Source organism: Opisthocomus hoazin, chromosome 7, assembly GCF_030867145.1.
Source record: "Opisthocomus hoazin isolate bOpiHoa1 chromosome 7, bOpiHoa1.hap1, whole genome shotgun sequence".
Classification (NCBI taxonomy): Eukaryota; Metazoa; Chordata; class Aves; order Opisthocomiformes; family Opisthocomidae; genus Opisthocomus; species Opisthocomus hoazin.
The window spans coordinates 54,197,501-54,319,396 of NC_134420.1; the positions used below are offsets into that span (position 1 = coordinate 54,197,501).

The 121,896-nt window shown below is 40.3% G+C and overlaps 2 protein-coding genes and 2 long non-coding RNA genes across 8 annotated transcripts; 2 read left to right on the plus strand and 2 right to left on the minus strand.

Moving 5' to 3' along the window:
• Positions 1-30,595: 30,595 nt before the first annotated feature.
• Positions 30,596-70,541, minus strand: GALC (galactosylceramidase). Of its 5 annotated transcripts, none has more exons than XR_012764509.1 (18): positions 70,286-70,541; positions 69,304-69,372; positions 67,391-67,454; positions 65,247-65,360; positions 63,739-63,878; positions 61,996-62,034; positions 52,058-52,188; positions 46,615-46,770; positions 44,399-44,523; positions 43,039-43,166; positions 42,500-42,589; positions 41,117-41,206; positions 40,629-40,773; positions 39,933-40,113; positions 37,024-37,187; positions 34,556-34,632; positions 32,971-33,263; positions 30,596-31,891 (listed from the first exon to the last, which is right to left on the minus strand). XR_012764509.1 is itself a non-coding variant. In XM_075426004.1 (18 exons), exons 1-18 carry the CDS (start codon positions 70,451-70,453, stop codon positions 31,872-31,874), a joined length of 1,968 nt encoding a protein of 655 aa, XP_075282119.1. In that variant the 5' UTR covers positions 70,454-70,541; the 3' UTR covers positions 30,596-31,871. The 5 variants fall into 5 exon arrangements, 4 of the variants coding, with proteins under 4 accessions (XP_075282119.1, XP_075282116.1, XP_075282115.1 ...); XM_075426004.1 differs by having other exon boundaries at positions 33,197-33,263; XM_075426001.1 differs by having other exon boundaries at positions 33,119-33,263.
• Positions 70,542-76,137: 5,596 nt separating this feature from the next.
• Positions 76,138-82,632, plus strand: GPR65 (G protein-coupled receptor 65). The gene is made up of 3 exons (XM_009936855.2): positions 76,138-76,202; positions 78,223-78,318; positions 81,205-82,632. Exon 3 carries the CDS (start codon positions 81,326-81,328, stop codon positions 82,364-82,366), a length of 1,041 nt encoding a protein of 346 aa, XP_009935157.2. The 5' UTR covers positions 76,138-76,202; positions 78,223-78,318; positions 81,205-81,325; the 3' UTR covers positions 82,367-82,632.
• A 2,406-nt stretch (positions 82,633-85,038) lies between these two features.
• LOC142361914 (uncharacterized) lies at positions 85,039-117,295 on the minus strand. Its single transcript, XR_012764510.1, has 3 exons — positions 117,097-117,295; positions 98,492-98,624; positions 85,039-89,042 (listed from the first exon to the last, which is right to left on the minus strand). It is a non-coding gene; the product is annotated as an uncharacterized LOC142361914 (long non-coding RNA).
• Positions 117,296-117,684: 389 nt separating this feature from the next.
• LOC142361915 (uncharacterized) lies at positions 117,685-121,454 on the plus strand. The gene is made up of 3 exons (XR_012764511.1): positions 117,685-117,816; positions 118,587-118,640; positions 121,259-121,454. It is a non-coding gene; the product is annotated as an uncharacterized LOC142361915 (long non-coding RNA).
• Positions 121,455-121,896: the final 442 nt, after the last annotated feature.

The window sequence follows — 121,896 nt, forward strand, 5'->3', positions numbered from 1 at the left end:
ATCCATTAATGTGTGCATGGTCCTTGTGGAAACAATGCTTCATCTAATCAGCTTTTTAGCAACTCCAGTAGCAACCTCAATGACAGCCATGATGATAGCCACTGTGTAGTGAAAGAGCACTAACAGCATTTTACATTTATATTTTCTGCTGCACCAGAGAATTTTTTAATTTAATTTCAGTTCTCATTACATAAATTCTGATCGAAAGTAACAAACCTAAAAGGAAAGTGATCTCATTTAATTGTAATGCTTGGATGCACTTCATTTTTAAAGGTTGCTTTCATTTTATTTTATATAACTGGTTGGGGGTTTTTATGACAAAAAGTAAGGAGGTTTCATTTAAAATCCTACTCAGCAACTTGATATGCCTCACTACCAGAAAGTGCAAACAGTGAAGGAATTATGGGCTTCATTTATCTTTCCCTTTTTATCAGCCATGTGTTATGTTAAGAAACTCACTTACTCTGAGTGCTGTTGGCTTCAGTGCTTTTGGAGCTGGCATATGTTACCTTGCAATGATTGATCATTGTGTACTGCTGAAGTGCTATGTCAAGGGGATGAACAGCAAATCGAGAAGTGTCTCTGGGAAAGGAAGGGCCAAATATGCCCAGTTTAAGACTAATTACAGTAGTGCTTATCACTCATGAAATATAGACCAAGATCATAATGATAAGCAGCCTGGTTGTTACAGATCACACAGTACTGTCATTAACAAAAAAGACATAAACCTCAACATCCATATAAAGTGGGTAAAATCATCTTCATTTTGTAGACAATTTAAGACATAGAGCTTAAATAACTGAAGTAAGGTGGCATAGCAAATCAATAACAAAGTCAGGAATACAGTGCCAGGGCCCTCACTCCATGCCGAGTGCTCCTGTCACTGGGACACTGGCCTAAGACGATAAGAAGTCTCCAGTCTGCTAGAAACTAAGATATCCCATAGTTTGTGCTTGAAAGCAGAGTTTGGAGCAGCTTGGCATGTGCATTCCAGTGCAAAAGGTGGTTCATATCAATCCCTGCTCCTGCTCCACAGCTAATGCAGAGGTCATGACCATTTCTTTCCTCTCTTTTCATTCTTCAGCTTGATACTATCTCTTTAGGGATTATTAAGCGTCGTTATGCTATACATTTCAAAAGGCAGAAAGCTCATGGCTTTTTACAGTGGGAAGACAGTGCACAGTCAAACAACAAAGGTAGGATTTCTGCATGTTACTTCTTGAACATAACTCTGCTGTTCTACAGCCTATCAATCTCACTCAGCATTCCCATCCTGTAAGGCAGAATCATGTAAAAAGAAGAATTAGTACTAGTTACCTACTAGTGGAAAGGGAGAAGAGCAGGCAGCAAATAGATTAAAAAGCCTACATCCAACCTTTTTTGATAAGTGAGAGGTAAAAATATGAGCAATAATGCATAACTGAACAGATGGGTTATTATCTTCACTGAAACAATTATCTTGGAATAGGCTACCCATGGAAGTGGTGGAGTCACCGTCCCTAGAGGTGTTCAAAAAACATGTAGATGTGGCACTTCGAGACATGGTTAAATAGGCATGGTGGTTTTGGGGTAATGGTTGGACTTCATGATCTTAGAGGTCTTTTCCAACCTATGATTCTATGAAACACAGCATTTCCTCAGGTGAATGGCTTTACTGGTTGACCAGGACTGGCACTTTGCTCTCAACAGTGGCCATTATTGAGTGCTCAATTTATTAAAAAATAAAGAAGGCATAATACACATAGCCGTTGAGAATACTCACTGGCATGTGACGAGAGTTCATATTTTTGAGTCAAGGAAGGAACACACTCTTGAAATTTTTCCAGTGCATTTTTGTTTGAAAACACAACCCTCCAACCAAAGGTGACTTTAAGCCCAGGTTCAGATTAAAGTCATCAACAGACTCAGAAATCAATGTAAACAGGAGAATTTGGAGGAAACAAAGCATCAAAATCTAAGCAGAGTAGATGCAGAGAATATCAGTGAAGGTGTTAGTCCTAAACTAGTAATCTTGAAAGAAGAAATTGACCCATTGTCCCCACATATCCACAGCATGAGTCTTCCAGGAGGATCCTCAGAAAGAAAGATATTTCCAGTCAGCTTCAGTTTTCTCTCTTGCCAGCATAGATGAGAGATAAACAAAGTCAGGCTGTAGGAAATGGAGACTAGGAAATAAAAATTATCTGGATTAAAAAAAATAATACCAGGACAGGGGAGCTCTTTTCTAAAGGTGATCTCACTCCCAGAAACAGGCTGATCCAGCTGGATGTATTTACCCTAAGATTTTTCAAGGGTTTGGACATGGATTTAAATTTTGTGCCATGGCTTATTTTGATTTTTAACCTCACTACAGTTCAATCATTTCATATTTCTTCACATTGTAAAAAAACCTTCTGTCAGTATGTTTGAACCAATTTTATCCCCTTAATGATGTTTACACTGTAACAGCATCCCAGGGCCAAACCTATCACTTCCCACTGATTTATTAAGGGTGGAGGGGAGTGTGGGTAATGTTTCAGCAAGACATCATGTGTAACGCAACTATTTTTTTCTATTTGTGTACACAGAAAGAGTCAGGTTGTGGAGCTGTTAAATTAGATTTTAAATGGTTTGACAGATGCTGCATTTTAAATGGGATTAACCTCTCTCTTCAACCTCCAAAGTCTGAACAAATTATTAAATACATCCTATGATTATACTGACAACAAACAGTTAGAATCCACCAGGTGAAAACTTCAGTGCTGTAGCCTTAAGCAATGCACAGCTAGACAGGGAGCAGAGAAGAAAAATGGCATGGGTAATTATGAAATATATTAATATACTCATCCAGGAACAGAATTACCATGCTCCATTAAGAAGATGCAAAGTCGTGTGGCAGCAAGCTCTCATGCACCAAAAGTAGTATAGGAAAAGCAGACAACTAGTATTTCTTCAGCAGCAGAAGCCCCAGGGAAGAAATCATCCTTTTCTCCCATAAGCTTGTGTCAGACTCCAGGACAGTCTGCTGCTGTGAAATTTATCTTTCCTACCCATCTAATTTTTCTCTCTTGCAACAGCAGAAGGAAACTCTGTGGAGGAAGCTTGTATTTAAGATCGATCTGAAAACAATACTTCTTCTCTGTCTAACAACCAAGGTTTTCAGAGGAGCTTCCATTGCACATAGAGAGAAGCTCTCTCTTTATTATTCTCAATTATTTTAGATGGGAGTTGGGGGTGTTTTAGGTTTTCTTGTTATTGTTTTTAAGATGGACAATGGTGTACTTCCCCAGAACATTCAACTCCTCATGGGATAGATCAGCTGCATGGATTTGTGAGAACTTCAGATTTTCAGCCAGTGTCCTAAGCACCGAGCTACTACCTGCACTGACAAGGGTTGGTGGTTCACTTTCCCTCTGTGATCTGACCCAAATGCCACATCCAAAATTTTCTTAAGAAAAGAATTTAGTTAAAAACTCATGTATTTCTGTGAAGAAATTTAATTTCATACTTTCTCTCACAAAAGATATTTTGCTGGAAATGTCCTGCTCAGTCTCCTCATGAACCAAAAATATCTTCATTTTCAATAGCTACAAGATAAATCTCTGCCCTCACCAACATCTACGTCTCTTTCATAGTCATTTCCAGACAAATTAGGACAGAGCAGGGCAAATGCTATCACTGCCTTAAAAATCCCACTCCACACCTTCCTTTCTTTCTTCCTGTTGCTGCTGCTAGAGAAATGATTTCAAGAGCTGTATTTGTTCACAGCAGGTTGAAATTCTCTTCTTAAACACAACAAAACAGAATAATCTTTAATCCAAAACATAACCTCTGTGACACTGCTGTTAGCATCCTTTGTTTTCTTTCTTTGAGATTCTCAAGCTTTGTCCTCTCTTCCCTCCTTCTGCCTGAAAAAGGCACCACACTTTTCACACCCTTACTCATTTAACCTCACAGGAAAGGGTCCATGTTTATCTCTTTTAAAAATGGCAAGCAAGCAGGCACAAAAAACATAAAGCCAACATTTTTGAAACATCCGGGCAATGCAAGACAGGGCCTTTCATAGTCGGCTCCATTAGCAGCAGGTTGTCTTAGGAGAAGGAGTAGAGTAAGCTCAACAAACGAACATCCACACGCACAAAACCAAATGCACTGCCTGGCCTCGCCAATGGCTGTCTCTGAAGATCACAAAGTTTCTGAGACCTGCAGACTTGACTGCTGCCTCTGCCAGGAGTGCCAGTAGGCAGAAAGCAGAAAAGAATGGAGGACCTCACATGTCTGTGAGGGGAAGCGAGGAGCTGGAGAACATACAGGGCTACCCTGGGTCCAACAGACTGCAGGAACTGCAGGAGTCCTCTAAGCCTGGACATTTCTGTCACACCTACCTGACTGCCTGCTATTGCCAAGGTGCTAAGACCCCATCACTTCAAATCTGCCCACAACGTAATACTTACCCATAAAGAAGTTATTCTCCAGCAACAGTGGCTTGCAGCTTAAGGGACAGCCTTCATAGGTGGTGAAAATCAGGTGAGAGGCATCAATATACAGTAACTGAAGATCTAAGTCTCTGCATGCAAACTACACTTCTACTCAAGAATGTGTTTCGTTTCTTTTTCTAGCACTCAGAAAACAAAAGAACTTGTTACTGGTGAGATGATGCAGTTACTCCACTAGCTCAAAATGGTGGGAATTAAGCTATGCCTATTATCTACAGTGAGACAGTTACCCAGGTTTTCTAGAAACCAGGCAAGATGCAATATTAAATGCTCAAAGGTAGTGAAAAATGAAAACAATTATTTTATACTATTTCACAATCTTCTCATCAGAAATTCATATGATGTTCACATTCCTGTGGGTAGGCTACCGCATGGTAGGTGTTATATGAAGTATATTCATATGAATGTCTGAAAAAAAAACAAATTCTTGACTTCAAAATTCATTTAATTGCAAAACTGAAGTTGTTTGATGTTCAGGCTTCGCAGTAGTGTCTTCTGTGAAGAGTGTAGCGTTAGCTATTAAAATGCTAGGCTTTGAAGTTATCTACAGTTGATATAGACAGGAATAAAAGCAAATGTTCTGATACAAAAAAAAGGTCAGGTCATCTAATTAAAAAAAAAAAATAATGGTACCTTACTGTAGATGACCAACTCTTGAATTTTTAGATTCAGTTCCAGTATGGGAATAAAAATTCCCCACAAAGAGTCATAAGATATTCATGGGTAGACATTTGTTTTTACAAAAGATTTAACAAATCCTAATAGTAACATTCATTTAAAGGACCAGTCCCCTAGAAGAAATTTTGCAAGAAGAAAAAGGCCTTCATTTGTAAAAGAAATTGTTCATTGTGAATTGTTTCTCCAGATGTAATTTTGATTTGAATAACTGATTTCATTCATTCTCCGATGTTCTTTTCTTCTCCCTCTTCAAAGAAGAAAAGTTTTCTTCCTTTTCACACAGGAAAATACATAAAGTCAAGACTATTTATGACCTGACATGTACCAATTTGAAAATAAAACAAAGGAATGTATTTTTAAAACAATAAATTTTCACCATGTTTACCCCTTGCACAAATGAACGGAGCTGTAGTTTGCAAGAAATATTAAAGTTAATTTAAATTGCAAATCTGACCTTATTAAAACAGCTTTTCAGAGAGCTATAAACAAACAGTGTGTGAGCTGGTAATGTAGCCAAAATAACAGAACACATTCTCAACTAGCATTATAATTAAAGTAAAAAAATATTGGTTTTACAGTTCTGAAAAAACTCAGAAGGGGAGGAGGAGTGGGAAAACGTTTTAAGGAAATCTCAAGGTTAGGGGAAAAAAAGTGTTCCGGCTGGATGTCTCCTTTAAGAATACTTGGGATATTTACTCTTTCAAACTCAAAATAAATGCTGATGAACAGCTTGAAAACGTTATTAAGCACTTACTAATTTAATGTGTTTTGAATACTTTTCTCCTACAGCTACTACATTGCCTCTTAATGTTTGAAGCACAACCATTAAGATTTACTGCATTTTCTGAGAGAATAAAAATGGAGCAATTAAGACTGTGCTTGTATCTGCAGTGAATGTGGAGACCTAATAAATTTCAAAATTAAAAGCCAACAGATAAGCTGGGCTGGTTGCATGCTTTATGGAAAATCTATACCTGAAGGTCTATTTAAACCAGTGTATTGTTAGCAAGCAAATTGTTTCCTTTTACTTCGAAAAATAGTGCAGGTCGCAGAAGACAAGGGAAAGTAGATGAAGCAGAGGTGAAACTCAACAGGATACTTTTACCCCCCAAAAGTCTTACATGATTATTCGTGTAATGATGAAAAGTCTTACATGATTATTTGACTCTTTGGTACGGCACACATGGCTCTCGGTAACTCTAAAGGAGTACCAGCTCCCTGCATGTAGGCATCCTCTGATGACAAATGTATTTTTATTCATGCCTGTCTTTACCCATACCCATGTCGGAATGGTTTGTTTGTGCATTTATTTCATTGAAGCTGGTTTAAAATAAGTTTATTTTAATGTAATTAAGTTAATTATTTAGCGGTATTGTCAAGAGTACGTTCTCATTTGGACTCTGTGCATCCAAACAGAAAATGGCCAAGGACTATTTTACTGACAGAAAAGGAGTAAACAGGATACTGAAATGGATAGTGATCCTTTAAGGCTACTTTAGGCAGGGTTACAAAGCTTTGGTTTTCTCTGAGTATCTATGTGAGGATTGTTGGTATTTTGTAAGACTGGATTTGATTGTCAGTTGTTTTCCCATTTAAGTGGAGCGTGCAGGGAGTGGGTAGCAGTGTACAGAGCCAAGGTGCTGTTTCTCATGGCTTCACAAACACAAAACCTCCCAAAAAGCTCTCCAACAGGCAGAAACACACATTTTTTCAATATCCAGAGCTGTGCCAGAAAAACACCATTTAGCCTCAGATGAAAACTTCTTCAGTCCTTGCTGTAGTAAAGCAGCACATAAATTGTTTGCAGGGCCATCTTTCATGTCAGGGTGCTGCCTAGTGCGAGTACATACGGCTACTTGTGCTCTTCTCTGGGCTTTGAGGCAGTTTCTGGATCTCCAGGGAGGAGGACCTGCATGACACTTCTCGCTTTCACTGCCTGTGCTCAGGATGAAAATACCAGAATCCCCTCCACCAGCAGCAGTTCAGTGCTTTCCACATCAGCATGAACTAAGTGCAAATGCAAAGCAGGAGAAGATGAAACAGAAAAAGATAACCAAATTGCTGAAAATTTTGAAAAAATTTAGCAGACCTGGCAGAGAATCCAGATTAGGTTTGTGGCAGGTCTGTCTGTTTGTAAAGGAATACTCAGAATTACTTTATGTGCTACAGGAATCTGAACAACAGTAACCAAAGCTGTTTTTGTGGATCATTCTTTTTACAGGGTACTTATTTTGGCTAAAACATAGTTCTGTTTACCACTGAACTAAAAATTGAGCCATTTCCCTCCAAAACAAAGAGGCAGGATAGAGAAGGAAGCAGACATGCTGGAAACTATAGGGTTGCAAATATATTATTTTGGATAACTAAGGTGTTTCTTTCCCCAGGATTCTTCTGGGTTTAAGCTTCAAATCCCCCATTAACAACCAGCAAAACCTGGAAACCTGAGTTTATAAGATTACATGGGTATAAGAACGTCTATTTGCTTTCCCCAGTTCCTGTGTGCAGAACTTGGACCTGCTTCAACCAAGACTGGAGCCTGACATCTCGGCATGAGGCTCCAGTATAACCGCGAGCTGCAGAGCACAGGCCTGTAGTCAGTACTACCCTGCAGTTCCTCTGGTCTGCTTTTCAGGCCCTTTTATCTGCATTTTCTTTTACCTCACGCATAACTGCACTATGAAGTGTTGGCCTAAAGACTATGGGCTATCAGGCTGCAACAAGCTTTTGGTTACTTCTGGCATAAAAACAACAAGGATTACAGTCCAGTGAGATGCATCATCTGTATAACAGGATAACAACATCAAAGTTACTCAGTGCGAACAGTGAATTCAAAAATTCAAGTACCCACCACGTGACAAAGGAGCTAAGGCTCCTACCTAGCTCCTTATGCTATAAAGTCTGCCAGGGTATTCCTCCCCGTCTGGAAAAGAGTCTTCAGTTCCTGTTGGCATCTGAACAAATACAGCCTCCTTTTTAGATCAAGGATAAAGCAAAAGAAATGAGAATTTAGAACAGACACGCCCCTTCCCCCAACCCTTTGGCTGAAAAAGGAGAGAGCAGCAGACACACACCAGTGCCAGACATGCAGGAATGTGAGCCATATGCAAGTACCAGTAGATCCGAGGACTGGGGGGGAGAGGAAATGTAATAGGAGCTGAAGGCTCAGCCAAGGAAGCGCTACCTGCATCTGTATCATTATTATGAGGGAAATACAGCCTAAGAGAGTATTTTCCATACTACAGCAGATGGAATGACTGTTACAGAGGATACTATATTTTAGGGGATGACATTACTAAACAAAGCCATCATATGTCTTTAGTTCCCTTTCTTTCATACCTTTTTTTGCCACGTGTTACCAGATGACTGTGAAGTAGCCCAAGCAGGACCATTAAACACACACTCAACATGAATTCCACCCTAGTAAGTGGAAGAAAAGAAAAGATTCAAAATTAGGACTGCAGGTGTGACTACATGAATCAACACTTACTCTGTCACACCAAGGAGGTTCTCAGAGACTTAAACTGGTATCAGTGTTATCCAGACAGCTCTGATTACAAGTCTTGGAAGCTGTACAAAGTAGTGCCTTAGTGCCTTAGTGACAGCAGTATTCAGCTTCTGCATTTAAGACACACTGTAAATGCGGTGGTCTGAAGGGAAAGACCACCTTATTAGTGCAAAACTCTGAATTCTAGTTCATCTTCCCAATAAAGTCAATATCCTTCTAGGCCGGGTAATGTTTCACATGGGAAAAAGTGAAGATAGACATTCCTGGACCGGTAACTTCGATTGATTGTTTCCATTTATCAATGTGAAAATCAGTCAAACCACAACAAAAGATTTCCTTTTCATAGTTTTCCTGCAGCTGAAAAATTACTCCTCCTTCCAAGCAGGATGTCCAGCAGATTAAAAAACAGTATAAAGTTTCCCTCAGTCACAGATAACATTTGTATTAGTAACTATCAGAGCAGATAGTCCAACTGTTTCCTGTCCCCTTACAGATCATGGAATGGAGGTACACACGTCATGATTAGGGTCATGCAAGTTAGGCTGTATGATGGTTATCAATGAGGTCATGAAGAAGGAAAGAGGAAGATGCTGAAGACAGGCTCTCAGAGGTAAGAGACTCCTGAACGGTGATTTCATTTACAGGCTTGCATTTCGCCCTCTCTTGTATCAGTCTCTTGCCCAGTTCCTAGATCCAAGGTCTTTCCCCAGCTCTGCTGCCGGGCTCTCTGCCCAACCGACACCAGATTTTTGCCCCACCTGCCTGTAGATCAGAGAGCTGCCCCACAGCACCACTGTCTGGAGAGCCACAGGGAGTTCACAGGCGGATTCTCACTGCATAGCTCTGACGGGAGCACGTTTTATAAGAATAGCAAATAGGTGACTAATCAGTCACTTGAAAGAAATACAAGGCAATGGAGAATGCTCAAAGAGATGCAGAATTGCAGCTTAAAACCATAATTTGTGCCCTGGGCATTGAAAACGAATTATGACCTTCCTCTTTGCAACAGTCTTTTATATATATTAGAAGATCAAACAGACACACACTCATTTTTTTCCTCACAGCCCACGTTTCTCTCAGCTGTTGATAATTCCCATTGCTCTTCTCTTCAATTATATCCCCATATTTCCTTGCAAACGTACAATTTACACTAGCAATAGTCAGTAGATGGGATGACCAAACGCTCCAAAATGAAGAAAGAGAACAGCTCTCAAAAAAGACTGAATTTGCTACTCGGACTTCAAGCATTAAGGGAGGGAATTGTTTCTACTGTCAATAGGTATAAAAATACTTAAGAAAACTCTCTGGATTAGTTTCTAGAACTATTCTATAAAATGATTCATCTGAAGCAGAGAGACATGAGAACTCTGAAAAGAAGGAAAAAAGTGAAATACTTAACTTAGAGCCAAATTAGAATAGAATAGAATAGTTTCAGTTGGAAGGGACCTACAACAATCATCTAGTCCAACTGCCTGAGCACTTCAGGGCTGACCAAAAGTTAAAGCAAATTATGAAGTGCATTGTCCAAGTGCCTCTTAAACACTGACAGGCATGAGGCATCAAACAGATGAATTATGGGACCAGCAGTACCCATAGTTTAGGTGGAAGATATAAGATCTGTCTGCAAGAAGAAATGACCCCCTGAAACACATGATGCCTGAACAGCCCAAAGTGTGGGCTCACTGCTCTGGAAATGTCTGTTGTCAGAACCCAAAGTGGCACAAGCCTGGCATACAGATGTGTCTGAAGATAGATTTGAATCCTGTCTTCAACTTATGAGGCTGTTACCACCTCCTCTATTGAAAACCTTTCCCCAGAAGGCACTGACTGGCTCACAGGCGAGATGAGTGAAACCAGCTGTATGGTTTGCCCTGCATACTAATACTGCTTCTGAGAAAAAAACACTGCAATCACTGTAGCTATCAAAACTGACATCTCTGGGCACAGCTGATGGCATGCGCTGTCTGTCCTACAAGTATGCTTGTATTTGCAGAGATCCAGAGGAGTCAGAGAAATGCTGTGTTTCCACCCCAGTGCTTGCCTCCCCTCCTTAGATTTAATAATAGCAATTCACTGTGAGCGTGTACAAGCACACAGGTTAGAAAAGCTCTACATGTTAATCCCTGCAGAGTAGTTAATTTTTTGGTTGATATTATAAACTGAAGTATGTTCTTTATTCTTGTTGAGCTCTAAATCGTCTACCAACATACTTCTTTTCTACTGTCCCGCCTCCTTCATGCTGTCCTTACACCAGACTGACTGATACCAAAAGTGAAGGGGAAGACCAAAATCAAACTTTCAAAATAAACTCAGAAAGTACATTGCATTGCTGCAAAGTACATTTTGCAAAGCACTGAAAGTGTTTTCAAGTGCAGGAAAAAAAAAAGAAATCCTAAATCATGGGAGAGAAATGCAAATGTCCATTGCCAGGAGATTATATACATGACGTGTCAAAAATGAGCTGAAAAATTATGTTCACAAGCAGCCACATGCAACAGCTCTGACCCTTTCTCTGTTACTGCATTAGATAATGATCAGACCAGGAAAAGCATCAGGTGATACATGAAGGCAGCATTGCAACACTTACGTCTCTGTGTTTCTTACTTCATGTGCTTGTCGAAATTCTGTCAGTTATTATCCAGCAAATGGAAGACAACGGTTAAAGGCTAAAGGATAATATTCAGCTATTCTATAGTCCACAATAGGTGAAAATACCAGCAGGCAGAAAACACATCTTGACTATGAAACCAATTATCAGTTTATAATAGAACTGGACATATATTGAAGCTATATATGTATGTTGTATAGCAGGTAATGTGTCACACAGGTTGTTATGGAAACATGTTGTCATTGTCATTTGGGTGGAAACTCTTAGAAAAGGGAAGCGACTGCTTGCAAAAAGCAACAGCAGTCAAATCCTTACATCTCAAGAGCTGAATCAAGTATGAGCCCCCAAGACAACCCTTTGACACCAAAGAAAGGACGCTTACATGTAAAAGGGAGAGAGGCACAGACAGGTAAGGAGACTTGCTGTTGTTTGGGTTCCCCAAGTACCAGGACAAGAAGTCCTGGTACTCTGTGACTAGCAAAGCACAACGCAACAGTTCGAAGATGGTTTGGGGTCAGAAAAGTGCTGGAAGACTGAAGGAGATTGACTTAGACAAGTACTAAATATAAGGCAAATCAAGTTGCTGTTTGATTAATAACACAATAGCTGAGGCACTGAAACAAAATCAAGCTGCCATATCTTCATTTTGTGGAGAAGAACTGTCTCAGATAATAGCCTCAGGTGGCCGGAGAGTTCAGTGTGGAGTAAGACGCTAGGATAGACTAACCTGGAGGGCTGTCTAGAAATGAATCTACAGAGTCAACTCAGCTTTGATGGTCAGTAGGAGGGCGAGTAGGCGATGATGTTTCTCTTCACAAGGACTAGGCAAAAAAGTTAAGTACTAAGCACTGTTTTAATAGAGGGAGAGCTAACAGGTGAGGATTTGACATTTCTGAGTATAGAGCCAGGCAGAGAAGCTTCCTTTGGCAGAACCAGTGAGAATTTCAGGCAGCAAGAGCTAAACGTCTCACAAGCTCATCAGGCAAATATTTGAAAGAATAAAGACGCAATAAATGTGGCATTTTATAGCCTCAGCTAATGAGCAGGCGTCAGCACCTACAGCTCTAACATAACTGAAAAGCAGAGCATTACTTAACCCATTTCTCATCAGTGTAGGTGTTTCATCCTCAAGGCTCAGTTCAATCTCCTTCACTCACTTATTCCACCAGTGATCAGCCAAGAGTATTTCGCCCTTTGCTAGGCCAGAGAATTCTGCCTTCTGTAAAAAGCAGGACTATTGATTGGAATAACTCTTTCTGGGATTTGCGTCTGTTCGTTTTGATGGGTAAAATAACAGATCCCACTGTCTTATTCCTCTCTTTTCTGTGGTGATAGTAAACACATGGACTGCTTTTACAAGACCTATCAAAAGCAAAAAATTATTTTCATGCAGATTTTGCAATAGTTATCTTCAGAATAAAAATAAATAGGTAGAAAAGGCAGGTTAAAGAAGACAAAAGAGCAAGGCAGTCTGGTGCAATATAGTTGTTACAGCTTGACATGGACTGATTCTGAGGTGCTGTTCACCTCAAAACTCTTCCTCAAGTCCGCTTGCATTGTGGATGCTCAACCTATCCTTTTGATTAATCCTACAAATAGCTTATGAATCAAATTGGACCTAATTTTCTAAAGCACTCAGTATTTCCCTATCACTTGATATCACAGAGCAGAACAGCAGCTGCTGGCTCCTCCATTCATGTGAAAGAGGGGTCAACAACACTCTTGAGAAAGTGTCTTGGAAGTCAAAATCCCGAAAATGAAGAACTCTTCATTAGAGAACCAGACCTTAGCTCTTCAAATAGGACTGTTCTAGGACCGTTCAAGCCCTGCTCCTCCCTTCCTTAGCCCTCCAAGCAAATCTCCAGCTAATCCAGAGAACCCAATCTTAACTTGCCCAGCATTGACGGAGATGGAAAAGAAATATAGGGAAAAATTCGTATACTTTTTTCTTGATAAAAACCTTGTGGGTTGTTTCAGCCCCTAGATGAAGACATGAAAAATAAGAGATATCTGATTCTGTAGGTCACCCTTACAGTCCTGACTAAATAATAAACACAAGGGTGTCAGTGACCCTCTTATAGGATGGTTGTCTGCTGACCTGCTTAGCGAAAGATGCGCCTGCATAGAAAAGGTCCCACTGACGTGTTTACAGCTCCAAGTTCATTACAAAGGCTGAAGGGGTTTAAATGAAGGAAGAAAGAAATACATGTTTTCTGGGATTTATGTCTACAGGGGGGGGAGTGATTTAAAGAATCCTATGGTAAACAGAAGTCAAACACTAATCCTCTTTCATTTCTTGTCTCTGTAGTAAGAGTAGAAGGCTCCACAGGCAGCAGAAGTACTTATTTGGGAGAGGCAGGCAATGAGGCTGAGAGCTCTCGGCTGCATTTGTGCATTCCAGGCAGGGAGCCGGGGCACTCACACAGGAGGGTAAAGGTGGTGACGAACAGATCTACTGCTCTGAGCTGGAAAGAGCTAGTCCTTTTCTGCAGAAACCTTGATTGCAGCTGCTATGGCAACAGGAGAAGAAGGATGCAGAAGGCGACATTGTTTTTTTCCTCAGTGCTGAGTTACCTGCTTTGCCATGAAGAGCAAGTGAGATTGTTTCGTCCTGAAGTAGGTGGGTTGTTCCTGTAGTTTGGAATGAAGCATCACTAAGCACTTAGTGCATATCACAGCTGGAATCCCAGTACTCTGTATGAAATAGGTCCTGCTCACCACACTCATCGCTGAAACACAGCCACACCACAAAGGAACAGTGATGCAGAAGACAGTGTACCAGTAACCAAGAACCAGTGCAGGTAGGCAGTGCATAGGGCACATTATTACAGGTTACAGGGCTCAAAGCCTTAGTGTTGCAAGGGCTGACACTGCCTAATTAAGTCTTACAAATAATCAGGCCTTATGTCATACCACACCTGAAAGGCAGTTATTGAGGAGGCACCATCCATCCTAACATCGTTGTGTACCTTTGGCTTATGCACAAGCCAGTGAGAGAGATCTCCAGCTCAGCAGCCTACAGCACCCTGGGTTTCCCTTGGAGGTTTGCTTTCTGAGTTCTCGCCAGCTTATGAAGACTGGCAAGCTTCGTGTCCCTGGGTGTTGGTGCTCTGGGCATATGCTGAGATAATCAAAGACACTCGGTTCCACCATCAGCTGACTCTATTACCTGTCGCAGGAGGAGCTATGGTTGTGCTGTACTATACAGGGAAAGCCTTACCGTCACTGTCTATGGAAAAGTGGCACTCTTGTAAATACACGTTTTTATTTTGAGAAAGGTTTCTTTAGTAACCAGCATAGCAGTCCACAAACCCAGTCACCTTCATCGAGCAGAGCACACTCCAGAAAGCACACTGCCCCAAAGAACCAGTTCCTACAAAAGCCGAGACAAAGACTAGGAGCAGGAAATACAGTCACATCTGCAGAACTGAAGCAAAAGGGATTTACTGACTGTCGTGCAGGAATTCTGTGGCCCAGATCAGCTGCTTTGAGACCTGTCAGTCTGACAGCTAAAACACAAGATATTCCTCCCTTTGTAAGCCCAGCCCTGACAAACTTTCACCTTAATTTTGAGCCTTTCATTTCACTTCACTTTCACTGCTAACAGTAATACTGATTATCCCAAGAGGAGGAGAATATTTCTGTGCCTCTCTGAGGTGCCATGGTAATTAACATGAGTATAACTTTTTAGGAAGCAAAAGAGATGGAAGGCACTGTAGAAATTCAAAGCAATACTATTATATGGCTCAGAAAATGATACAATATGCTGACAGAAATTACGCAGTATAGTGCTTAATAAACTTACAGCCAGCATAATAAAAATTCTGTCAGTAATAAACTCCTTTCTCAGTTGACTGCAGACCCGTGTTGCCAAAAATTATCACCCCCCTTGCAGATCCTATAGCACTCCACCTTCATACTCAGTAAAATGGTACCCCATTGACATTGGCAGCCATTTTATTTACTATCTACAGTAATGAAAATTACAAATAATTGACCTTCGAATTCTTGGGCTTAGTCCTAAATTGACACATTAAAAAAGTAGTAAGACTTTATGCACACTTAAGTGAATGTGTTTGCATCCAAGGGAGTGAACCATCAAGCTGTGGACCTACCTGAATCTAGTATCTTAGAGGCAACCTTTGTTCCCCTTTACAGTTCTCTTCCTTGCTGTCCCAGATGTCATTCACACTATGTCTTATTGCAGAATCATCTGGGCAATCTGTTCTTACATCCCTGTCTGGCCCATGAAGCAACCAACACACGTCCAGAAGCCTTAAAAATAATACAGAACAACAATAAAGCATTAGTGGATTTTTGTTCACTTCTAGCATGATGGCAGCTTTTCCTATGACTTTAACGAGTAACCACAAGTGATGTGTTTGTGCACACAAGTGACGTGGAGAAAAAACATGCCACCACAAGTGCCAATGGCCAGTAAGGTTTATGGGACCATTTTGAAAGGCCTTTGATTTACTTCTCGTTAGGCATAAATGATCTGGTCATTGATTATCTGATCAAAACCAACATCTTGTCAGCACTTTCCAAAAGGAGAACAACACAGTCAGAGAATAATTTGTAAATAGCAGAGCAAAAGCTGTTCACGTAAACAGATCAATGGACAAATGCATTGAGAAAACAGGGCCTATTGACAGTCATAAAGAGAAGTGATTAGAATTCATTAAGTGAGTATTACCAGTTTACCAGCTTTAACAATCACATTGCAGCAGATGACAGATTTCAGAAGACATGCCTCAGTAGTCTGAGCACAATGTGTTTGAAGTATTTCAATGCCCGTGAACTACTGGTTTGAATCCAGGCATCAGCACAACCTTTTGTCCCTTTATGGATGATAGGCCATATATCAGGATGTTTACCGAATGCAGATAAGACTGAGAAAGCTCTCCTCTGCCAGGATAATAACAATCACATATTAGCTTTTCATTAAAGGAAGAGAATTAGTCAACAGTGTCCTCGGCCAATCTTCTCAAGTCTGGCATGGGCATGCTATGCATGACTCATAGCTTTCTGCTCATTGCAAAGCTGTGGACAGTGGCTTTTTATATTATACATACCATATATTTCTGCTTCTGTGTAGTCCCTTGCCCTGTCACGCTGATCCGAAAGCTTAGTGCAGACCATGAAAGCTACAGGTTCTGTCTTTCCATTTCATTTACCAGACCAAACCATAACTGTCATCACTAACAGTGAAAGTGTTTGTTTGTCTTTCCCATGCAAACTGAAAGACAACCCATACTCCAAATTCAGCTGAACTCTAAAATACAGCCCGTGGTCAAAACAAGGGGCACACAGAAGCTGTGGGGATGGGGGGGGAAGGGGGAGAGGGAAGCCGCTAGGACCCCTTGACACCATGGTTGAGTTCTCTCATCTCTACAAATAATTTCTATTGCAAAGCCTGTTGAAGCTGTGTGACTTCCAGAGAGATCACAGCAGGACATGACAATAGAGTGCTTGTCACATCCATGGGTGGGACATACAGATTTGAGAGAAAGCTGCTGTCTGCACCATTTGATTCAAGTGCAACGGGGTAGGTGGTGCTGACCCTACCATAACCAGCCAAAGCTGAGTGACAGAGTATGCCTGGTCAAACAGCGTCAGCGGGGAGTGCAGTTCATTACAGGATACGAACTGTGCAGCTGGAAAGATGGTATCACCAACACTACAGCCATAAATCTTTACCTGAATCCTACTGAAGGACTTAAGCATCATCCTGATGAAATTCTTCTTTTTCACATGCTATGAGAGCACTCACAACTTGGAGCTGATTCAAAGAAAAAAGATTGTGTGAAATATGCAAAGTCTAAGACCAGCCTAGTTCCTTCTTGCACTAAACATTTGCTTATGAATCCTTACAAAAGCACAAACAAAAATAGAGAGCTGAGCAAGTCACTTGGCAAAGGAAATGATGAAGAGGGAAGTGCTTTTTCAACACAAAAATATCTCCAGAATGATACAGATTTATCGTACTGTGGGAAATTTCTAAATTCTTTTGATATATTTACGGTGCTGTTAGCCAGTGTTATGTCTTCTAAGGATGTGATGACCATTTGCCACAAGGCCTTCTCAGAAGTGTAGCATAGACCTAATAAATACATAAATAATCCAACATTTCTTTGACATTTATTGACTTCCCAGCGGCTCATGGAATATGAAAGACAGGCCTCTAGAATTTTAAGCAGTGTTGCCTTGCGTAGTTGAAAGGCAAAAGATGGAAAGACTTTGTGTACCTGTAGTCAGAGATGTGAACACAAGAAGCTGAAGGCCAGAGGAGAGAAAGTAGCTACTGAGCATGTTCTGAAGCCAGAGATGGGTACCAGTTTCTCATCCAGAGAGCCCATCAATTAAAGCTCATCAGATTGAGCTGGGATTGGTGTTAAACATTTGTATTTCAGAAAATAAACTAGAACTTGGGACTGAGTACAGTTCAAGATGCCGTCTCATGTCACAGTGCCTTTGCTGAGATTTCTCCCTTGTCCACTCTGTCGGATGCTGCTAGAATCATTCTGTGCAGAACCGGGAAAAAGAGTATTTCCCCCACCCCCTCCAACAGACAGTGGCAAATAGAAAACAGATTTTGTCATTATTCAGGTATTTAGTCTTTCTACAAGATGCTTCAAAATGTGGCTTATGAAGATATTCAGTTTGGACAAGAAGGAATGTACTGAGGAGGATTTCATGAGGCAAATACAGTATTATTGGTGATAGCTGGTCCAATGTTCTGAAGATCTCAAAATACGTGCTGCGTTCCTAAAATGTATTGTGGCTGTAAGCAACACACTGAATTGCAAAATTATAAATGCAAATATTTTATATGTCTGTGCACGTAAATATCAGGAAAGAAGCAGAATGTAAAGACAATGGAATAACTCAAGCCCCAACTCAGTTATCTTTCCTGAAAAGCTTGATTTACTGTTTTTAATAGAGTGTCTTCTCTATGCTGGAGCTGTCTTAAGCATCATTAAATTACTGAAATTTGTTCCAAGCTAAGAACATACATATGTTTTTACAACAGCTCAGCTCAAATACCATAACTCATCTGACAGCCATTGTAAACCACCATACGATGAGGCTGAGACCAGATTGAACCCTCATGTACCCCACTAAAACAGCAAAAAACCTCAACATTAGGGAAAAACAGGCTGTCAGTTTAATTTCCAGATTAAATCAGGGAGGAAAAGGGTCTGAATCTTTTTAATCCAAATCCAGACCCACCAACCTGGCTGCCAGACTGTGCGTTGCTCTGAATAAGCTCCTCTTTCCTCTATCTGAAAAACCCTGATGTGCTCTGGAATGGTAATATATTTTTTTTTTACCAGCATTAGGAAGGGCTACCCATATCTACTATAAGCCATGAAATATGCGTAGGAAGCACTGAAGTCAAGCTTGACATCACTTGTTTTGGTGCTTTTGGTTGAATCCAAGACAAGGACACACGCCAGATGCATCAAGTGGATTCCAGAATGGACCACAGTGAATAAGACTCTTATTTTGAAGTTCTTATGCTCCTCAAGTAACAAAGCCAGGAAAGTTATGAGATTTCTTATCCCTCTTCTGCATATTTTTTGTGAACATAATGGATCTAGTGTGGCTTCTCAATCTGAATTCTCCTGGAGTTAAAATCCTGATCTGCATGCAGTCAATAGAGGCTCAAAGAAAGAGGTCACTGAAGTTATAATTGCACTGCAAATGATAAAATCCTTATAACCGTGACGAAAAATGTCACTGCCTTAATATCCTTTCCTCTCCCATTCCAACCACAGGCACAAGTGACAGGTACCCTGTATTATGCTCAAGAAGATGCTGCAGCAACGAGACAGCTTTGGAAGTTGCCCATGGGTGGGTCTTCCTCTGCTCTTGCAGAAGTAATTGTGAAAACGTCACAAGGAAGGCATTGATATCCCTTTGCTACCTCATCAGGTACTTGTTAAACATCATAATTTATTTGTGATAAGTTGATTCTGGTTTCCTCAGCCTCCTCATTTTTTTCCAGAGGTCTGGCTGCCTTGGCAGAAGCTAGGAAGGAATCAGAACCACGTTGCCATTGTTCTCTCTAAGTGGAATTTTTCCCCAGAATTTTCCAAGATTAATTTTTTCCCATACCAAAGACATCTTTTGCCACAGAATGGAAATTCCATTTTTCCATGACAGTTATAAAAGGGTCTTGGCCATAATTTTCTGCCTCAAGCAACTTCCAGCATCCAGAGCTCAGTTTAAACCTTTTTTGTGTGCATAGCAACTGATCTTTCATTTCTCAGTTGTTGCGTTGCCATCATCTAACTACAGTCCAAGTTGTAGTATTCCAGTTCTCCAGGGCAAGTGCCATTACATGACACTGACTTCCTATAAAGCAGCTGTTATTTCAAGAGAGGAGAAAAAAAAAAAAAAGAAAAGTAATTTTAAAAGGCAAGAGCTGTAGTTCTTGTATTTGTTGTTCAAGTTATAACCATACTTTTTCATTTGTGATAGTATTTTTATGAACAGATTCCAAGACTGGAAAAATATAATAATGTCACTGGCACACCATTTTACAGACAGGAAATCTCAGATACAAGAAATTCACATCAGTGGCAAAAGACTGCAAAATCTTGACTCCAAGATGGATGTCAAGGCTGGGTAACTCTTTAGTAATTCACAAACATCCCAATTTCAGGTACACCAGGGTTTCTTTTCTCCAGTATTAGAGCTCTACAAATGGGCTGCCAACACTTCTGTGTTTGGCCTATTACTCTACAGGACCATCAGCAGTACTAAAAGCCACTAGCAGATTAAGATGGTGGCATTCTGTCCCCTTGATCTGAAGGTGAAATCCTACCTCCAAAACTTCCTTAATCATCTGAGTAGCCTTCCTGTCTTTTCACCAAGTGAGTTGTAAGAACAGACTGCACAAATGAAGCCTGACCAGAAACTTTCACAGATCTGATCTGTGGAAGGGCTAACTACACACACCTCCAGCTGAAGGTCACCAATTTCCATATCTTCAATTCCTCTGGGAAGTAGGTCCATTCCCTCACTGAAAACACCTTATAACTAACAGAGGGTTGCTCCTCAGCCAGCTGTTCCCAGGTACTCTGCCTTACTCCCTTGGTCTAGAGACTGGTGTGAGCCCTCCATTTGATGTGGCATTATCCACGTTACAGCTCTCAGAAGACTGTGCTCTGCTGAGCGTTACATATGGCTCTCCGAGGCATCAGGTCATAGCTCAGCTCTGTTACTAGAACTCCTTCTTATTAACTTCACTGCTCTCTGCTATGTGTTGCAGCATGAAGCAGCCCAAGTGCCCACCAGCGCGGCAGCACTGGGGCCAAGCAGGTGGTTTCTCATTACGGATGGGGAAGCCAGCAACAGGAGCTCTTGCCAGCAACTGGTGAGCGCAGATTTACAACAGCGGCTCGCACAGGCTCTTCCTTCTCTCTCAGGAGCTAAAGGCTCTGTGTTAAGCAAATTCACTCACTAAATAATCCACAAGGAACTTTTCAAAATGACTCAAAACATTGCTAACAGGCTGCCAAGCTGCATCCCTGCACTGACCACACAAAACACAGTCGTCTTGGTGTTATCTTGCTGGCCGAGACAGGGCCATATAACTCACCTGCTCCAAAGATACTTGTAAATAACCACTGTCCTCTACAGACCATACGATATCTTGGCATCCCTCTCCCACTTTCCTGTATATCCTTCGCTTATCCAAGCACATTTTTTGGTAAGCAATTTGCCTTCGAAGTACTGTGGGTGAAAGGGAAATCCTATCAAGGTTTAATGATCACATTTCAGTCCCTTAGCACCTTGTGGAAAGGCTTCTTTCTCACTGTTGCTCAAGAAGGTAAAGTTACAGCAAGGAAAGGTGAAGTGAAAACCGGAGACATTCCTGAAGATCACTTTCTGTCAGAGCAAACTACAAGGAAAAGAGCCCTGAACCAGACAGCACAGAGCACCTAAGGACCTGTGAAGATAACCAACACCACTCGGAGGAATTTCATCAAGAAGATGGACAAAAAATACACAGTATTAAAGTTATAAACCAATAAGCAAAATTTCTGTAGTTTTTCAAAGAAAACATTGCCTCTCATTAGACAGAGGGGCATGACACTCCCACAGAAAACATTATGTTCCTCCTCCGCAGAAACTCATATGAAATGCTGGTCATAAGAGCCACTTCAGATAAATGAGCACCAAGTTCCCTGCCTTGTGCTTTCTCCCCACCAAACAAATGACACATCCACCTTTTAGAGAAGCAAACCTCAAGGATGCCTTACATAAAAGCAGGTTTAAAGAAGAACAGTCCCTGCTTCAGTTTCACACATCCTCTGGGTATTGCTATAATCTCTGTGAAAATCAGAAACATTTCTCACTTTGCTTTCCAGGAGGCAAGGCATAGCGATATGCTTTCATGTCAGAATCTGCTATCTTTGTTTTAAACTCCATGAAGTCCTGCTGCTTCCCAGTCCCTACATGCATCTGGGTAGGCACTTTCTGGGGCAATGCAAAGGCAGAGAAAAAAAAGCCTGTGAACCCATAAATAAGGATTTCCTTGAGCAAGGTGATACCAGAGAGGCCGAGGTGAAACGGGCCATGCTTATGCCCAGCATTGAGCTGCTTGACATCGGTGGCCTGTGAGGGACAGGGAAGGACATCTCCTCAGGAAGTCTGGGGCTTAATCCAGAGTGAAAGCAAACAGCTGGCTATTAACCTACGGCACATAAAGCTTTTAAAAACCTGGCATGAGGGAGTGAATTGCTTTCGCCGTAATCACTGCTCATTTACCTCTCCCATATTTCTGATTACGCTGTTCTGGCACTTGATAATGGGCAAACCCATCCTCCCTTTCTGCTTTCACACTGTTGACCCTTTTGTTTTGCTAAGTTTCTCAGTCACCCCAAAGTCAGCCAGTTCCAGTTTCCAACGTGCTCCTTGTGGCCTCCCTTCATTCGTGTTCACAGGGCTGCTGCCTTTCATTGTCTCCAGACCTCTCTGAGCAAAGGGCCACCTCGTTCAATGGCAAGCCGGATGACAATTCCTCTCTGAATGCGAACATGCAGCTTCTTTCTCACAACGTGTCTCTGTCCCCTGCAGCTGCCAACACTATCAATGTGATATTTTAAAATTAAAGCAGAAAACTTGAGCCCACAGCTCAGAAAACCTCAGAGTGACAGGAAATAACAATCTTGCAGCTATGCACTCTAGAAAGCCCTTCTCTTCTGTGCCATTCTTGTGCCCTGTCACATCGTCAGGGATTTTGCCCTGTTATCGCATCTGTGCCCATGCACAGCTCTCCCGTACGGAGTCCGAGTAGAGCACGGCCGGCTGCATGCAGCAGGACACAAGTGCGTGCTGGCAGGGAGACCTTCCGATATCAGGGGTGTGGCATGTAAGAGGCTGTTAGGGTATGGCTGCAGCAGTGCCATTATCGGTGACGAACAAACTCGCTGTGCACTATAAATAATCGTTGCAGATCCTTTCATAGCTTGAACTCATGAGTTAAAGATCACTGAGACTCACACTAAATCTAAGCCACTGGCAGCAATTGGACATTTGGGGCTTTTTCTTGTCTTAATGACTTTGATCCAGGCAAATCACTATAGGTAACAGATGCTTTACAAAGCATTTGGGCTTTTATAGATTAATCTGCTTAAAGCAGATGCAAAATTATTAAAAGACGAAAGAGTATTCCTTGTAAGGGAAGCCTTGGGTTTTGTGCACAGAAGGCCGTCCGTAGTCTCAACCCTACCTCTCTTCTCAAGTAAACTTGCTCCGTTCCCCGCTTTCCCGGCTCCGAGCGGCTGGCCCCAAACCCAGCAAGGCAGCTGGTTTTTTAGCCAGGCTTCCAGTGCCATCTAGTGCCGCCGGCGCAGGGCACACGGCTCCCCTTCCTCGCCAACTTGTCACAGAAGATAAAAAGTCCTACGGTTCATGTCAAACCTCAATTTTTCATTCGGAAACCAATCTTTGTGATACCACTATAGATTTTTTTCTGAGTACAGATAAGACTTTCCTTAATGAGGGGTTTTTGTTGGCTGTTTGTTTTGGATTTTTTTTGTAGCCTGAAGTATGAGCGGCCCCTCCTGACTGTCTGGGCTGAGCGGCGGTTTCAAATGCCGTGTCAGTCACACTCAGTGAACTGGAACAGCATTGCTGTTTATCTGGTTTTGGTTAGGACCGGGAGGCTTTTCACAGAGAATTAGGTCTCCAGAGGAAAAGCAGTAGCTATAGCTAAGTAATAATGCGAACAGTGTTCATTAGCTTCAGGAATACGACATTGAGAAAAGGTGACTGCAGATATAACAAGCAGACTTGGCCTTGTTTTCCTCTCGTACCATTCTGCTCTTTTGCTAGGCACGGCTTACATCATTTTTTTCAATGAAAAGAAGGGAGGGAGCCTGGAGATGAGCATTTCTGAGGGCATATTAGGAGCTCAGGCTTTTTATAGATGCATTAACACAAGTCCTCCTATCTTGTTAAGTCATAGTAAGTACGCAGGGACTGATACAACTCCAAGGAGACGCTATGTAAGCTTTACATCACTCCACTATGTGTTTCTATACTAAACAAGGCCATTTCCAACCTATTCTACTCACCTCCATTCCACTGGTTCCACTGGAAAGGCAGCTCTGTGAAGGACAGTACGTTGCCTTACCTTCTCTGGAAGATTTTCTTGCGGACAGTGGCAGCTGTTGGTGATGTGCCTATGTTTCAGCTCCCTGACTGCATCACTTTTGCCTGCTTTTTCCCTTCTGTCAGGCTGCTGGACAGAGAAAACACAGGACGCCAATGCACTGCAGCTACACGGAATCAAGGGAGTCCCTGCCACAACTCTGTGAAAAGACCCCCCCACCCCTAGTGTGACTGTCATTAGAGGCAGAGCATCATCACTGTCCTTTGCACTGTAGCTCTCTGACATGCAGAATAAAAAAAGGCAGCATGTTCAGTGGCAGATTCAAAAGGAAACAAAGCCGACACTCCCAGTCCCCCACCATCCCTAACGCAGAGCTGACAATGCCAACCACAGGCACGTCCCCAGCGGCTTGCTCTCAGAGCACTCTCGTTTCCCCACTTACACTTTCGGTAGTAGGTGACACTGAGCTTTTACAATCAGTGCTTCTCCCTGCTAATGCTTTTAGTCTTTGTAGGAAGGAAGTTAAAGCTGCAGCTCTGTCTCAGGTCTGTTAAGCAAGGGCACCCAGTGCCACTATATCCCTGTGTTGCATCCATTTTCTGGTAAGGAAACTGAGGCATGGAGTGAACCCAGGACACTATGCTAGGAATAAATACCATACTATGACATCCAAGACTTGTTTAAATCTGCAAACTGCTCATATCCATTCTGGGTTGCATCGGCACTTTGAACAACAGTTGCAGTTGTTTTATCCTTTGACTGATGCACTCCAAATCTCCATCCACCACTCACTTAAAGCTCTGATAATTGTAGTGAATTTAAATGTTATAAAAAAATCCAGGACTGCACACAGTGCTCCATAATCACTGAAAAACAGAAGAGTACATTTTGATAAGTCAGTACAACTTCATAGGTAAATTCATTACACTCTGCTTTCAGAGCACTGTCCCCAACAGAGACAAACCTAAACAGAGAATCTCCAGATCATCAGAAACATACAGCATGCAACACACACTTATCTGCCGTAGAGGGTACTGGTAATATTTAGATGGTACTGAGCTCCTGACAGAATTAAAAAATGTGGAATGTGGTCCACAATCTTTTGAAACAAGCGGGCACAGGAAGAAAAAGACATTTCAGTTAGATAATACAAGGGTAAAACCTCATTGGGCAGAAAGTAATTATCACCACACTTACAATCAGCACATTACTTTAGTGGAAGCAAGCAACCCTTTCAGAGTAACTGCTTTCTGAAATGACCTAGTATGGATAACCACCCCCAGAAGAAGTCTTCAAAGGCATCTGAGGGTGCTGTAGATGCTAATCAGGGAGGTTGCTAAACACAATAATCGGGTTTTGCTGTAATAAAAACAAGCCAGCAGCCTTTCTGCATCAGGCTTCTTGCAAGGCTGGGGGGGGGGGGGGGGGAGCATGGAGTGTGTAAAATGTGAACATTTTGGTGGTTAAAGGAGGAATTGTAAATAGAAACATGGCCCAAAAGGAAAGAAAGAAAATTGTTCAGACTACTAATACTCCAATGCCTGATTGTGTAAGCAAAGTGATTGAAAACCTGCCTTTACATCACTCCTCTACATGTTTCTATACTAAATAGGCCCATTTCCAACTGATCCTGCCCATCTCCATTCCACTGGTTCCACTGGAAAGGCAGCTCCGTGAGTTCTACTCAGCTTCTAGTAAGCTGAGTTCTACAAAGAAGGTCCAGAAGATTGGCACCTACCTTTCCCAACTCACCATGTAACACACAAGAAAAACACTCACCTTCAACCCTTACTGCTGCCATTGAGGACGCTGCCCTGGTAGTCACCCTATATGGCACTGGGGAGCGTGTGGGGTGGTAAAGGTAGGAAAGTGAAAATGATGACTTGTGGCTTGGCAGCTAAAACACCAGAGGGAAGTTTAGTTGCCTACAGGGGCCTGTTGATGCCTCCTTGCAGAACCTGGTTTATATGAATTCCGTTTACTACAAAAATCAGGTTCCAGTTAAAACCTGTTCAGTTTCATTGACTGTGACTATGTGGGAAAATTCAGTGAAGTGACAATATTCAGATTCAGTACAAGAAAAAAATTAATCAGCTGTAATACTGAGCTAAAAAGATTGAATTGTACAGAAGATGCAGATTATTGCATTTTCACCTGGCTAAGTATTTTAGTGGGAAGGGTGACAGATGTCTATAAGTATTCACCACTTAAAAAGTGCAAACAGGCAAGCGGAATGAAACCATGGGATGTGAAGAATACATTTACATTTGGGGAAGGTGGGACTTCTGTTGCAGAGGTCTACTAGAACTATCATTAAGAAAAAATTATTTACATCTTTCTCATTATGGCCTTTGAAGGGAGTCTCCCACATGGATTCAGTAACACGGTAACAGAAACTCCCGTTGGCTTGGGCAGTGGGTATTCGTAGTCGATGTACCTATATGCCAGCATTCGTCTAATCAAAGCATTTTGCCTCTCAGGGTAGAATCACAGGTTTTTCATGAAGGACTCAGGCCAGCCCATGTAAATACTAGAGCTCAGTAAATATTAAACACATTCTGCAGTATCAACTTTGCTTTTATCATGAATTGGGAAGAAAAGCTGAACTACCTCCCTCCACCCCTTACACAGATCATAAATGAAAACAACGACGATGTTTGATTTAAAATCAATAGCAGAATAGGCACCTACAGACAAGCGGAAGCTCTCCCACCCTTTTGTCTCAGCACTCAGCTAAGGCAGGCCCCAAAAAGATATAAAAGGAAAAAAATTCTCATTTGGCAGAGATGGATTGAATGATCAGCAGAGTATTCTCAGCCTCCTCCTTCTGGTATGCACTTGCCCTGCTGCGCTGAGCGAATTTCCTATAATGCTGGCAAGACATTTTTGTAGGATAAAGTATCAGCTGAGCAGCGAGAAAAAACCTGAAGCTGAACCATTCAGCAGCAACCTCAGACTGAACAGGAAATAGGCAGCTTATGCCAGAGACGTTGGGCACCCCGATGCAGCTTTATAGACCTCTGCACCAAGACATCAGTGCGCGCCTCCGCTCAGCACAAAGCCTGCCTGAGTTCCTGCCAGCAAACCCTACCATTTATTGCTCCCACTGCAAGAGCAATTGCATCAGAAGGGAACACGGACATCCTTCATAGGATTCACAGTTCGTCGCTGCAGCGTGCTCTTTCAAATGACTCTGCTAACTCCGTATAATCAGGCCAAGAGGCTACCGAGCCGCTCCTGTGCGAGCTGAGATCGGCTGACACACATGAAGCTTCCCAAAGCCCTGGAAGCAGGGTGGCAGTAACGGAGAAACACCTTCCCTTTCCTCACAGCTCTGCTGCTACGCTAGCGAGAAGAAACCTTCCGCAACCCGGAGCAGGCCTGATCCACACACCGCAGGCACACCTTCCAGCCGCATGACCTGTTGCCGTGTTTTCTGACTTTTTCTAATCCTAGTGTTCTTGGAAAATGGCAGCAGTGTCTGTAGTTAGCCAAGCAACGCCTGCTTTTCAGCAACAGTAGAGTCTTGTATTCTCTATAGGCATTTTAATTAAATTATTGCTCATGGAAAACAGCAGGGAAGACAGCTGCATTTCCTAGCAGTAACTGAACAAAGGCAGTCAAGCTAAACCTGGACTGTTCTTTGCTTTCCCCTGTGTTATTTGGGTACACGTGTGCAGAGTTTGGTTTGTTTTTTCTTTAAAATAGTCATTTGGGTGTTCTCTTCTGTGTTAGACCTTCAAGGGTTCCTAGACCACGGCTGCGCAACATTACCCTAGTGTACTAGGTTGTGTTTTCTCCTGCAAACCCTTAAGTTAGTACTGCATTCAGCCACCCTCTGCAGTTCTGCGTTTCGAAATGCATCCATGAGCACAATAAAACCAAAATTACTGTTCTTTGGCTCTAAGTGAAGTTTTAAGTCTCAGTCAGGGACACTTGATATCAACAGAAAAGGCATTTAAAAAAAAAAAAAAAACAGTTAACACTGACAAATACTTTTTAGGTTACTTTCATCTCCACTTTCCAGAGATACCTCTAGGTTTAGCCTGGGGCGTACAAAAATAAAGGACAGGTTTACCACACTAGTTTCAAAGTTACTCAGAGTCCCCTGACAAAATTGATGTTTGGGTTCTGTAGCCGTTTCTCACCCTATCCAAATACAATTCCTTGAGGAGAAAAATACCGTTTTACAGTTGTTTGCGTTAGCCACTATGCAAACCACACACAAGTATCTTAGCACAGAGTGAAAGCTTGGCAACACTGCTCCAAAATACATCTTCCTCTGCTCAGTTGCTAGTAGGAGGTTTTTAAAAACACAGCTTCTAGGAACACCACCTTTATTGTTTCAGTGACACTTGAGCATAAATGGAAGGAACGTATCCAATGGCAAGAGGAGCTTGCTCACGCGAACTCTTCACGCATTACCAGTGTGGGCAGCATGATTGCTAAGGCTCCAGCCACACACAAAAAGCATTTAACCTTTACCTAAGATAACTTTGTTAAGAAAACAGATAATCATTTGCATTTTATTCCTCTGTTTCAGCAAGCCCTAACATTAATTGGCACATGATATTTCTTCTCATGAAGTATCAAAGTGTAACATGCCCAAAACCTTAAAACAGCTCCCTGGTGATTCTGCTACAAGCCTGGAAGGTCTTTTAAAATTAGGGGTTATTTACAGCCTTCCCCCCCACACACTCCTAGCATGTGCTAGACTTGCATGAACGCAGCACTTATAAGGGGGTTTAAAAAACCCAAAAAACCCCAAAGTACCAAAGTGAGGATAATAAGGTCTCCAAGCATTGTCCCTTTTTGGCCATGCTGCTGAAATCATCAAACGCAGCAATAATTATGGTGGCTACTTCCACAATATGCTCACCTCTCCTGAAAAGGGACTCTAGACACAATCTTCAAGTAAGCCAATGAAAAATCATTACGTGAAAACCACCAACCTGCTGCTACCATACAATAAAACTGATCCAATAAGGAAAGAGCAAACCGCCACTACTCCAAATCAAATACTGAACTAGAAATTTGCTGTTGATCCACTGAAGCCAGGAGATGTCTGCAAACAGAACCATCATCAGTAGCCTGAAGTAAGAGTCTCCTTTAATTTTAAAGCAAACCAGTCCTGTTTTTTTTGCAGGAATTTGAAAATCCCAAGAACTGCTCATCGTGTTTAACCTCAAAGGTGGGATGGCAGAGAAGGGACAGAATTGATTTTGATGCAGTGTTTGTGTAGGTGGTAGCACATACCTGGCCCCTGGAAGACCGTATTTCTAGGGGATTTGTATCTACTGCCAGGATGTTCTGGAAAACATGACAGCGTTAGGGAATTTCTCTCCCCCCTTTTAAAGCTGAACCCTTAAGGTTGAGGTGGGGAGGAACACATTTCACAGAATCACAGAGTGTTAGGGGTTGGAAGGGACCTCTGTGGGTCATCTAGTCCAACTCCCCTGCCAAGGCAGGGTCACCTACAGCAGGCTGCACAGGACCTTGTCCAGGTGGGTTTTGAACACCTCCAGAGAAGGAGACTCCACAACCTCCCTGGGCAGCCTGTTCCAGTGCTCCGTCACCCTCAGAGGGAAGAAGTTCTTCCTCATGTTCAGACGGAACTTCCTGTGCTTCAGTTTGTGCCCATTGCCCCTTGTCCTGTTGCTGGGCACCACTGAAAAGAGTCTGGCCCCATCCTCCTGACACCCACCCTTCAGGTATTTAGAAGCATTTATAAGGTCCCCTCTCAGCCTTCTCTTCTTCAGGCTGAAGAAGCCCAGCTCCCTCAGCTTCACCTCGTAGGGGAGATGCTCCAGTCCCCTCACCATCCTCATAGCCCTCCGCTGGACTCTCTCCAGTAGCTCTTCATCCTTCTTGAACTGGGGAGCCCAGAACTGGACAGAGTACTCCAGATGAGGCCTCACTAGGGCAGCGTAGAGGGGAAGAAGAACCTCCCTCAACCTGCTGGCCACACTCCTCTTGATGCACCCCAGGATCCCATTAGTCTTCTTGGCAGCCAGGGCACACTGCTGGCTCATGGTTAACCTGTCATCCATCAGCACTCCCAGGTCCCTCTATAAAGAGCTGCTTCCCAGCAGGTCAGTCCTGAGCCTGTATTGGTGCATGGGGTTGTTCCTTCCCAGGTGCAGGACCCTGCACTTGCCCTCATCGATCTTCATGAGGCTCCTCTGCGCCCAACTCTCCAGCCTGTTCAGGTCTCACTGGAAGGCAGCACAGCCTTTTGCCTTTGAAGCTAGATTCAAAAGGATATTCAAAGTAGTTTAAGAAGTTTGATTTGAACTTCAGAAGTATACCTGTACAGCGCTGTCTGTTTCCATATCTAGAAACAGACTTTCAGCTACATCTCACAAGACCTTAGTACTGAGCAGTTCTGCATGACTGGCCCTCAAATACAATTTAATTCCCTTAACTAAATTAAAAAAAATAAAAAACAGAAAGCAGAAAAACATGTATTGAGTGCTATAAAAAAATAATTTTATCAACAGCACAAGTCCTAATGCATACAGATTTTGAGATATTTGTTAATGAGGACTGTTTGACTATTCAGAGTGTCAGAAAAACCCTTCCAACCCAATTAAGCTAATGCCAAGCATATTTATCAGGAATCATAATGTAAAAAAAATGTCAGCTTTCTTACTGGAGAAAACCAAGACCCATTTACAGAAGCATTCCGCAAAAATAAATAGGTTTTAAGTGTTTTATTTGTCCATTTAGAATGATTAGTGTTTACAATCAACAACATAAATCCACCCCTCAGTGAAAGACCTGACAGCTTGTTATTGCCAAACATATTACAGACTGCTGAAGGGTGAAGAATTACAGACATAAACACATGAATAACATTATATCACCATTGAATCACTTACTCTGTTCATAACAGTTTAATCCTCTAACAGTATAAATTAAGATTAGAAAAAAATCAACACTTCCAGTGATAAAATACATTGTGTTTAGTACACAATACAACAGTACAGTTTATTACACTAGTGCATTAAAAGGTAAAAAAACTGGACAGCTCCTTTAAAATAACTATATCGTTGCTGATCTCTCACACAAACACTGCTTACAGCCACACAAGTTGCCAGGAAGTCTCCAAGAATCATCCCAATAGGAAAATCCATCACAGCTAAAATATGTTTATTCTGAGAACTACTTCACCTATGCTCATATTACTTGAATATGAGGACCTAAAATTAGATTCCTTCACACCTGGACTTACCAGTGACATCCATTCTGAAATCAAGCAAGTAATGAACAGATTTGCATCCATACTTCAACCAGTAAATGAAACTGAAGTGGAAAAATGGCTTTCATTTTTCACCCAGTTACGTAAACAGTTACTCAATATTTGGAAGCCTTCCACAAGATTTTTAACGTTCAGTGGTTGAGATCATTTGTCAAGGTTACTAGCATGTATGAAACTTGCACATATGAATGATTCATAACCAATCAATAGCAGTATCAGTCTAACAGCTAAAAGATAAAACATTTTTACTTCTTAGAGATGGAATTTTGAGATCTCTTCTCCAAAAGATAATTTGCAAGATAAACTTCATAAAAATTTTCTAGTAATGATTCATATTACATTAACTGTACATTCGAAGACTGAAGTTAACACTTACTGGAATCAGCCTTCAAAATAAAGTGGATCAGAATAATAATCTGTATAAATCAAAGTATACTGCAAATCTGTTTCTCAAGATAAGATATTGCCTGCTACAGATAGCCTCATACAGTTACTAGTGCCCTATCAAGTTTGTGGAACTACTTCCTTGTCAATTAAATAAGATGTGAATGTGAAAAGTAGACGGACACAAGAAGCATGTTTCGCTGCGGCAGCAGACATAATCGTCATTCAAACTGACCAACATCAAACAAGAAAAATTCAGAAGCCAACTGAATTTGGAATGTGTGCGATGTTAATCCCATCCAGTACCTCACTATATTCTCAATGAATTTTTATTTTGTAGCACAGTAACCTGGGGAAAAAAAAAAAAAAACAACAATAAAGCAACAGCAAATCAAAAATCTCTCCCAAAGACCTGAAATTTCCTCTGAGCTTTACTCTGTGATGCCTAGGAAAAGTTTAAAAACAGACACTATTGGGTCAGCACCACTGCCTGGCACACTAAACAATTCTATCTGCATCCACCTGCTGTCACTGACCTTATGACTAGATTGCAAGCTTTTAAGGACAAAGACTACTTTTTTTTAATTTTATTTTATGCCAGGATGTGACAGTATGCATATCTCCTCTGTGCTACACTAATATAATAAGGTAAATAATATTGCAATGCTTTAATTATTTTCTGCTCTAAGCTTTAGATCTATCAAAAGTGAGAAATGGTTGCCCAAGTTTCTAGGAACAAAAGGTCAGTTTTTTCGCATGTGAACCAACACAGAAGTAAGCACTCTGCTTGCCAGCATCCATGATGCAGAGTACACCAGGCAAAAAAGCCCCAGAAGTTATGGTATCTCTTCATCCATTTCAACACTTTCATTGGAAAGAGGAGGTAGTTTAGAAGTAAGACACATCCTGCACTGCCTAATCAGTCACAAGGCACATTTCCATTCCACTGAAAATATGATCTATGTTAAGGCTGGCAATGAAAGTTGGAAGAAGTAATCAGGACAAAGCAATCAAATGCACTTCAAGTACTGTAATGTCTAGCCTCAGACTGCAGCAGAAAAACAGACAAAATATCTTTTTTTTCCTATAGAAAAACTAGGTACTTCATCCAAATGAAATCTGAGAATGAGAGACTATAAAAGTATGGGGCCACTGGCTCATAAGGCTTACTGGCATTTAATTCTTTCAGAGTGAAAGGAATAGACACAACCATGGAAGTGTTAAAACTGCAGCTCGAGATGCCTCTGTCTTCTGTTAACTTCTAAAGTTATCTTAAAAGTGTGCTGGGAAGTTAATATGTTAGATTTAAATCTCTTTTAATAACATTATTTTTGTTTCCATCATTACCTTGAAATAAGATTTACCCCCAAAAATCCAATAGCAAAATCCCATAGCAACCAGCAGATAAAGTTACAGTCATATTGATACCTAAGTAAACCTTTAACAAATAATAAGGACAGAATTCAGATTCCTTGCCAACAGATCAATCTCAGCATGGGATGAAGTTGTCCTCGAAGTCTGAACTGGCTTTTATTAAAGTAATATGAGAACTTGGTTCTCCAAATGCAAAAGCCACCTCAGCTAGCTTCAACATGAAAGTTGTCAAACTGTGCAAACTCAAACGAGAGAGTTCCAATAGCAGCCCAGCCGTTACTTGGTTTAGAAATGGTGACATTCTCCCAGAGTGGATAACCATTTAACAGTCCTGAGGCAGAATCGCCCTGTCAAAAAAAAGGAGAAAAGTTAGCTTTGTAAAATCCAGTGATTGTGTTGACACTGAGCCTACTCCCATGGGAGAACAGATGTAGCCAAAAGATGTCAACTTTCCACTACATTTCACAGCTACCATGCAGAGGCACTTCTAAATATTGCGTAGAATCCTCCAGTGCCTATCAGCTCTGTAAAACAGATCTAATGCCTTTACAGTCAATATATACAGGGCCCATCTTCCCCTAACCACACAGCTTTGCAAACTCAGCATAGAATCTGAAAGGTAAACTGCATTTCCTCTTCCACTTGTCTCAGGCTCCCTCAAACTCCCAACTGTTTTAAGGGCATATAGTACACCTGGCACTGATTCTGCAGAATTAGGCAAACGTCAAAAGGAAAGAGAGATGTATTTTAGTCATTAAGCTGAGAGGAAGAGGGCACAGCAGAACTTTCAAGTATCATGTTGCCATTAAAACTAGTTTCAAGGAAAAGTTATGATTTACCTTGCCAGTGTTTCACTAAACAGTATTTAGAGAAAAAAAAAAAAAAAAAAAAAAAAGAGTACTTCAGCTTACTTGTATTTCCGAAAGACAACTACAGACATGGGTAAAAGCAAAGAATGCCTTTCAAGGAGTTAGTACAAGGGCTCTGAAATTCTGTCATTACATCAAAGGCATATTTGATACAAAATACTTTAACACCACAGGTGGAAGTTTGTAGTATCATAATTTTAAAATTACCACCACTGTTCTGTGTTTTAAATGATTTATGTCCATCTTCAGCACCCCACTCAGGTTAGCAAATGTCTTGGCCCACTTTACAGATGCAATCGCTGTCATAAGTGTGGGTGTACAAAAGCCAAAACTAAAGTACATCCATTCCAGTGAATGCCTCAGGTACGAGTGCCCCTTTGTCTTGCAATGTGAAAGCACAAAAGACAAAAAGCAGCTTCTAATACTCACTGACATTTTAGGGGGAGAGAAAGACTCAGTGCATAGTTTTAAAAGAGAGTTTGCTTCCTTAGAAGATCTCCCCAGCTAGGATTCAAGCTTCCCCGCATTTCACGCCGCATTGCAGTTGCAAAGGTTACATTAGGCAAAGGGATTAGGCATTCAGCAGAGGAACTTAAAGCCTTTCAGTTACTTGCACCAATGTCACACCCAGCTAGGTGCACAAGTGTATTTAACATACAGCTTGGGACTACTTTCCTCACCAAGTTGGGACTACTTTTAGTTACTCATTTAAACCATTTAGGACTGGAAGTTTCATAACTGCTTTTCTAGCTTTTTGGCCATGTTCTTACCTGAATGTTGAGAGTAAGTGTGTGCCATGCATTATCCCGGACACCAGAAAGTCCTTTCATCAATATTTCTTCTCCAGCTGCAAAACATGCTCAAGGTTAGCAAAGTGCTACTTCACCCCTTTGTTAAGACTGATAATACCAAGTCAGCAAAAGGAAAAGAACACCTATTTTTCAGAAGTGTTCAGGACTGACATCTTACCAGTTTCAATTGCAACACGGAAGGTTTAACATGCAAACCTGGACTCTACATTATCAGTGCATTATCAGTCAGACAGCCCCACGTATTACAACTGCCTCAACTAAGAAAAAAAGGAGGGTCATTGTCATAGGTGATTCCCTTCTGAGGGGAACAGAGGGCCTGATCTGCCGACCAGACCCATCCCACAGGGAAGTCTGCTGCCTCCCTGGGGCCCGGGTTAGGGATGTTGCCAAGGAACTCCCTGGTCTGGTGCGGCCTTCTGATTACTACCCCCTCTTGGTAATGCAGGTTGGCAGGGACGAGATCGCAGAAAGAAGTCCCAAGGCCATCAAAAGGGACTTCAGGGCACTGGGGCGACTGGTTGAGGGATCAGGGGCGCAGGTGGTGTTTTCCTCCATCCCATCAGTGGCAGGGAACAGCACTGAAAGGGGCAGGAAAACTCACCTGGTTAACAGGTGGCTCAGAGACTGGTGCCATCGGTCAAATTTTGGCTTCTTTGATCATGGGGAGGTGTACACAGCAGTATGTCCTGGCTGCCAAGAAAGCCAATGGGATCCTGGGGTGCATCAAGAAGAGTGTGGCCAGCAGGACGAGGGAGGTTCTCCTTCCCCTCTACACTGCCCTGGTGAGGCCCCATCTGGAGTACTGTGTCCAGTTCTGGGCTCCCCAGTTCAAGAAAGATGAAGAGCTACTGGAGAGAGTCCAGCGGAGGGCTACAAGGATGATGAGGGGACTGGAACATCTCCCCTACGAGGAGAGGCTGAGGGAGCTGGGCTTGTTCAGCCTGAAGAAGTGAAGGCTGCAAGGGGACCTAATAAATGCTTATAAATATCTGAAGGGTGGGTGTCAGGAGGATGGGGCCAGACTCTTTTCAGTGGTGCCCAGCAACAGGACAAGGGGCAATGGGCACAAACTGAGGCACAGGAAGTTCCGTCTGAACATGAGGAAGAACTTCTTCCCTCTGAGGGTGATGGAGCACTGGAACAGGCTGCCCAGGGAGGTTGTGGAGTCTCCTTCTCTGGAGATATTCAAGACCCGCCTGGACAAGGTCCTGTGCTGCCTGCTGTAGGTGACCCTGCTTCGGCAGGAGGGTTGGACTAGATGACCCACAGAGGTCCCTTCCAACCCCTACTATTCTGTGATTCTGTGATTCTGTGATTCTCCAGTTTTGCCAGATCTGTTTTTCCACTGACATCTCCAATGCTCTTGGAAATTTGGCCTGAGATAAGGATTCCCTCTATCAAGAGTATGTGTTCATGAAGTGCAACAGTAGCTATTGCTGTGCTTGTTTTACAGACCTCCTTGTTTATGTATTGAAACTTTTTTAAATCAGAGGGTTTGAGTTGCCACATCATCCTGCTGCTTAGTTCTAGTCAAAATTTAAGCTAAGCAAAAACTGGGTGTGACTGATACCTGGATGGAAGGCCTGAAAAAAATGAAGTGCTACAAGTCGAATCTTCAATTATTCAGTAGACAGTTCTAGCTGCAAGTTAATTTAATATTCAGGCTCCCTTCTAGAAAAACACAAAGATCACTAAAAATAGCTGTACAGAAAAAAAATATCATATCGTGTAACAAGTATCTCAGTCCGAAATAATGAGGTGGTTAATCAAAATCCTCTCATTTCATCTAGGAAAAAATATTTTTGACAGCCTGAGAAACTAATTGAGTGAAGTTGTTATGTCTTACTAAAAATAAATACTGGAATTAATCCCAAACATAAGTTTCATTTGTATGTAAAAACATACTTAAGTTGTTATGGAGTTAGACACTGCAAAGTTTCCCTAGGGAGCACCGGTTTGTTAAGAGAAACTAATGTAAAGCCTTCTTTATGCTACCGATCCACGATAAAAAAGGAAAGGGGGGAAAAAACCAAAAAAGCAGCACACCAAAAAAATACCCCCACAAAATTAGGAGATATCAGAAACTACAGCTACCATATAGAAAACGAGACTATTTTTAATGTCCAGTACAGTGTGAAACAGGTCATTATAGGCTGTCTTCGTATCAGATACACTTTAGATCCAGAAGCTACATTTGATTCAAACTATTGAAAATTTTAATTTATACTCATGAAGTGATAGCAAATGCATTTAAACAACAAAACCTGCCACTACTTCGAAGTAAATTAAAAAGAACTTTTAGCTATTGAGGAAGTATTATGACATACACTTTTTCATATACCTGTCAGCTGCTCTATAGATGAACACAAGGCTATCAAAATGACCTGTCCACATGTTAGGAATCACTTTAGCAAAGAGCTGCTTACCTAGGTCACCAGTGACTCTGTAGGTGCCATCTGCAAAAACCCAGAAGAAAACTCCTTTGGTTTGCCGAACATATATCCCACCATTGTCGACCCTTCCTGCAATAAACACGCCCCCATCACGTTGTTTTTCTATGTAGATGTCACAAGTGACTGTCATGTTTACCCTATAAAAGAAGTTTAGCATTTTAACAAGCAACGAATCGATGTTTTTCAGCAGGCAGTAGGTAGAATAGTATTCCCTATGTAGTACAGCAACCTTTTTGAGGAAAGATTTAACAATCCTAATTGTGACCTACAGGTGTGACATGCACACGACCTGACTAGACTGGTTGTTTCCCCACCTGTGAGTCTATAGATTTTCTTAGGAAAAACAGCTCTTGTCATAAACCAACAACAAAAACGAAGTGTTATTATCAGCAACTTCAATTAATTATTTTTTAAAAAAAAGCCAAACCCAAACAGAAGGTTTGCATCTCCACAGAAAAAGCCTCAGGTCTGCAAAATGAAAAGTTGCCTTTAGGTAATTCTATCAAATTCAAGATTCAAGGTCATAGCATCACATCTGCTAAAATCTGCTTGTCATTTCTCTAGCATTTTTAAAACAAGCCAAGTCTTAAGTAATCCAGACCTCTGGCCCAAAATCCAAAGCAAACTTTTTCAAACAAAACGTTCAAATAGGTTGAAATTATCTGATTTTCCTGAGGTGATACTTCAGCTCAACAGTAAAGCACCATGTTTTACATATAATGACAGCTATAAAGGAGAATAAAGCAAAGGAATACCAGAACAATCAAATGGCAACTAGAAAATTTGCACAACTTCCCTCACCCTGAAGTTGCGCTACAAGCCTCTTTATGAAAATTAAAAGCATTCTTTACCTCTACTAACGTACATTCAAATTAAAATCTACATCACATGTCTAAAAGGACTTGCAATATAGATACAGCCACAAAGTCACATATTTAGGAAGTTTCTAATTATCAGTAATTATTTACAGAATGTGAAAAGACTATGACATGAGCTGATAACTAAATCATGAAGAATATTTTAGCAACACTTCTCCCCACCTCTTACATGAAGTAAGAATGACCTGAGATTTCATTCTAATGTAATGCTATTAGAAGTATCAGATTCTTGGATACATATTCATTACTTAAACAAGATTTATTTCTTGCCTCCCTACGTATTAAACGAGACCCCCACATTTTGCATAAGCCACTATAACCAGATTAGAAGCAACACAGAATGAGTTAAATAGTAATATTTTCAGGATATACCTATGTTCAATAAAACCATCAGAGCAAAACACTAACAAATTCAGGAGTATAAACAAAAAGCTTTCACAAGCACAAGATTAAAATCCAAACCAAAACCAACTAAATCCTGAAATTTAATCATATTAAATTGCCAAATTCATTTGAAGTCAAATATCATTCCACAGAGAAATTCAGTGCAAGATTGGTTCAGTATTCCAATAGCATGCACTACCAATTGAAAACAACCACCTAGGGCAAGATGAGCCTTAAACTGAGTATAAAGCAAACAAATCAGGGGGCCTGAAATTGAAGGCGGTCATTATGAAAAGTTACAGATCAGTAAAACTGGAATAATCAGCTGAATGTTGAGGAAGCAAGCTTGGTTCTGAAAACAAGATGAAAATTCAGAAAGAAATGGAACCAAAATGAAGTAATAGTAAGTTGTTAGGAATCTCCGTAAAATAATTTTAGAATACATCCTGTGTAGTTTTCATAGGGATCACTGAATATGGTCTACTCAGTGAGCGAAAGTCGATTATAGGGGGAATATGAGACTTTGCTTAACAGAGGGCTGCAGAAGAAACCATCAGGTAACTGAAGAACAACCTTCAGCTACAAGATGGTAGCATTCTTCCAGGCTTCAGAGCAAAGTGATTCAATCACTTGTCGAGGCAAGAAATTAGAAGCATGAAGCATGTTTTGAAAAAAACATACAGGCGATCAATGATCCAATTAAAATGAAAAAAACTTGACCTGAATGGCTATTTTAAAGAACACACCAAAAGAATTTAAGCTAGACTTCAAATAAAAGAAAAAGTTTTAAGCATAAAGTTTATTACTTACTATTACTAAACCAATTAGTTAACAGGCTCTTTCCCAAATGCTTTTTATTTTTAAATAAATATTATGCTAAAATATGCTGCTTGATTCCAAATTACCATCATTGTAACTCCCAGAAAGAATTGCAAGCATAACCATACTCTTATCAAACCAATAAATGTCAGTTATGTTTAACCAGAAATAAAACTGGTTTAAGCAGCAGTTGAATCAAATCCACACAATTCTAGGAACTGCTCGGAAGATGGTAGTCTACAACAAATGTAACAATTAACTCCCAGACCATTTCACCAATATGAGATTGATCAAATTACTAACAATTTTGAGTTGTCTTGCTTTAGTAATTTAAACCGAATCATTTTTTTTTGTCCCATTTAAAAACGTATTGAAACTCAGTGCACACTTTGAACTAGGATTTTGACTTGGTCTTTCTAGTACGCCAACCTAGATCCATTATTCTGAAAACTCAGCTTGAACAAATGCACCTAGCGTGACATTAGGAAAAAAGATTTCCAAGACAGTGCAGCAGTGGGTCAGGCTACCAAGAGATGTGGTGGGCTCTGCATCCTTGGATGTTTTTGAGACTCATTTAGTCAAAAACACAATTGATCTCTTAGAGTTGGCAATAGCCCCAAGCAGGGCTCAATGACTTTTGGAAGTGCCTTTAAGACATCATTTCTACATGTCTATGGAGAGTCTGAATGCAAAAGCTCTCTGTCCAGGAGAAAGAAGGCTTGAGACAGATTAACTGATTATAACTCACACCGGTAAGGAGAACACTTCCTCACATGTGACTAGAAAACAGTATTTACATACCACTGAAAATTTCCTATGAGACTGATGGTCTGGTCTGCATCAGAAGCCCAAGTGACAGGTCGCTGAACCACCACCTGGCGGAGTGTGAACACATGATCTCCTGGGTCAGAAGCATTTATGAAGTATTCAAATACACCTGTCTGATCTGCAAAATTTGGGGCTTCACTGAAAGGTGGATTACCTGTTCAGAAAATAAAATACATATCAACACCAAACATTACTTTTCTTCTGTGTATCCTAGTTTTCAGAAATTTCTTCTGAAAATATTCTCCAGAATTTTGTCTTACTCTATTAAAGCACAGTCTCCAGAACTGAAGATTTGGGAGCTGGAAGGTGATTTTAGTTTTGGTTTTGTTTTTAAGTAGGCCTCAGTTTTTCCAAACACACAAACAAAGTAAATTACCTTCTTCCCTATCTTCCTTCCAAAAACTAGATCACTATAGTTATGAGCTATATCATTTGCATCAAGAATTTTAAAATTGGTAGTGACCACCCAGTTCAGACACAGAATTAAACACGCCTCATTGCAACTAAAGTATACAGATGGAAGCTGTTGGAGAAGCAGGTATAAATAAATAAAACACACACAACTACTTCATGTCACATATCAGAGGACTCAAATAATTATTATTGCTTTTCTACATTAAGATTATATCTCTGTGTGAATTAAGTTTTTGAACAAAAATTCTGACTTACGAATATTGAAATCATCTTTGTAATTTGAAGGAAAGGGCTGAGGTGGTGGAGGCTCTGGGCAACGACATTTCTGCCCTGTCTTGAGCGTGGTTAAAGTGTAGACTTCATCCACATTTAGATCTAAAGAAAAACTTCCCTTCCATACCTGGAATGAAAGAAAGTTCAAGCTGCAAAAATCAAATAACTAAACAACAAAATACCTAAGTTCCTGAATTAGAGGAGATACTGTAAAGTCCCGATTTAGGGCAAAAACCCTATCTTCTTGCCTCAGCATTTAATATGTCAGAGCTATTTCGAAAACTGGTTTCCCCTAAACTACTTATTATCTGCAGGTAAGCTTTTATATAGCTAGTAAAACTGTAGTCAAACAGAGCTAATAAAACGTGTCCTAATTATAAAGTTTAGGCATGGAAGTCCAGGAGTTCCAGCAAAGCAGGAAGAAACACCTGAAACTGCAGAGAGACTGTAATTAAAACTGATCAACTTACCTTTATTGGATGGAGTTGCTGGAAAAGACTAGAGTTTCCAGATTCAAAACCTAGTCTAGAATGCCAAACTTGAAGGGTTTCCACCATATACTACAATGAAACAGAATATAAAATTAAAAAAAAAAAAACCACACACACGCCAAAAAAAAAAGAACCCACACTCTTGAATACTCTCCTTGAGAAATATCAGTCTAAGGGTGTCTAATTTTTGTTATTTTAGAGCTGTTGATCACATTAGAAGCCACCACTCTGTTCAGCTAGCCATTACATATGGCTTATCTTTTTTATAGATTATACGTCAATAAGCCATTGTCCTAGCATGCAGTAATGTTGCTTATAAAGACAGAAAGCATTGCAATCACATATGTATTCTTTAGCTTCCGTATTACCAACAACGGTATCCCTTTGATACAACTTCTCTGCCTAGGAGCAACCAGGCTGAAATAATCTCCTGCTAATTTTGCTTTAATGAGACCTTTAGTTTAGTTGCTGGTTCTTTGATATCACTTTTTGAGCAACGTACTTCACTTACAGATCTCCAAATTTCTGCGATACTATGGCATATCAAATTACATTAGCTACAGATTTTAATCTTGTCCAAGCACTACATTTTTTTTTCAGTTACCCTGATGAACAACCAATCAAGAAATCTAGAGTTTGGTTGAATATGCCACGTGACACTTCTCCCAAAGGGACCTGTATATTAGAAGTGACACTCAACTACTTTTTCTGAGCAAACCATTTTATTGCCAAAAGTATTGTCCAAACTATCTCCTCTTAAACAAAAGGAAACTAACGTCACCAAAAATCAAATTCCAAATAAGTAAATGCTTCAGCTTCTGAGAAGCAATCATCCAAACCAACAGTTTACACTGTGAAAGTACTGTTCACATTTCAGAGGGAAATTCAGTTTAGAAAGGTGTAAAAAAAAAAAAAAACACCCACACAAAACTGGGGGATTCTCAGACTATCTCTTCACAGGATGGAAGAACGTAACTTGCAGTATACAATCAACTGCTACCCTGGAAAGCAGCTGATAGCAACTAGAGAGGTAATGGCCATGCTGGCCAGTCAAACTACGTCAGCATGTCAGAGCACCCAGTCTTGGAATAAATCCTAAATAAAAATCCAATTGCATTTCTGTTCCAGGGAATTTCTTCAATATACAGATGATTAGACTGGGAGACAGTAATTCTACAAATTCAGTTGTGACATTACATCTCATGGTGAAAGCAGAACTAGAATGCTAGGTGTGTAGCAGCCTCTAGTATTGGAAGTAAAGAACTCCAATTTCTTGCTAGCCTGTGATATTGTCTTGCATGTATTTGACTGGATTGCAATTCATTTTACAAGACTGATCAAATGTATTCAAGATCTACTTACAAATGATCCTTTGAGGTAGAAAGTTGCTTTCTGAGGTGTCACGCTGAAATGAGGCAGTGGAGGCCTGATACATTGAGAGTGATTATGAGTCTGAAGAAAAAAATAAGTGTAACAGAAAGAACATACATCACTGAAATGCGTCACATGGCAATGCTCATGAAAAACATACAGCATAAACTGAAATTTAAATGGTAACATAGGATCAATTTGTAACTATTTATTTCACTGTTATTGTAATGATAAATGCAATTATACTAGCTTTATTTTGAACGCTGCTTAAAAAAGCACAATTTAATTTTCTCCCAGAGTGTATCATCAAATTAAAGCTAATTTGTGATATAAACATGACATGTACATTGGTGTCCAGAAGATTCAACTAGCTAATCAATGCTTAGGTAGAAAAAAGGACCTCTAGTGGTCTCACTAACAAAGCTACAAGCACCAAAGAACATATTCACAGGTATAAATCAAAACAGTTTCTTCATAATAAAACATTTTATTTATCTTTCCCAGTTCATTTGAATTGCTGATGCACATACCATAGTTTCAATGATGATGGTAAGGTTTCCTAGGCCATCTGTCAGAGCTACAAAACTGCCACCTCCTTCTAAGCGTCCATCCACCTGCAAGTATGACCAGCCCGGCTGAGCAAATTGCGTTGTGTGTGCTGAGACAAAACAGAACAAAAACCGGAAGAAAATAATTAAGTCTTCATAAAAAATAATGCCATCTGTAGCCTGAATTAAATTTCTCTCTCATACACGCTTACACAATGAAAATTTAATTTTTGGAAGAAAGAAATCAAACTTCCGAAACAAATTCTACCTACACAAGAAGAAAGATTAAAGAATTATACTAAGGCACAATTAAAAACACCAGTTCTGTGGCATACGAAACAGTTAAAATGATACCAATTATTTAGACAGGAAGAAAAAACTATTACACCACTATATAAGTCAATCATGCACCTGTAATACGAATGTTCCATCACAGTTCACATTTTCCAAATCCCTCCCTTTTTTTAAAAAAAAAAAAGGAGAAAAAGTAAACAGTTGAGCCAGAGAATGCATAGATGGGCATCTCCATGAGGAATAACTAAATAAGTAAGGTTTTCAGCATATAAGAGAGAGTACCAAAGAAGAGTATGACCTAGATCATGAAAAACCTGAGTAACATGAAAACAGGAACAACTGTTCAGTTGTTCTGAATGGTTCATATAACAGCATGGCTATTTTTCTTTAATGCTTTCACATATAAAGGTAACTAGCAGAAGAATAAAAAAAGCAGGTATTTGCCTTGTTCCTCCTTTATGGTATTGCATATGCTCCTTGCTCTACTGAACGGTGGCAAAGACAGGAACATATTACAGGACTACAGAGTAGCCAGTGAATCCATGCGTCCCTAGATGCTGTGTGAACATACTCCCCTTTCTCCAAGCATAAGGAAATAATGACTTACACAAGCCAAGAATCTCAAGCAGGACAAGAATACAGACATTCTTTGTTCCATTTTCTCAAACTGAGAGGTATCAAATGTCTACTTCAAGATTTTAAAAAGAAAAGGGAAAGGAACTAGCAAAGCGCACTAACCTTTATGGGCACTTCAGATCAAAATATTTTAATAGTAACAGTTATAAAAGGCAGCAGTTTATTCATTTCTGCTGAATCTAACGGTCAAGTATTAAGATTTCCCTTGCTATTAGATTCTTCTGCTTTCTACTGAAAGGAACTTTTTCTATTTTTTCTTCTTCCTCCTTTTTCAAAGTATTCACAAAACTTTCCACAAATTTATTTTAATTTGGTAAAAAAGATAATACATATAAAGAACATTAAATAAAGGCCTTGGAAAATATAGTTACACTCTGTGCTAGATCACCAAACTTAACTGCAAACTTTTTACCTGTAATCCAGATAGGAGCTTCTACTTTGTAGTGGCCACTCCATGGCTCTTGTGCCGTCATTAATCCGCATCGACCAAAGGGCAACTCTTCATAATAACTAGCCACCAAGTTCCATGCAATGGTTCTGGAAGAAAAACAGGTTTGTTTGCTCCATTCATGTGGATAGTATTAGATGAATTTAGTACGAGAATTTATTTCTCTCTTCTCCAGCATACAATGAAAAGAAGTGTAAGGAAAAAAAAAAAAAAAATATCTTTCGAGCTAAAGGAGAAAAAAAAGACAGGAGAGGAAAATGAAAGCCATCAGCTTCCCGTGTTCAGAACTTCTTACAAAACTGGTGATATATTCTCTGGCTATATCACCACAGAGAGTTGTACATTAAATGAAATGTGTACTGAGGGTTAAAGACTCCATTTGTATTGTTTTTTCCTATTTTGAAGGGGAAATAATTAATTTATCAAGGTTTACAGCTTTTTGTTGGGGTGTTGGTGTTTTTTCTTTGGTTCGTTGGTTGTTGCTGGTGGTAGGCTGGGTTTTTTGAGGGGGGGGGGGAAGGAGGGGTGTTTGGGGAGCAGTTAAGTACCACTAAAAAAAATAATCCTTCCTTTATCCATATAAGTAACAAACAGAAAACAACTCTAAACAGCCATCCTCCAGGAGCTGTTGCTATTTCAAGAAGTGGTCAGGATACTGACAAGATTAATTACTTCAGGTCTTTTGATTTGGTCTTCACTGAAAATATTTTGCTAGCACTTTAAGACCTGTGCACCATAAATATGGAAATACAGCTTCACAAAGCAGTTATGCAGAAAGCAAAGGCTGGCATGCTGTTCTGCTACTGCATACAGATAAGTGCAAAGGCCTCATTTTACAGTCATTGCCATAGATTTATTGCACTATATACGCATTTCAGAAAAGATCCTGAAATCCTACAAAAAGGTGCTCATAAAATAAACAAGTCTTGAGTTGTAAACTCAGCTTGCTCATATTTAAATTTTTCTGCAGAGTTTCAAACTTAGAAAAAGAATGTAGGGAAGTCCAGTTCAAAGGAAACAAGCTTAGCAGAAAGATAAGCTGCCTTTCATCAAGATGACTCTGTTTTCAATAAAAGAGCGAAGGTAACTTCAATATTGGATACAGTGACTTGTATTTAGAAATTATTGTTAGAATAGTTCCAATACATAAGTCTGGCTGTCAGGCTGCTAAACAAATGGAGCATATATAATTACACAGTGCTCGTAAAAAAGAAAAACAGTGGGCAAAGACAGACCCCAAAGTATGATATTAAAGCATATGAGAGTCAAAAGGCAACCAGAATTGTCAGGAATTCACATAGGAAGTATTCATGTGTTCGAAAGTTTCAGCTTGTAGAGAAGGAGACAGAAGGTTCATAGAAGAAACTAGGTGACTCAAGAAACTTCCAAGTGTCTAAGTGCTTTGTGCTGTGCTCCATTTCAAGCATTTCAGACAAAAAAAATTCTCTTTAGTGTTCAAAATTAAGCTACATAAAAACTAAAAAGCTTTGAACAATTTTGCTTACATATTGATGCCTATCATTTTTTAATTAGACTTTTTTCCTCTCAGAGTAGTAGCTGTTGCATTGAAAGCATCAGTGTTTTCTATTCTCTTCTAAAACTGAAAGTTATGTACTTTCCCAGTACATAGAACAGCTTTCTTTCAGATTTCAGTTTGGAAAGAAAACATGCAGGAAACAGTAAACATATCAAAAGACTACAGCATGGTTTAGAATGGACTCTGAGAAAGAAGCTGTATGGAAAAACTAGATAATTACATCCGTACCTACTACTTTTAACTGAAGACAAACAACCTGATAAAGACCTTAAGAAAAATACAGATAAATTAGCTTTATCATTGTTTTCCTCCAATGTTTTTCATGCTGTTAGTTCTTCTTAGGAACATTCTCTTTTTAACAAATATCAGAGTCTCAAAGGTATCTGAACTCAGCTGCATAAGCCATTGGGTACTAAGGAACAGTAACTCAAGAATACATTAAAACTTGTGGGACCTCTACCCCAGAAAGAGGTAAGGACAGTAGACTTCAGACCTTACTATATTTGAATTCAGTATGGCAGGGGAGAGATTTTCAGTTTACCTACTATCTTACCACAGCAGATGGATGTGTTTTATAGCACAGTACTTTAAACAATTCTTACATATGAAGTTGTGAAAGCGAGCAACAGCGTACAACACTTACGCAGTCATGTTTCCATTCACATAGTTTTGGTTCAGAATCCGAGCCCAGCAGCCTGCACCCACTTCATCATTGAAAGTACTGTAATCTTCTGAAGACCACAGTTTCTTCTCAGTTAATAAAGCATTTAGCACTGTTTTTGTTCCAGGATAGTGAGCCCTACACAGCATTTTAAAAAGAAAGAGCACTTATCACAAGAAGAAAAATCAAAGCCTGGAAATACAAACAGCAGCAATCACTCCCGTCCTCCAAACTGAAAATGAGAAACCAATTTTTTATGGAATAATATTAATGGATAGAAGAAAATTGAACAAGAGCGCTATAATATTCTGTAGCTTATTGTATTTGCAACCATAGAAGATGGTTTCTTGTAATGCATGTCAGCATATAAGTAAATCTAGCTTTAAAAATATTGTGCAATTTCTGCATCTGGCTAAAGCAAAGAAATTGAGCTTGATTTTCATAACTGTACTGTGCTAAATAGTGAAAACACAAGCTACTCCTTGTACTGTCTTAAACAAAACCCATAAACAGTTACAAAACCACCAATAAGATACAGTACTAAGCATTATTCTAAGAACTTAAGTGCAAAAGGCATGCTAGGTGGGCTATAAAAGTTACGGAGGTGTAAATTGAAAATAGTTGAAACATATAATGAAAGCTCATTTTCTTTCCAAGATCTTCCTTAGTATGAGGAGAGATGCTTTCTCCCAAACGAAGACCACTTGTACTCAATCACAACATCAATTCACTGCGCCAAACTAGTCTGACTGAAATAAAACCTTTCAAATTACTTGCAGAAAACAGGGCCATGATTTTTCCCTCACTTAGCATACTCATTGAACACACTAAATATATACACTAAAACAAAATTATCAGCACTGCAAAGGAAGGCGTAAGTATTTCCTTTACTATTAGCCTAAAAATTGACAAATTTATCAATTTGTGACAGGGACAAAAGAAATACCAGTTTTTCTAGGCTGACTGTTGGTTTTAGGATTTTATCATTATTTTCCCCCTATTGGACAATGGGCCATTTCCCAGTGTTGTAGGCCTTCATACACAGCTTCATTAAGAACAATATAACAGTAGAGATTTAAGCTACATCCTTCTCTGCTGTACAGATTACTGTATATTTCTTCTTTGGCTTGGAAACACAAGTATTACATTGATACCAAGCAAAAGGTTTTGTAATTACATAAAGCATGTAGCTTGCAAAGACAAGGCAAAGAAGGAATAATTTGTCTTTTTGCACTCCATATCCTGAAGAATTGTTTCTTAAATATTAAGTCAACATCTCTGCCAAATACAAGTTGTACTTTACAAATAATGAAAAAAAAGCATTAGAGACATTTACGTAAGATTACACAGGAACAAAATCTACAGAGCTCTGATTTCCTGCATTAAGATAAAGGGTCGCCTTTATTCACATAAGAGGGAAGAGAAATAATTCAATGCAAAGACACTAAAGTGATGGCAATAAACTGGGAAAAATAGGTATGATAAACAGGATTGAAATTACAGGGAGAACAAACAGGTTCTAGCGGCAGACTCCTTCAGTGTATCTTTATTGGCAGCTCTAGTCCACTTAAAGCCCACACACTTAAAACATTCTCATTTTGTCCTATTGGTATGCAATCAGGTAAAACAGTTTCACCATCAGTTGAGAAATGAATCCTTTTCTTCTCCTTTTAGATGCAATTCCTATTACTGCTAATGAACACAATTTACACTGTACTTGCTTTTCACTTATACTGCTGTTAACCAGGGGGTTTTGTTTTACTTTCATTAATATCAGTCCTTAAAAAGTAGGACATGACTAAGGAGTGTGTAACTCCTATTCCATATGAAAACTAACTTTTTTAAAAAATAAGGACACAATCTACAGATCACTGTATAGTGTACACTTCCAAAAGACCCACCCAAATGCACAAAATAAACATTTGCTGTCAGATTACAGGGAAGACTTTCACACCCAGTACGTGCTGGATTTGTTGAACTCTATGTGATTTATATTTAAAGAAAACACTAGATCATTCTACAGCCCTCTTTTAGATGTCTTGTGCCACTCTACAGTCTCAGCAACTAACACAAGGTGTGCAGCAAAGGACAGATTAGCAGTGTCCAGAACGGAGTGCTGCTCTTCATTAGTGAAAACAACCTTTTTACTTCACTGGCAATGAAACCTACACAGGAGTGACTATAATCCAGTTACTCTCAGAAAATAATTGGTCCACTCAAGGACCACCACTATTTGGAGAAACTCGAGTATCCTGACTAATGTTTCAGGAAAAAGCACAGACTGCTAAACACCTACCTTTCTTGCTGCCTGAAAAGATGAACTGGAGCAGAGTTTATTTCTTATCGGTGTGATGCTTCAGCAGAAGCAGTGGGATTTTGGATTCTCTACTCAAAAGAGCAGAGAGTCAGGCACACTATAACAGCAGACCATTTGAAAGAGAGAGGAAAAAGTGATGTATATATTGAAAGGGGGAAAAAGAATGGATCTTGCTGGAGAAAAGGTAATGAAAATAATACTAGGAACAGAATTACAACAAAAGTGACACATCAATTTAAACCTCTTACTACTGCAAGAGAGAAATCTACCAAGAGCTATTACTATCAGTATTTGCATTCTTCAAACTACTGTCATTTACTGTCAAAAAATATTTTGTTGTTCCCTCCTCCTTTCAATCTCTCTGGAATCAGCATATGGTTCGTTCATCATGAGGGACTCTAGCTGTTAGAGTGGTAACAAAGTATTTTTAAAATATTAACTATTATGAGGTTAAGTGTGTTTTATGCAGCCGATGAAGGAGCAATACAACTCCAACAGGAAAAAAATCCACAGTTGCCTGTGCAGGGCGGCTGAACTAAATCAGATATACTAAGAAAGTAGCATTAATTAAGAAAACCTCTTCTATTTATGGATTGCAAATGCTGCTTCTCGCAATTGCCCACAGCGACTTCTTTTGGATAACTTAGTTAAAAAACAAACAAAAAACTTTGTATTATTTTTTGTTTTGTATATAGCAATGGCCCAATGGGGAGGGAACGGGAAAATCACAATAGGATAGCAGGTTTTTCCACCATTTTTCTCTCATGCATCAGTACAAGGCTATAGAAATTAAATAAATCTTAAAAAAGACTAGCCTATATAATACCATCACTACAGTGAAGCTTTGCAGAAAAGCACTACCCATGAAAACCTCAAAAACTAGTTCTCAAAAACAGCTGACAACACTGTTTCCTGGAGATAACAGTGTCTTTCCTGCTTCTCATTCCATATCATCACACAGGCCTGCGAGGGACTTGGGACAGTTTGAATTCCCACTACTACAGGCACCACATCGCAATTCCATCATGCAGTAACGTCACAACATCATCTTCTTTTTCTTAGGTTTTTAACTTAGGCATAATTAGGTCTAACAAGTTTCTTTAAAAGGCTTGGTTTTCTGTGACACATTCAGCCAAATGTGTGTTTAGATCATATCTTGTTAAGAACACTGATGCTTCTGACAAAACAGACCAAGCTGTCACCTAATGGCATACTAAATTTATATTAGGTGAAAATGCAAGTTGTTACTCCTAAACTCACTGACACTTTCTGAACACAAATGGGGGGAGCAGAATTTTCAACACGTAGAGTCAGGACAGCTTGGTCTCTAACTGTATAGTATGCAAAAAAATTAACTGGTTTACAGCGCTACTTGTTTGTAACACTGTTAAGTAATGTGTAATTTGCAAGCCCACGTTTGAAAAACTTTGTTTTAAAGAGCTACAATGTAATTTAAACATGTTCAGAGTAGGAGCAATACTTATTTATAATTCATTGGTAAAACTGATGCAACCATAATAGTTCGGAAAAGCTGTTTGGAGCTACCACATTATAAAGAGCTTTGGAGATCTGGGTCATTCCTGTGTTGGTGAACATCTATTAACAGTTTTACAGCGTACCTTCAGAGCTCCCTCTCATTTTCAACCATTACAGTGCCTTGCAGAGGAAGCATGGATGCCAACTGTGCAAAATAAAACAAAAGCAGCAGTTTCAACTGATCTCCCATCCAGCTTGTCTGGCGAAAGACCTCACAGATCACAAATCACGTTACCAAGTCCAAATTTGATTTTATATATATTTATGCAAAATACTGGCTATCTGAAATACCTTTTATAGTTTCAAATAAAAAAGAAAGCCAACAAATTTCTTTTAAAAGGATACCATGATGACATGCACACCACTAAATGTCCAGTAGCCAACCGATTATCCATGACACAAAGAGTATTTCATCTCCCTGTTAAGATTGAATCACAGTACAGACATAAAACTTCCACTTGTCAAGAGCTAAGCAACTACAGCTTACTCAGATAGCACAAAAACAGTTGAACTTTAGGAACTGACTCTGGGTGCATACCTGTAGCTGCCAAAACACAGAAAGGAAGCGTGCTCACTACATTGGGGTCATAGTAAACTACAGTGGGTTTGTATCTGGTCAGAGTTCACAATTGCTTTCACTTGCTGATCCATACACAATCCAAGACTCCACTTGTAAAAAACTGTCAGGATACTTTTTGTTGTTCAGAATTGGGAGAGGGACTGATTTTAGGGGGACATTGACTGCCTATCTATATTTGGAAGGAAACCCTCCAAATTCTACACCTTCTATAGGTCAGATATATAAAGATGAATGAAAAAGACTGAAGTCAAAGCAAGAAACAGTCACATCTGAAGCCTGTGATTGGGTCAGGCAAGTTTATGGAACCTAGTAATTAAAATTTAGAGCTACTGTAAAAAGAAAAGTTAATGAGCAAGTCTTATACACGTTTCCATTCAGCAGACAAGTCAGTAATCAATCTCAAATTTAGTCTACTACTTTTGAAAAATATTAGCATCATATGATGAAACCCAGAACCAGAAAAACAAGTCAGATGGTTGCATGTTTTCCAAACACAACCTTCCCATCAAAACAAAATGGGAACTAACAACCAAGACATTATTATAACTAAAAAAAGAATCATAGCCCAAATTCATTTCTGGATCACACAGATTTCTGTAACAGATCAGTGGAAGTCAGTAATACAAGGCTGAATACAAAGCTGTAAAGGTAAAGCATTTTTTGCATACCAAATACAGGTACCAAAACAACCCTCAGAATAAACAAGGTTGTCCAAAACACCTTCAATTCATCAAAAGTGCAACCATAGCCAATAGGCATCTTCCACATGATAGGAGACTCGTGATTCAATTAAAAGATTTAGGGAGTCACCAGGACAACAGCCCGTGTGATTTGATGTGGGTTAGTAAGAAAGATTATAGTATCAACCCTTTCAATGCAGGTAAAAGCATACAAGTAAAGCTTTGGGTGTGCTAGTTATAAATAAGCAAGATGAAAACAAACTGTGAACAAACCACCAAAAAGAAAAAAAAAAAAAACAAACAACCCCCTACCCAATCACATCGACCACTCCGTGGAGCTCAGGGTCAAGCAGCAAGACAAAGGAAATGGGCTCCCACAGTCTATCGCTGGCTATGATCCTCACCTGCTGCAGACCGTGCTTATCCAATGTGTATCTCAACAGCTTTGAAAAAAAAGGAGAGCAAAGAACAGAGAGAAGGAAACATAAAAACATGTTTTCCAAATTGTCAAAAATCTGTATTGGGAAAGGCAGCATCTTCTTCAGCACTACTGGAATATATTTCAAAAGACAAATCATGTTCCAATTCTTGTTTTTACAACTTAGACAACAACTGTTACACCAAACAAAATGTAATAGATTGTCAAGCACAGAGTGCCTTCAAAGAAGGACACCTTCTTCCTCTACCATGTTAAATCTCAAGGTAAATGATAAAAGGAAAAATGAAAAACATTTGGTTGTTGTTTTCTTGTACACAGAAAACTGCAGATAAAGTTAAACAAAAAGACAAAGCATACTGCATTTCATGCAAGATACTATTTGCAGATCAGCCAGTTAGCTGAGTTACAATGCTGAGGGTTAGGCTACAAGGACAACATACAGGAAGGCAAGAACAACTGAATTACAAACTTGCAAAAGCAAAGTAAATATTTAATTAAGAATAGGAGTTGACTCCACCTATTGTCCCTACTAATCAACTATTTCAGTTTAACAATGAAGCAAAACAAATGAGATCAGCTCTTCCTAAATGCAACCAACACAAGAAACAAGAAAAACCTCAGACATATACATATCTTCTTACTCAACTGCACTTTATTTCAAGTTTTAAAATTGCAAACACTGTTGCACACTTCCCTAGAGACATTTTAAGGTCTTGAACATCACTGAAACAAATCTAAAATGTCATGTAAGACCGAGTCTAACGATGCAGTTTCTTGAAGTCAAACAGGCCCCTAAACAGTGTTTGCTGTACTTGTAAATTCAGATAACATCAAATGCCTAACTATCTTCAAATCACTCTGTATAGTTCTACCATATATCAACTTCTCTAACAGCAAACACTACCTGCAGGAAATAGTGCTGCAAGACTGGTTTTTTTCTTCCCACAGATCAGAGTCTGAACTAGCTTATGTGCCATCTGACAGTAGCCTGAGACGTCAAGATTTCCTGCCCCAACGTCTTAAGAACTTTGTGTGAACACCATGTTTGTATTACTTCTACATTGTATTTTCCCGTTACATCTTGCATTAGAATAAGGCAGTATTTGGTTTGCAGACTTAACACACATACCAAGGCTCGAGTATTTAGCAATCAGGGGAGTTTCCTGATGACTAGAGAAAGACAGTCCTCAAGCAAGAGGATTTGAGAAACTACTGGACCATCAGCCTAGCCTCAGTCCCTGGGAAGGTTACAGAGCAAGTCTTCCCAGAAGATTTCCAAGCACAAGAAGGATAGGAAGATGACTGGGAACAGCAGCATGGATTTACCAAGTGCAAATCATGCCTGACAAACACAATAGCTTTCTATGACAAGCTGACTACCTGTGTGTGCAAGGTGAAATCAATGGATGTCATAAACCTCAGCTTCAGCAAAGATGCCCATCAGGGTGGATAGAACAGTCCAACTAGGGTGCAGATTACTAGTGATGTCCCCATAGGCTGATATTAAGTAAAATACTGTTTGATGTCTTTAATAAAACTCAGGAAGTTCACCTTTTGCCTTCCCTGCATGCACAGTTTTTGTTTTCCCTATTAAACTGTCTTTATCTCAACCCACGAGTTTTCTCACTTTCACTCTTCCAATGCTCTCCCCCATACCACAGCGGGGGGGAGTGAACTATGTAATACAAAAATCCCGTTTAAAATGATGGCAAAAACAGCTTGGTCCAAAATCATAAAATAAATCCCAAAGGCAGTATTTTCTGTAATTAATCTTCATTCTTCCCCCAGCTTAGCATAGTCTTAGACAAGTCAATTCATTTTTCTCTTACAGCAAATGCTTTCTACCTCAGAAAGAGCAAGTAATAGTGAACTGAACTTATCTGTCTGGCTATGCTCCCTTCCAGCTCCTGCACACCTGCTCATTGGCTGAACATGGAGTCTCCTTCTCTGCATATATTCAAGACCCGCCTGGACAAGGCCCTGTGCAGCCTGCTGTAGGTGACCCTGCTTTGGCAGGGGGGTTGGACTAGATGACCCACAGAGGGCCCTTCCAACCCCTACCATTCTGTGATTTATAGCAACAACTGAAAACATCAGTGTATTATCAACATTCTTCTCCTACTAAATCCAAAAAGCAGCAGCTGCTGGGAGGAAACGTAACTCTGTCCCAGCCAAAACCAGGACACCATGGGTTTTTTTATATTCTTGTAAATGACAGACAGTAGGAGACAGGAAAACAAAGAGAAACTGAAATGGCAGCATTTCTGCTGTTTGATCATTGTATTAGAAAAGATTCATGCTAGTTCAACTAGAAATAAAATATGATTTGTTCTGTCTGGTAAATAAAAACTGACTTGCAGGCAGATTTTTTTCTTCCACCCAACATACAATTACTGCCCACTAATAATGACTTACAAGTCAAAGATAATTTAAAGAACTGAGAATTATGGGAAAACACCTTCACTTTGTCTAACACTTGATAAACATCAGAAAAAAATATTGTGGAATATATTCAATCTAATTGTGTATTGGCATACAGGCCTTTAAGGAAGGATTTGCCAAATAGAGCTAGGCTTTGTTAAACACAGCAAACAAAATCCATGTCTAACACAGAAGATGTGGTACTGAGCCATAACACATCCTGGGAGAAAAGCAATATGAATATATACTATACAAACACAGAAATCGCACCCACCGAAATAACGTAGGAAGACAGTAGTGAAGATGGTCTTGCAAACAAAACAAGGAAGCACAACATAACACAATTTAAGACTTGAGCTAACTATATTACAATTTGTTTTTTTCTGGTTTCAAGCACTTTATGAATACTGGGTAAGTAATTTGATTTAGTAGCAAATAATGGCTTTTTTCTTTTCTTCTTCTAACAAAATTCCTATTTTCAACAGCAAGTGCTGCGACTCGTTGGTACAAAATAATGGCAAGCAATACATTAAGGAAGATCATTCCTTCAACCAATTAAATTGCAACACACTGAATGATAACAGCTTGATAGCCTTCCTTCTAATGAGAAAATACAAAGTCCTCTAATCACAAGCCAGCAGAGAGCAAATATGCAAAGGAAAAAACAGACATAGAAACTTTACCTTAAATCTACCTTAGATATCGTTCAGACTGCAAACAGTATTTTAAGCAGGGCTAAAGCCCCACGGGGAGCAATGGTATCAAGGTAAAGATTGCCTGACGCAAATAAGAAAGAAAAGGAAAAAAAACAATGAAAGGAAACACAAAGAAAGGGAAAGGTCAGTTACTTTTTGTGGATAGATAGCAAAGCCATCATTTCAATTATCTTGATAATTTCTACATAAAACAATATAAATTTAATGCCAGGTTTCCATTCCAAAATACAAGAACTAATGAAAAGTCACAGAGAGGGTTATACTTAAAAACGATTACAGAACAACGCACAGGAAACGATTTCTGAGAAAAGAAATTAAGACTATTTAGGAAAACAGATTGACTAGCAGATTTTGCAAACAACTAGGCTAGGTTATCTAAGAAACATAGAGATACAGTGTACTTCTAGGAACTTTCTGAACCTGAGCATTTCAAGGACAGACGCCTAACTACCATTATCTTTTTCTAGGTCATCAAGAACTCTGGCGGTTGGTACCTTAAAGTCAGCATTGGCTGAGAAACTTGGTGTTCTCATTTTGTACTAACCTTAATTTCTTACAACACTACTGCACAGGAAACATTTCCCTAACTGTGACCAGTGAGGGAGGGGGGAATTGGGGAAAAAAAAAAAAATAAAAAAAAAAAAAACAACACACGCTTTTCAATAAAAACCTCTGACAAAAAGAACTTTCATCTTAAAGAACAACTAAAATGTGTCCATGCTCCTAAAGGCTACAAGCAAAAACAGGTACTCCTAGGTTGCAATTTAAGCCTTGATTCTGTCAACCTCTTAAAGACATAAGAACCATACACACACACTGCATTAATTCTGCAAGCTTCACTGGCATGGAAATCCTAACTAAAATATTTCATAATGCACTGTAACTTGCTGAGGTGCAAGTCTTGCCTAACCTAAGCAAGTTACAAGTTTTTAAACCAACTTGGAAATACCAATTATGATGCCAGCATTGAGTAACTAAGGCAGCCACTTCCAGATAATCGGTGTTTGTAAGCTCAACACATATAAAATTCCTGCTTAACTGACTTGCTATGAATTTTGGACCATGCACTAGTTTAAACCATTATGAATATATGACATCCCTTATGTATAAATGAGGATAAATGGTACATTAGGGACCACAAGCATACTCTTATCACAGTAAGGTTAACAACAGAGGTAAGGAAGTTAACAAATGCAGTGCAAGTGAAGAATTTACACATCTATAGGTCATTTCCACTGGGAACATGATATCATTTTTATAAACCTATTTACAGTTTTCAGAAATCAGAGGCTACCAAGAAAGCAAGAGCAGCAGAATAAGTAGCAAGCCAGTTGACAGAAACAAGATAGTAAGAAAGTATTACAGAGCAAGAGTGCAGGCGAACAACCAAGTTGCCATTTGCTAGAACTACAATGGTGGGCATTCCTAGCCACTAAAATTGAGATCGTTTGTATTCAAAAACAAGTTTTGGATGCTTTTTTTACTTGTACTTCACTGTCTATGTGTGCACTTCTAATACTATCTGTTATCAGATAGAAGCAACAAACAGGAACTCCTAGCTTTAGGACATGCCCGGAAAGATCTCAAGCAAAGGACACAGGGAATGCTGCAAGTGTGGAAAGTCCCAGGGTGATAAATTCCAGTGCAAAAGTTCAAGTTCACCTGAAATTAAAACTAACCACAGACCAAGAATTCAGTCCTAAGGTTTTTCTGACTTTGAAGATGCACGTACAGCTTCGCTAGAAGTCTCCTGTCCTTCGCTAGTGCTAAGACTAAAACACAGTTCCTAACCGAACACCTGAAAGAAATGATGGAGGAGTGGTACGGTTACCTTACACATGCACTAAAGTGACAGAAGAGAGGAAGACATGAAAGAGTAGTGAGTCACCACTGCACATGATGACAAAATTGGGAATGGCTAGGAAGTATGAAATAAGAATATACAACTTCTCAAAATGGAGGTGAAGGCTTACTTACAGAAATGAAGCAACTCCTCCCATCTCCCACACTTACCCGACTACCTCAATAGCATCATTAAGATAGGGATCAACTATCATCTCCCTTGAAATGTTCCAATCTCCATCCGCAGCGATGATGCCAATGTTCCTTAGACCCAGTCTGTCCAAAGATTGTCGAAGTACCTTAGTAACAAATAACACCACTTAAAGGACAGCCTTCAACCAGGCAACATGAAAATTTAAGACTGAAAACAATTTAAGAACTGCAGGAGTCATCGGTGGAAACATTTGTCTTCAGACCAAGATGGACTGGAAAAGTTCTCACTTCTCAAAGGAGAGTCATAATGACAACTAAGATCAAGCTAATAAGTATTTTTAACACTTAAGGGTTATCTATGACATTCAGATATCCATTACACAAAAATGGGCTTTCATCACTTGGATTATTTTTGACACCCCATGTACCTACATGAACTCTCAACATACTGACTGCATCCACTGCATGCATGTAATTCATTACAGATGAGTAATGGATTTATCATAAAGTCCATCACGTTAAGTGGATCTAAAAACGATGACTGGCTGGAATGTGGAAGTGGATATACCTCCACAAGTGATCGGAAATGAAAGTTAACCTGATCCCAAAAGAAGTATATTGAGAAAACAAGGATTGAAGTTTTAAAATAGAAAAGACCTTGTAACCATGCAGCTCTACAAGAACAGAAATCTTTGCCGAACATCTGTTGTTTTCAAGTGAAGATCAACTAAGCATTCCTTTCACAAGCTATCCTACAGAACAAAAAAAATCCTTGATGTTGTAAATGTGATACTTAAGTTTACCCACTACTCAGCTCTCATGTCTCACTAATTACCAGGAACATAACGCAAAACTGGAACTGCACATTTACAACAAAACTGAGGGCAGTCAACTCTGAAATCAAATGTGCCAGCAGAACAGAATTCCTATTCTCTTTTTCCAGCTTCTCCTTACTATTTCACTGTCAAAGATTATAAACTTCTCACATTTGCCTGTGGAACTTCTCAGACAAAATATACCCAGGCAAAATATACCCAGTTATAACAGTGAAGAATGAACCAGGCTTATACAGAGCTGCTATTATACAAACATGTTTTATCTGAACACTCACTTAAAGTATTTTCAACAGCTTCCACATGCAGTTGCACCTGGGAAAGGACATCAGTCCAGAGTCTAAAATCCTTTTTCCAATCTTGGATACTAAGGAATGATGTACTATTTGCTGTATGTATGTATGCATAAGAAAGATTTTCTCCAACCATCTGAAGATCAATAGGCACGAATCTTGTAATAGCCCTCCGACAATATGAAGGAGGATAGCAAGCATTTTTATTTTGATGTGTAGTCAAATAAGGACACAAAGCAAAGTCCAAGTATTGGTGACAATGAAAGCCTGGATCTAAAGGACATAACACTTACTAAGAAGAAGAAAAGTAGCAATGAAGTTCTGGTCAGCTGCTTGAAGCCTTTGAGGCACAAAGCTTACCAGAAGAAAAAATCATAATGGTAGAAATACTTACAGTAAGATCCTTGCAATCTAAACTACAGTCAGAAAGACTGCCTAACCATAGAGAGTTCAGAATAACAAAGTGACTAAAAAGGCTGCAGAACTTCCCTGCTGAAAGGTAGGTATCAAGAACACAGAACTGTAGACACTCAAAATGCACTCCATAATAACATATTCAGAGTGGTCCCCCCACACCCAGTATTCCTGTTTATATACGGAGACTCCTTAAATTTTAGGGCTAGTTTAAGATTACAGTATTTAAAAATATAATTGGAAGAATAGGATCTTCTCGAATAAGAATTTCTAAGCAATAGAATCTTGACTTCTTTTCTAATTTTTTCTGCTTAATAAGAAACATAGCTAGCGCCTTAGTGGATGAAGTAACTAAAAAATCTTATTACAAGTAAAAAACTTAGCAAGATAACCAAGAGCTTATCTATGTCATGTATTTGTCAGACATTACAGAAAATGTTTGGTGTGCAATAGCACACTTCATTAAATAGACCTTTTTTGAAATGGCAGGCTGCAAATAGAATGATCATGCTGATTAGAGAATAGATGCTACATGACACTGCAGAGTGTAAGAGAATGAATGGTGAAATAGGTGTTACATAAAAAGCCTTATATCGATTAACATACAGTGGAAGGAAGGCTAATACTTTTCAGCAAATATTTAGGCAATTATAAGATCAGATTTTAAACTAAACGTTTAGCTCTAGAAGTCAAAAGCTTAGTCCCAGTTAAAGAGCATTTAAAAAGCTAACAAGTAGATTGCTGCACCTACACATGACAGTTTGCTTTCCACACTCATTCTCCCCACATAAGGAAGACAAACAGATGAAAAAGCCTCCAGGTGACATGATATAGGACCAAGTGAAATAGAACATTTCTATTTTTTACAAGACATACAGAAAGCTAGAAAATCAGTTTTAAAAAAGAGCCAATCAGTGATACTGCAAAATAAATATTTTATTTACAGTAAGATGTGCCTTCTCTCTATGATGATTGTTCTTACAAAGGGTTCAGTTGCATAGGCCTTCCAAGCAACTGGACATCTAGTCAGTGAAGAAAATAAATTTGCAGCTTAAAAAAAGAATTTTCACTACTTATCTTCCATCTTACTTGCATTGTTTTATTCCAGCCTGCAAATGAGTGTTTTCAGTTCTGCTTGGGTTTGCTTTTATAATATACATACTGAACAATAACAGATTTCTACCTGAAGTCCACACGCATATTTGCCCCTCCTCCCCCACCAGTATAACTTGCCTATGATTAGAATTATCCTTTAGGAGACTAGTAGTATCCTTAGTCATTTCTCCATTAACCTATACCTGATTAGCAAACCACTTTTCTTTTTGAAAAATAAAAGCCTGGAAACCACATTGCCTAAGGCTGAAAACGGCAGAAAACTTCTAGTTCCTGAGGGGGTTTTGTAATAGAGAGCACTCCATGAACTTGTTTCCGAGCTTTAAAAATGTCAAGCTATGGTTTGTGCTGCACACACATTGGGATGGGCTATTTTAGGAGCATTCCAGGCACACCCACTGACCAAGTTTACACAGAGATTTAAGTAGGTTCACTAGCAAAATCCGAAGCATCTACACATCCACCAGAGTTCTGTTACCGAACATGCCCAACAAAACGTAGATGCCAAGATATCCTACTGTGTCACACTTCAGTGTATTTGTGTTTTATCTGGAAAGCATTTTCTAAGTCACTCAAACTCTAGTACCAAACCTGTGTCCAAAACGAACTAATGGCCTAGCAGCCTACAAAAGTGAGAGTCTCGAAAACACCTTTAATGAAATTAGTTGTGGAGTAAAGTATACATAACAGAATTTGGTCTAACATGTGATGAGACTTGGAAACTAAGTTACTGTGATGGCAGTGGACCCAGTAAATTAGTTTGAAATACCCACAAAGCTGGATATAAGGTATTGCTTTTTTCTTTACACAAGGTATACTACCAGCATATAGAGCTTTCTGCCAGTGCTTCTTGCCCTCCCTCAGTCAAAGCACTGCACAAATCATAAGAAACAGCTCTAAGGGTATTCATCTAATTTTACATTCTAGAAATATAATTTTTAAAAGAAATTATTTATAGGAGTGCATTCTCAGTTTTCAGGAGTAGACAGAATTTTATATACACCAGCCTCATGAATTGTACTTAACTGAAAGATACTTTTTTGCTCTTATTGCAATGTTAAGTTTAACTGTTGTACAGAATTTCATGTGTCATTCTACTAAAACTAATTGTTCAACAAAGTAACTACAGAAGTTGCTAAGTCAAATGATGCGACTAACTTCATCCGGTGTATACAAACTGGAAGAACTGGAACTTTTCTAATAGCCACCAACTGACTAATTTTAAGCAGACGGGATTTAATCCCTGCTGAGTTCTGATAAAAAAAAAAATATCAGCAGTTCTTCTATGCACTCAGTGTAACTCTTATTTGCTTTTAAGAAGAGGTAATGTTATTGCTTCTTAGCCTTGAAGCAGCAACAAGGAAATGAACAAAGCAGAAGCTTATACTTAAGATTCCACTTCAACATAACAACAAACAGAAGCAAGTTATCAAAGCAGGGCAGGAGGGCAGCAGTGAGGGATTAGGGATATCTCTAGGCTGGTTATGCAAAATATTGTGTTCCTCCAACTCTTTTAGAACAGGAGATGTTGAATTTTGCACAGTTAAAAGCACAGAGACTTTACTATGCTTTCTGATTTAACTTTTTCATAAAATAAGAACCTGGAGTTTAATAGCAATAATTTAAGGGTATTACACCCACTGGACCTTTGCTACAGAATTTTAAGTTATTGTAGATCTTGGACTCGCAACTACCTCCAAGCCAGTACAAAGATGATGAATGTGTATGATTCCAGTGGCATGAACTGGAGCTTCCATTGAAATGTAGAGGTCCTAAACATTTAGCATACACTGACACATAAAGTTCAAAATACCAGTTTCAGACACACACACACTGAAAAAAAAAAAATCTAGCGATTTTATGCTGTCAGCACTCCACGCCTGCAACTACAAGAAAGAGAGGTTCAGTAAGTGAAGTGGTTGCAGGATTAAGGTCCCTTTTCTAGGCAAATTCAGACAAGCTAATTGTTTACTCACGATAACAAAGAGAAACATTTCACTTTGGAGAAGTAAGAAAAAATACATACCTTGATATATTTGCTATTAAATGCCCTTTCATTCCATATCTATAACGGAAAAGTAAAAAGACATTTAGAAAAATCAGCGTATGTCAATGCATAATGAAAGATTTTATTTGTGTATATGTAAGATTATACAATCCATTAACAAACTCCAGGGTTTCAGTTTGCTAGAGGAAAGTGCTCTGGTTGGTTTTGTTATTAGCTCTTCAGGTGAAAATTCTGTACAAAAGCTCAAAATAGTTGCTTGTTTATCTGCCTCTAAGGTCTACTGACGGCCTTCTTGCTCAAAAGAATTCTAGAGCTGCCTGAGCTCTGCAATGTTAGCAGTGTTACACCTGACATTATTACTAATGGGTCTACAGTTTGTTAGAAACCAATAAGAAACACATTGTGGCTTCAAGGTGTGTTCTTAATAAATGGGCCCTGTTGCCACACATGGACACAGGAGAGCTAGATTAAGTTACATATCAAAGTTGCAGTTTCAGGAGGTTATTCAATGACACTTACAGTTCTTTCTAACTCACAGGATCACAGAATGGTACGGGTTGGAAGGGACCTCTGTGGGTCATCTAGTCCAACCTGCCGAAGCAGGGTCACCTACAGTAGGTTGTAGAGGAGTCACACTGGACTACATCCATACTTGAGCACAAGAGAGATCCAGCATACTTTAAGCAGACAGACACAAAATTAGCTGATGTCTGTTGCTCTGGATTTTCCATCTTTTATGGAAAGAGTGTTTAAGCTAAACACAGCTCAAAATTCAAAAGCAAAAATGCTAGTCTTCCTTTCTACCAAGTACCCTGGCCAATAAAATCCACAGTTGGAAACTTTCTTTCTTTCTTTTTTTCTGAACACAAGATGAACACTCTGACTAACATTCACCAGTAAAGGTGAAAGTATCCCCCTGTAGGTGCACATTACCCAACCATGTACAAGCAGACAGTTTCTTGCATGTGGCATATGTCCATTTGATTTCAATATATCTACATCTTTCCATAAGTGCTAATATGTAACTTCAGAAATGAGCCAATCAAAAGTTAACTTACTGAAAGGCTTATTTCATTTCCATTTTCTTAATCAGAAGAAAAAAGGAAAAGTTGAATCTCAGTCAAATAATGAACTTGAACAGCGTTTTTCCAGATTATCTGCTCCTCTCCCTCATCTCCAAATTATGTCATTTTTCTCAGACATTCATTTGCTACTTCCATACATTGCACGGTAACACAATACAGTAGTTCTAATGTACTGTAACACATGCATCTTTTTCTACTATAAATAATGCAGGTCAAAATGGAAGAAGATGCAGACGATTGCCCTTCTGCAAAACTGCAACCACAGTTTACACCAAGAAGTCATGTTAGGTGACTTTCACTAAGTCTCTCTTGAGCAATGCTTCTTGTTAGCTGGTAACTGCTGAAACCCAAGCAGAACAAGCAAAGCAGAAAATGACAAGCCCAAGACTCAAACAGATTTCAGAATTCTCAAATTCTCTGGTAACTTTCTTCTAGAACTGGGAAGGCGGGAGACTAGCCCCGTTACACTGGTTCTGCTTTAATGGCCGTTATTGCAGTAACACTGTAAGTTAACATTCTGTTGCCTTTCCCCTTGCAACAGAAAAAGCTAAAACTGCAATTACAAAATAATTTCTTCTCCCATCCCCCCCACCTCCAGTAATCAACAAAGAGAGACATGACCAAGATCTTAGGAATGAAAATATATGAAATATATAGGAGATTCTGCTTTACTGACCCCAATATAATCAATGTCCAAATCATGATACTGTTTAGCTCCTAATATCCAAGAAACAACATAGTAAGCGGTGACATCTGGATAGTCATAGGGCCAGTTTTCACCCTTCCCTATCCATGCTGGAAATGTCCAAGGTAATCCTGGAAAGAGAAAAACAAATTAATCAGTGGTTGGTCTACATTACTCAGTAAGCCTCAACAGCAAGCTGTAATTTGTTCTACCTAAAACAAAGGAGCAGATACGCACTTCAAAACCAAAATTCCAGTGAATACAATGAAGCATAACTTATTTAACTGAATAGTATGCTGTAATATCAATTTTGATCATACCAATAGCTGCTTTTATTTTTAAGCTAGAAAACCTTCATTACTAGAGAACAACCAACTACACACAATCTTTCAGTTATATGGTATTAGCTCTAACAGGTATAAAATTCCAAAGATTTTGGGATAAAAACTCACAAAGTTATAGACAAACTATCAATACTGAAATTGTTACTCTCCTGCATATGAATTTCAAAAGAAGTAATGATCTGATCATAACAGAGGAACATTAGGATCATAAAAATGCATTTCCAAGTCTCAGCTGTTTACCGCATCTTGTAGCAAATAAGAACAACAAACTAATCTAACCAAATCCTGCTAAGTTTTCAGCTGACTTTGTATAAGACACCATAGGCTAATTCAAAGGCAGACCCTCCTTCCTTTGTTGAGAGCTTGATCTGAGGGAACAGGGAAGTAATTAATATAATCATAATTAGTCATAGATGGTAAGCTTACTGCTTGTCAGAGAACCTAACAGAACCTGACTGGCAAATCCTGCACCAAGTCATCCCTTGTGGCTGGATGTGGCAAAGCCTGACCCCTGGAAGAGGGAGGATTAAATATTTTTTAATTGATAGATTTCTTCCCTTGTTTCGTGTGAAATACATTTTGTAAAGTGTTTCAGTTAAAATCTAGGGTTCCATATTTCTACCATCACAGCCCCCACACAACCCACAATCAAAATAGGGAGATAGGAAAGTCCTCTTACAACTTAACTACGTAAGACAAACAAATCAGAAGACAAGAACCACTACAGTGGGGAGGGGATGATGGGTTTGTAATAAGAACATATAATTGAATTTAGTGCACATAAGATTTACAGATTATACTTCCTGCAAGTTTACTTTATCCCTCACAATTATTTTTACTCTATTATTCAGAAATTCAGCTTTCATGATAAATCATTTACGTTCATTGTTGTGCTACAGTCTAAGCATTAATGTTACTTGATACAAGCAAATGATTAGAGAGTCATTTCACTTGTTACATACATTCTTGTTGTGCTACTGTAACAAAGTAAAGCACATTAAGTGAAGTATCAAGGCAAGCTTACCAAATACTAGGCATTCTACTTCAACATCAAAACATCTGCCCATTAAAATTAATATGCTAATTAAGTGTCAGATATGCCATTTAGTTAGAGGGGAAAAAAAGCATTTAATCCTAAAGCTCGAAGCAATTTACCAATCAGTTTAATTTGGGGGTTCCTCTTTTTAGCTTCTTTCATCAGCCACCATTCATAGCCCCGGAAGTAGTTCTCATCATTTTCATAGTGCATATGGGAGGGTTCAGTACCATCTAGGAAGGAAACAGACAGGTAGCTCACAATTATCTTCTGTGTCATAAGCTGTTACACATAATAAAGTTTTCTGTATTCCTCACCGCTATAGTATGCAAGCACATATCTGCAATATTGTTCATACATTCTTCAGTATGTATTTCAAAGCAAAATGAGTAGTGGCAGGGAACAGGCAAGACTTGCCATCTTCATTCTTAGCCTATTAACTTAGCACAAATTAAATATTTTTCATTTTTAAGGGTATATGCCTGCTTTTAACATCAGTATGTGACTAACTGGGCATTTTCTGTCCCTAGCTATGATAATACTAAATCTATATTCATTATTATCTTGTTCCCAACAACCACCAGGAAAGCTGTAGCATTAAGATCAAGAGGCAAAAAATAGAAAACACTACACTTGCAAAGGCATGTTATATCTAAATCAAAAAGCAAACAAAAAAGGTTATATTTTGTTTCTTTTGCACAATGCAAGTCCAGGAAGAAAAAATAAAGGAACTGCCATGAAGCTTTTCAGTAACTGAAAAGAGATTTTTATAGTAAAAGACCTAGTTTGTAATTTCCAGTGTTCCATGACTGAAGGAAGAGTTTTTGGAATTGAAGGCTATGCACTGAATTCCCTCAGGCAAAGGTAAGCAAACTAGAAAGGTGCAAAAGAATCAGTGTTTCATGGGAAGTCATTACACACAAAAGTCAATTAATTAACTTGTGCACGCAACTGAAACAATTACTTATGCTAAACAATATGGTATACGCCTAATTGTTCCAGTGATCTCTTCTCATGAGACTTCTTTTTTTAAATGAAGTCTGCTGAAACAGCACATTTTGTTACAGAAAATATGATTTTTTTTTTTTACCTTACTAACACTTGATTACATGGAAGCTCTATTTGTTAGAGACACAGAACAACAACTAGATTCCAAACTTAGACTCCTGATTACATTTCAGACAGGCTCCTGATCACACCTCTGAGGTCAGAATAAGAGCTGCAGTCTAATGTGTTAAGACATCTGCATCTTACTGTTCTAAAATCTGGAAAGTCATCACACGAGTATGTAACATTCTCCTCAGCCAGGAGCGAGAGTGTTTGAAGAGAAGTCTGTGCATTCATGAAGACAACTCCGTTCTCCTCTAACCAGCAACTTCTTGACCAAATACCACGCTCTTAAACCCAGAATAATACTTTTCACCATGTTAATTTTTCTTACGGAAAGTAAATCAAAGAAATGAAAAACAATACCTAATTACACAAACACAGACTTTAAAAAAATGTGTGTGTATATACATATATATATATATACACAAAAAATGCCACAAAGACAGATGCTATGCTTTGTATTTATTAACTGAGTCTGCTTTAAGTCTGTTCTTGACCTGGCCAAGATTTTATTTTTCCCCACCCCAGAAGTAAAGACACAAACTGTAGTCTAGTTACTGCTTCTCAGTTTCCGATCACAAGCAGTTATTAAACAGCTTCTCCTACATGTAAATATAGTAGGCTAGGCAAATTACACCAAGACATTCTCATTTGCAGTTGTGGTCAGGCAAAAAAAAAAAAAAAACAAAACAAAAAAACAGTGCCTAATGTCAGACAACACCACTCCAGTGAAATGTAGCAACTCATTAAACTAAAGAAACAATTCCTTCTGACCAGTTGTCTTCACACTTTCATGCTTTTAAGATATAACCTACCTAGTCCTACCCAAGTTTTACAGAGTTTGTATTGCAAAATTGGTGTTTAAGAAATGCTCTGCAATTCAGAAAGCTACTAGAGATTTCTTAATCTTGGGGTGAAAAAAGAAGTCATTTGCTCTAGAACACAACCTGTTAACCATATGATAGTGAGCACAGTCTTCCGAATGCTAGTGTAAATTTCTCTTCTACAAGCCAGCAGAAATTGTTTATGTTTTTCTGCAACTTCAGTACAACTACAGAATGTATCTCCACCCTTCAGCCAAAGTGACACATGCAGGACATGTCACAGCATCATTACAATGAGAAGTTAAATTCTGCTCATGCAAAATCCATACCTGTTGATTGTCCATCACCTCCAATCTCTACTTTGAGGATATGTAAAGAAGCACCAAAATTTGGCTAGAAAAACAAAGAGACACAGAAAAACAGAATCCTGCTGTTAAGAAGAATGCACTAAATAAGTGTACAATTTTGAGGATGCTAGGAAATTCAATCCATTATAGATGTAATGGGAGATTACACAAAATTCTGCTTCAAAAGGAAATCAAGCAGGATAAATAGCACATCTTGCACCACTAACCACACTTCTCCCCAGCTGTGCAGATTTTAAATTCGTTACGCTCAAGAAAATACTGAAGTGCTCTTAAAGTAGAACCTGGGCTATAGGAGGAACACAACAGTATTTTTAATGTTATTAAAAGTTCAGTTTTTCTCCTAAAATCAAATTATTAAAATTAATATTTCAGTAAATAATTTATTCATTTATGTAAAAGGTTACACTGATTATGTGAAAGCGCATACATACAGTTAGCATCTGCTAACTACAGGCAGAAAGGCAAGAGAGAAAAAACACGGCACTGGAAACCCAATCCACCATGCTCTTCCCCAGCATCTGGCTGACGGAGCAGAATATAAAATTCAACCTCAGGTGAGGCTGAATTCAACTACAGGTGATCCTACTCCTAGTATGTTCTGCTGGCCATTAGTGCCTTAAGAGTTGCTCAAGCCAAAAGTTACAACTGATCATTACTTTAATAACCGCTAATGAGCTGGCCTCCTCCATGGAATTACCCAAGTCTACTTTTGGCATCCAAAAAAAGTTTTAAGATGCAAGAACGTAGTTTGATTAAAAAAAAAAGCTGCATAGACGATAATTTGCTTGGCTTGCAAGTTTTAGATTTTTTTAATTTGTTTTAAAATAAGAAGCAAATATTCCAAATTTACCATTTCTCTTCCTGACATTTCTGATTTCAAACTAACACATTTGCTCTCCCATCCCCATCACAAAGGCTGACTGACATTAAGAGACAAGGAGAAAAAGGCAAGGTATACCACTCCCAAGTATCTCATGACAGCTTAAGAGGTTTTGGTTAAAGAACATACCAAAAATTCTTTGAAAATCATGTTCTCAACTAGATTTTCTTTTACCACATGCCTACTGATTCCTTCAGAAAACTCGTATTTGTAACACACAGCTTCAGTCTCCAAAAAATATAGGTTTTGATCCCCCAGTCAAATATTATGCCTTATTCTACCCTTTAAAACCAATTCTTTAAACCACACAGCAAATTATTCCCCACCAGCCATCTCGATTACACTACTTGAAAGTGACACGACATCGTCTTTCAGCAGAGTAATTTACAGTGCCAAAAGCAAACAAGTTATTACTGTCCAGTGCAATAATCTTACCACATATTATATAGTTGGGCAACTCCACAGGGGCAGCCCACAAACCAATAACACTCACACACTTTATAGAGTCATTGCACTTATACTTGAGACAAGTTTGGAACAGATATGCTGTTGAAACTACGCAGCCTGCACAGTTGTTTTCACATCATATGACTATCTGTATGCAAAAAAAAAAAAACTGTCTCAAAGACCCACTTCCTGCAATCACTATGAACAGCTAAACCCCTCATTTTAGCCACAAAACCAATTTAATCCTCATTAAGCCCACATGGATGAAGAAAATATGTTGAAAATATATTTTTAAACATATTGTGAAAACATAAAAGCATTTTAATAATAATTTGAAGCAACTGGCTCCTGAACAAGATGCTGGTTGTCAAAAACAACAGCTAAAATTTAAGGTTCTGATTAAAACCAACATTAAAGTAGATGCTTTACAAAATGGGAGTTTGTCAAATTTCAAGTAGTACTGAATATACTATAGGAGTTCCAACACTACACAATAAGAAATTCAGCATGAAACTAGACATTATTGTAGCCGTGAAACCAACTTTACCTTGAACAGATAATCTAAAATCTGGGAGCGATAAGGTTCTCGGTAGTTCACCAGGAGTCTAGATGTGGCCTAAAATGGAAAGAAAACACGAAAACCTAACTTTCAAACATATAAACACATCCCAATTTTTCAGTCTAGGACTTTCACATTGCTAATAAGCCTAAAAAAATAATTATAGCACCAGGAACTCAGCTAAGCCCCTACAAAAACTCTTTTCTAACCCTTCAGCTGTGCGTTTCTGGTTTCACAGAGTGCAATTGCCTCATACTCCTGTTACCTGCAACCTACTGCAAAAAGAGGACAGAGGACAGAGAAGCAACGCGATCTCGCAGACTTATCACAAGCAAAGCGCAGCACCATTTCTCCCGCTCTACTGGCATCTCCCTGCTTTGGCTCTCAGTATACCAAAGGCAACAGGAGCTCACGGGGCACACAGGCAGGAGGGCAAGGAAAGCAACTCAGCAGGTCCAGGAGTGGGTAAGAACTTGCAGAATCTCACGGCTCTGCTGGCTGGACCACAGGAAAGCGTATGACCGGCTGTTGGCTCGTCCAACATTTTAAAACTCGTAGAGACAAGCAGCTAGGGAGACGCTCCACAGAAAAACCCAAACCCGGCTTAGCCCTCCTCCAACAGCACCAAGGATGCGGCTGGCCCTCGGCACCCCCACCAGCCAAAGACGGGAGGCCAGGTGCAAAGCAGGACCCCTGCCCGCACGACACCCCCTCAGAGACCCACTCACGCCTCCCCGCCCGCCCTCACGGCCCCCCTCAGCGTTCACCTCGCGCCCCCCCCGCCTCTCACGGCCCCCCTCAGCGTTGTCCCCTCCCCTGCCTCTCAGGGCTCCCCTCACCAAGGCCCCCCGGCCCAGGCCCCGGCAAATCCTCAAAGGCCTGCGCCGAAGCCACAGAACACACCCGCTGACGGGACGCCCCGCCCCGAGGAGAGCATCAGAACCACACCGCCGCAGGAGCCCCCGCTCACCCCGCCGCCGCTGATAGCCCCGATCCCATCGAACTGGCTGCCCAGCCCGCCGGCATCGTCCAGCACGTAGGTGGCCTTGGAGAGCGCGGCGGCACCGACCCCCGGAGGCCCCGGGCCCCAGCTGCAGCCGAGCAGGAGCCAGCCCCACAGCAGGGCCGCGCACCCCATCCCGCCCGCTCCGCTCCCGCCGCCGACAGCGTCCTGGGCGTGCCGCCCCGACCCTATAGCAGCTCGCCCTACCCGGCTCCGCGCGTCACGTGACCGCGCAACCTGGCAATCACCTGGGAGGCGGGGCGTGAGCGCCCTTCACCGCCATTTTGCTAACGGGAAAGGTGAAGGGAGGGGAAGGCTTTCAGCGCTTACAGGCAGCCCTCCGCCCTCCCTCCTCGTGTTGAAGTTGGTGCCTGCCATTTTGAGAAAGGGCAAGGCGAGTTCCGGGTGGCGGGACGCGCACTGCCATGTTGGAATTCGGCACTGGATAGCGAGTGAGGCCACCGAGGAGCCATCTTGGGTGTGGGAAAGCTGCTGCTGTGAGGCGAGGCGGGTGTGTGTGTCGCGTCTAGACAGGGTTTTTTCTGGGAAGACGCGGCGAAATTGCGTTTAGTGCAGTATAGGCAGCCTAGCTGTGAGGGCTACACCAGACTGACTTTTTTTTTGCGCAGCCTCTGGCAAGGCACGGCCGTTTTCCAGCAAGACGAAGGGTGTTGCCCAGTGAATCTCTCATTTCCAGGCCCTTGCAAGCAGCTAGTTCCCTGGTTTTGTCCCGCTCTCAGGCTGCCACCAAATCCCTCATAAAGTAGGCAAAAATCGCCACTTTGAAGGAGAAAACCTCCACGCCTTGTGAGAAGACCTTTGGTTGTTTGCGCAGGAGCAGGCAGTGCAGCTGGGAGTGGCCCTGGGGCACAGGGCCAGCCCCAGAGAGGCCTCGCCCTGGAGCCCTGGGGTGCTGGCAGCCTCACAGGCTTCCCCGGGAATCCCAGTTAGGCCCAGTTAGACCCGCAGCTGCCTCAGGAGGACCCCAGAGAGGGGTCCTGAGAGCGGGTTATGACCTGTGCTGCTAGCGGGGCTGAACCAGCCTTTCTGCTGACAGCCGCCGCGGGGGCACGCTGCTGGGCAGCTGGATGGTGGCGTGCCACACGTTCAGCGTCTCCGTGAGAGTAGCCAGGGTGATCCCTTGGGTGCCAGCTCAGGAAAGCGTTCGGCTCAGAGGAAAAGTAGTCAGGAGACTGGTGATTGGCTTGATTATCCTATAAAAATCCTTAAAGGGGAACTATCTGTTTGCTGACCTCGGTGTTTTACAGAGGCGATGCTCCACGTGATTAAGGAGGAATGAGGCACCGGGAGACACAGTGGCTGACATCATGCGGGCACTGTGTTAGAGAGCCATGGAAAAGCCCAGGTTTTACATGTTTCTGTCCATAAAGAATGCTGTTATTCGAGCCTGTGCCTCTCTTGTCCATGTCATTGAGAGATCTAATGTCTCAGTAATGACATTACCCGACTGACGTTTCCTGTTTATTTCTTTTTTAATAACAATACCGAACACTCACAAAACATTTTGCACTTTACAGCAATATCAGGCATTAACTAATGAACCTGCTCACACCCAAATGAGCTACACGATGTCATTATTACATGCAGAAGGACAGAGTGTCTTCCTCAAGGCTACAGTGAGTCAGTGGCAGAGGTAGATTTATGCCCATGGTCCTAATTCACATTCATTCCAGCAGACTATACAGCTTTGCATGCCTGGAAAGCTTGCAAAACCGTCATGAATGTTTAAGTGGTTAATTCTGATAATTTCTTAAATTAATGCGTCAATTTATTACAGGTAAAAGGCTTCAGCTGTAGAATTCAGTCTCTTTATCACTCATAGCAGCCTAAAAGTGTCAGCTTTCAGAACTCATATTTCCATCCTATGATGTGCTTAGGACCATCGCTTTTCAGCTGGTGTAGAAAACCACTATTAGAATCTGTTTTGGTGGAAAGTAGAGGATATTTTGGTGGGTCTCAGGACTTTTATTCCTTGTTAGGAATCTCTACTTTGCCTTTTATATGATTTTTTTCTTTACAACTTTGTCTGTGACCCAAGAATGTGTGATCTGGAAGCTTTGTAAACCCAAACATAACCAATAAAATTATTGAGGACTTAAAGAAAATATTCATTGCTTCTTTTGTAGATAAGATATATTTCCACTGTGAATGCTTTTCTATTTCAATTGTTCTTTCTTGATACTACTTTAGTCTCAGCGAGCCTGAAGACCACTTCTTGTTCTGAGATAACTGATTTGAGATGCTGTGTATGTCCAGATCTCAAAAAAAAAAAAAAACCAAAAAAAAACACCGCAAAAAAATATGCTGCTTGCATCAGAAATTAAATTCTTCCAAACTGGCTTAACCAAGAGTTGCTTTTTGCATACAGCTTTCCTTCCAGAATTTATAAAATGAATCATCTGCCCTCCTACTTCATTTGATCCTTTAGTCCTACTATCAGTTTGTTCTGGTTTGGCCTGGATAAGTGCCACGTGCCCACCAAAACCACTCTATCACTCCCCCTCCTCAAGCTGGGCAGGGGAGAGGCTTGAGAGTTGAGACAAGGACAGGGAGAGATCACTCACCAATTACTGTCACAGACAAAACAGACTGAACTTGGGGAGAAAAGGGAGTTTAATTCATCACCAATCAAATCAGAGAAGGATAGTGAGAAATAAACCCAGATCTTAAAACACCTTCCCCCCACCCCTCCCTTCTTCCCGGGCTCAGCTTCACTCCTGTTTCTCTCCCTCCTCCCACCGAGCGGCACAGGGGGATGGGGAATGGGGGCTGTGGTCAGTTCATCACCTGTTGTCTCTGCCGCTCCTTCCTCCTCAGGCAGAGGACTCCTCACACTCTTCCCCTGCTCCAGCGTGAGGTCCCTCTCATGGGAGACAGTTCTCCACAAACTGCTCCAAGGTGAGTCCTTCCCACAGGCTGCAGCTCTTCATGAACTGCCCCAGTATGGGTCCCTTCCCACAGGGTACAGTCCTTCAGGAACAGGCTGCTACAGCGTGGTTCCCCCATGGGGTCACAAGTCCTGCCAGCAAACCTGCTACAGTGTGGGCTCCTCTCTCCATGGGTACACAGGTCCTGACAGGAGCCTGCTCCAGCGCAGGCTCCCCATGGGGTCACAGCCTCCTTTGGGTATCCACCTGCTCTGGTGTGGGGTCCCTTCCACAGGCTGCAGGTGGAGATCTGCTCCACCGTGGACCTCCATGGACTGCAGGGGAGCAACCTACCTCACCATGGTCTGCATCACGAGTGTCGCGTTAAAGGGGGGGGGTAAGGGGAGTCTGATATTCAACTAGCCTGCCAGAGCCCTTCCAAGGACTTTCACTGAAACAGTTTCGCAAAGTTGAAACAATAAGTAATTTATTCAAGCGACAGTTATCACAGATTCGGAATTGCCGTTGATAAATTCACTGTCTACAAAAGTTGAGCTCAAAGTAATAGTTTAGCGCTTTAGTTAACAATGTGTTCCCGGGGGTATGTCTGACAAAGTCAGAGGCACGACTCTTACCAAAAAGGCGTCCCTTCTTGGGGGCGGAAGAGAGGTTCAGGCCCGTCGACCCGTCCGTCAGGTGAAGTTCTCGCTTGGCTCCTCCTCCCAAAGAGAGTTTTCAAGTGCCAATTTTTATATGTTTGGAAATCTTTTTGCGAGGTGGGACTAAGTCAATTATTGTGTATCGATTGGCTCTTGGCATGGAATGTCATGTCGTCAGAAGCGGGACTCAGCAGTGTGACACGCCTTCGGAGCGGGCATCTTGGTATGTGCATTCAGGGGCCATCTGTGCTTTGTCCAAAGCAATCTCTGAAGCAATCTCTTGCTGCGCAGCCTCCGTGGCGCCCCACAGATCACTGAGTTTACAGTGATGGGCTATCCCCCCTTACTTTTGTCTGATAAGATAAGCACCAGTTATTTACTCCCTTTGTTAGCTCTTCAGCTCTTGACAACCTCAGTCCGTTTGTCTTTTGTCTTGCATTGGACAAGTCCAGCAAGGCCATCGATTACAAGGAGTTGCAAGGAAGGGCGCTCTGCTCTGACATTTCGGGCACCTTCTGCCCCCTCCTTCTTCTTCCCTGGCCTTGGTGTCTACAGAGTCGTTCCTCTCACATCATCTCACTCCTTTCTCTAACTGCTGTCTCACTGCCGAGTTTTTTTTTTTTCTTCCCTTTCTTAAATATGTTATCACAGAGGCGCTACCACTGTTGCTGATTGGCTCGGCCTTGGGCAGTCCGTCTTAGATCCGTCTATCACTGGCTTTATCAGACATGGGGGAAGCTTCTCACAGCTTCTCACAGAAGCCACTCCGATAACCCCCCCGCTACCAAAACCTTGCCACGCAAACCCATAACACAGTTGTGACAGTGAAGAACTGTAGAAATGTATGAACTATGTTTCTCTAATAATGGTAAGAATTGCTTTTTATTCAGTGAGGTATAGGAACCCTCAACAGAACATCAGAACCAGCCCACCACACAGTGTTCTTAGTAGGTACCATGTTAGGAAAAAGCAGGTGAAAAGTGATAAAACAGGTCTTTGTGATGAGAGGACTTTTATCTCAGTGAAAATAAAGATTTGCTGAAGTTTATTTTAGAAATTAATCTAACCTCTCTTCCATGCAAGTTGCTGCAAAGTCTCGCTTTCATCAGACTGGAGGGGGCTATGATACCGTTTCAGGAATGACCACAAGTACAGAATGATTTGATAATTTAGGCTTCATATAACAAGTGCATCAGTAGAAAAACTGTGGATGAAAAACTCGTGCTATGCCTGGGAAAAAAAAGGAACCAAATCTCTGCCTTCAGTGATTTGAGATTGTAGAGCTGGCTGGTATTGTTCTCCAGGAAGTCAGTATGTCCTATTTTAAAGCTTTTAAATTTGCACATCTGTTTCATTTCTCCTTAGCGTCTGAATCATCGAACAGGCTAGTTTTGGTGTTTCCCAATAGGTGTACATTTAAAGTGAAATTGTACTCAGTTTCCTAGAAGCAGAATTGAATCGTTCCAAACAGAATTTAAGAAAAAAATCAAAGCACACAATAAATTATTCTGATCACAAAGAGAAAAGAGAAACTGCACTCATGTAACAGTTTTCCACCTGTCTAATTGAATAGAATCACTCTTGTGAAAGCTGCATCCAACCTCAGATTTAGTGTATATAAAAATATATAAACATGCAACCTGTTGCAGGGCATAAAATTCTGTTGTCCTTTATTAACTAGAACTGTCTACAAACTTCCTCCCATCAGTAGGCAAACAGAAAAAAAACAGTAATACAACTTCTGAAAATAATTAATTCTTTTTGCGCAAACTCCTAAAGTCCTTATAATATTTTGTTATGGGCTTTTCTTAGGTGGATTCTTATTTGATTCTGTGATAAATTTGTTGGCATAGGCGAGTGCCAAGTCCTTCAGTCAAACAAAGCCCCTATGTTTTGAACATATACAAGTAAACACAAATAAATACATACACATTTCACAGTATTTTGTTTCTGTGGTGTGGTTTCTGCCCAGAATGTATTGTGTCCTAAGTAAGAGATTTGTAATATACTCTGTTCATGTAATTAGGCATTATTTTCAGTAAAGCCTTTATAAACTTACTAAAAGTAGTCCTAGATTTACCAAGGTTGGTACCATTCCTTGTGCATACTTCTACATGACCATGTTGCATGGGTAAATTTAGATTAACAAAGGATTAAAATCAAAAAAGAGGCAAAAAAAAAGTTGAGACGCGTGAGCTGTTGCTTCATTGGTGTACCCGAGAACAGCTTCCTGTTGCTTTATCTGATGAAGTAGTTTTTCTTCTCAGAAGCAGACACGGGTTACGCTACGGAAGGCATTACAGTGAAACTGCTACACAGGGACACGTGGCTGCCTAGGTAAGTGTTCAAAATCCAAGAAGTCAGATAAATAACTTATGTTTTGGTACAGATTTCAACCTGGCTTTCCTTTAATGTGATGCTGACATCATACAGCAAAAAGAAGGGACACAAAAGGGGCTGGAAAAGATTGCTTTGGGAGAAGGAGTATTTCACCCCCAGCACAAGTGAAACATGAGGCAAAAGGGCAAATGACATCAAATGATTGAATCAGGAAAGACATGCCAGCGTGATTTATTGTTGTAATGGTATTGCCATCACCGAAAAACATGTTGCTTGGGAGAGGGGGAAAGGATGGAGAAGAACAGTATTTGAGGGTGAGTTTTCAGGATTCTGGGCCATCCTTGTCTTCACTGCAAAAAATGCCTCAGGCCTCACAGGGGGTTCCAGTAGCTCTTCTGTTATTGTTCTTTAATATTTTGTAGCACTAACAAGGTTATCACTGCTATTTCTATGAATATACACAATGCTTAAAACTTAACAGAAAAATAAGCTGTACTAGAAGTAGCTTCTTAGAATACCAAATATGTACATGAAGGTATTTTATACAGCAACTTTCTGTATACATAGAGGAAAACATGATGAACATAAAGATATAGCAAAATAATACTCATCTGCATGGCCTACATCCTAAAAAACGTTTTTTTTCTATTTGCCGATTTTAACAGATTTTTTTATTCTGTATAAAACAGTCCATAAAGTGTATCTCAGCTTTAAAAAGACTGAGCTCTTTGAGGCCTCTTTGAGTCTTTTCATACTCTCACAGAGACCTGTGAGTGAAATTTACTGTTACATGAGGAAAAATGCTATGCATTTTAAGCAAAAACATCCAAGTTACTGAAAGGCATATTTTAAATCTTCACGACTGTGAAATTTTTCAGAATTAAGTTTTGAGATCTGCTCATTACGAAAACAGATCTAGCTACGGAAGGTCCTTGTACTTGAGTAAATCAGCTTGGCACTATAACTTATTTTGGAAGCAGAAAGCAATCTACTTTGTTGAAATTGCTTTGAGAAAAAAAAAGGCAAGAAAACCATGTCCTTCCATCTTATGGCTGATACACAGTAGCATCTGTACAGCAGCTACTGCACAGATCTAGCTCAGACAACATTGTTTTCTTCCCCTGAAATTTATCTAAAAAGCAAAGTACTTGCAAAAACTTACCATGTTATAATGAATATATAATGAACTCGCCCTTTTATGAACTTGAATTTGAAATAAAGATTGAAATGTCAGTTGCAGATGTTTCAAAAATTAAACTGATGTTTATTAGCTAATTAAGATTCTTTTTAAAATTTTTACTAACTTTTCTCTTAATAACACAAAATCCTTACAGTCTTCTTTGTCTTTGATAATTTCCCAAACTATAGTAGAATTCATTCGTAAGAAAAATTAAAAAAGACTCTTCCATTCTTTCCTTAGAAAGATGGTTACAGGCAAGAGTATGGAATATCATTTTGTATTTGTGCTTATGAAAGTATAACTTTATACTTCCTTTGTTACTTTCAAAATGTCATAAATGGAGAGATCGCATAAAGCTCTCTGAATCTGAAATAGATAGTGTAGGAATGTGTCAATACAAATACAATATTTAATGAGTGGTTTTCTCCAGAAACATTCTCAAGGTTCCTTTACAGGCTTCTTTGCATACATTACATGAAGCATAACGTTTGCTAGTCCATTTCTCTAAATTTTATATCTGACTGCTACTTGTATTTTATTTTTTCCAACTTCTTGTACAGCAGGTTCTCTGTAGCAGAATGACAGACAGGGGCAATGATAATCATTGAATAATGTGGCTAAAAGAAGAAATTACTGTTGAGAATTTTTTTTCATTAGTATCACGTCTGATACCAAAACAAGTCTGTTAAATAAGTCACAAGTCTACAGAATTAGTCACAGTGAGTTTGGACTATGAAAGTCAAACCATTAGACTATATCATTAAACAGAAATTCTTCGTTAGCTTTTTAGAAAAAATGAACAATCAGTGGGAAAAATTATCAAACATTGTGTTTTAGGATACCTGTAGGCCAATACCATCTTCCTGGCCAAAACCAGCAGGTACGCTCAGTAGCTGAGAGAAAACCTGGTAATGCTTCAGATCATACATTCAGGTAAGAAAAATCATTTTTCATTGCACAGTTCTAATTATAAGAAAAAAAAAACTGAGCAAAGAAGTATGATATGGACCACTTCACCTGAGATAAGGCCCCATGTAATGGTAATGAAATGTGTTGTAATAGGGCCAAAATAGTGCTTCCTGCTTTTATGTTTCTGTGCAAGAAACTGCAGCATGCATTGTGGTATACTTCACTTGCTGGCTCTTTGATACACTCCAGTATAGGTCATCAATACATGCCAGAATGACACACTTCTTGTTATTATTCTCATTGAAAGCACGTCCTCGTATAAGTAGCATCAGTGTGTCATCAAAGCTGGGACATGGATTACCTGGGGAATTTCAGACAGCCTCCAGGGCTTTTTCATAGAAACTATTGATGATACTGGTTAAAAATTAAAGAAAACCATGGGCTGCACTGACCTGTGAACATGAGGGACAGAAAAAAATTGCCTAGGAGGCAAATTTCTTGTGGTCTCAGCTCTCTTCTTTGAATCCCATCTCCAGTGTCCCATCATGCCATTATCCAGTTATATCTTAAAATGTTATTTCCTTACGGCAGATGGCAGAAGAGCAAAGCAAGGTCTTGCTCCGAAAAATATGTGATTTATTCAGACAAGTGTTTTTCCTTATGATCAGTGAAGTCAACAGAGCAAAACTTTTAGAAACCATGAATGAGAAAGAGAAAGCTGAAGAAAAAGAAGGTGGGTGGTACGAAGTAATTGGCAGGTTGGTCTATGAGTAGATATGAAAGAGGTAGTAAACGTAGCTGAGAGGAGCTGTTGTAACATAGAGACAAGTCGAGGGCTTGTAAGGACAAGTCTGATATAAGAAGTCAGCTACCAGTGGAGAAACAGTCTGTGAGGGAGGGAGAAGGAATTCCAGTTTCTCAGTCACGCGACTAGTAAACACTTGCTACATTACAGGCATGCTTCTGAGAGGGCATGTTTCCCTGTTAGACATGAAGAGAACTGTCATAGGAAAAGAGATGCTAAAATGTGATTAGAAGAATAGGTAGGCATTTTATCTTTTACTCATCTGGTCCATCTGCATATATTTGCTTTGCTTTTGGTGAGAAGTGGGTCAGCAAAACCCTAGGATCCAATTTCTAGAGCTACATTTTTAATTCGCGATGCTTATCTATACTGGTAAGCTTACAATGCCCTATTTACTGTGTGGTTTTATTAACCCACGCTGAAAAGCACGTATCTTATGTTTGTCTTAAATATAGACACTGCATTTTTTTGAGTTAGTCATCATGTAAGTAAAGCTGCTCAGTGGACCAAACTGGCAAGCCCTGCTCAAGAATTCGTCTTGTCTTTCAAGCCTGTGAATGAATTTAGCTCTAACTATGAAAAGTTAGCCAGCTTGATCAAATAAAGCAGTGGCTGGTGAAATAAAATATGTGCTTTCTAAATAGTTCTGTCGTTGCTTCTTTTTTTTCTGAATACGCATCAAAGTTTTTTTTTTATGAAAAAGAGATCCATGTGATAACCTTTTAACACAGACAATAAACCTGCTTAGGTTTCTCTGACAAACCCGAAATCCTACACACACATGCATCATATCTAAAAAAGGCAGAGTGAATTCACCTACCATGTGGGAAAATCCCTGCACCCAAGTTGTCTTCAGTTTGAGCTGTTTCCTATGTAGGAACAGTTGTAGACAGTGTTATCTTGCAACCTACTCTTTCTACATCCTCTTCACCTCCTTTGCTGGCAGTCTAGGCTCAAACCACAGATGAGTAATCACAGGCAGTCTCCAAAGTAGTTAGTATATTTGGTGGTAGAACTGCACCACAATAAATATTCCCTGTTCTCATATTTCCTGAACATAACAATTAGATCTTTGGGGAAGAGAATTACTGAGTGTCAGAGTGATGATATAATCGATGAGTACCAGTTGTCTCATAGCTATGGTTGTATACCCTTTCTTACTTAAAGGTCAGCTCTTCTAAGTGCTTCTAAGACACGCACACAACTCCTCCAGTGCCACTGCTTTAGTCAGGGCTGCCGTTTTACTGCTATTTTCACATTGAAGCTGTTGACACCCACAGCCCTGGTAGTGCCTAAGATAAACTTAATTGTTAATGGTTTTCTAAACTCACACGTGGCCACTGCAATTCCCAGAGGAAAGAAGGGTAAATGACAAATTGTACTCAGACAGTCCCCACCTCACATGAGTCTAAGTGACACCCTGGCAGGTTCTCCTGTGCATACAGAGCGCAGTAGCCTGCCAGGTTTCGCATGAGGGTTCCTGGGACATGCAATAAGCTTTGCTGGAATGCCACAGTTGGTGGCAAGTTCTTGGGCAATCACATACAAAGGAAGTGAGAGGAATTGGGGAAGTGTGAGAATGCAACAAGACAAGAGAATGAATCTCAATAGGGTGACATACCAGCCAGACATCTCTTCTTCTGAGCAGATCCCAGCATCTAGTGGTACCTGATTCCTGTCTTTCTATCCTTGTCTCTCCACTGACTTAGAGAGGAGGAGAGTGTTGTGGATAAGAAATCTGCCATATTCATATGGCTGAAACTCTGTTCAGTCCACCAGAATAATAGAAAGTGCACCTCTGTTATTTGTGGTGCACGTTCTGATCTCCTTTGACTTTCCCAAAAAAAAGACCTGGGATTGCAGGACCCTACCCCTCTGGAAGTGTCTTAGCTACTCATCCTGCTTCTGGTGTAGAAGCTTGCATCTGACTGACCTTGGCCACCCTAGACATTTGGGTTCCTATGCATGTGTCCCTCCAGGACTGTTTAAAAGCTTTGATCTCCTACAAACACAGTTTCTTTCTTCTAAATAAAACACGCACCAAGAAGCCCGTAAAAACAAACAAAAATGTTGTTAAAGCTGACATTTTTCCTTTTTGGTAACAGAAGGCTGGAATCTAACCAACCAGGTCCTGAAGAACTAACAGATGACAACCCATCAGCCTACAGAGGGTTTTTTATTGCATCCGGGCTGGAATCGGCCCAAAGATACTACTCAGGGCGGACAATGAACACCACTGCTAAGTGCCATGATGATCACACCCTGGATAAGTATTTGTTTCCATTTGTGTACAGCATTGTGATGATGATCAGTATTCCCATCAATGGCTTATCCCTCTATGCGTCTTGCGTTCAAGTGAGGAAAAGGAATGAATTAGCAGTCTACCTCTTCAGCCTGTCCCTGGCTGACCTTTTGTACTCTTTGCTTCTGCCTCTGTGGATTGATTATGCCTGGAATGGAGATAACTGGAAGCTTTCAGCCTTGCTTTGTCAGATTTCTGCCTTCCTTATGTATATGAATTTCTACACCAGCACTGCGTTCCTCGCTTGCATCTCTGTTGATAGGTACCTGGCATTAGTTCACCCCTTGAAGCTCCAGCACTTGCGCACAAGAAAATTTTCGTTGCTTGTCAGCATAATCGTTTGGCTTGTGGAAAGCGTCTTGAATTCAGTCATATTGGTGAACAAAGAAGTATTCAGTGATCCTTGCAATTTCACTAATCATACGTTATGCTATGATATATACCCCCTGGAATGGTGGCAGGCACAGATAAATTTATTCCGGATATGCTCAGGGTACCTGGTCCCTTTGATAATCATTTTGTTTTGCTACCATAAAATCTACCAAGTAGTGAGATGTAATCAAGCCACAGTAGATGAAGAAAAGAAAAAAGTGAGGAAACTTATTCTGAATATCACAGTTACTTTCATTGTTTGCTTCACTCCTTATCACGTTATGTTGCTTATTCGCAGCATCAAAGAACCTTACACCACTGACCCACAGCTTTTGCAGTTGTTGTATAAGGTTTACAGAATCACACAGGCCTTAACAAGTGTGAATTGCATTGCTGATCCCATTCTTTACTGCTTTGTGAGTGAAACTGCACGAACAGACATAGTGAATTTGCTCAGGTGTTGCTTGTGCCTACGAAAGCGTGAGGGAGAGGAAGCAAAAGACCGTGCTCTGTACAGTTCTGCTACAAAGAGCAGTGCACTGGTGGTCACCTACAAAACTTCCTGTGAAATGGGGACTGTCAAAAATGCCTGAGAGAGCACATTCAAAGCAAAACTGGATAACCTAAAGAGGAAAGAAAGAAAAATTCTTCCCCAGTGTGTACCTAGGAAATAACCCATAAGTCACAGATCCTAATCCAAGTGAAACAAGTAGCTGGAGCTAAGAACTTATTACAGGGTCTATGAAATCAATGGAGCATCAAAACATATTTTTAAATTAGGCATGGTACATGAATCAATGTCAACAAAAAAACATAGTCAAGAAAAATGACCATGACATACTGACAAAATCACTGAGGATCCCCCACAGAACTGCCTCCTGTCGCAGCTTGCTAGCTAGCCCATGTGCTGGGCATACATGTACTCAGCTGCAGGAAAGCTGAAGTCATCTGAACCTTGACTGGCAAGCTGGTAACAATGGACAAGAAGAAATCTGAGGGTCTCAACAACTTTTTTGCCTGTCTTCACTGGCAATCTCTCTTCCCACACCTGTCAAGTGGATGGACCACATGACAGGGGCTGGAGGAGCCCAGTCCCTCCCACTGTAAGATAAGATCAGGTTCGTGAACATCTGAGAAACCTGAACATACATAAGTCTATGGGACCTGATGAGATGCACCCCAGAGTCCTCAAATGAATTGGTTGATGTAGTTGCCAAGCCACTCTCCATGACATTAGAAAAGTCATGGTGGTTGAATGACGACGCTGGTGACTGAAAAAAGGGATACATTGCACCCATTTTTACAAAGGGTAGAAAGCAGGACCCTGGGAACTACCAACCTCACCTCTGTGCCTGGGAAGGCTGTGGAACAGATCGTCCTAGAAGCCATCCGAAGGCACATGGAGGACAGGGAGGTGATTCAAGACAGCCTGCATGGCTTCACCAAGGGCAAGTCCTGCCTGACTGACCTAGTGGCCTTCTGTGAATGAGTGACTACATCAGTGGAAAAGGCAATAGCTATGGATGTCATCTGTCTGAATTTTGTAAGTCATTTGACATGGTCCCCCAGAGACAACATCCTTCTCTCTAAATTAGAGAGGTATGGATTTGGTGGGTGGACTGTTTGGTGGATGAGGAATTGGTTGGATGGTCACATCCGGAGGGTAGTGGTCAACGGCTCATCATCTAGATGGAGGTCGATGACAAGTGGTGTACCTTAGGGCTCCATATTGGGGCCAGTACTGTTTATTATCTTCATCAATGACACATACAGTGGGATCAAGTGCACCCTGAGCAAGTTTGCAGATGACACCAAGCTGAATGGCGTGGCTGATATGCGTGAGGGACAGGATGCCATCCTGAGGGACCTGGACAAGCTGGAGAAGTGGGCCCATGTGAACCTCATGAGTTTCAACAAGGCCAAGTACAGTGTCCTGCACCTGGGTCAGGGCAACCCCTGGTATCTGTAGAGGCTGGGGGATGAAGGGATTGAGAGCAGCCCTGAGGAGAAGAACTTGGGAGTACTGGTGGATGAAAAGCTTGACATGAGACACCAATGTGCGCTCACAGCCCAAAACACGAACCATATCCTGGGCTACGTCAAAAGCAGTGTGGCCAGCAGGTCAAGGGAGGTGATTCTTGCCCTCTGCTCCACTCTGGTGAGACCTTGCCTGAGTCCTGCATCCAGCTCTGGAGCCCTCAGCACATGAAAGACATGGACCTGTTGGAGCGGGTCCAGAGGAGGCCACAAAAATGATTGGAGGACTGGAACACCTCTCCCTTTCAGAACAAGCTGAGAGAGTCGGGGCTGTTCAGCCTGGAGAAGAGAAGGCTGCAGGGAGACCTTACTGCAGCCTTTCAGTACTCAAAGGGGGCTCGTAAGAAAGATGAGGACAGATATTTTAGCAGGGCCTGTAGCGACAGGACAAGGGGTAATGGTTTTAAACTAAAAGAGGGTCGATTCAGACTGTGTATAAGGAGGAAATTTTTTGTAAGGAGGGTGGTGAAACCCTGACACAGATTGCTCAGAGAGGTGGTAGATGCCTCAACCCTGGAAACATTCAAGGTGAGGCTGGATGGGGCTCTGAGCAACCTGATCTAGTGGTAGATGTCCCTGCTCATTGCAGGGGGGTTTGACTTGATGATCTTCAAAGGTCACTTCCAACCCAAACTATTCTGTGAGTCTCTGAGTCTATGAACCTAGTCATTTGTTTTCCAGTTTTAATAGAAGCCTGAAAGTTAGCAGGGAAGGAGCCTATGTGGGATTTTTTTTTTAAAATCAGTACTGTGATAGAAATTAATAAAGCATGCACACATGTGGAGATCGTTCATATGATTGACAAAGGAGCAGTCAGAGGGAGGGTGATAAATCTTCTCTCTAATTTCCTGGTGTAATTTATGCTGCTATGATGGTTCCTGTGTTTCAGCAATGATTCAAGTTCTCCTTCAGCATACCGCTGACATTAGCCACTTCTTAAAATTGTTTACTTCATGTGGATGGGTACTTACCTGCTCTTAAGCTTTTCAGCTTTTGTTTTCTTTGGAAAATATATGTTCTAATGTATAACCATATGTCATGTGGTTTCACTACCATATCAATATAGTGTGTGAGATCGTTGAAGTTTCGTTACTTCAAGTGCATATAAAGAACCAAATTCTAGCCACAGGTGGTTGAACTCTGATGAAATTTTTCCAGATATGTACAGGGAGGAAAGAGAAGTATGGAAAGGTAAGGTTTCACATCTCCACAACATAAAAGACCAGCCTTCAAACTTGTTTAATACGACCGAAATCTGGAGCATGGTTACATCTGCAAAGTCAATAGAGCAATGAGGTTTATAGTGATTTACTTAACCACACGTGGAGGCCTCAAGTGGATGTTCCAGGGCTCTCAGTCTGCCGGTTTTTAAAAAAGTCAAAGAACAAACCAACAAGCAATACTAACAAACTAGCAAAGAACACAAATATACCAACAAACAAGAAGAATGGCAGCAGAAGAACCCACATTTTAAAAGGATTGAAGTTAGCACAAATCAAAAGTACAGCTAATTCAGGGACCTGGTCCTGCGCAGGCCCCTGCAACAACGACATGGTTCCTTGGCAGTGGCGGGCACTTGTTCCTCTGAAAAGAGTTAAAACACCATGGAAAGTCTTTTTTTTTTCTCCTCTCACAACCTCTTCACTTTTGTTCAGTTGCCAGGAAGAATGTTGGGTTATGCTGGTTGTCCAGTTTCATAGGGAACAAATATTTCTTTCCATCAGAAAAATCCACCTCTACCAAGTCTGTGTAGTGGAAAGATTTTGACTGTCACTTTTCAACACACTTTTAGGACTGACATTATCCTTGGAGCAAACACTGATTACAAGCAATATGGAAATTCTTGTGAGAATATCCCTCTGTGTGTAAATTATAAATTTTTCAATTACAAAGAGCCACTTTCATTGTTTTCATGAGTTCCTGTTTGTGTCTATTTATACTTTCAATTAATTTCACATTCCGAGAGGGGAACTTGAGAGAATGAGGTGGCTGGGCTTGTTCAGCCTGGAGAAGAGAAGGCTTTGAGGGACCTAATGTCAGCCTTGCAATACCTGCGAGGAAGTATTGAGAAGATGAAGCCAAGCTCTTCACGAGAATGCATAGCAGGGGCACAAGAAATCATGCACATAACTTGAACCAAGAATGGTCAGAGCTGATATAAGGAAAAACTTTCGAACTGTGAGGACTGCCAAGCATTGGAGCGGGTTGCAACAAGGCATTCTGCATGTTCCATCCTGGAAGGTTGTCGAGACCCAACTGGAAAAAGCCCTGAGCAGCCTGGTCTGGCCTCACAGCTGACCTTCCTTTGAGCGGGAGGTTGGACTAGAGACTTCCTGTGATCCCCTCCAACCAGGATTGTCCTGTGACCTTATGAACTGTTGTAAAGGTGTGTGTCACTACTCTGGCTGTTGCCTTCCTCTCTAAAAAAGTATGTTCCCTGCCCTACTTTGTTTCCATTAATCCATTTGGCGGATTTTGTTTTGTTTTGATGTGAGGTTTTTTTCTGTAATGCCTTCGTATGTATTATGAAGGAAAAAGTATGCAAGCAGCAGTGCAAGTTACTTCACCACAGATTTGCTCCTGTGCTGACCTATGTATTTTGCAACAGAATGTGAATTTTCACTGCAGCAGTGGAATAAAAGCGGAACCTGGCTTCACTGTAACTTCATGGAAAAAAACCCGCAGTTCTTCATCCCTAGACCTTTCATATGCCAGAGAGGTTAGAAAGTTAATTCTACTGGGGTTTTTAATTTATTTCAAATAAAGAATAATAAAAACTAAAACAAAGCAAAAATCCTGAGTCAAATTTAACTTGTGTGCCAGGGAGTAGTGAGAGCTGCCTGCTCCACAGGGCACGGGGAGCCAGGAGCTGAGGGTGAGAGCTGGGCAAGCTGGGCAGCATCCTCACCAAGAAGCCGCGCAGTCCCACAGCACCCCAGCGAGGCACGCAGAGCAGCTCTGGTGATGGTAATTGGTGTTGGCCAGCAGCTCTGTGACCCCCAGGCAAATCCGTAGTGACGAGGCCAGTCTGAGGTTAAGCTGGGAAGCCAAGTCAGCAAGGCAAGGTCAGGATCAGCGAGGTAAAAGGCCAGGCACAGCCGTACTGTGTCGGCGCTGGCCTGTGCACAGACAGCCAAACCCCAAGGAGGCAGGAGAATTTGTGTACTTACCTCATTATTATCACATAACTAAAAATTTACACTTTTTTTCATTCTCTCTCCAAATTTTTCTGTCCCAGCTGGAACAAAAATACCCTATGAAAGTGAACATCTATGTTCTTTTTAAAAGCACACAGTGCTACAGGGGAGATACTTTTCACTATGCAAAACTGGCATAGTGAAAAATAAATGTCTTCATCCAGGCTCCAGTCCACATTATGTATTATTGAATAATCTGCTTAGGATTTCTGATGGTTCTGTAGGCAAAAAACAAGTACAAATTCGCAGGAACTCTTCCTAAAGTGAGGACATTCCTTACAGAAAAGAGTTTATAAAATCCAAAGGTCTGTTTAGTGGCAAGAAGAGATGCGTTCATTCAAATTCCAGTTTCCCTCACAGACAATGCTTAAAAGTAGTAATGTGTGGCCTCAGTGAGTCACTGTAGTTCCTATCTCATTTCCCAATCTATATAACAAGAATATGGATAATTAAAAGGGCTGTGCTGGTAATTTAGTTAATATCCACAGGGTATGAAATGTCAGTGCCAAATGATATTGTTGTCAGCATAACGACAGCAGAGGCGAATTTATGTGTCAATAATTCATGTAAAGCAGAACCTGTGTGCCAGAAGTCCAGCTCAGCTTCCTATGTTGGGAGCTTTTCGGTGAACTGTGGTGACCTAGCTGGTGGAATTTCAGACTTCATTTAATCTGTTTTTCCTAGAATCGTAGCCACAATCTGCATCACCACATTCATGATGCAGATCATTATTCTTTTCTGATGTAACTACACATCAGCTTTGCTTTCTTAATGTCAGTGGGGTCAGTCCTGACTCACATGGTTGTAAGTTAGCAGAGACTCTTGCCTAGCCTTTTTTTTTTTCTTTGAGTGTCTAATGCGTCTAACTTCGGAGCCTCTGAGAAAGCTGAAGGGAACTGTGAATTTGAGTTGTGAGATTAATATATTCCACTTCCTGTTTCCATTCACGGAGAATGATGCTAAAATAATTCTGATAACTCTAGTGACAATCTTCAGCCATGTCACTCTTAATGTAGTGCCAGTCAAAAAGGGAGCAATGGGCAATAGTTTAGCTATGTGCCACTTTCCATATTACTTACCAGTTTCATCAGTGTCATCATCAGTCTAGTTCTCTATTTTCTAAGGTGGTGAAGGAGCAAATCATCCGTTTGCTCCCCGCCTCCCTACAGCATAGAGAAAGAACATGGGTGGGAGTGTTAGGGCGCCTGGGGCCAGCACGACCGCAATGGCAGAAGACCCACCTGCGCAGAACAAGGCTGCGGGCAAGGCAGGCGAAGCGTGGCTCTGAGCTCAGCAGGAGCCGGGGTCAGCTGCTGTGCCCGCAGGCCAGTGCTGCCAGTCGCTGGGGTTCTTCTGCATGAGACCGCAGCTCCTCGTGATCCCGGAGCCTTGCGAGATGGCAGCTTGCCCCTGCCCCAGGCCGCCTGCTCTGCCGCATCTGCATGGTTCCCTGGCGCTGAGCCGAAGGTGGCATCTGATAAGTGATGCTCCGGCGCTGGAGAGTGGATGGACGGCGAAACGCCTTTTGCGTATCATGAAGGTTTTCTTTCATTGCTGCACCACAGTGGCTGTGTTACTGATAGATTGCTAGCCTAAGCTGACACGGGGAGCTTTTGGCTGCTCGGCCATGGGTAATCAAGCTATTTCACCTAAATCTTGTAATATCCTAGAAAGACATAGACTCTGTTCTGGACTGGGGCTTCGGAAAAAACAAACAAATGAATAAAAAAGCAACAACAAAAGCAAACAGAAAACAGTTAAGGAAGGGTGGTATCAGATGACATGTAAAAGCCTAATCCAGATGAATCACGAAGATGCTGCCCAAGACACCGTCAGATCGTTGCCCGTGCCAAGTCAGCAAGGCCCAGATCCAGTCAGCTGTGCATCACCTACAACCACTCTCCAGCCTGTGTACAGCAGAGCTAGAACACGTGTCCTGTAGCATCTCTCACTGAACAGCAGAATGCACACACGTACACTGGTCACATCACTGGTGTGGAAGGGGAATGCTAGAACAGCAGGAGGTGTGAAACACCTGCAAAAAAAAAAGTGGGAAAATAGGTCAGTCCCTTTTCTGTTCTGTTTTTTAAATTAACTTTGAGTATTTTGGTGGCAGGAGAACAGATACAGATTCCCAGCTTCCTTGAATGGAGTATGAGAGGAAAAAAGAATGTATGTCTCACAAGAGCTGAGGTAGCTCTCAGGATCTGTTACTTTAAATTCAGTATTTTGAGAAATGCTATTGCTATAGCAACTACTAGGTTAAAGATTCAATACCAGGGACAAAAGATTCTTTTCTTTTCCATTGTTTTTTTTCCTGGTAAAGTGAAAATCTTCCTGGATGAACATTTGAGGTGGTAACAGATTGGGTAAAAGCACACCCGGATACTGTACTAGTGCCTAATCACATATAAATATGTGTATAATCATCACAGGTTTATTTTCATTATGTATGAAGGTAAAGTAAACAAGATAGGGGTGCAATTCATGCCTTATCATGGTTTTCTCTATGGCTTTTCAGATCATCTAGATGTGGTGCATTGTCTTTCAGATGAGCTACTGAAGTTCATTTATCATTAGCAATGACTTCCATAAGCTTTTCCCAAGAGCTGGTGCTCATATCCACATTTGTGCTACGTTCCATCCCAGCTGAAGCTTTATTATGACTTCTCGTAAAACCATGACCTGACCTTTCATTTCTCGCCATTTAAAAGCTTCCTCCCTTTTAACAACAGATATGCAAAATCATGGCTATTTTTCCCACTGCACCTGAAGAACTACACCCAGGAATAATCTTATTTCAAATTTCTAGCACTTTAGCACAGAGTTTATTTGTGTCTCGATCTTAGCCTTATCCCAGGGTTATATTAAGCTATTGGAAAAATTGTGGCCTCGGGTTTTTTTCTTCTGATAGCTGGTACCTTATCAGATGCCACAGCAAGTACTAAATCCAAAAAGCCACAGTCTGAAGGAGAGGTCCATACATTGTCTTCTGTGTCAGATATTTAATTATATGCTTGAGGAAACACAGAGGAAAATGCAGTTCATCCTGTAAATGCAGCATGGGCAGAACACCTTAGGCTCATATCCCTAAATGAAATGAACTTATGAAACTGAGTAGGCACAACCGATGAGTTTGTGTCTTTTGGGGAAGCTGGAGATATTAGCGACTCCACTCCAGTGGTTAGAAAGTTGTGCTGTAAAAAGAAAAGAAGAAAAAAAGCTAGGTTGGAGAATTCAGCTCTGGTGAAAATGCATCCTCCCCTTGTATTCCCTTGAACAGACTGCTTCTAGATGCTGGGTGGAAAACTGAGCCAAAGCAGTACAGCGTCCACATCAGGTCACTCTCCTGGCTCCACCGCTCATACAGTCTCTTTGAGTTCAGCTTTCCACAGTCCGTCCAGACACACAGCAGATGATTACTGGGTATGAGAGTGGGCAGCCAGCAGCCTTGGGACACAGCTCTTCCCCACTGTTTTCCTCTCCTTCCCTTGACACCCCACTGTTCCTAATGAAGTCCTATTTTGAGGCACCAGGTCTCGCATATGATATCTCCAGGGTCTCACAAAGTGGGCTGGCTTATGGCAACTCATCTTCTGAGGTATCTTTTCACCTTAGGACACCCAAGGACTCCTGAACGGGAAGGAAGGTGAAAAGCCCTAATTCTCAGAGGGTGAGAGGAACTCTAACTATGCCAAATATCAGTGAAGCAATTCCTGAGATTCATTGTATTCTCACAGTAAGAGAATAGACTCATGGCTTCACCCATGTGAATGGGCTTCACCTATAAGCCTTTTTGCTTATCCTCATGGAGTGCAGCACAATAAATAATCCGTAGCAAACTGAACTTCTCAGAATGCAGTGCAGCAAAAACCCTGGAAAAGGTTCAAACTGTCAATGACTGTTGATTCATTTGTGGTAACCCCGTGCAGGCAGAAGTGAGCTCTCCTTCCTGGCATGCAGAGAATGAGCACACGTCGCTATCTGGCAGCTCAGTCAGCACATGTAAACCTACTGCAGGTTCTGTGTAGTGTAACCAACCTAAGAAAATGCTGCAGATGGAGATGTTATACAGGGGAATGATACTGCATTCACATTTGTTGCAGAGTTAGTGCCACAAATGTGTGAAATAAAGGATGTAGTTTCTTGGACACCTGTTTTGACATGAGCAGTGCCAGTCTTCCTTCCATATCTGAATGGCTGTTGGTGCACAATGCAGAGTCTCAATCCAGGCCACAAATCGCTGTGGGACCTCATAATATAATGGAAGTAGTACGATGCTACAGTGTGTTCTGAAGGCATTCCCAGTGACTCAACATTTAATCTCACATTGAAATTTGCAGCCGTTGTAATTCCCTGTGTTCTGTTTGAGTAGCACATTTCATCACTAAGTCTAGCGTTCACACTTAGAGGATGATATATTTTTTGTGGAAAGCAGGAAATAGATTTAGGCAGTAGCATTTAGCAGTTTAAAATTAGCTCCTTTTGGAAAGGAAAAATTCATTCTTGAAGTTTTTTTTTGATCCCTATTACATCATTAGCAGATTCAAAATTTGACGTTAGATAAGCTTGGCATATGCAGTTTCAAAAAGACCTAGAAACATTTATCAGCAGTAAGCACCTCAACTCCATCTCTACCAAGGGAGGTCAAGGGAAAGAACTTTTTTTGAAAAAAAATACTGATTCTTCCTGTCTTACTATTATTTATACTCCTGATTTCTTCAGAATTTGGTCATGTGGTTATTTGAAAGTCACAGCTCTTCTATGTGGAGATTCTTGTGTATTTTCCCTTAACTTTTGCGGTATTTTATGTTTATCACTGCACAGTCTTGACAATGTGCATTTTAAATGCCTAAATGTAAGAGGCAAAAAAAGGGTCCAAAATATAGTCTGGTTTAAATGTTGTTATTTTTTAATAAAATCTTAACAGTGATTTGCTACGCATTTTTTTAAAGCTTAACATTCAGTTTATTTCTTCACTGTAACAGGAAGCAACCCACAAAGGGTGTCAGGGTAGAAATAATAGAAAAGTGTAAACCTCAAGAATGATTTGGTAGCTATGATAAGTTTTGCAGACTACAGATTCCTGTTCAATCACTCCAGCTGAAGGGACCTGCAAAATCGATTTAACTGGAAGTGTCTGCAAAAAATTTCTAAATTGGTACATGTAGGTTTCTCTTTTCTTTGTTGTGCATTCATTTTAATTCATTACAGTCATATTACAAGTGAAACCGCTTCTGGATACTTGTTTGGATTTCAGCCAGTTAATGCAGTTTACTTATTTTTTAGCAATTCGTTCAGAGAAACCAGGATCAAGAACTCAGAGACCTTTTGAAGCAGTACCTGTGCACGAGGCATAAGACACCCAGTGCAGACATTAAGTCTGGCCCTTTGCTGATGACAGCTGTAAACACAGTCCAGAGACATTAAAATAAGCAGCGAGATGATGCTTAATGATTGCAGCGAGAAGTGGTAGGAATCCCTATGATTGGATACATATTATTTTCTGGAAAATGCCTGCTTTCCTGCCACCTCAGCAAATTTATTTTTCTTTAAATGCTTATTTTGTTCTTTCAAAGTATTTTGTAGCATTTTCACTCAAAGAAATGCCACAAATTATTACATAGAGATGATTGTCTCAGTGGTATTTACAGCAAACTGTCTGAAGCGGGTGAACTGAGAGACTATCCTCACTAGGTGGCGATTTTGGTCTGTTTAGCCAGACTTTATAGACGAGCAGAAAAAAATCCGAGTTTAAGGGTGTGTTAGCTATACAGAAGAAAAGGGAGTCTAGGAAGAGCTGGCCACTGCACCCCGCGTTCCCGTGGAGCTGCGGGGAGCCGTCGCGATCCTCTCAGCCTCTGCCTTGGGCTGCTGCCGGCTGCCAGGCTGCGGATCAGCAGACCCAGGAGATGGAAACAAAGGGCCCAACGCTGAGCCTTGTGAGCTTTCCTCCAGCCTGGATTTGTTGACAGCTGGTTTGTGCTTACTTTTCTTTGTAACAACTTTTTTGTTTAATTGTGTTTCCCTTCTTCCCAGAATTTATTCCAGTGTAAATATGTGCATACATATACAAGCAACAGGCATCTATATTGTTAAACAAACAGGCTCTTCCAGCCTCTAGCCTGATTAGCCCCTCCTTCCCAAACTCATCCCACCAGCTTTTTTCTCATTGTGTCCTATCCGAGCTCTGTTCTTGGGACTGGCACCAGTTCCAGGGTACCACCGATGCTCACTCAGAGATGCTGTGGTGCTCCCCTATGTCTGCCAAGCCACTGTATTTGATATATCACACCAGCACACGTATGACACATTTTAGTGGCAATTCAAACTCATCCTGCAGTCGGTCAGCTTCTGTCCTGGGGCATTTATAGCAGATGAATTCCCAAGGCTACAGTTCTCTTATTGTCAGCCTCCAAGTACATCAGAACACGCTTTGTACTGCTGAGTAACAACCGTGAAGAGATTCGTGCTTTACCTTTTTGTTTCTTTACAGACATTCACTTCCCTGAAGTATGATAAATCGGTTTCATCTTCATGTTTTTGCAATGGTCAAATCTTTGAGTTGCTGCACAAGAGTCGTGTTCTTCCACGTCACTTCTTTAATCTCTGCAGGATCCAGCTTCATGTCCTGAGCAGTGCTGGTTCTTCCCCATTTGCTCCTGGGAGCTCACGTTAGAGTAAAGCTTTTCGGCTGGGGTCAGCTGTCCCAGCTGTGTCCCCTCCCAGCCCCTGGCGCACCCCCAGCCTGCTCGCTGGTGGGGCAGGGCGAGGAGCAGAAAGGGCCTTGATGCTGTGTGAGCACTGCTGGGCAATAACTAAAACATCCCTCTGTTATCAACACTGTTTCCAGCACAGATCCAAAACCCAGCACCATACAAGCTACTATGAAGAAAATCAGCTCTATCCCAGCCCAAACCAGTACATCAGACCAGTTACAGTTTTAGCTGATGCTACTACTTTCTTACCCTCCCTGTAACTGCAATCAATATTCCTTTATCCTTGCTATATTCATGGTTTTCTTCTTTCTGTGTATTAAGACCAGAAAGAACAACTACACAGGCTTCTGTCATTACTTCAGTGACACCTATGAATCTTCTCAACCCTAGAAGTCAAAATATTCTATAATTAGCTAGCTTTTTGAACAATTTTAGTCTTCATTTCAAAGTGATTTACGTTTTTCAGGAAGCAGTATGGAATAAATTAAATTCTCAGCATTTATTAACTTTGCTTCTTTGTGCTCAGTTTTTATTCTAAGCTATATTATTTATATGAAAAAATGACATTTCAGTAATGTGATGCTTTGAGATAATTCCAAATATCTTCAGCTAAAACAAGGTATTAAAGCTAATAAACCATGCATTGAACTATATGTACTTCTCTTTTTGCCGTCAGAACATGTTTGACCACTAAAATGCAAATAATGTCCCATAGCATACCATTGACTCTCATTTCACTAGTCCAATCGTGTATATTTAAATATTAAATTTAACAAAGCAAAAGTAAAATATTAGGTTTGTACAAGTCCATCTAACATGAAGCATTAGGCTCTTCTTCTTTTTCCTTCTGCCTCCATTTCATTAGTCTTTGACATCCATTCCCTTCTTTTCTTTTGCCATTTTCCCAAGTTCATTCTTCTGTATTGCTCCACCTTGCTCCCTTATATGTCCAGAAAAACGTTTATAAAATAATCTCCGCTTACCTCCTGACATCTTTATTGCTAACGTAAGCAATCCTGAGCCACTGCACAATATAGGGAAGTGTCACGTTGATGAGGAAGGAAAAAAAAAAGAGCTCACTAGGCATCAGTATTTTCACTGGGTCGGAAAGGAGACATTTGCCACAATGATGACCACAAGCAGGACTCAGGAGAATTTTCTCAGAGCTTGAACAAACTCCAGAGCTGACCACCATGAAGTCTTTTATATATGCGATGTCAAAACACACTGATGTCATGTAACCAAGGTTCCTTTTTACTGCAGCCTTCTGGTTTTTTTCCTCTTTTTTGTTTTTCCTGTTATTTGGGTTATTTTTGTCCCTGTTAAGTGCTTTTCAGAAGAACTTATTAATATATAACTGAAGCAACTTAGCAAATGTGGTTTTAACATTAGAAGTTATTTATTAGAATAAACATCATGTCTTTACCTTACCTTAGAATACTATGATGATGATCTAGATTCGTGCTGAATTTCAAGAAATTACTACAGCCAGATAAATCAGCTTTGTTCAGAAAAGTACAAGTGTAGACATGATACTGACTTGATTGAGTGGTTTCTGAAAAACGTGTGATCGTCTTGTGTTTGGGATGTCCCTAAGTCCTGGACCCACATTCACCTACCTCTACTTACCTTCAGAGGCACTTTTACAGAAAGTCAATGGGTTCATCTCTGAATTCAGGCAGTTTCAGTTAGTAGCAGTTTGGTTACAAGGATTCCAGTTTGGCCCAACTGCCTTCGCCCAAAACCTGGCAAGAGCCCTTTTGCACTTCTGATAAGCTTGGTTATTGTCTCTGCAACCACTGTCACCGCTATCAGCCGTGCTGCTGGTGACACCCCACCACACTGCGGGTGCCCAGAACCTGCATACCAAGGAAAGACAGCCTCGCTGGTGTTACAGTGGTTTGCCCTGGCTGACTAAACACCCTTTTATCAGCTTTCAAATCAGAATTGTTGTGCCAAGATCTACGACGCCTGCAGTTCCCAACTCTTATCCCAGGTGGACCTGCAGAGGAATAAGTATTTTTGTGATTCAGAGACCATGAAGCCACGATGGGCTGTAGATGCATGTTCTTTAAATACGGGTCTTGCCTCTGTTTTCCTGTAGGTGTCTAAGCCTCATACCTAGATGTCTCTGGGATAATATAATGTTTCAAATGATGGACCAGTCTTAAATTCACCATTTGCCTGAAGTCTTATTTTTGTAGCTTTTTTTTTTGAGCAATGTAACTGTTAGTGTGTCTTACATGTTTCCTTTTTCAAAGATAGGCAAAAGAAAAACAATATTTAATTTAAAAAATAGATAACTAGAACACATTTATGAATTCATAACAGTTTAAGTCAAATAATTTCGAAGAAAATATTTGTAAAAACAGTACTGCATTATTTTGGCATTTTCAAAAACAAGCATGCCAGGTTATTTGAAAGAGTATTCTCTTTGTAAAATTTGCTAATATTTTGGAGATGTTACTATTTTAAAATTCAAAGCCACATTGAAACATTCCCATTTGAGACAAATTATTAAGGTCATTTTTTTTTTCCGTTTAACTAGAAAAAAAGATTATTCAATTGATTTTGTGGTCTGCCAGGAAACCCACCTAAAGCTTGCAATCTGCTTTCGTATTAAATGAAAATGAAGAATCTCAGGCATAAGGAGAAGATATTTTCAGTAGAGCCAGGCAGCTTTACATCTACGATGAAGCCAGACTTGGGATAGTAAAGCCTCCTGTTGCTGCTATGAGGAGCTCTGGCTCTTTCTGTTGGCTCACATCGGGCTTTTACTTCAGGAAAGCTTCCAGCTTGTAAATGCTGGGTGTCACTCAGCACTCTGCTTAGTGCAGACTCACTGGAAAATTGTCGTATGCATCCTCAGAGGGCCAGCAGGACAGATGCTTAACCTTTTAGCACCACACTGCTCTCCCACACACTGCTTTAGCTCTAGGTAGCTCCCTGCTAGTTCATTTTGCTCTCATTTGGGAAGGATAATGAGAAAAATCTTGCTGAGCCCTTACATCGTATTAATAATTATATGAGAATAAACACAGTATGAATAACTGTAGGGTGCTATGTCGGGCAGGAATAACAACTGCCTGTTTAAAACAGGATGCTTTTCCCTCTGTGCAATGAAGGGGGGGAAAAAAAAAAAAAAAGAATTTCCAGAAAATGAGATAAGTTTGTTTCAGTTAAAATAAAAAAATAAATTTCTTTGTCCTGCACCATCTACTGAGTGTAGTTTTCTTGGGCTGGGAGTCTTCACTAGTCTTGTTGACTCAGCAAAGGCTGGTAGATAGTTCACAGGCTACTTTTAGGAAATCCATCATTGCAGTGATAGTTATGGTAAAAGTCATTTAATAAAATCTAGGGTACCAAATGAAACCGTGTTTTAGAAATTCAGCTATGAATCAGGCTGTGGGGATACCAGTATAAGTTAATTATGCATGAGCATAATTCACTGGCAAAAATCCTATTAATCCATTGAAAACCTAATTAAGGAGTCAATAATGATCTCTAACACATAAGGGTGAAATCTACATCTAGACCCTTAAAAGTAAATATGCACATTTCAGAACTTGAATTACAATAGCACTAATTCATAATGACATGACTCCATCATCCCCTTCTCCTATGGAATTGTTCCCCACTGTCTTTTCATTAGTCTCATTTCACAATTCCCACATGAAGAAATTTCTATCATTAAATTGGCTAATCTGTAATCAGCTTTCATTGTTGAGAAATTTTTTCATATTCTCAGATATGAGTAGCAACAAGGAAAATATTAAATGCATTTATTTGCTTAGAAACGTTTTGATAGATATGCAAGCATTGCAATGAGGTACTCAAAGGATTAGATGAGCTACACCTAATTAAAAGTTCTTTGAGCTGTTGACCATGGAGCTTTATGCAAGATCCACCAAGAGCCTTTCCAGCTCCCTCAAGAGTCAGGACTTCGTTGCTTGCTTGTCCTCTAAGTACAGCTTGCCAAGGAAGCACAGCTGCAAGGACAGCTGGGCTGCTGTGGGCTGGACACGTGGACAGCACTGCACGCACAGCTGAAAAACTTGCCAGGGTGAGTAGTGAGGACAATCACAGGTAGCTTTGGCAAGGCTTAGTAGCTATCGTTTCTGAGGGTGCTTCATCTGTTGACACATCAGTGAGAACTGCCACTAACCTGTTCTGCTTCCGCGCTGTGACTGCAGATATCGCATCGTGACAGCACGTGTCTGAGCCATGACAGAACTTGTCCTTTGATGACAAGAGAGAATGTAGATAGCAAAGATGAAAGAAGTGCTGTCTGTAGCTCTAGATCCCATTGCTAGTATTGAATGCTTATCTTGCAGTTTTTGTCAGAGCACCACCAGAAACACACAGAAATTTCCAGAATTGGTTTGTATAAATATAGCCTGTTACCACTCTTATCTAAATCTTCCCTTAGTTAAAGTCACCAAAGTCTTCTGAGAATAAGAAAACTTGATAGTCAGTGTTTCCCCTAGCCAGTACAATAAACAAGAGAGAGAGAGGAGGTAATCATCCAGTTATAGCCTCTAGTTCAGTACCCCACACATTTGCATATCCTCAGATGGTTTTAATGCATCTGCTCTTCATGGAGATTTGTGTTTTCCATAAAGCATGCCTTTGCTTTAAATATGCACACACTATCTTTCTTTATTGTTTTGTCATTCCTACCTGCAGACATTTTCACATTTTCAGACAAAGTAAGGAAATCAAGAATTAAAACAAGTTCTTTTTGAGTTCTGCTATTTATACTTACCTTTCAAGAATCTTGAAAAAGGTCCTTCATCCTTCCCTATTGCGATCCAGGAATAGTGATTCGTGCCAGAGCTGAACACAAGGAGGAGGCATACTCTCACCTCAGTTAGTATTGACTCTATCACGGTCTGTAGCTGTAAACAATGACAGCGACACTTATCAGCAACAAAAATAGAACAAATCAATGGGTCAGGAGGACCAGCGGCACATTCAGCTTCTGGGTATATAAACACTTGGCAAGAAATCACAATTTCAGCTTCAGACCCTGTAACTGCAAGACTCTTTGAAGTGTTGGAACCAGGTTTAGTTTTTAATCCCAGAATATATTTTGGTAATGTTCTCAGTAGGTCCTACCAATGCAATTACTGTTATTATTGTTATTGTTATCATTATCATTTCCCACTAACACAATCTTTCTTCAAGAACAAGTGGTGGTGTAATTCACCAAAACAAAACCAGACATCCCAATCACTTTCACTCTATGCCATTCAAGACCAAATGAGAAAATATGTGCCAGAAAGTTGTGTCAGTAAGGAAGTTATCTGAAATTTCTGGTCTTGTGGGAACATGATCAAATGAAACAGATACTAGAGGAACGTACAGGCCTGACCCTGTGCAGAGCTGTCTGTTTATGTACTTAGCATGAGCAATAGCTGTACTTGCCATTCATACTAAGCCACACACAGAACTTTTGATTAAGGCTTAGCTGCTAGGCCAGTCACTACGCCCACAGTCTACCCTCTCCCATCATGCTGTTATTCTGGGACGTTGTTTCGCTCTTTTCTTGTGTCAGGCATCCCTTCTTCTTAAGGACACCCTGCATGCAGTCAGCAGGGGAGCAGCATGCGGGCAGGTGTATGTGCGCAGTCACAGACACCTAAGACTGCTGGAAAATGGCTTTGCAGAGAATCACCGTAGCCAAGAAAATTCCCGTTCCTGAATTGTGGGAAACCATCACAGGATAAATCCTGTACTGCACGGCCACTCCTACCTAACCAGTATTGTGTTGTTTTAAATACAGATCACCAGCACCGTCTTTATTTTCTAGTGAATATAAAAACAGAGATTTTAAGGGCCATCCTTTCCCAATTTTTCTTCTATTTTCATTATTAGTAAACTGCTGCTGCCAGTAACATTTGAATTACTAATCACTGCACCAGAAGGTAGAAAAAGGCTTTGGCTGTGCTGGTCAGTCATCATGTGTGGATATAAACCTCATATAACAAAGATATAAAGAAAAGCAGAATCTGAATCCAGTGCAATGAGTAGTCCAATTATATAAGTGTTATATATGCCATGCTAATATCAAGTATTATAGAAAATTGGTGCCAAGCAGACAATACAGAGCTCTGAAAATAACCTTTTTGTCGTGAAATAATTATATTCCTTCCTTGCTATCAGCCATTTGTGGAAAAGTATTAAGTTTCATATGAAGTACTAAACCATGAAGATTCTTGTAAAGAGGGTATTGAAGAAGTCTTCATCTCAGCATATAATGGGAGAACCCCACTGTCTTCAACCTGGCTTTAATTTTTCTATCGATGGCACTTGAGAATTCACATAAAAAGTTGCAGCTATTAGAAATTATGTTATGTAGTGACCTTTAACTGTAGTGTGCACCAATTCAATAAATTAATTTAGCTAAGTGTAAAAATAAAACTGTGTTTCCCTGCGGTATGGCAATGGTGCTTGCCTTGCAGGGATTCATCTATCTATAATAACACTCTATTCAAAGCTGCATATGAATATACTACCTTTTAAAAATAACCAACAGCACATTCTTATTCTAAAAAACATCTTAAAGCCCTTGGTGATAGCTGTAGCTTGTGAAAAAATAGCAGGGTGCCTGATCAAGCCAATTGAAGACATAAATTATTGGATGAGAGGAAATCAATATTCTATTAGAAGCACAAGGCTTACAATGATGAACCTTGCAGACATGTGCCTTTCTGTTTATAGGTAAATCATTAGATTTCCTAAAATAGACAAGGCTGCTAGACAGCTGATTTCTTCAGCTCAGGGTGATGGGGATTATAATATAGGCATAAAGGAAGAAGGTACAGAATGGGAAATGTAGCTATAAAAATCCTTGAAGGGAAAGGAGAGGGAGGATGGTACAAAATGTGACTATACAACCAACATGCGTCTGCCTCCTGCTTTCAGAGCTTCCCTCAAACCTCATACTACTGTTGGCAGTGTGCAAAGGTATTAAATATAGCCTGGTTTACAATGCTGTTTTTCATTACAAGCTGATTCTGAATGGTCCCGAGCATCTGAGACTCCAGCTGAAGTGTATTTGCCAAGATCCTGAGAGGTCCTCGAAATCCTGTTAAGCCATGAATTATACCTTATCCAGAAGCTTTGAAGAGCAGGATCCAAGACGACATGGTGCAGAAGCAGGCTCTTGCTACCTGCACTGAGGAAAACGCAACTTATGAGCTCTTTCTGTGCACATTAAGGAGAGAGCTGTCAAACATGCACAAGCCCCCTGCCAAACTTCTGCCTCTTTAATCATAGCGTACCCTTGGGCCCCCACACAGGCCTCTGCAGATGCCCTTTGGGTGCAGGTATCTTTTCGGCATATTTCAGATGTATTTCTCTATTCCCTCAAGCTTCTCTTCACAGGTAGATATGATGGTCAAGAAACAACCTCACAGGGCTCCAGAATGCTGTCGAAATAACCATTCATATATTTGTACTGACAAACCCTACTATTGATTAAAATCTATTAGATAAACTGTGATAGTTCCCACCTGCAGATCAAAGGAAAGCAAGAAAATGTAGTTCTAAGAAGACTCAATTAAGTGGGCTCACTGAAAACTTACACCATTACACAGAACTGACTTTTACCTGAAACCCCCTGCAGAGGGTACATCAGAAATATTCCCTTTTCCAACCCAGACTGAGGGCAATTTGTGAATTGAACAGAAATTAGGTTAAAGGAATTATTAATGATAACTGTAGTAAGATATATTACTTATTTTGCTTTCTCATCATCTTGTCTCAACTTGTAAATGTTTTTTTCATGGAGAACTTCCTTCTTGAAATCAATATCAGTGTACAAAAGGCATAAGCTAGCTCCCATCAGACTGCAAGGAAAGATTCCTAGTGACTTTGGTGACATCTGGGCTACATCCTATTCCACAGAATGAGTAGCACTTGTGATACTAGTAACGGCACGTTCAAATTTTAAATAGAAAACAGTATTTGTGTGATTCACTTTTCCAAAGCAGTGTTGTTGCTAAAGGTTTCATTTGGTTAGGCTGGCTTTTTGGAGTATCTCAAGTATTACTGCATTGTTTTGAAAACACTGTACTGCAAACCTAACCGTAATCTTTAGCATTACCAAGAGCTCCCTTCTTCATGCAAATTCTGGCAATCCTGTACTAATCACCATTTCAGTAGAATCATAGAATCATTTAGGTTGGAGGACACCTTCAGGATCATCGAGTCCAACCGTTAACCCAACACTGTCAATTCCGCCACTAAACCATGTCCCTAAGCTCCGCACCTACACCTCTGTTAAATACCTCCAGGGATGGTGACTCAACCACTTCCCTGGCCAGCCTGTTCCAATGCTTAATAACCTTTTCAGTGAAGAAATTTTTCCTAATAGCCAATCTAAACCTCCTGTGATGCAACTTGAGGCTATTTTCCTCTGTCCTATTGCCTACTACTTGGGAGAAGAGACCAACACCCACCTTTCTACAACCTCCTTTCAGGTGGTTGTGGAGAGCAATAAGGTCTCCCCTCAGCCTCCTTTTCTCCAGACTAAACAGCCCCAGCTCCCTCAGCCGCTCCTCATAAGACCTGTGCTCTAGACCCCTCACCAGCCTCATTGCTCTTCTCTGGACACGCTCCAGCCCCTCAATGTCCTTCTTGTAATGAGGGGCCCAAAACTGAACACAGTATTTGAGGCACAGCCTCACCAGTGCCGAGTACAGGGGGATGATATGGTACAGTACATTCTGCTGTTAATGTACCTGTCACCTCATTGTCACTGCAGAATTACTTTTTTGACAAGTAACTGTGGGCATCTGGGAAGGCCTATCAGTCAATCGAGAAGAAACCTAGACACCATCAGCAGTCATAGCTGAACACGTTGCCTAGTTTGTCACTCTGGCATACCATTCTGGAAGTAAAACACTGCCCTTGGCTATTCCTGTGCCACCGCACTGCCAGTGCTCGGGCTGGAATATGCAGCGCTGTGAGCACGCCTGCCTTCTCAGCTGAATGATTTTGGTGATCGCTGGTGATTGCTTCAAGTGCCACATTGCAGGCTGTTCCTGCTGGCGAGAAATTAGCCCCGGTGCTCTGCCCCAGTGTAAACCAGTATGTGCAGCATGAACCACACCCAGATCCATCTGCTCGAATCCATCTTTTTCCATCTGCCACCATGCTCTAAACTATCCGTAGGACATTGCCTCAGAATTATGAACCATCCTTTCTAGGCTTTTGATATCCTACTGTAACAGATGGGCATAACATATATTCCATAATAACCATTCTGGATATAGCTGCCCTTTGTTATATTAATGAGTTAATAAGAAAAGAACCAACCAGCTGACATTACTAAATTAATGACCTTTCAGGTAAAAAAGTCTAAAGTCTAAGTCTGCATTAGTAACACAAGAGAAGGCATACCTGTGAAATAATGCATTTCTGCTTCGTTTGACTGGAAATCGATACGTGAGGTATAATCCCAATCTTTGTTAGTGCCACTAGCTATGGCAGAGTAATTCCTAAAGAGAGCAAGTCTAATGAGGAACACTAAGGCTAAATACATGGGATGTTCAACAGCTATGACATTTTGGAAATACACCAGTGAACAGAGAGATTTTAATTTATTAGTAGCAAAGCACAGATGAGCCCACAATAGGAGAGAAGCATCTCTCTGCAGCTTGTTTTGTATGATGAAATCTTAGCTGCATGTCAAGTTTTAAAGATATGAATTGCTTTCTTCTGCACAGTCTTAATTTCACAAAAATTATCCAGGGGCTAGAAAGCCATATGGCATGTCACAAGGATTCAATATATTTGATTACCTGAAAAGAAAGCTGAGGAGTAATTTGATCACTTCCCTATGCGTTTAGACATTGAAAACATGTGTGTGACAGGAGGCAGCTTCTCTGCCTGGCTAGCCAGAAAGGCATCACAGGACCAAGTGGCTTAGAAGGTGCAGTTTGACAGCCACATATGAAAAAGGCCAAGTTTGCTTGTGACAGAGGTGTTTAAACATCAGTAAGTTCTTCAGGCAGCAGCACCATCACTTCGAGCCTCTAAAATAATGCAAGACAGTTTCAAAAAATCTATAATCCATTTTTTCCAGTAAATATTCCGTGTACAAGGCTGCAGACTAGATCAGCAGGATAGGCTGTGCTGGCACTTGAGTCGGTGAATCCTCGCCACTTACCCTGAATGCAAGCAGAGGTTTTCTAGGGTGGCTGTAGGAGCTAAAGCTGTCCCTTCTCCTGCACAGCTAGCACAGGAGTGTGTTTCATCTGCTCAGTGCAACATGAAGGGGAGAAAGGCTGTGTCTTGGAGCAGTTTCATTCCTGCTGCTCCCTCTGTACCAAAGCTACAGCCACTACTGCTGGACTTCAGGAACTGGATACCAAGGACAGGAAAAAAAAAAACCCACATGAGGCTTGGTATGTGCAATGAGTGATCTATAACTATGACTGTTTAGAATAGGGGATAGCAGGAGAAACAGATTATTTTAGAGCTATGGGGTATTTTTTGTAATACATTATAGGCTAACACCCAGGGGCACTGAGGCATTTCAGAATCAAATAGCACAGGGGGTGTCCAGGCTTCTCACTCATTCTCTGAGTTTCCTTTTGTGTGGCAGTACTGGCAGCTGCTAGTTCCCCTTGGGCCATCAGGTTTTCGCTTAGACAGGTTGTTTCCACTGGATGTGAGGAGTGGGGTGTGTGCTGCTATGCAGATAGATGCCCTGAATATAGCAAATGGTTTCCACTTCTGTTCAGGGTGAACATTTCTTCAGTAACTTTGCTGATCTCTTCATTCATGATGGGATTTTTCCCATTAAAATCCCAAAATATTCAAATGAACCAGTTACTTTATATTTACTTGGTGGTGTATATGACACTTTAGTGCTGAAAATGGCAAAGCTGCTCTGCATTTTACATAAGCAAGTGATTTCTGAAGACACTTGCCCATCTAAATTCAGAGGACATAGGTCATTGCCAAACCCACAGCTTCCCTGCCTTACATGTATTGACGGCATCTCGATAAGAACCTAGATTCTTAGGTCCTTGCTTCCATGCAAATGCAAAGCCAACTTGATCTGAATATTGAAAACCAGGACTAAAATGTGCTTTTGTACTTTGGCTGTGGTAAGACCTAAAGTCAATTAATTTATTATTCTTGGTAAGTGACAGAATTCATTCTCATAATTTAACAGATTTTATCTAAACCTTTTATTTTGTTTTCTGTAATCTCTTATTTGCTTTCAATTCCACAGTGGCTAATTAAGATTTATAAGCAAATCCAGAAAGGAGACAAATTCTGCAGAATTAAATGATGAAAAATCATAATGCATATTTTTGTAATGCAGTTTGTAGCGATGAATATCCCTTAGACTGTATAATTCCAGGCTATAAAAAAGTGTTTGTCCTACATTTATTTGAGATTTCTACTAATGCCTCTAAGCACTGTATCATCATTAAAAATAATAATAATTATATCCATGAATCATTAAAGGAATCACTTCTGCAGCAGTTCATGGTGTTCCTTCACCTGTAAAAATCTTTTCTTCTCTTACGGTGCTGAAGAGAGGGCTATGAATCTCCCCATGGTTTGCCATTGCTGGCAATTAGCAGCACTTGCTGATTGAGCAAACCCAACACACAGCTTTCAGCTGAGCTGTCAGTCTGCTCTGTGGTAGGAAACTAGCTAGTAAGAGACAAGAGACCTTCTTTGCTTTGAGATTGCTCTTGATGGCACACTGGCATAGAGAAAGATCTACCTTTTGTAAATATGCTTCGACATCATATAGCAAAGGGACATATCTGTCAGGACAACATCTCTCCTTGCGTTCAAAGCACTTCCTCCTTATAATTCATCTATTAGGACACAGAAAGAAGCAACTGATTACTATGACTGATATACTGAAGGAGAAAAAAAAATGGTTTTGCCACTGTTCCCATTACATGCAGTTGCCATTCTTTAAACGCATTGCACATGTGCAGGTGGTAGGAGCTAATTGATCTTCATTGAGTTTCTAGGCAATAGCTTCCAAAGTTTCCCTGGAGACAGCGCTATCATGACAGATTCATTCACTGAACAACCATGAGACACCTAACAGGTTTCACTTAAAAAAATTCCTCCCTCAACCTGCAGTTCTTCACTCCTCTTGAAGAATCCAATGAAATATCCTTTGATAGAAATAATGTAGTTTCATACACATACATCTGTATGCACACATCCATCCAACATTTGATTCAAGACAACCATTAATTAAACTATGCTGGACATTAAAGAGGTATAAGAGCCAGTTTCAGACTTGCTATAATGAGATGTAAATCCAGATCCTGTTTATTCGTGCTCTGAATTTGCCTTGAGTACTTCAAGTTTTAGTACTAGCTATTCGTAGGGTTAATTTGGAGACATCCCACTAATGGAAAAGTGTGCTAATGATTGTCATATCTTACTACATTTAGGTTTATAGAAGGAAAAAAAATATAGTTGATATTAACCTTAAAATGTCCAAAGGGATAGAGCCATTTTAAAGTTGTGATGTGGAGGCCAAAAATGTATTAGCACAGAAGTGTGCAATTCTAAGGGAGCTGAGGATAAAGGCACCCCAGCAGCATGTGTGAAATTCAGCTCCAGTTTGAAAACAGCTCTCACAGCAACAAACATCACAGGACACTGTTACAAGTTTAAAAAGGAACTTCAGTCTAACAAGAAATGGTGTTACTGTTTCCACACATCCACACTGACAGACATAAGTCACGTTCAGCTTTTTTTGCCCTGTAGACTCGAACATGAATGGATCAAAATGCTTCATGAAAAACAGACTATCACTTCCACAAAGTAGATCTTATGCGCTACAGACAGACAGATTAATATTTCAGAACTGGAAAGACTGAGAACCAGAGTGATTTGGGATACCTCATTTATTACCCATATTCAGAAATATGATCCGTGATGCAGATAGATAGACTTGCCCTGATGCTCTCAGGCAAGGGCAGAGAATGGAGACCCCCCCCTCCAGGCTCAGCGCTGCTGTCACCTCCACAGTCGCACTGCTGTCTCCCTACACCCTCGAAAAGGCAGTGAATTGGTGACACGGTTATGGGTCTGTTGCAAAGTTTGTATAAAATATGTAAATAAAATCAAAGCCTACTATTCTGAAAAGGGAGTAATTGCCAGATTAAATTGGAGAACAGAATGCTATAATTAATTCCCTTGGATGACACTTCAGTCTCTGTAAGCATGGCACAATGACTCTTCATTCAGCAACACGAATGTGACTGTGCCTTCCAATTCTTTTTTTATTTCACCATAGTTGAGCAAGAACAATGTGGACTGAAAGCCAAATGTCACCCAAACCAATGCCATTAAGAATGAACAAACATCTGTCTGTGTAGCTGAACTATATTGCTGAACCTGCAGACTTATGCAATTCTTGCCACTAAGAAGCCCATCAGCATTGTATAATGGCATGCAAATGAGTAAGAATTGTTCTGAATGAGAAACAGTAGGCAAAAAAAAGCACTACATATAAAAATTTATATCTAGGAAGCTCTTCTATTTCTGCTGGGGATTCTCAGCCAGATCATTATGTAAGTCACTTCGTGTACCTGTTCCTCTCTCCTTACTCCCTTCTTTTTCTGTTTAGGCAAATGATTCTCACCTGTGACTTAACAAAATAAATATACTTAGCTGATATTTTGATAATGATTAGATAATAATGCGTACTAGAGTGAACAAAACTGACTTAGAAATGATAGATTTGATCGAAATGAATCTTTACATTTTTGTATCAACAGAAGGAAGAAATAGCAGCTAGCAAGACTCCCTATTCTGCCTGTCCCTCCTTGCCTGGAACAAATACTTAAAGACCTCAAAATGCTGCACAAAATTAATTCATCATTTCCAGTTGAAGGAGAACCTTAAGGCACACTAGACAATTCACGTAAAGTCATACGGTCAATCATGTTTCAATAATTTTGTTCAAGTATTATATGCTGTTTAATTTCTCTCACCCCTATACACAGCCCCATGGCTTACATTGCTTTTTAATCCATAATGATGCTTGTACACAGTCCCTTTTGTATCCACTCATATCCACACACGAATGTGTATTTATACTTCATTTTCTTCCTCTGCTATGTGCGCGTAGAGTAATATTTAGAACTGACCACAAAACTACAATTTCATCATGTGAAACATTTTCAACTTTCAAATATATAGACAGAAAATTATTTATAGCTCTAAAATCTCCTGACTATTTTTAATTAAATATTGAAAATTAGAGTTACAGTAATGTTACTATATAACACAGCCAAGAAAAACACCTGTAAAAAGTCCTTCCAAACACTTTCAAACCTTTACTACTCATCCTCTGTATCAATAGGTGTTGATTATTAATTTTAACTAAAGTAGTGATAGGGGAAGTGCAGAGCCAAGGCAGCCTGCTGTCAGCTTCTTTACACTAATGGCTTGGAAGATAATGTTAGTATGCTCAAACTCTTAGCTGAAGAATCAAATTATTTCAGCTTTCATATAGATAGCATTCAAGTAGATTACCGAAGGTGCCCTTTACCACTTGGTGCATCGCCAATTACCAAATGCCATTACTTTCAAATACAATTAAATGTTTTGGTACCACAAGGTTAAAGAGAAAACCTATTTGCAATGAACGAAAGGGCAGAAAATGTCACATACAGAAACAGAAAGACAGATTGAACAGTTACAGAAGAAGTCAGAGGTCCAAAGCATAGATGAGCTGGTCTCCCCAGCAAGATTGCTGGCTGTGAATTAAATTGAATATTCACCTGAGATTCAGGAGAAACTGCACAGTAAAGGATTTTAAAGTGTATGTTAAATATTTTACACAGGCTCCTGTGAAGAAGACAAAAGGTTAAGTATTACTTTTATGTGACATTGTGTTTAAAACGTGTCAGACAAAAAACTTTCAGTAGAAAGTTCTGTGCTGTGTCAGGTCAGCCTTTCCGTATTTAAATAATGCCCTTTATACGTATGGATATTGTTGGATTGGGAGGGGCAAGAGCAGGGGCAGGGGTGGGGGCAACATTGGTGAAACAGCTACAGCCTGTGTGATTTACAGATGTACGTTCAAATACTACAGCCTGTAGGTAAGAATTACCTTCGAGGAGGAGTCTGCTTTCTGTTACTTCATGTTCCCTTATCCTAAAAGGCATCTGGCGATCTAAACTGAAATAATTTCAGATTAAAAGCAGTCAAAAAGTCTAAAGTAAAGTTTCCATGAAAAAGAGTCCCAGCTTGAAGTATAGATGTAAGTCTGGAGCATGCAACAACTGAATCTACTACATTGTCTTCAGCAGAATGAAATTATTACGTGTATACAAAATACTGGTGGTTATGCAGGTATACACATTGCCTACCAAATCCAAGAAACTCCACTGAAATCAGAAGAGACTTTCCAAATATGTTCTCCATGTTCTGTCCACAACTGTGAGTAACCACTAACGAAATAAAAGTAGCAAGCATGTAGCCAGAAATCAACTGTCCAAATTATTAAAAATAAGTAAACCAAGACATCTTATTTCTCTCTACCCACAAAACCTGGCTCCATACAACAGCTCTAGATTTAATCTGTTGTTGTTGTTATCATTTTACCTGTACTAGTGCCTAGTCCCCAGCACTCTCATCCAATTATCATTTCATTTTCCTCCAGCTAGTGATTTACACTTTCCCTTCTGGCTAATATTGTCTGATTTCAATTACTTCACGTCCTTGGAAGTCCAGTTCCTACAATGAATTGAGAAATTGCCATTTTCTTTATTACCCTGGGCACTTTATTTTAACACAAGCTTAAATAAATAAAGGGGATGCTTATCCCCTGTATCATGGCATCTTAGAAAGGCTTGCACCTGCTGTCTAAAATTGCCTTAGCTGTACATTTTGCCATTCACATTCCCTTTTCTGTTTGATTTCTCCCTTTCAAACTCCTGAAACCCCTTTAAAAACTCTACTTTCAGAAACAGCTTTCTGTGACACGTGAACATGTGAAAACCTTTCCATTTCAATTAGAAAGATACCTGGATAGTAGAAATGTAAGACCAGAAGAGAATATATGAGCTACAAAACCAGCGGGAACTGTTTGTGTTCAGTGTGAACAGTGGGAGATGCAGAAGCTTCCATGGAGTACCTGTTCCCCCGTACTCCCACACACCATAAAACATCTCCTGAAACTCCTCTGGCAACCTCAAACCTTTAATAAAATACCCACAGACACAACTCCAACAACAGATGGAGAAAGCAGGTGAACTCAAGGACATTGTTAATGCTCCAGGTCCTTTCCCTAGCAGGGAAGCTCTGAGCCAGGAGAGATCCAAGGCTGTGATCCCATCCTACACAGCCCTGGAGGAAAACATGAAGATATGAATCATAGACCGGCCAGCACCTGCCACTCTGAGCTGGAGAAAACTTCCAACCAATCTCCAGCCACGAGAAGGATTTTTCAGTCAGTTTCTTTTTCAGGTTCACATTATGTTTCTAGTTGTGTGTATGAGATATACTAATTAGAAGACTTCATCAGCTTATACACAGTGTCGTCTGAAGCCATGACAGTGGCTCTCACAGCTGAAGAAGAGAGTCAAGGAAAGTATTCAGTGGCATGAGTGAGTAAAGGAGTGGAAAAAGATTAATATATGAAAGATACAGGATGGGTCTGAGTTTCAAACACAGTAACAAGTCTGACATGCGTGTCGTCATCTGAGCTGACTGACAGCTCTCTCAGTGGCCAGTCTGCCAAGCTATGGAGAAACTGAAACAAAAGTACTGCCTTTTATAAAACCATCAAATGTACATGTAGAAAGGGTTAAAACAGGAGAAAAACATTTCAAAAGCCCAATAATCTGTGCTTCTAAATCCTTTATATGCTTTTGACAATATTCCCCAAAAGACATTTCACATTCTAGAAGCAAAACAGACTTAAGCATGTATATAGGTTCAATAAAGCTTTTAAGGGTGTAGGAGCAGCCAATGTTTTGAGAGTGGAACTGAAGAAAAATAAAATCAAAACCAAAATTAGTAGCGTCATCCCTGCCTTTCTAGAAGGAAGAAGAGAGAAAGCCAATGGAATGCAAACAGTGCATGTTGGAATTTCTCTGTCCCCGTGTACTGTAACCAAAGCTACTTTTGCAGAAGGCTGGGCTTCATACCTCTCATAGAGAAGTCAGTGCCTATTTCATTCATCATCTTCACTCTAAAGATAGGGTCTATGTGATTAGGACTGAAGTCCAGAATCAAGAAGAAAGTGAAAGCTGGCAGCGAGATGCAGAGCTGTTATTAAGGGCTTCTGAGCTGCCCACCATACCTCTAAGCCCCTGCTGTCATTTCCAGTGACTCCTCCTTCCCTAGTGATGTAAACCAGGAAAACCCTCCTGAAATCAGGGAAACAGCAGGAGAGCTAAGGCTGGAGCAAGGGCATGGAGAATCAGACCTGTCTTTCAAAGGGCTGTTCTGGAGAGACAGCAATCCTCAACTGCAGCAGGTAAGGTAATAAAACTACAAAACCTTCAGCAACAGTAGAGGGAACAAAGAAAGCCTCAGACAAAGCACATTTCTCTCTCTGTAAAATTACCGATTTTTTAAACTTGCATGAAAAAGATCTTCTTTTAAGGTTTGAATTAAAAAAAAATATGAAAAAGACAGCAGCATTTTTTGCTTTTATCAAAGCCAGTCATTCGCTTCAACTGGATTTTAGCTGGTTTCAAAGTCTCCTCTACAAAAAGATTCAAAAGGATGGGGAAAACACCCGTAAGTGAAGCAGAGCTTTGAACCAAAAATCAAAACCAGAAGATATAACAGTTTCCTTACACATATAGCAATCATTAAAGGAAAAAGATGGGAAGACAGCTGATTTTGGTTTTACTCAAAGTTAATTTTAATAAGAACTTGTCCGGTTTGCTAGATCAAAAGAGAGACATCCTATAATACGTCTTTTCTGTAGCTATTCGAAACCTGAAATCCATTTGAGCCAGTGAGAATTCAAGAATAAAGGAGTTCAGTATAAATCTCTGAGTCTTTTCTTTCCATACTCCCTGTTCATATTGCTGGTCATTACATTTAAGAATTGTTCCCAAGCTTTGCATAGTTTTTAAACAATTTCAGAGGGGTATCTCTGCCTGTATTTTTAATAGGGAAGAGAGATAATTGTGCAAGGGGAGACATATCTTCAAGCAACCAGGAAAACAAGTGCACCTAGCTAGCCATCAGTTAATTGATGGGAATATGTTCTGTGATTGTTACACAAAAATTCTAATAATTTCCCTTGTCTCTTTCCATGCTTTATGAGAAGGGCAGCTGAACAGTTTGACAAGCACTGAGTATATTAACTGATGCCCTTGGAAGCCCAAGGCTGTGGTGCAGAGAGCTGGGACCATTAGGCCTTACTTTCACACTGTATCATATAAACATACAGCGCTTCTATTGCCAGATCATTTCAGCTCCCGGTGCACTCATTTAATTGTACATTAATTATGGGAGCAAGATGGGAGTAAAATACCTCACAAGGGTGCACTGAAACTTAATTCATTGGTGTTTATAAAACCATTTGAGACATGCAGATGAAAGCTTATATATGAAGCGTATAGATACTTATCCTTTTCATAACCATTTGCAAGGATTGACTTCCCACTGCCTCTTCTATTACGCTTGTATTTCAGCTGCTTTGCTAATGGTCCTCAGCAGATTCAGTCTCAGCCTGGTTTCCATGTGTGCCAGGAGAGACACTTAAATACCGGACATTTTTCGCTGGCCACTAGGAACTTTCCTTGTCTTGATGCATCGTATTACTGCTGTGGAGCTAGATGGTCAATGTTATTATTGTAATCTTTCTGCCAACCACTGATGGACAGCAGCAAGGATTGAGTTCAGATTTAAAGGGATCACTAATAAAATGCCAGCTGGAGCATCTGCTCAGAAACCCAGGGAAAATAAAACTCAGTTTTCTGCCTTGACTTTCTCTTAGGCAAGTGAATCAGTTGGCTTAACAATATGATCTTAAAGGAAGGAAAGAAAGAAAAAAATTAATGAAGGAGATAAAGAGAGCAATGCATGGCATCTAATTCCAGAAGTACAACGATACCAGGCAACCCTTCCCAATAAGGCAGGCGTGTGGCCAGCCCAGTGCTTTCACCCTGTGACAACACTGTGACTCCAGCCGGCTGTAGTCACAACTTTTTTCTTTCTGCAGCTCTCATAGGCATGGAGAGCTTAGGGTAAAAGCATTTTTGGACTCCCACGTTAGTATTATATTCTAGTCTGCCCATCTCCCAAGACAAGAGCAGTCTCAGGGCAGCTTTAATTCACTGTGACGGAGAGTCCACTCTCCATGTGCTACTATTTTCACAACCTTTCTGCTAAGATAGCTAAGAGAAAGGCCTAAATCTATTCTTAATCAGTAAAATGTCATAATTTGCAGGGTGGGGGAAGGTCTTGGCATATATTTGTCTGATGGTGAGTTGCGTATCAACCCATGCCCCAGCATGTAAATGCATTCAGTAAAAGAACAGGAGAGAGCAAATGATGGATAGAGAGAAGTATACATAATCCTTCGTTATATTGTTTTATCTACCTTATTTTGAATCTGTCCTGAGGTTGTTGGCTCTTTTCTCATTCTTCCACACTCTCTCATAAAGTGCCACAACAGCCAAAATTATCTGATCAAGCTTATTCCATATGGTACCCCAAGAATTAGTCTGGCCTGATTTCTGACCCGTCATGGCTGAAGCTGCACTTGAATCAGTGAACTGGAAATCAAAGGCTTGTTTTCTAGGCATTACTAGTCTTTTGAGTCATCCACCCCCTGGTTTATCATGGAAAATAGTTATTCATTGTCACTATAATTGTTCTGATGCATAATCAAGGAAAAGCAATCCTGGCAGATGGTCTGGGACTGTCTAGGTATAGATAAACGCCACACAGGATTATGAAACTCTCTGTGCTCTAACCTTTAGTATTACGAAAGGATTATTTAAAACTGCATAATACTCCAATAAATAAGAAAATAGGACTCATCTAAGCACTAATTTCTGCCAAAAGAATACGTTAAAGATATTGCAGAGCTTAAACTTTCTGAAGTTACTGAGAAATACTATGCCTTTCTGAACCAGTGTTCTTCACAATAAAAAGGCTAAGGGATCATTTCTTAACACAGCAAACACTCCTCAAAGAAAAAACAGTGTTTGAACAAAGGCTATCTGGTGCTAGTAGGAGCCTTTTTAGTGTTTAGAATTGTGTTTTCTACACATACTAAATCTTTTTAGGGGTCCTATTTGCCTTTCTAGAGAGTAGCTAGAAGACTTGCAGTCAAGCCTAACTAGAATCATCCTTAATTTAGGTCTGACACAGAAAACCACCAACAAAAACTACCAAAGATCAGGATTCCATCAGAAGAAAAATCTCATTCATGAGTTGTTGAAATGCCGGCCTATTTTTTTCATTTCTTTACAAAGTGGCATTTGTGCTTAATATGCCTGGGTTTGTTTTGTGGTTGAGCTTTAGGCATAAAAAGCCCGATTTTCACGAGTGTCCAGAACTCCAGCTGGGCTCCAACAGAGGTGCGGTATTCATCCTTCTTAGAAAACAAACACTTATTTGAACGAATTGTGTGTCATCACTTCTGTAATGTCTGCGTTCTGAATAACCTAACCTTTGTGGTTAAACCCTGATGCCCTGAAGGTTGCACCCATATGTTATTTGGAAGGCAATTTACCCCGGATTAGGAAAAAGAGGTCTCCTATTTCACCTGTGACCCTTCTGTCAGAATGTGTTAGCGCCGGCTGTGCAGAGTAAGCAAATGTGCGGGGCTGGAGGCTGAGCAGGTGACTCGCAGCTGCTCCAGACTCCGGCTCGTGCCGAGAGGCAGGGACATGCTCATTTCACACACGTGAAGAAGCCTCAGCCCATTTAGTGTTTTACCTTTCTCCCTGCCATTGTGCTGAAAATCTGTATCCTTGATTTTCTGTTTCTGTGGAACAGTTATAAAGCAGGCGGGTGAAACAGACAGGAAATCAGATAGCCTTTTAACACACCCCAGTGGCAACTCACAGACTAGTGTTTCAGATATGAATTATACAAAGAAATTAAATGGTAAGAACAAAATAACAGCTTTAAAAGCGGCAAAACACGTGCATGCAACTCCTGTCCAGTGCAATAGAAGGTTTTATGGACTATGAGGGATGGGTGAAGAGATCTCCATCCACCTTCTAGGATGCCAAATATCCTCATGACAGAGCCTATGGCATCATTCAGAACTATTAGGACCAAGATGACAGAACGAACTTTTCATTAGTACAAGTATTTCTTCTGCTTCAAGAGTTCTATGCTGTTTACCATGTTTACCTGTATCTATGCTGCCTGTACTACAGGTAGGAGTAGTAGAACTAGTATTAGGTGTCAGGTCTGTTGACTTCTGTATCACCTCCCAAGAAAGCCATCTCAAAAGTTTTCCAGATATAAGTGCTCACACAGGTCTCCTTCCTTAATTCCCAAAGGCTGAATACTTGCAGCTCTCATTGAAACCAAACCTTCACTAGCCGAGTATTCTCAACTGGATGAATTTTAGCCTTAATCGCATATCAATTCCCAGTGTTGCGTCTCAAAGATGTTGCACTTTGCAAAATGGAGACCTTGAAGAACTTTCAACTGTTTTAAAAGACACATGGTTTGGGCTGCAAGAAATATAGAACTATTGAAATAATTTGGGCTACATTGATTTAACAAATCTGCTTAGGCCAAGCACTAAAATTCACTCTTCGGTTTCACCCATACCTAAGGACTGTTTTCATGAAAATTCAATACACATGAAATTGATACTATTTGCAGAAGCATTATGAAGTGGGGAGATGGAAATTTCATCCCAAAGCTACTTTCATGGTGAATGTTTCACCCAGCTCTCCTTTCAGAAAACCAATGCATTACTAAAAGGTTGTCTAAGGTGACCCAGGAAAGTGGTGGATTTTATTCCTCTTAAAAATAGGCGACTAAAATGTTGATTCTTCTGCATTCAGCCATTGTTGACAGAATCATTCTTACTGCTTCCTAGCCCAGTGGATTAAGTGACCTCCCATATCCATTATATTTATTTTTGTCTTATGCAATTTGTAAATAATAATGCTGTGGTTACTAATAATGCTATGAAAAAAATTACTAGTTTGGTAATTATGTAGGAATCTGCAAATCTGATTATCTAACAAATGAAATTATTTAGCAAAGGCATCTGATAGGTTTTTCAACTTTAACCTAAAACCACATCTTTTTGTCTCTTACAGAAAAAGAACGTTACACACTCTTCCTTTTTTAATCTGAAGTAACATCTTCAAAAAGGTACCTAGCTCGTGCCATTAAAATCTTGATCTCATGCCTGTTGAAGTTAATACATACCTTACTACTGATTTCAATGAGACTTACCTCTGACTATTAATCCATAATTATTGTTACTAGCTAATTTTTTACTAGTTTGTTTAAAATCATAAAGCATAAAGTGGTATGTTGCTAAAAATATCAATAAATGCAAAATAAATTTGATTTCCTTACTGCTACCACCAAAAAGCCACCTGTAAACTAGCAGTCATTACACACAAATCATTCAGACATTCATCTCCATTTATGACATTCATTACCCTTAAACAGAGACAGAGAGAAGGAGAGACAACTCGCAGAGACAAGGTGATGTCTATGATGATCTTTAGGCTTTCTGCAAATTCCCTGCTTCCAACACTTAAATAATTAAACTCTCTGTCACAGACCTAGAGAAAATCTCCTATTAAGGTCCATTGGATGTTTTACCATGGACTTGAAATGTTATCCGGAACTGCACAGCTGTAGGTGAGAATGCTGTTGTTCATCAGTCTTCAAATAAGCTCAGAGGTGCTGAAGTCATGAGGAAGTTTGCTATCAAATTAAAGTGGGCAGCTTTGCCCCAATGGTTTCATAAAGCTGCTTGCAGAAGTAGAGCCTGTTACAGCTTGACAAGAGTAATTTACATTCAACTAATTTGTAATCATGTGATAAACTATCTTCTAGTCTTTCAGACACTTCCTCCCTTAAAAAGATTTTCCCCTCAATTTAAATAGAGGCAAATTGAATATTTCATTAATTTTTTTTTTAATGACTGCTAATTTTAGGCAAAGAAAACTGAATTTTAGTCTGTGGAGCCCAGGCAATTGAGTTATCTGACAATTTCAGGAGAAAAAATTGCTGAACTAATGCTGTGCTGCCGATTATTCAGCTGAGTGCTTATGTATTTGCAAGTGCCAGGACCACAGAAGATATAGTGCAGCATTCAGATTTAAGGATTATTCTTCTCCTTGAAACATTGGTATAAGAGGGCCTATTGTCTGTTTACTACCAGGAGCCTACCTGTGAGTAGTGCCCATTTCCATCTTCCTTTAAAGCTGTCTTGCTGGCTCCTGGTGCTGGCAGAAGACAAACATACTCAGAACTTGAACGAAGATAAGAAGGGGGCAGGAAAAATACTGAACAGTGATGAGAATTTTCATAGGAAAAAATAATAACTTGCATGTATCTACCAAAAATGTATTCCTCCTCTTGCTTACACTGCTTGGTTCCCTGTCATCTGAGCTGTAAATTAAAAACATTTCATCTTTGCCTGATGTATTTTACCATAAAAAAACACTCAGTCACCATGACAACCATGTTACTTGCTGTAATGCTTTTAACTTTTAGTGATGGGCAGGGAAAGCTTTATTTGCCTTCTACAATTTATTTAATCCTTTTGCTATTCTGTTTTGCAGCCAGTGAATCAAATCTTTGGGGGCATTTTCATTTTAGTCCAACTCCACCGCAACGACCCTGGTTCTAACAGAAATTGAATTCCATCCTTTGTTTTCAATGTGCAAAAACAAAGGAAAAATATTACAGAGTAGGAGAAACACAGCGGGTGCATTTAACTACTGGTTGCCTCTTTTGTTACTCTATGTGAATAGCCTTGATGCCCCAGCTTTAAGCAGTATTCTGGTGCGGTGGCTGTGATTCAGAAGCAGCTCGCACAGCGAGCAGCATCGGGATGGGTCACTCTTTGAGGGAGCTCCAAGAAACACCTACACGCTGCAGGAAACGGTGAGTCAGATGCCAGCAGCTTCCCCTCTGAAACACCACAAACAAATGCCTTAGTATGGTGCAAGGGTGATGGATTACAAATGAAGCTAAAGCTTGAGCTAGATCATTTCAGATCGTATAGCTGGTACAGCTGTCACAGCCTAAGAGTATAACCTGCCTGTACTCTAAGCTGCTTTATAGCATTTGGCTTGGTAAGAGGTTACCTCCAGCTAAGGTGTGACTCTAAAGCCTTTTGGCCCATGGGGATCACCGCTGGGGGCTGTTGTGCGGGCACGGTGGGCTTGGGTGTCTTGGTACGACATGGTTAGGTACTGTCTGTGTGTCATCACCCCATAGCACAGGAGGGAAACAAGACCTCAGGATTTTAAACTTGAGGTTTATGACACTCCAGTGGTGGTGGGCCCAAACATTCCCAAGGTGTAAGGTGATACGGAGGTATGAGGGCCTTGGTTTTGACCAGAGATTATTTCAGCTAATATCTCCTGCATTTTTTCACACAAACATGGGTGCACCCACCGACATGCCTGTCCCCTGCATAAGCAGGAATAACAAGTTCAATGCCTGCAGCAAGCTCCCACTCTAATGACTATGTTATTCCTCTGATTCCTCCCCTGCAGTCTCAAAGAGCTGTCTTCTCGCTCACAGCCTCCCTGGTGTTGGGCCATGTAGCTGTTCATTCTAACTCCAAACCATCTAATAACAGGTCCAGCATGAAACTTAGTTGCAGGGTTTTGAGACTCTGTATTTCACAGCATCTCCTGTCATTACAGATGTGGAAGAAGCATACAGATTGATTTTTGTCGTGACCTTTGTAGACTCCAAAAGTGAGTATGGCAAGAAATAATATTCATCCATCCGAGAGAAACAGAGGCCCTGATTTCAAGGGTCTTTGGCACTGAGATCTAGAAGGATCTGGGCCCATCCTTCACACATTTCTGCTCACATAGTATGCACACTGTGGCTGTGTTTACTGTAATGATTTTCTTGTGATCTCTGAGGCAGAACATTTCCCCACTCTGCTGCAGGCAGGATGAGAGAAAGGAAGTGAAAAAAACACATTTAAGTGTTTGCATCAGATAATCCAGCTCTGTTTTAATGTGCCAGTTTATGTATACCTACTATTAGCTAGAGATTTTTTGGTGACAAACACTCCTTTGGACAGGCTGTGGTCTTGACCTCTAGAAGTGTTCATAATGTGAAAAGATCACTATTAGCCGAAGTATTCTCCAAGGACATATTTCATATATTGCTGCTTTTGCTTACAGTCTGTGGCAGGCTACACTATAAATCTCATGTTACGTACAAAAGGACAGAACATAACTCTGACTCCTATAACTAACCTCACACGCTCAGCTGCTTATTTATGGCATTACACATAAATTACAGCCTGAGAATTACTCACTAAGGAAACTCACAAATCTAATAATGAACAGATCTAAGACTTTGCAGTCTGTCAGTCAACAATTTGGGAAAAGTGGAAATTTTCAAATTATTATTCAGTGAAAATCCTGTTTCCTCCATTGCATACAGGAATTGTTTATCGTCACACAGTTTGTATGGAGGAGTAGCTATTCTTATTCCTGGTCGCCTTACATAGACTCTTCTCATCTACTCATTCACCAGGCATCTCTGTAAAGCCAGTCTCCAAATGCCTGCAGGGAAAATGTTTCTTCAGTATCAATGTTTCTGTGCTAAGACTGTGCAAAAATGATTTGGAGTTGATAGTGGGAGGGGTAGATCAGAAATAATACAGAAAACGTAGCACAGAAAAAAAGTACATTGGTGCCTAATCTTTGTAAATAGAAATTATCCAAAGTAATGATTTTTCTACCAGTTTCTTCTTTCAAGAAAAGAGGTTTAATAGAAAGGGCTGTAAGCAAAAGAAAAGTTTTTACAGGATCACCTAACCCCTAGCTGTGCTTCTTTTTTTGTGGTGAGAACACACATGAACAGTTTAATGTGCCTGCCACAGACTATTTATGTTTACCTTTGAAATATACTGCATGATTCATTCATAAAGCAAACACATTCATGGACTTTTTTCTGGGTCTTTCATTACCTGAATCCAATACATTTTGTCTAAACACAAATGTTGTACGACATTTCCATTTGGAACTGCAGGTGAAACTCCTGCTTGCTGCACCAAACTTGCCTTGCATTTCTGCCTTAAAATAAGCATAGCTTTCAGTTCACTGCCTTCTGACTTCAGGCAAGTCTTCTTCATGATTTCAAGATATCGGAGTCTTGGTTTTGGTCTTGGTCTCCACAGCCAGTAAAGGGATTTCCTGCATTCTTACCGTTTTTTAATGACCTTTAATTGTCTTAAAATTAATTTCCGTCACAATACTACTCTGCCTGGTGACCATGCCATTAGGACTGTTCATGTCAATGATTCTGTCCACAGTTCAGTCTCTGAACACAAGGAGAGCACCAAATCTGCAAAGAATTATACAAAAATGAAGACATTCTTATTGAGGAAAAAGTGAAATTATGGAAGGCAGAACTCAGGTTTGATGAAGTGAGCAAGGCAAAAACTGCTATTTCAATAAACCCATTTGTAGATCAAAAAGACTCTCAGTTTCCCTTGGATAGATTCTCCAGTTCTCCACTCACCCAGCACCCAGGAGGTTCTCAAGTGACTACCTTCAAGCTGGCAGAAGCAGGCATGTACAGGCTGCGTCCACAGTGGCCTTCTATAAAAGAAATTCTCACTGTAAACTTCCTATTAATCAAGAGCTCGTTATCTCAGAAGTCATACAGAATTGTCATAATTCTTGACACCAGATGGATTATTGATGACAGGGGATGTGAGTGGGCTGGATGCGGACAAAACAGCTAGAATAAAACAGAATGAACTTTGCAGGCCAGATGTATCTGGCAACTGTACATTTGTGCTTTTAATATTTGTTAGGAACACAGTTCAGCCTTCTACTAAATGTTGGCAGTTTGGTACGTGGAGTCTCATAACAGCTTTAGTCACGACCCAACTGCTTTAGTCATGCAACAAGTTTAGATTCATGACCTCGGTTGCTCATTTTGTTTTCCTTTGACAGCAATGTAAAGAAGGTATACAGCCCCAAAGGTATCCTTCTTCTCTCACTGCCTCTACAGCTTCCTTTGTCAGGAAAGCTCAAGAACTGCTGCGATTCATCAAGTGTTGAGTGCTTTTTGTGTGTGTGTTCTTCAAATCTTTGTTACATTTACACTTGACAGGGAATTAGGTGATACAAGGTTGGCTATCAGTTGTAGGTCCTGTTATGTTACAGGAATCCTCATCTGCTAAAACCCCTATTGACCATAGAATCATAGGTTGGAAAAGACCTCTAAGATCATCAAGTCCAGCCATCATTAGATGAGACAAGCATCATTACCACTAGCAGTTCTTTTCCTGTGTATGAGTTAAATAATCGTTCATTGTCTGCCATATATTTTTTCACCGTAGGAAGACATCATCATGATTCCAATTCTCTCTTTGAGAGTACAAGCAAGAAACCGGTTTGGATGGGCAATGGAAGCTGGACAAGCATTCCACTAAATCAAAGATGCCAGCACTGCATGATGTTGGAAAGCAGAAACAGGTTAACTGTGATTGTGTTTGCCCTAATGTGCAGAAGAATTACAGTAACACAAGTAGAGAATTTCAAGACAAAGCTTACTTTTACGTCAGGGAAGGGAAGGGAAGGGAAGGGAAGGGAAGGGAAGGGAAGGGAAGGGAAGGGAAGGGAAGGGAAGGGAAGGGAAGGGAAGGGAAGGGAAGGGAAGGGAAGGGAAGGGAAGGGAAGGGAAGGGAAAAGGGAAGGGAAAAGGGAAGGGAAGGGAAGGGAAAAGGGAAGGGAAGGGAAAAGGGAAGGGAAGGGAAAAGGGAAGGGAAGGGAAAAGGGAAGGGAAGGGAACAGCTTTTGTCTTATATTATTCATTGAAAATAGGTGAATAACTGTCTAACAGTATAAGGCTGGATATTACAAAACTAAATTATTCAGAACAAAAAACAAGCACTTTGTGGGAACAGTTCATGGAGGGACAGTTTGATTTTATTACAAAGGCATTAATGATAATGATTTCAAGTATCACACAGCCTTC

Coding starts and splice junctions, on each gene's coding strand:
- GPR65 (XM_009936855.2), top strand. CDS start 81,326: ATGAACACCACTGCTAAGTGCCATGATGATCACACCCTGGATAAGTAT.
- GALC (XM_075426001.1), bottom strand. CDS start 70,453: ATGGGGTGCGCGGCCCTGCTGTGGGGCTGGCTCCTGCTCGGCTGCAGC. Junction 41,207..42,499: donor TCTACCTCAAAGGATCATTT/GTAAGTAGATCT, acceptor GTTTCATTGTAG/TATATGGTGGAAACCCTTCA. Junction 40,114..40,628: donor CAAAGATGATTTCAATATTC/GTAAGTCAGAAT, acceptor TTTTCTGAACAG/GTAATCCACCTTTCAGTGAA.